Source organism: Eretmochelys imbricata, chromosome 6 (assembly GCF_965152235.1).
Source record: "Eretmochelys imbricata isolate rEreImb1 chromosome 6, rEreImb1.hap1, whole genome shotgun sequence".
NCBI lineage: Eukaryota > Metazoa > Chordata > Testudines > Cheloniidae > Eretmochelys > Eretmochelys imbricata.
In genome coordinates this window covers 23,239,847-23,384,025 of record NC_135577.1, presented here as the reverse complement: position 1 = coordinate 23,384,025, position 144,179 = coordinate 23,239,847, and positions in this window count along the sequence as shown.

The following is a 144,179-nucleotide window of genomic DNA, read 5'->3' as shown; positions in this document are numbered from 1 at the left end:
TATCTTCCTCTGCTAGTTCTTAGTACTATTTACCAAGATTCATTCCTTCTTGCTGCCTTTCTCCCCAGGGCATTCTGCACATCCTTGATGGAGCCCAGGAAATGCACACCTTTCCCCCTCCATTTTAACCCACATCTCCCTATCTTTTAGCAATGCACGCAGCAGTCTTCAGGCTGAGGAGAACTAGCTGTGACTCGCTTCCTAGCAGGGCAGAGGAGTTATTCTTTAATGTTAGGTGTCTCCAGCAGTTAACATAAATAGTTTAGTATCACCACCACAGTCCCAGATGCAGAAAATGAGAGGTCAGGATCAGACGTCACACCCAAGTCTCCCCGACAGCAGTGCAGTGCCTAAGCACCAGGCCAGTGGGCTGGTTTTGGAAGAGTAAATATATGCTACAGGATCTGAGTCATACATTTACTCCTGGTACAAAATTGTTTTCTCAAGGCAGCTATTTATTTCTCATTCACTGGGTTCTCTCTGCATGTTCGACAGCAGCTAAATCTAGCTGATGAGCCACTAATGCCCAAAGATGCATAATACAACATTCCATTACATTCCGGCAAGGAAAGTCTATCAGAAAAGTCATTCAAGAGGCAGGAACCCTTATCATCAAGTGGTCTCTGCTGCCACTGGAATCAATATTCTGAAGCCAGAAAAATGAAACTAGATCAGACTGAATGCAAAACTTTTGGAGAAATTCTTCAAATCAGTACTGAAAAGTTGGTTTTCCATACGGAGCTCCAACAGTGTTGAAAGTCTGCCATCAGTCTGGGTGATTCAAGAGCAATTCTTCATAAAAGACAGCCCCTCTCACTGATTTGAATTATCAAACCCCAGGGAAGCAGAGGCTATAGATAATCTAGTTAAAAGAAGTGAAGGACATAAAAAGAGTGGATAGGATTGTCAGAATCATTCATTTATATAGTGGTAACACCTAGAGGTCCCCTTCAGAGATCAGGGCCAGGTTTTTAGGTGCTGTATTCACAAACATGTATAATAAAAGATGTTGACCCAGGCCCAAAACACATCAAATCTAAATAAAATAATATGCACAATTCATACTAAGTAGCCAATATTTGGGGGCTTGCATGTTGTTTCTATTAGGAGGAGAAACTGATGATGCAGTAAGACATTTCTTTGATGCAATCTTTTTTATTTACAAGGTCCCATTTCCCTGAACATAGCAGGTGCCAGTTTCTTTGCTCAAAGTTCTAAGCCTCTTTCCAGTCAGCATTCTGCCCAAAAGCTCTCCCAACTTTTTCTCAGGATCACCAAACCCAAGTGCTTCCCTAGATTTCTCTTGGGCTTCCTTGTTGTCTTCTCTGTCTACTTCTGTGGTTTTTCTCCTGCTGTTTCCACACATACAGCTCCCTCAAACAATACCCAGGCCCCTCCATTTGCTTTCAGCCCCCAGTCAAACCCCTCTGCTGAACATAGCTCAAATGCCTGACCAGCCTTGGATGTGGCCTGGCTTGGTGCAGTAACTCCAATTTTTTCAGCCACTTTATTCCATAAAGGAATATAATGACTTCATACATTTATCCTGAATGAAGGATGGCTAGTGCCCATCAGCTTCAGTGAGGTTTCACCCAGCCCCGAGCATGACAATACTATACTGGCACATAAAATGTACTGCCTCCCAAGCCCCCTTTGAGTTAGGAAAGAGAAATATCCATGGTCAAGATTTTCTAACATGATTAATGATTTTGGGTGAGAATTACAATGAGGGCAAGTGCTCAGCACTATCTGAAAATCAGGCCCTTTTAAGACACCTCAAGTTGGGCACCCAAAAATTGAGGAACTCAAGATCACTTTTGACAAATTTTGGACCCCTTTTTTACACAATGGAGAAATGGATGCACAGAGAGGTGAAGTGACTTGCCCTAGCTCACACAGGAAGTTTATATTAGAAGCAGGAAGAGAAACTCAATAAACCACACACAGTTATATGCCCTGACCACAAGACAATCCTTCCTCCACCTTCATATTCCTAAGAGATCAAGATCATGTTTAGGCAAAATTAAGGATTAATATGGAAGCTGTTTTTTCCTCAGAGAATTGCATGCAGATGTTTCCTGACTTATCCAAGCAAAACTTGATATGTTGGCAAAAACTGGGTGTGCATAAATCAGATCTGTCAGTTCAGTGCAAGGGCTTCTGTATTCTATCCCTCAGAACAGCATATTATCTCTTGGGTGGGATAAGCGTCTTTATTATGTTTATAATGAAGCTAATCAATTTTTTTATTGTAAAATAACCCCGCTCCGAATCTTAATGAAGCGCACGACATATCCTCCAAGGAACCTATTGTTAAAGATCTCTTTTAACTAGAATTTCAATAATTAATCATGTTTTCCAGTAGTTTTCTTTTTGTGTGGATTATCCTTTGATGATCTAATTTACATTTATGATGATCTATTCCCCAGTGGATTAATCGTTCATCTTATTTTCTCTATTAATCGCACATCAACATTTGCATTAGAGATGACAGCGTTTGCATTATTCTCATAATGCTAATCCTGGCAGCCTGTTGCAAATGATAAATACTTTTCAATTCTAGGGGTGAACTTGCACCTTGTTGCATTTAAATGAAAAGGTTTTTAGGATCTTGCAACTCTTTTTAAGTAAGTTGGTTATTCTTTGGTATTTATCATCATATTGGTCTATTTGAAAGCATTTATAAACATATTCTCCGAAAAGCAGTGTTATATATGTGCAAATATATAGCTCAATTGTAGCCAGGAAGAGATCAGGAATTGTGACTCTGAGTCCCAACCTGGTTCTCTCCTTGCTCCAGGAAGAGGGACATCATAATCTGCTTCAGTCCAATACCTAGCTCAGATGACTTCTCCCAGTGTGCTGGTTTAGCTGTGCTGGCCAATACGCCAGGTGGAGGAGCTTTGGCTAGGTCACTTCCTACTGCTGGCCTGCCCACTCCCCACCCTGCCACTTTGTGGCAGAGGGAGTAGCATCTCCAGAAAGGCTGTTATCCCACTGTGCTGCTACCTATGATACAGTTGGTTGGCACAGGGGAATAAGAAATGGGAACGAAGCCACAATCCCAATCTGGTCCATTGTTGTTATTCCACCAGAAGTTAGTTTTTCTGCCTCAAAATTTTCCCTGATTCTCTAACTCAGTACCATCAACAACAGATCTGGTATCCTCTAAGTAAATGCTTGTTAAACTCTGCCAGCATTCAGTTTTACAACAAAGGGGAACATCTCTCTCTTGCCATTCTGAGATAATAAATATTTATCCCAGTCACTGTGCTGCTATCAGGAAGGGAGCATAAATATATGGGGCATCACAAGCAAACATGGCAGGAGCCAGGCTTTTTACCATGAGAGGAAAAGTCCCCCAAGGATATGTTGGGTAAATTGGAGAGCCCCAACTACAGGCTCTCTTGCTTTTTCTCAATTGCTTTCAATCAGTGCTACAGCTGCTACTTTGAAACTTGTCAAGAAAGACATAGTTCTGGGCCTGTCATCCTAAGAAATCCAATCCGTTTCTTTCACCCTATGAAATTCAATATTTCCTCCACTCAACCCTGATCAGACTGAGAGAGAGAGAGACATCCTTTCTGTGCAATTCCACTTTAAAAACGTTTTCTACCTCATTAGAGAAGAGATTCCATTTTATTGTATTGTACTGTATTCCATGGATCGCTGTCCGTCTCTCCCCCGCCCTCTCATACTTGGATCAATGTGATTGGATCCACAGAGAAGCAGTGTTAAAGATGCCATTGTAGTCTAGTCACAAAAATCCTAAGGTGGATTTATTTCTCTTCCCTCCCCACCTTGTTTCCTCTACATCACTCTCACAGACCTGTAAGGATCACACCCACACACCTCTATCCCCTATGCGCCTCACTGTGACTGCACCATACTGGTGGCTTCCCTGTACCAACCACCTTTCTGCCAGCCAAGAAGAACTGGGTGGAACTCCTTTTAATACCCACTAAGGAGGAAGGCTGGACAAATCGATAGAGGACTGGCCTAGAACTCAGAATATCTGGGTTCAATTCCCAGCTCAATCACAATCTCTCTGTGTGACTTTAGTTAAATCACTTAATTTACCCTGGGCCTTATTTTCCCATTAATTAAAAAAAAAGGTGTGGGGGATGCAGAACAACACCTCAGAGATGTTATAAGGATAAAATCCGCTAAAGACTGAGGCACTCATATCCCAGGGTGATGAGGCGCATACAAATGCCTACATTGAGAGATGACAGGGATGCTGAGTGATATGGATACTCCCCTTCTCGTGGCAGGGGCTGCATATGCTGAATACAATGCTGCCTGGACATGAGACCAGCAGCCCTCAGGAGTTGACAAAAGACTCTTCAGTGAGATGGGTTACAGCAAGTCCCGCCAGCCTGTCCCCAGCTTGCTACACTGGCTGCCCATAGACTATCACATGAAGTTAAGGATTTCAGTCCTTAACAGTCTGGGCCCAAGGTACCTAAAGCTCCTGGGACGAGGACAACTGTCAACAGCTCCACTCCTCCTCTGGCACGATGACACCGTGTATCATAAAGGTAAAGTTAGAAGTGACGAGGAGGCAGAGTTTTCTTGGAGGTTGGCCCAAGGCAGAAGAATGAATTCCCATAGGATCTAAGCTCCACCACAGACCTCATGCACCTTCTAGTGCAAGGCTCACTTCCACACACGAAAGCACAGTGACATTTGGATTCTCATTTACAATAAGGAATATTTGGTTCTCAATGAGTCATTTGTTTAAAAACGTCTCCCTCTGCACGCTAACTATACAGGTGAAGCAACGGTTCTGGTACCACATTAACTTCCTGTCTCCTTTAATATCTGGTCATCCAAAGGAGCATAGGAGGCAGTGCTATTAGGCCACCAAAGATTAATTATTATTTAATTCTATTACAGTAGCATGTAGGCTCTCCAATCAAGGATCAGGGCTCCGTTGTGCCAAGTACTGATTGGCCTGGACTGAAAAAGACAGTCCCCCATGCCCCACCGATCTGCACACCAGACAGGGCATGACGTGTGGATGAAACAGACAAATAGAGTGCAGACAGGTTGGGAGGATGTGGTAACAATAAAGCAAACATTGTATATGTAACCCCCAAGGAGATGACCTAGATTCCTGGGGCTCTGTCTGCTGGCAGCTCAGGGAGAGGCACAATGTCCCTGGTAGGGAGCGGGAGCCAAGGCAAACTCAGAGTCTGCCCTGCAGCCAATAGGGAATGAGATGCCCCTCCCAAAGAACTCAGGAAAGGGGAGAAGCCATTTTTGAGTCAGTCTGGAGCCAGCCAGGGCAAGGGCAGGACTGGCTGTGTGGGGATCTAGTAAGTCCCAGGCCTGCATGCAGGGTTCCCCCTGAGAACTGGCCTCTAGGGACCTGAAAGCAAGATCCCTCAAACTGGGCTTTTCCTTCTCCACTGATGATTCCCAGTTTGTAGACTTTTGATGGGAAACTTCCCCAACCAGACTGAGTTAGCCCCCCAGCTCCCTAGGTGAGACCAGTCACCACATGGTCAGCTCTGCTCTGTCTGCTAGTTCAGGGCTGCTGCCTGTTCTGTGTGTGTCTGGACGCAAGGCTAGGAGGCTACAGTTTGGATTTTAGTACAGTTGTGTAATCTGCACCTTGAGCCCTGCACCCCGTTGTGGTGAGCGTAAATCCTGGGACCGAAGCAGCCTGACTCCTGCCTGAAGGGGATCCCTGCCAGCAGAGATCGGCCCCTCTGCAGTGACTGAAGAGTCCAGAGTCATCTCTGAACCTGAGGATCATTCATGGAGTTTGTGAGTGCACCATCTTTTAGTTAGGGAATTTGTTTTGGGGACCCCCTACTCCCTGAACTGTGTCCTCAAACCAGGGAGTATGGATTTTGGAATTTTATAACCTGCTGCATATTAAACCTGGGGGGGAATTTACCACCTTCTCCCACTTGAGAGTCCTTTGGGCTGTACTGAACCCAGTCAGCCACACTGCTAAACCACTGCAGAGAAGAATTTTGTGGTCATAGGTCATCAAGTGCCCCAACAAAGTACGCATACCAACGGGTCACTAATCTTACATTTGCTATATCAAGTCACGTGACTGCTAACAGATATTAGCAGCGTGGGCACTGGTAAACCTAAAAATAGTGTTTTACCCTGTTATGTTACATTTGTCTCCTGTTTAATATAATTATTGTATTGAATATATTGTATGTATTTGTGTTATTTCTTGGAAGACTCCAACTATCTGGGAGATAAGTAAGTGAGGATTACCTTGTGGTTAGAATTTTCCTCCCAAGCTGCCCTGGTGACCCTGCCAGGAAGGAGCAAGGGCGGGGTGGGGGAGTTGGAGGCACCGCCAAATAAATTCACCGGAAAAAATAAAGAAGATACACCCTGCTCAGTGCATGGCGGGATCCAGAAGAACCCAGACCTGTCCATCAAAACCGGTAAACAGATTAGCATTAAAGAAGGTAACTGGGTGGAGAGGGGGAACTACATATAGAAAAGCAGAAAGTTCAGTTCACCACTTGCCTAATCAAAGTCAGATGAAAGTGATTGGGATTATCTTGCGTGCAACATGGAAATTGTTTCCATGTTGCACACAAAATAATCCTGCACAAAATTAAATTTAGTTTAAAACTGAAATTTAATCCAAAAACCCTACAGAGGCGAGAAGCTTCTATAAAAACTTTTAAATTATTTCAAAAGCAATTTTTGCCCCCATCTAAATCGCACCATGTTAGTCCTTTGTGTCGCCACTCTAATTCTTCACCATGTCTTTCTAGGAGATGTAAGGCAGATGCAAGAGAGAACAGAGCAGGAGGTTGCTGTGATTGAAACACATTGGATCAGGAACACATAGGGAGAGCTAGGAGGTGCATTTTGGCACCAGCACTAATCATCACAGCTACTGCATGTACAGTTACTATTTTGCAGTGCCACCTGGGGAGATGATAGCTACGAAGTTTCTAGATGCAGATCTAATTTACCATTTCTGCTTCTGCAAAAACAGGCACGTTCCTGCCAGACCAACCGCACACACTAATGAATGTAGTGAACTTGTCAGCAGCAAAGTCTGTTGCACTAGTTTAGATGGAATAAATGGGCCCAAAGAGTCAAAGGTATTAATGGGACCCTGTCACTGTCCAACACTGGACCCTGTCTTAAACAATAGGGCTGGGATACAGAGTCCTCAGCCTGTTTAGTACCGTGGCAAACACACCGTTAAAAAAACAACAACCTTTTATTAAAGTTATAGTAAAGAAGGGAAAACAGTTAAGATATTTGAAATGTAAAGTATTAAGTACAGCTTTCATTTTAACAACATCCCTTTCCCTTTAGCTGTAGGCAGTCTCTAGAAGGAAAATTCCCATTGTTTCACAGTCTCTTGGGTGGTATTACAGATGGTAATAACTGTCCTTTTGGTGAAAAGAGCTATCAGTGCTGTTACTGTTAGAGTCCAATCTCATTGTCTTGTTTTGCCTTTTAGGCAAACACACACAAGATGGGAAAGACAAGAAAGCAAAATGCAGCCTCCAATCTCACTGCTGGAAAAACATAGGCACAGCACACAATCTTATCAGCCACTCCGAGACCCTGGCAAACTGGTACCAGCATCCGGCTGTCTAGAACGCTGCTTTTAGCAGCCTTTCTGGTCACAGGCTTATAGCAGTGTTGCAAAAAAGAGTTTCAGTCAGCTAAGCCAGACTCTTATTAGAGAGCTATGAAAGAGAAGAAATAATATAGGGAAAGAAAAGGACCCATGGGAGCGTCAGGCAGACAAAGTCTCGCATCCCAGGTGGTTGTCAGGAGTTAGCTGGAGATGGTGGAGGTGGCAGTATCATCTGGCTCCCTCTCACTGGCCCGGTCTGGTCAGGACCTCTCTCAGGATTAGGACAAAAAGGGTCCGGGAGTCTCAGAAGACATCGGGGGTAGCAGCAATGATGATGAAGCTCACACCTTCCACTTTTCAGTCACCCAGTGTTGCGATAGCCGGTCTCTTTTTTGAAGGACCCCAGGGGGGAGTGATGGGGGGAGCCCATCCCTTAATTATTCTGTCGATGAATTAGGCCTAATTTCCAAGACAACAATTGTGGCTGACTGATTTCCAGTCCCACACATCTCTTGTTTACCAGGCATGATCTTAACACAGTTCTTGAGTTATAACTGGAGGCCTTTTTGTTTGTACTAATTCAGTCAGTCACCCTTTAGCACCTTTTTCCATCAAACACTTATTAATATAGGTTATGGTGTAACTTCATAAACATTCACTCACTTTTCACAGTTGAGTTCACAATTAGGGTAAATTTGTAGGTCCACTTCTCACAAGTCCCAAGGACATGTGGGTCCCAAGTACATACCAAGTACAGCATTCAGGGAAACAGCACTGAGATGCTCTCCAATTAGCAAAGGGACATTGAAGTTCAAGGCCAACTGAAGGGTGGGGTGTCTATTGTACCCCCAGAGCAATTAAGCCAATTTTAGAACAGTCTATCGAATACATGATAATAAATATTAGCGTACATGGGGGAAGAAATAGTCTCCAAATAACTATTTTATTCATTGGGTAATGACAACAACCTGAAGTCTTGCATCTGCTAGTGGATGTTGCATATCAAAATATAAGCCGCTCAGAATGTGACGCTGTTTGAATGCATTAGACACCTCCTCGCTGATTATTAGATTCTGTCATTCCAATTTGGTTTTGGGTTTGTTTGGTTTTTTTACACTGTTAGTTCACGCAACGTATTCCCAGCATCACTAACTATCTGAGCTGTAAACATATTACTCTTCATCACCTGAGCTCTGGAGAAGAATTGTGAAAATGCAGGTCTCAGCCAGGTCAAAGTAACCTGCCCCAGTGAGAAATGAAACCTCAGACTCTTGTGCTGCTCCAGTACTTGTACTGTTGAGCTGCCATGATGACATGCTACATCCCATTAATCTGCAATTACACGCTGACAGCGACTGTCAATCTAATAGAAAATCCATTTGGCAGAACTAAATAGACCATTACTGTCCCTCTCACCATCGCTGTGACTAAAAGTCTGAGAAATGAAGTTAAATGTGGGATTTAATAGGGCTGTGAGCATTCCTAATTTCTTTAAAAGGGGGAAAAGATTAAGGTGTTGATGGCCCTACCACTCTTTGGCTTGAGGCAAAAAAAACTATACAAGATTTGTCCAGAAACTGAAATCTGTTACTTTTGCTCCTTAACACACACACTGCTCACACCCGCTCCACCAATCAAGCCCACCTGTTTTGTGTTCCCTAAGCATGACGACTGTGCAGAAGCTTTCCAGATGATGACCCCCCTCCTCTATGTCCTGCCCTATCAAAAGGCCTCCTTGTCACCAAGTATGTCTGCCAAAAATATCCAATACCCCTTGACTGCTAGGCTCGTTCAGCCCTGCAAACCAAAATTGATGTCAACATTAGCATCCACCTGGAGGGAACGATACAACAGACGATGTTTGCAGTGGGGCACAGGGAAGCAGTGGATAGGACAGTGTACTTGGATGCAAGAGACCTCGGTTCTATTCCCAGCTCAGTCACTGATCTACCATGTGACTTTGGGCCTCTGTTTCCTTTTCTTCTGTCCTGTCTGTCTAGACCCCAGTTCAGGAAACCATGGCTGTCCGGGACATCACTGTCTTGAATAAGCACATACCTAAATCTATTCTTAAGTGCTTTCCAAAATTAGGACTTTATACCGTAAACTCTTCAGGGTGGAGATAGTGTTTGTACAGCACCGTGCTCAATGGGACCTGGAGATGCAGACCCTAATACAAATACCAGTGGGTTGACTTTTCCTTCCTCTCCCAATACAGTTTTACTACATTTAAAAATATTTGAATTTCATGAGGATTTTTCCACCTGTGCAGCTGTTTCTATTTTATTTTTAATAACACCCAACAAAAAAACAAAACACACACAGAATCCAAGTGTCACAGACCTCTTCATAATCAGCGTTACTGTCTGGCAGAGATCCAACCATTTTAAACACTGGTTTTCAAAACAGAATGTTCCATATTTCCTGCTACCTCATAGTCCAGCCTATAAAACGAAGACTCCAAATCCAAGGGGTGAAATAAGACGACATTCTGGTTCCTATGGTAGGATTCCTATCAAACTTTCAATGTGACAGCAATATATATCTTGCTGAGGGCAAAATTAAGCCCAGTAAACACAGTGTTGACTACCACAGTTATCTAACCAATTCATTTGTCTGTCTTCTTACCAGCCTCAAACCTTTGGACATCAATATCCTATTTCTCATTATTTACAGAAAGGCTATTGGTGCCCAGTTTTTCAGGTATGCAGGGCAAGGGCAGTTCCCATGGATTTCAAATGGAGTAGTGGGTGCTCAGCACCTGAATAAATAATCATCAGATTTCACAGGCTTCAGAACCCAGGCACCCCAAAAATGAGTCATCCACATTTATTAGTCTCTTGAAAATGTGAAGCTTAGCCTTGCTGCTCAGGCAGTGCAAAGTAGCCAGATTCAGGCAGTAGCTGGAGAATTCTCCTTGCACGGGGGAATCTCTCTGCTGGTGTAAAGCTGGCAGAGCTGGCTCCTGAGCAAGGCAGTCATCCTACCCTGGCATAGAGGGCTTGTTAGGGGTGGGAGGGAGAGCTGGAAGGGGTAGGCAGGGATCATAGTAGAGTGGAGCCCCTCTATGTCTATCCTTTACTGGCATAGTTCAGAGAGCAGACTCTCAGCTGCTCTAACTTCCACCTGTGCCAGCCAGTGCTCAATCCCCAAACCATAAACTGCTCACTTGTAGCTCCCATCTCCTCTGCACCTAAGCAGAGCTTGGCCATGGTGGAGATTATAGCTGTAAATCCCTCTCATTCCCCATTCCAAATCTTCCACCTGGTAACACACATCAGTTTCCAGCAGCCTCACCATAGCTTAGTCTGCTCCTAATAATACGAGCCCAAGCCATCCACAATGAAAGTTCTTTCCCAAGCATCTTTGGGGCACTCAGACCGGTTAGTTCCAAGTACATGTTATGCCTAACACAGAAGACTTTCGTAAAAAGAAAAAGGAAGGTGCCAAACTAAAGGAACTAACACTTCCTTCGGAATAAGGCTACTCGCTTCAGGTGAAGTTACACTGACTTGTCAGGTAATAGAGAGCGCAAAGGAAACCAGATGACTTTTGTTTGTTTTCCTGAGAAAGGTAATAATTATAAAATGTCAAAGTAGAAAAAAAGGAAGAGAGAAGATTCTACACTGTATTATAAGGTGACAGACTTTACCACCTTCAATAACTAAAGCTGCTCCCAGCACAGAAAATGGGGGATGTGGAGTCAGAGGATTTATTTTCTTTCTTTAGAGTTCCCATCCATGTATCTTTCTTTGAGTTGGAAAGATAAGACCTGGTGTGTTGGCTGCAGAAGAGGTTTTAAAACAACCAGGCCTTTACATGTCAATGGTGCCCAGTGCATTTCCTGCTCAACAGTTTCACAACAACTGTGACTGTCCCGAGCAAGATCAGGGATGTCTGGAGAACGACACCTCACAATGTACAACTATAAAATAAGTGGATAATCAACCACATAATATTGGGTAATGCTCCATGAGGAGGTGACATTAAAAGCCACAAGAAGGGAGCTCAAGGGGTATATCCACTGTACTGAAAGCAAAGGGGGAGATTTTCAAAGGTGTGCTGGAGGATTTAAAGCAGAGGTGGGCAAACCATGGCCGGCGGACCACATCCGGCCCATGGGACCATCCTGCCCGGCCCTTAAGCTCCCGGCTGGGGAGGCTAGGCCCAGCCCCTCCCCTGTTGTCCCCCCTCCCCCGCAGCCTCAGCTTGCCGTGCCGCCAGCTCTCTGGCTCCTGCTGGGCAGCGTGGCTGCGAGAGCCGCTGGCCTGCCCCGGTGCTCTAGACTGTGCGGCAGCGTGGCTGGCTCCAGCTGGGTGGCGTGGCTGCCAGTGCTGGTGCTCTGAGCAGCATGGTAAGGGGCCAGGGAGGTTGGATAAGGAGCAAGGGGTCCCGGGGGGCAGTCAGGGGACAGGGGGTGGTTGGATAGGAGTGGGAGTCCCGGGGAGCCTGTCAGGGGGTGGGGGTGTGGATAGGGTCGGGGTAGTCGGGGGGGTTGGATGGGGTGGAGTTCGGGGGGTGGGGGAAGTGGTTAGGGGCGGGGGGTCCCAGGAAGGAGCGGTCAGGGAACAAGGAGCAAAGGGGGTTGGATGAGTCGGGGGTTCTGAGGGGGGCAGTCAGTGGGTGGGAAATGGGAGGGGGCGGATAGGGGCAGGGACCAGGCTGTTTGGGGAGGCACAGCCTTCCCTATCCGGCCCTTCATACAGTTTCGGAACCCCGATGTGGCCCTCAGGCCAAAAAGTTTGCCAACCCCTGATTTAAAGAGAAGCAGTCCTATTGAAAGTTATTTTGTTGGAGATTTTCAAAATTGCCAAAACGCTATATTATAGCAAATAAGTACGTACATAGCGCAAAGATTTGTGATAAGAGAGGGCTCTTTAAACTAGCAGAGGCAGAACAAGATCCAGTGGCTGGAAGCTGAAGCTAGACAAATTTAGAGTAAAACAAGACACATGTTTTTAACAGAGAGGGTAATTAACCATTGCAACAAATTACCAAGGGATATAGTGGATTTGCACCACTTTAATTCAAGGCTGGATGTCTTTCTAAAAGATACGCTCTAGCTCAACCAGCAGTAACGGGCTTGATGCAGGAATCATTGAGTGAATTTTTCTGGCCTGAATTATACAACAGGTCAGACTTGATGACCCTAGTGGTACCTTCTGGCCTTGAAATCTATCACGTTTGTTTTTATATTATATATTAAGTATACTTCTTTTGATGGGGCAGAACCTCAGCTGGTGTAAACCAGCATAGCACTATTGAAGTCCACAGAGCTATACCAACTTACTCAAACTGGGAAACTGGCCCATAATGGATTTTTATTCTATAATCCAAAGCCAAGGGTACATTACTGCTGATGTGATGTTATACTACATGAATTACTAATGAAGGCACCAATAACATTGAGAGTTAAACTAATTTTTAGAAATTAGCAGGATCTACTAATTGACCGTATGCGTGTAAATCAATAAAATTCAATCAAATCTTCCACAAAAAACGGCTCATTCTTTAGCTGTACATCAGCCTGGGTATCATTAACCTCTCACAGCGCTGTGGGCAGAGATCAAATTCATGACCTTGTTGTCAATCCAGGGACCATGAGATGCAATGACGTACAGCACAACCTTCATCTTTAAGTAGCCTAGGACAGGGGTCCCCAAACTTTTGCATAGTGTGGCCCACATCTCAATAAAGAGGTTTATTGATGGACACATCCCTTCCAAACTGTGATTTGCACAGACCACATCCCATCCCATTCACAATTGCCAGGGCTACCTCCCTTCTCATTTGCTGATCGAAAAACATTCCTATGGCAAGTATAATGATTGATTACCCATGGAAAAGCAATATTGGGAAAATGTTTAATGGATACTGAGCTGTCTCCAATGCAACAGGTATTTTGTCTTGTTTGAAAAAAAACTCTTCTTTTGCTCATAATTTCTAGTTCTCTCAGCTGGAAACGGGGAAGCACCATGTGACCACGTGGCTCCCAACAAGTTTGTGAACTGGTGATTTTAGGAGGAATTCAGAGACTACCATGGCTGAGACACAGTAGGTACGTCTACGCTGCAATAAAAATCCCCACAGCACCGAGCCTCAGAGGTCCAGTCAAATGACTTACGTTCATGGGGCTATGGAGCTAAGAATTGCAGTGTAGATGTTTGAGCTCAGGCTGGAGCCCTAACCCAAACGTCTACACAGCCATTTTACAGCACCCACAGCCTGAGTCCTGCAAGCCGAAGTCAGCTGACCTGGGCCAGCTGCCACCATGCCATGGGTCTCTTATCACAGTGCAGACCTACCCAATGTGGCGTGGACTAGGATTAAGGAGATCTGGGTTCTATCCCTGGCTCAACCACTGAACTGCTGTGTAATTGTGGGAAAATCACTATCCCTCAAAGCCTCCTGCCATCCCTTATCTGACCTGTCTATTTAGACCAAGCTCGTCAGGGCAGGGACTCTCTTACTCTGTGTTTGTCCAGAACCTAGCACAATGGGGCTGTGATCTCGCTGAGGCCTCTAGCTAGGCACTACTCTATTACTACTAATTCGTACATTTGTCCTGAACCCACAGACATATTGTGTGTGAGACACAGAGGGAGGGACTAGTAACTGGTGATTTTCTTTGCCTCATATCGTTCCAATTTACGTGTGTGGAGAAAAGGAAATATGCTGGGTTTTCAAAGTAACCAGGACACATTATGGAACTCTGGCTCCCAACTGCAATGACGTAAATTAAACTACATTCATGCTTTCCTCTTTCTGTAATTTCCTTTGAATTTTCTATGTTTAGGAATAAAAGCTGTTTCAATAAATACAACAACTTGATGTTACTTTTGCTTTCCAGATCAAATACCTTTTTTAAAAGCTTTTTAAACATACCCATAGAGCAGAGGTGGGCAAACTATGGCCTGCAGACCCCCCCTGCAGGGAGCGGGGGGGTTGGATAGAGGGCAGGGGAGATGGGGGTGGTAGGCAGGGGTGTGGATAGGGGGCGGGATGGTCAGAGGGCGGGGAACAGGGGGATTGAATGGGGCAGGGGTCCCGGGGGGGCACTCAGGAAGGGGGGGTTGGGATGGGGCGGTGGGGGGCAGTCAGGGGCAGGGGTTCCAGGGGACAAGGAGAAGAGGTGGTTGGATGAGGCAGGGGTCCTGGGGGGCAAGTCAGGAATGAGAGGGGGGTGGGATGGGGCGGCAGGGGGCAGTCAGGGTTGGGGGGTCAGGGGATAGGGAGTGGTGGATGGGGTAGGAGTTCCGGGGGGCCGTCAGAGCACGGGGGGGTTAGTGGGGCAGGACTCCCGAGGGAACTGTCAGGGGGCGGGGGTGGGGGAAGAGCCTCCCCTAACCGGCCCTCTATACAATTCTGGAAACCCGATGTGGCCCTCAGGCCAAAAAAGTTTGCCCGCCCCTGCCATAGAGGGACTGGCCATGCTGCATTTTCACATCATGCATACAGGCAGTGAAATTACAGGGAAAGCAGTGACTTAGGAACGATAAGCTTCAAAAGGTGCCTCAACTGGGAATGCAACTGAAAGCACTAGGATTTTAATCCAGATAGGCACAATTCAAAATATTTCTCAGAAAAGAGAATGTCTCATCTATTAATACCAGCATCCATAATTCAGCCACCGCTCTACTTGTCTTTCGTGTCTGATTTCTGTGCAGTTTCCCTTTTCCCATTTTTTTCTACAGATTACACTCTCTTTCCTCTACTCTTACTGCTTTGTCAGCACTTCTGTCTACTGCGATATCCCATACTAATTCAATTAAATGCCCACCTTCACTGTATCTTCAAATACACTACAATAAAATCCAAACATGCACTATGTTAAAATCTCCACATAAAGTATACTAAAATCCTCAAATGAAGCATGATAAAAACTTTGCACCACTGCATATGGACATTTACAGTGATCCTGATTAAAGCCTTATATAAAAGCAAATATACATTGCTCACAAGTGGCTCTTATCTTCAAGGTAGGAGCACAATGCATCCCTGACTCTGTTCCCAAAGAGTTGCAGCAATATAGAGGTCCCTTGTCTGGCTATTTAAGATGGTCAGCAAGTCTGCCAGCTTCCTCTTCCCATCCATCTGCAAGGCTCTCTCCCTTACTCTCATAAAAGTTATGCAAAGCACAGCAAACAGCTATCAGAAGAGTCAGATATTTTTCACCTGTATACAGCCTTGAGATCAGACTCCTTCACCTAGCTCTTAATCTTCCAAATCACATTCCAAGGTCTTTCTGTAACTACTCAGGGTAAAGTTATACAGTTCCTTTCTGCTACCCAACTGTCCAGGAAAAGGCCTCATAAGCCAGGGAAGCTGGAGTAAGTTGGGGCTCCCAGAATGACTGGAGGAATGGCAACACCATCAAATTCCATAGAGACCATGGGAGCAAGAATTCCTTTTCTCATTGCAGAAAACAGCCCAAAGTTTCTAAAGATCCTGCTGCCTGGTGTGTGGAAAGCACTACCTATCCTACTCACCAATACACTTTCATTATTTCCCTGTACTCCCCTATTGATCTCTCTGTATCCTTCTGTGGTCTCGTCTTATACTTAGATTGTAAGCTCTTTGGGGCAGGGAGTGTCTTTTTGTTCAGAGTTTGTACAGTGCCAAGCACATGGTCCGTGACTGGGGCTCACTGGCGCTATGATAATACAGATCATAAATCCTGGTGAACCTTCCACTGTGATCAACCAGGCCTTGAAGCACCATGGAGAAATCTCTCTTTCTGCGGATAAATGCCAAAGCCTAGCATGGCAGTCAAAGAGTAGGCACCTGGGCTCCCATCAATGGCCCCAAGACAATTCAGGAACCTTAACAATGCAAACCCATTCATAATCTCCTGTGCATTGCCCATCCTTATGCCTTGGGGGCTGCACCTTCTTGACAGCAGCACACATGTCCATGGCAATGCTTTGATTTAAAAACTTAAACCTGCTCATGGGCAGACACTTGCCTGCATGCCAATATGCCAGGTCAGGAAGAGACCAGAGCCCTGATTCAGCAAAGCATTTCAGCAGGTATTAAGTCCACCGTTATTTATCCCTATATAGAGTAAGGGTGATCTATTGGTTAGGGCACTAGCCCAGGACTGGGGAGCCCTGGGTTAAAGTGTCTTCTGTGCCACAGACTACCTAGGTCAGTGGTTCTCAAACTTTTGTACTGGTGGCCCTTTTCACATAGCAAGCCTCTGAGTGAGACCCCCCCCTAATAAATTAAAGCACTTTTTTATGTATTTAACACCGTTATAAATGCTGGAGGCAAAGCGGGGTTTGGGGTGGAGGCTGACAGCTCGCGACCCCCTATGTAATAACCTCCCGAACCCCAGTTTGAGAACCCCTGACATAGGTGACCTTGGGCAAGTCATTTAGTCTCTCTCTGCCTCAGTTCCCCATCTGTAAAATGGGGATAACCGTTTTGACCTGCTTCAAAATGGTGTTGTGAAGATATATACATTGAAGACAGACACTCGGATACTTTCATCCTAGGGCCCACATAGAGGGTCTAAGAGAGATGGACGCAGCAAAACATTTAATGGGGTGGTTTCACTAGGACTTGTGTTCCTAAAACATTGAGGTGCTTTTTGAGCCAATGCTATTTGTGCTCTTAAATCACTCAGGCACTTCTGAAAATCTCTCCCTGAACATAGAATCATAGAAATGTAGAAATGGAAGGGACCTTGATAGGTCATTGAGTACAGTCCCCTCCACTGAGGCAAGAATAAGTATTATCTAGACCATCCCTGACAGATGTTTGTCTCACATGTTCTTAAAAACCTCCAATGACGGAGATTCCACAACCTCCCTAGGTAATTTGTTCCAGTGCTTTACTACCCTTACAGTTACGAAGTGTTCCCTAATGTCTACCCTAAATCTCTTTTGCTGCAATGTAAACCCATTACTTCTTTTCCTGTCCTCAGTCGATAAGGAGAACGATTTATCACTCTCCTCTTTGTAACAACCTTTTACATAGTTGAAGACTGTTCTGTCCCCCCTCAGTCTTTTTGTCTTCAGACTAAACAAACCCGCTTTTTTTCAGCCTTTCCTCATAGGTCATGTTTTCTAGACCTTCCATCATTTTTGTTGCTCTCCTCTTGACTTTATCCAATTTCTCCACATCTTTCCCGAAGTGCAGTGCCCAGAACTCAACACAAGACTTTTGCTGAGGCCTTATCAGTGCTGACTGGTAGAATGGAAGAATTATTTCTCGTGTCTTGCTTAGAACACTTGGACTTATACATCCCTGAATTATGTTGGCTTTTTTCGCAACAGTATTACACTTTTGACTCATATTTAGCTTGTGATTCACTGTAACCCCCAGAGCCCTTTTTGCAGTACTCTTTACTAGGCAGACATTTCCCATTTTGTATTTGTGAAATTTTTGATTACTCCTTCCTAAGTACAGTACTTAGTATTTGTCCTTATTGAATTTCATCCTATTTATTTCAGACCATTTCTCCAGTTTGTTCAGGTTATTCTGAATTCTCATTCTCTCGTACAAAACACTTTGAATCCCCCTCCCCGCCTCCAAGCTTTGTATCATCCTCAAACTTTACAAGTGTACTCTCTGTGCCGTGTTTTAAGTACCATTGCCTAGTTCCATGAAGAAAGAGTACCAAAAGGCAGCAGCAATGCTCCAGTTCAGCACTGCCTTAAATCTTCAGAACACACTTCTCCCCGCAGCAATGAGTCCACTGAAGCGAATGAGCAGCCACTAGAGTGCAGGAGGGGGACAGAAAGCTGTGCAGGGCAGGGAGGGGCATTTTAAAAATGCCATCTATCCCCATTGCAGTTAGTGTAGTACAGGAAATTAACTACCAAATGTAAAACAACCAACTAGCTACTAATCCAATAAACATGACCAGAGGCAGAGATCTAAACAAGTAAAATAAATAAAAACTATTAAACCATTTGTGTGTAGCAGAGCAAGCCTATAACTCTCTTTGGCATTCAATTTACCAATGGCTTTAAAGAGGCATTACCACTTTAAATAATCTGCGGTACTGCATATATAACAACATTCATTAATTCTCTTATATCCTGTGCAGTACCTGGAGATTTCCCCTACGGGTGCTCCACTTCTGGTGCACTGCACCCCATGTGCTTTTGATTGGAGACTTTGGTAGTAATGCCTATTCAGTCCATGCATGCACCTTACACCTCCTTTTGCCCTGCATCAAGTTTAGACAGTGCTGCGCAAGTGAATCACCCTCAGTTTCTTCTCCACCGCAAAGTGCCATACAGGAAACTCTGAAGTAGAGGGGAAGGCGGGCAGGTAGTGGAGCACCCATAGGGACACACAGCTGAAAGAATTGCAGTTACTACACTTCTCCAAATAGTGTCTTTTTGGGTGCTCTACTTCAAGGGACTACCAAGCATTACCCGCAGCAGGAAGAGGGAGCTTCAGAGTTGAGTCGAATACTGTAGAAAATACTGCAGTCCCAAAAGCAGCATCCAAAGCTGAATCATGGATTACTGCATAATGTTTTGAAATAAGTGTGTATAGAAGTTCAAAAAAGAGATGACCCTGTGGACAGGTGGCTACCCTAGTTCTGGTTGCAAACTGAACCAACGTAAACCGCTGCAGCGATCCTGCACAAAGCCTGAAACAACAGTGCAACCCACTGTTGACTGCATGTCATGTGTCCCCCTCCGTGCCCGATCCACAGTGAATGAGTTTCCTGGCAGCTCTCTGCTACAAAACTTTTTGCTCAAGCTGGGGCAGTTCATGTTTTAGCTCTGGAGGTCCCCGGTTCAATTCTCAATGACAACTAAGATGGCAGTCATCCCTACAGTGTTGACAGATGTGAGCTGTCCCTCTTCCTCTCAGTGATATGTTAATCCTAAAGGCTAGGTTGCTTAAATGTTTATATTGTTAACTGTTTCACTGCTGACCAAAGCACATGAGATGAGTGACAATGATGAGCTAGTTTCACGACATGCAGAACATGCAAGGAGGATCGTATTATGAAGATCTGCACAATATACTGTGAGTGCGCCTCATTTTAGCATCTCAAGGTTGGTGGGGAGGGGCGTGAGATTGAGAGAGTACTCATATTTCTTTCACACCCCTCATTTGACCCTGGGTCCATCCCATCAGACGAACTGCATCAGTCTGTGCTGAATTCTCTGTCTCTAAGGATGGGGCAGGGACACAGGCAGAAGCAAAGACATCTGTAAGCCTCTGCCTCCTACAGAACTAAGAGGCTTACTTGAGAGAAGGGAGCAGGGCACAGGCATTGGCAGAAGGCCTAGCTCTGCACCTCTGAAAATGGAGAGTAGTTCAGGGTCATCCAGCTGCAGGTATATGAATGAGCTTGGGAAGAGAGCCGATCACCTAGGAGACAAACCTCGCAGCCTGGGAAATGAAGGAAGGAAAATCTGAAGGTGTGCAGGGTCAGGGACTGCACAGGTCTGCATTAGCAAGGCTGGGACCTCCTGGAAAGCTCAGCATGCAGCACCAATGGGAGCCATAACAGGGGAGGGGCTGAGGCTCGGGAGAGGCGGCGTAGCTATTATTCCATGTTTAAAATACCCTTCTGCTCTTCTGAAATCCCCAGCAACAATTCAGCTTCTACATACACACCCAGCTCTGAGTGCACTCTCCTGGGACTGGCCACTACTGGGGAGGGGTAAATCCACTTGGGGATCTAGCAGGAGGCAAGAGCTCACTCCCAGAGAAGGGTGTAGGCAGCCAAGCTGAAAACATACACATCCTAAAGATGGGCTAAACCGGGAGTGATTTGCTTCTGACCCATCAGGTTCTCAGGCTAATAACACTCTGGCAGCGTAAAGGCACCTTAAAGTGGGTTGAAACCAACTCCCGAGAATACTCCCAGGGCAGGAGCCCTCCCCTGCAAGTGCAGGCCTAGCATAAGGGCTCTGAATTCCCAGCTCCCAGACCCTGGCAGATGGGGCATGCTGGAGGCTTGTCAGGAGCAGGGTGTGCCCAGAATGCTTTGTACGGTGGCTACTTTCTGCTTCCCAGGGCACAAAGAAGGCCATAGGAAACACAGCATAAGTTAGAACAACATGGAGGCTGCTGTGGGTCCACCTGGAGCCCAAATGCAGCACACAAAGGTGACTTAAAGCCACACGTCTCTCCTCCCTCCTGGTTCCTGCCCCAAAGCCAGCAACTAGATAAAAGTTGGGGGGGTTCAAACAAATGTTTCTCATTTTGTCCCACCTTGAGTGCACATCCCTTTTCTGACCTGTGGGACCTCCACACCACTCCCTGCCAGAGACTTCTTTGCCGGTTCCTTTCCCTTTATCTCCCAAGACAATGGATGAAACCTGTTCAAGCAGCATACTCAGCAGCCCAGGCTGCAGTGCATTCTCTGGGGAGAGCCATCTGAACCCGCATTAGCCTCCCATCCACAAAAGAAACCGTAAACAAACAGTAATGAGTAAAAATAAGACTAGACTTGTCTGTCTCTTCTGAATATACAAGGAATAAAACATTTAGACAGATTTTTCAGGAGGCAGCGTTTCCTGTCCTCATCTCTCCCCCAGCCCTGTTGCCATTATACTTTTGTGTGTCTGTCACAGCATACAAAAGACATACGCGGAACTAATGAAATATCTGGGCTGTGGAGTATGTGGGTGTATAAATGAGCCTGCAGGGCCCCTCAGCACACCAAATAACTCCACAAAACTGATTTCCACGACCTGTCAAGCCTCATTTCTTTTAAAAGGAAAAAAAATAGCAACTTATTTTTCCCCTTCAAAGACAGAAAAGAAAGTATATTAACTAAAAAGTAGGGAGGTTTCTGACAGGCTCCTTTCTTAGACCCCAATGGAGATCAAGACTCCACTTGTGCCACGCATTGCAGAACCAAAGTATGATACTCTCCGTTCTCTGAAGACTTCACAGTCTAAATGGACAAGACAAAGAGGGTGAGGAGAAAAAGCTGCATAGACAAATGAAGGCACTTGCCCAAGTTAACATGGCAGATCAATGTCCTAGCCAGGAATAGAGTTCAGATCTCCTGCCTCCCACTATAGTGCCCTAGCCAATAGACCACACTGCCTCACCAGTGCTTCCCCATCAAGGGCGTGAGCTTCTCTGTGTAGAAATGTACTAGTAAGATCCCCAAGTCTTCTGATAATACTGCAGCCAGAGACTGAACGCTGGCAGCCCCAGCACTGAATGGAAATGTTCCACATGAGTAAAAGATTCAGGTGGGTTATGAGGACTTTGTTTTTCTACCAAATGATTTATAGGCTCAACAAGCTGTGTATGTATGCAATATGCCCTCTGCATTTGGGCTCGTCTTATCCTTTGGCTGTCACGCTATCAGCCACCAAACGTTACCACAGCAGGGGAGAGAAAAAGAGGGAAGTTCATTTATGTGAGATATCTTCACAGTTGCTCCTGATGATATACTGCCAGAGTGACTTTTCCTAATCCCTCTTTAGGGATTACAGGGTCCCTATACCTCCTTTCCTACCCAACTTCTATTTCAGGGGTCACACTTACTAGAACTGTATCTCAAAAAGTGGTGCCATTGTAACCCATGCTAACCACAGTGCAATTCTTTGTCCCCCTCTAGTGGTTGGACCACTTGTCGATGGTTATGACTCAGTTACTACCTTTCAACTAACAGGTCTAGTCTGTTAGCTCAGAAAGGAGAGGCTCATGCCACTTTAAGATTCAGAGGGCCCAGGTTTCATCCCTGCAGACAGCTGAACCAGCGGAATCAGTACAAAGTGGGGATGGGGATTTGAGCTACCATAGGCATCTGAAGCAAAGGATGGGGAATGTATAACTAACACAATGTGACTTGTGTCTCTCTAGTAGCTAAACCACAAAGAGAGGTTTATAAGAGGCAATTTACAGACCTCTAACTAATGCACCTGATCTTTTATACAAATGGTAGAGGCTGAGTCATAACCATAGGGGTAGCCTAAATTCCTCCTTACCTGTAAAGGGTTAAGAACCTGACCAAAGGAACCAATGGGGACAAAAGATACTTTCAAATCTGGCGGGGGGAGGGGGGAAGAGGTTTTGTTTTGGGTTCTTTGTTTTTCTGTGCCATTCGCTCTTGGGACTAAGAGGGACCGGACATCAATCCATGTTCTCCAGATCTTTCTGAACAAGTCTCTCATATTTCAAACTTGTAAGTAATAGCCAGGCAAGGAGTATTAGTTTATCTTTGTTTTCTCAACTTGTGAATTTTCCCTTTGCTAGAGGGAGATTTATCCCTGTTTTGTTGTAACTTTGAAACTAAGGCTAGAGGGGGTTCATCTGTGCTCTTTGAATTTTCTGCTGCTCTGTAAGGTTAACTACCAGCCTAAGTTTACAGAAGTGATTCTTTTACCTTTTTCTCTTTAAATAAAATCCTTCTTTTTAAGAACCTGACTGATTTTTCCATTGTTCCAAGACCCAGGGGTTTGGGTCTTTGATAATTTTGTAACCAATTGGTTAGGATATTATTCTCAAGCCTCCCCAGGAAGGGGGGTATATAGACTTGGGGGAATATTTTGGGGGGAATAGGACTCCAAGTGGTCCTTTCCCTGATTGTTTGTTAAATCACTTGATGGTGGCAGCAATCCCAAGGCAAGAAAGAAATCTGTGCCTTGGGAAAGTTTTAACCTAAGCTGGTAAGAATAAGCTTAGAGGGTCTTTCATGTGGGTCCCCACATCTGTACCCCAGAGTTCAGAGTGTGGAAGGAACCCTGACAGACTATTCAAATCCTAGGCCTACCATGCAGCTCTGCCAAAACATTTCACTGCAGACTTGCAACAATCCACACCCTCATCACAAACACTATTTCAGTCCTAGACTCTCAGACCACTCCATCAATGCATCTCAGTATTGATCTTGTGCTTTCCCTGCTACCATGCCACTGAACTTCAGTCCTGATGATGCAACAAAACTCAACTTGCTCCCCTAAATCCCACTGGGGATATTATCAGCTGTGTGATGGGCTTTGGGAGGTGGATGAATATCCAAACTGGACTGAGTTGCTTGTGACAATCCACATTTGAACCCAACGTGTCCTGAAACCCTAGTGCATTATCTTCACCTAAATTTTTCAGAGCCAGATCATGTGCCCAAAGCTGAACATGACACAAAGCACTTAGCCACCTTCCTGACACTTTCCGCAGAGTCTGGAGTTCCTGAGGGGGTGGAGACTGGTTGAGATGCACATCTATCTATCTATGGTATTTACATGCCCCCTTACTGGGGTATCACCATTGCTAATGCACTTGTCCTCATCATTCCTTTGTAAAGTAGGGCAGTGCTGTTATCCACATCTTACGCATAGAGAATTGAAACACAGAGGGGCTAAGTGACTTGCCCAAGATCACATAAGGAGTCTTTGGTAGGGCAGAGAACTGAATCTGGGACTCCTGCATCCCACATAGCACTGGACCATCCATCCTTCACCAGCCTGAGGCTGTGTTTTCTTTCCTATGGGGTTTCCCATGGGAATCCCTGGTAGCACATTTCTATTAGAGCTGAGGGCAGTATTAGATTAGGAGCAGTACCTAGTGGAAGAAATAACAGCATCCAGCCTCCTCCTAAAAACACACGTGTCATGGTAGCAGTAGACTCAATCGCCGGCCTAAATGGTGATACTTATTGTTAACAACAACTATTTGTATTACAGGAGCTCCTAGCATCCCCACTGAAATCGGGGTCCTATTGTGCTAGGTGCTGTACGCACCCATGCCTGCCCTGAAGAGCTCACAGTCTAAATAGACAAACGAGACAAAAGGGTGGGAGAACAGAAGTATCACCGCCATTTCACAGATGGAGGCAGAGAGAGAAAGAAAGCAACGTGTTCAAGGCCCCACAGGGTATGTCTACGCTGCAGTAAGAGACCCACAGCAGGGTCACTGCTGGCTCAGGTCAGCTGGCTCGGGCTGCAGGGCTAAAAATAGCAGCGTACATGTTCAGGCTAGGGCTGGAGCCCAGGGTCTGAAACCCCACGAGGGGGGAGGGTCTCAGATCCCAAGTTCCAGCCTGAGTATCTACGCTGCTATTTTTAGCCCTGCAGCCCGAACCCTGTGAGCCTAAGTCAGCTACCCGGGCTCTGAGACTGGGTGCTATGGGTTTTTATTCACATTGTAGACATACCCACAGTGTCCAGTAGAGAGCAGGGATTTGACCCTAGATCACCCAAGAACTAGTCCAGTGTCTTAACCACAAGCCCACCCATCCCCTCTTCCAAAATGCTTCCTTAGCAAACCATACTACTCATGTCCATCTGTGCTACACACAGAGCTGGAGTTCAGATGAAAATATCCAAGCATGTGGTGATGGGAAGGGGATACAAATAAAAATAAATACGTACTTGATGTATCACATTAGTACCTAGAGGCCTCAAACATGAGCAGGACCCTGAGTGTTGGTCTCTGAAAAGATGTGGTTGAATTCCTGCTAAAAGCTGCAGGACCAGCTTTTACAGGTAAGGTCTAGAATGATGGGGTAGTTGGCTTTCTCTGTGAACAAAAGGTGGTCTTCAGCTTCCAGCATCAATTAACTGATTGTTATTTACGGCTACCCAGAAAATCCTGAAGAATGCCCTTTCCATTCAGAAATGGATTTCAGAGCACATCCCTGGTGAATATTAGGGTGAAAGGGGAATTTTAAATTTAAATTTCAGTGTAAATTTCAAAGAGGATGGGAGGAAGAAAGGAAAAGCACAGAGCCCAGACAAGTACATTTTGGCTCCAAGAGCAAGGAATATCCATGGGGGAAGGGCTGTCTGATGGAAGGAAAGCTAAATAATATTTACTTATGTGACATTTTTATTATTTGCTAGTGCTCTGCAAACCTAATAAATAATTGGTCAGGCATTTTCATAGCTGCTTTCTTATGACAACCTGTGCCAGAATCTCTGGCTTTTCTCTCGTTCTAGACAGCAGAGGTTGGCAAGCTGAGCATCCCCTCTGATGCAGATAAGGCTTCATTTTTGTGTCAGTTAAGGTCACTTGCATCTGCTCAGTCTTGTATCTTAAGGGCTTCAATTCATCATTGCCAGCACAGTCAGAGACTAGGATCATCCATTTGCAACTGCTGTGAGCCTGGTTCAGAATCTCAATGCAGGAAAACCATTGTCAAGTTCTCCCCTGGTGCACACACAGAAAGAACTGAATAGATATCCGCTCTCAGTCATGATTGTGATCAGTGCACATGTACCTTCAGCAAGGCCAATTTTTTTTTCTTTCAAACCTTTGTTGAAAAGCTAGCTGTTTTCTGCTGTGTATTCATTATACAGTGGGTAACCTGGGTACTGTAAGGCTGATTATACCGATTTACAACAGAAAAATGTGCCATCATGCAACATACCAAGAGTACGTAACCTATTTTGTGTGGCATGATTTGCTGCAACACTATGTCACAGGCTGAAGTGCGCTGTTGTGGGAGGAATGGACTGAGAGGCATTTATTTTCTGTGGTGTGAAGCAGAAAGAAGGGCCAAACTTTTGAAACTCAAGTGCCTAAAATGAGACATCCAAATACACATTTAGGCACCTAATAAGAAGCTTGATTTTGAGAGGTGCTAAGCACCTGTAGCTCCCCATTAGAGTCATGGCAGGCATCTAAGACTGGAAATGTTGGTCATAATATACCTGACTGTATTCAGAGCTCATTTATACCCAAGTAACTCTACCGGTTTAAATAAAAATACTGCACCTTTACCCCAGTGTTACTAAGCAGAGAATCTAGCTCATTGCTTTTGCATATTATCTTGATATGCTGCAGCAAGAGAAAATGTCCCAAAGTTTTTCACCATCCAGTGAAAAGGTATCTACTTAAACATACATACTAGCTGCTTCCATAGACAGACTCCTTTCTGGGAACGACACATCTCTCAGGTCTCTATTTCCAGCCAAAATTACGCAGTCGTGCCTTTTATAGACCACAGTAATTTCCAAAGGTGAATAGGATTCCTCCCATACATTTTATTGGCTATAATAAAAAGAAGCTCAAGTTAGCAGAAGAGGTGAGCAGGGAACTGTTCGGGCTGCGGGGAGCTGGCTGTCATACTGCAAAGAAGATGAAGGAGCTGCCGAAGAATTCCTGAGGATACAGAGAGTGGAGGGACTGCAAGAGGAGGAGGAGGAAGATAAAGGAGAATGTAGCAAAGATAACAACAAGTATGAAGGACACGATGAGGTGAAGTCACAGAAGGTGGCAAATATGGACAAATCAGTCAGAGAAAAAGTAGATAAAATGCAAAGGTGGAGGAAAAATGGCAAAAAGAAAAAAAAGGAGCATCAATAGGGAATTATGGCTTCTGATTGGCTAAGAATTATGCCTATACTATTACTTTTGTACCCTGGCTCCCCCACCTCGCACATTGACACACTTTTGCTTGTCTCATCCAGGGCATGTATTGTCTTTTCAAATATAAGCAGTTTGAGAGAGGGACTTTCATCTTCTATATGTCTGTACAGCACCTAACACACAAGGGCCTCTAGCCACTACCTCCTTGTAAACTATAAATCAAACCAACACGTAGGGAGAACAGCTCAGATTAACCAGTGTAAGAACACAAGAATAATGAGACACTTAATGAAATTGAAAGGAGGCAAATTTAAAATTGATAAAAGGAAACTTCCCCTCACAATGAAAAAATAGTCTGTGGAACTCATTGCCACAAGATATTATTGAGGCAAAGAGCTTAGTAGGATGCAAAACAGTATTGGCTATTTATATGGATAGTGACACTATTCTGAGCTATAGCAGTAAAAAAATTTTAAAACAAGAGTTTGGGCAGGGATAAAAACTCTCCTGCTTTATGGCAGCTGCCAATCTCAAACTCTTAGGGCTTAGGAAGGAACAGTCTCTTGGGGCAGGTTATCCCATAACTGCCAAGCGCAGGACTAAAAGAAACTGACAGGCCGTGCAGGCAGCACAGAATGCAAAGCACTAAATTCTGGTGCCCAGCATGGAGACTACTCAAAGGAGGCCCTCTTTCCCTGATACACTTTGAGAAGGTGGTAGAGATTGTTAGAGGGCTTTCCCTTCACTCTCTCCCCTGGATTTTGTCACACAAGCAGAGAGCAGAAGACCAGGAGTCCTAAGTGCAGACAACGCAATGTTTATTGGGGTCAGTTTCCAGCAAATGTGTCCCATAACTCTGATGCTGCAGAGCCTTGTTTCCCAGTGTTCCGACTCCCCCCTCCTCAGCAGGCATAATTATGCCTGAAATACATGCCCACAGTCCCACCTCTTACAACTTATGATCATGTTCTGTTCTGGGGGGTCGTGGGTCTGGGGTCTTCATTCCCACCCCTTTTGTACCCCAGGGGAGGGGTAAGGAGTGAGGTTGTGCTCCAGTCATGGGCAGGAGTTTCTCTGGTCTTTTAGTGTTTTACCTCCCCCCCACAAATCCTCCCTTGTCCCTTCCAACTGGTTGCTTGACCTTGCCTTAAGATAAGAAATTGAGCCAGTCTTTAAGTGTGCGCTCATATATTTAAAATTTTTATTAAAGCTAATGTTAAAAAATTATATAGTACACAGGCTGAGAAAAGAGTGTCTATACATCTGGGTATAGGGCTTAGATTATCCACAAATACAAAGTTTGTTTTTAAAGTCATAAGATACATATAATGCATAATCAGCAATAACCCAAGTTTAGGTGAATAATTGTAAGAATACAATTTAGATATTAGCATCCAAGAATTCAGGTACATCACTCATGAAAAGTGATAGAGAGTTGACTGTGGAAAGCAAACATAGCAATGAGTGAAGAATGTCCCTCAGTCATTGAGAATTTAGGATAGGTTATCCATTTAGAAAGTACAATCCATGAGGAAAGTATTTCAGTATCTCACTTTCCCACTGCGCTTCTCATCGGCTTTCCAGCTCATCCCTCCTGGTATTGCCGATGTCCGGTGATGTGTTCTATGTAGATGTCCCTTGACCACCTGATGGCATCTGACACCATTACATTCCCACCATGCCCAGTAACACTTCAGCTGCTCTTATCTGTTCCCATTATACTAACAAACCCATCTGGCTTAGGCAAAAGCAACATTTACAGTGTCCATCTATGTCCTTAGTAAGAATCCCTTTGTTCACACATATTAGTAAAAATGTACAAATATCAAAAATCAAACAGGCAAGCAGAACTCAAAATACTATCTCAGGCAAAACTACAGGCCTGGATCCTACATTGTTAGGAGTATTTGTGTCAGAGATGAGAGTTGCTCTCAGGTTTATTCAACCCACTCCTCACCCGTGCTAACAGAGGAGCATACAAATTGCCACACTGCATCAGACCAGTGCTCCTGTCTAATCCAACAGTGGGCAACACTTAGGGGCTACACAGGAAGGGGCAAAGAAGCCTGCACTTTGCAGTTATGTGACAACCTGCTCCCAGGGAAAGTTCCCCTTGTTACCCAAAATACCAAAGGTTGAATTAAGCTGTAGGGCATGAAGGTTTATATCCCTTCTAGTACTCTTGCGGTTGTCATAGTATTTACTGCTACAACTCTGGATGTCCTTGTTATCTACATACGTGTCTGATTCCTTTTTGAATCCTCCAAAGCATTTGGCCTCCATGATATCTTGTGGCAATGAGCTTCACAGACTAATGGTAGTTTTCTGAAAATAACGGAGTTCCTTTTATCATCTTCAAATTGGCCACATCTCAATTTAGTGCCTGTTCCCTCCTTGTGTTATAAGCTAAGGTGAACCAAAGTTCCCAGTCTCCCTTCTCCATGCCACTCATTATTTTCTTTCTTTTTGTCTTGTCCCCTCATATAGATCTCCACACAGTGCACTCTAGAAAATTTCCAGAGCTACCATGGAAGGATTCCTTTTCAAGTTTGTTTTCCTAGCACAGGATAGAGCTTTGCAGTCAATGAAAAACAACTTTTGTGGCTAGATAAACAGCAACCCCTCAAGAAGAACAGGAGAGTGTGGAAATTAGTCATTGAACTCCGAGCCAAAGCCCTAACATATTCTTGAGGAGCTGTGTATTTAAAAACTGTCCTTCCATTACTTGGGCTGTTAAGTACTTGTGCCCTTTGAGAGTCTAGACAATCACAAATAATGCTGCCCAGGAGGAAATCTGGGGAACCGTAATCATTTGTTTTTCTACCAGACTGAATGGTATCACCACACCATTTTCACCCAAAGGCACAAGTGGCAACACTGGTTCCAAGAGGAGGATTAGCAAATGCCACAGCAACGAGCATTCAGTCATCATTGCCACGGTTTAGAGAAGACAAAGCTGCACTGACAGGAAGGGGAGACAGTAGTTCAGAAGAAAAATACTAAGGTAGAGAGGCAAGTGCCTAATGAAGCCCTTTACATGAGCACATCACTCCCTTAGGAAAATGTCACCTCAAAATGATATATCTGCACTGTCTTTGCGAAAGCCAAAGGGAGGGAACCTATTTGAGGAATCCCTCATATTAAGTGGCTACAGGGCAGTGCCTTAAACAAGCGCCTGGTGGGTGAGACACTAGATGAGAAGTCACGAGATCTGGGTTCTATTCCCAGCTGTGCCAAAATCTTGCAGTAGGACCTTGGGGAAATCATGTAACCTCTCTTTTGACAATCTTGGCCTATGTATATACCCTGCTGTACCACTGTGTAACAGAATCTGCTGGTAGCCTCGTGGCCACAATTTCATTTTCAACAAGAACAGCCTTGGGAGGGCGAGGGAGTCATGAAAAATAGAGCTGTTGACAGCAGGCTCCGATTTTTCACTTTCTTGTCATCCCGAGAGTCAGTTACATCTTTATGAGCTGCAAAATCAGTATGGTAGCATTTTATACCCACTTAGCACACACAGATGACCACACAAGGCGAAAGGCAATGGATAATCAGTAAGGCTGCGAGTTTGTCATGGAGGTCATGGATTCCGTGACTTTCAGTGACTTCTGCAGCGGCCAGTGTGTCTGGCTGAGGGACAGCTCAGGCAGTCCCTGCACCAGGCACACCGGCCGCTGCTGGGGCAGTCTCAGGCCACCGCGCCCCCTACCCTGCTCCCAGCAGCAGCAGAGTTTGGGTGTGGGAGGCGGTTGGTGGCACAGGACAGGGTGAGGCAGGCTCTGGGCGGCATTTGCATGGTGGGGCTCCTCGGAGGCGGCAACAACGCCCTCACTCAGCTGCAAGGCAGAGACATGACCAGGCAGCTCTGCGTGCTGCCTCCACAGCTCCCATTGGCCAAGAACCACAGTCCCTGATTGCAATGCTCTTACTTGCATTACACAGTACCTTACACCAGGAATAGTCCCATTGGAGTCAACCGGGCCAATTGAGGAACGAGGTAGGACACAGTGTGAGTAAGGGTATTGGCCCAGGGTTAGCAGTGAAAACAGATCAATCCTTAACTGCCCTTGTCCCCACCCCTTAGAGATTCTGGTTAATTCTTCAAACTATGACAACAGCAGGGATGAGCAACATAAAGGACAGATGAGAGCGGAATGGAAGATATATAAGAGACGATTAAAGGAGATGAGGAACGTAGACTTTAAAATCTATTGAAATACATAAAGGCCTCATTGGTGACAAGTCAGGAAAAAGGATGACAGACCATTCCAAAAGGCCCATTTGTCTAGCATTATCTTTGCCTAGGGTTTTATGGTGGATTTTTGCCTTGAGCGGGACCATCAAGCTGTGAATATTTGAATAAGGAACATTTAAATTAAGAGACAAAAAGAAATGAGATTGTAAATGTCTCATTAAATCACTTTGTAAGCTCCATGGCAAAAGGGAAGGTACTTTACAAGCTGCCATCAGATTAAGATACAGAGAAAGAAGCTGGGCAGGTCTACTCAAGGTTTTAAAAACTTTGCTATAGCAGGCAGGACGGAAGCAGGAGGTACCATGTACTGTACACATGGATTATAGCTCAATCTTACCAGCACTTAAGCATTTGCATTGCTTTATTCTGGGGAGCAGTCCAGTATACTTCTATAGGTCTACTCAAGTGAGCTAAGTGACACATGCTTACGTAGCTACAGGAATAGGCCTCAGTTTATAGGCCCAAATTTTCAAAAGCGATGATTGATTTTTGAGTGCCTAACTTGAGATGCCTTAAAAGGATTTTCAGAAATTGCTGAGCACCTGCCCTTTGAAAATCAGGCCCTCAAGCTGGTCATTCAAACATACTAGTCACTTGAAAATTCTAGCTAAGGGTCCATTTTCCCCTCCCTGCAATTTGTCAGATACTTTGCATGTAATAAATGCTCTTAGGGGTTGTTCCCTAATTACCAATTACCACAAGAACCATCAAGGCAATGGAAATAGGTAACCAGGAAGTAAATGCTGTAAGAAGAGAATACACTCTTAGCCTGGGTGTGGCTGGAGAAAGTAGACATGCCCTCATTATTATTTTTTGTATGTGGCATGTGGTACAAACCACCAGGCTTAAAAACCATTAGAATTCAGTGAGCAAACAACATACACGCTCTCCTCCTTAAACCAGGAACCCAACGATGCAATGGAAACTGCCTGTGCAACAAGCGCTTTTTACCCCAGCGGGAAAGGAAGTAGAGTTCTCTCTCTCAGCTCAGAAGTCAGAAGGGTAAGCGGTGCACAGTGATGGAGGCCAACCACACAGAAGAGCAAAAGAAGAAACACATGGAGAGGAAAAAAGAGCCGAGTACACAATTCTCTTATGCACATTAAAGAGAACCATGTGGTGTACCAGTAGAAGGTCTATAAGTACTTGAAGGCTGACTCACAACTGAAAGAAACCATCCCCATGACCTGATTTGTTCTCCAAGTATCAATCCCTCCCTTTTGTTTGCTAATGAATAGTTATATTTCCCCCGTTACATGTTCTGAGTGAGAGACAGGGCTGAGTATTATATCAAGCCTGCCACTGAACCATATCAGCAGAGTATTAGCATTTGGAGCATTCCACCGTCTCTACATACGTTATGCTGCTTAATTTCTCAGCTGAAGGCACTCCAATAATGGGCAGCTCTCTGAAAGAGCTGCTGGAAAAGCTAAGAGGGGATTGTCTGTGTTCGTTGCCTGAAAACGAAAATCAAAGGTTGTCCAGAGATGGGTGTGAGGTGCCGGCCTTTAGCCATCCCACCCACTTTAACCAAAACAGCCTCCCCTTTAAAGAAATGGGAGGTCTTGTTTAAAAAAAAAAAAAAAATTAGGGACCAGATTATCAGCTGGTGTAAATCAACATCACTACATTGACTTCAGTGGCGCTATGCTGATTTACATCTGCTGAGCGTCTGGGCCCAAGATTTCATTCAAAACCTAATGCTTCCCTGTAAAATGGCACCTGGCGTCCGACTTTTCTTCAGCCACCTCCTTATGCAGCTTTGGGCTTCCTTGCCCTTCTTTTCCCTCTCAGACAGAATGGATATGAAGGCAGAAGAGTGGAGAGAAATGCTATAGCCTCTTATATATTGGGAAAGTCACTCTAAATAGGGTTGGCAAACCTATTCTAGGTATTTTTATCGGCCATCAGTAGTTAAACCAAAGGCATGAGAAAGGTAAGGATGCGAAAGATATTCTCCAGTGATGCTGAATCCACTGATTGTCCCACAAAACAGGAAAAGGATGAGGAAAGAATATCCTTCCAAAATGCTGGTCACAGAGGAAGACTACAGTATCTTCTTCTCAGGGTATTATATCACACATATCCCTGCATTCACAATCAGACAGCACTGCAATAAGGCAACACGGTCAACATACTGTTGGCTTTGCATGAACAGTCTCCTAGTAAGGAGTCATACACAAGGAACTTTGCTGTGCAACAGTTCATTTTGCTTCACACAACAAAACTGACAGAAGAGCAAGGAATGGATAAGATAAGCTATTTCACAGTGCATATCTCTCTGCTGTTCTGTCAAGAGGAACACACCATATCACTACATGCCACAGATACTACAGACTACAAACCACACCCCAAAACCTTCCCCGCGCACCAGCTGGATGCCAGCCTTCCAGCATCCCATTTAGCCAACTACTCTCTCTGAACTCTCCCGTCCTACGTGTAAGCGTTGGTGGGCTGGTGCATATCACATGTGTATATTATAGTTCCTGGGGCAAAATTAGTCTTCTGATAGTAAATGGCAAAAAGTCTGTTTTTGTTTGTCTTATGGCCTCTCATTGATCCTTTGATCAATCACTTCTTCCAACTTTCAAAACAGCATTTTTTCTCTCTCTCTCATTCCCCCCCCCCCCCGCCACACACACACACACGTTTTGTATTTTTAAAATCCTGCCCATTTTACAAGAGCTTCTTCCAGGGAAAGACTTGTTGACTGGGTAGATAGGAAGAAATTGAATGGTCATCGCTCACTGCCAAAATCCCCTATAAATAATGTCACACTTTATTTTTTTATATTTATTAAAGTAAATAAATATATAAATCACAGCTCCCATTCTGTTCTCTGGAGGGGACCATAAATTTCAGTGTGTCTGGTTGATTTATTTGTCTTTGGCAACCTTGCTCTGACTTACATTCTCTCTGTGAGGTCCCAGCAGTAATAAATCTAGTGGTACTGTAGGGAATTCACTTGTTTCAATGCAATGCAACCTTCCACCATCACCACTCCACCATTTCATGCATAAAATTCTTGAAAGAATTTAGCGAACAAAGAGAACGAGCATTGGTTAGAGCCAGGCACTCAGCAAGGAAATGAAAAGCAAAATTCTCCCACACTTCCACAGAGGCAACTGGTCATTAGACACAACTGAGGACTTTCTCTATAGGACAGACTATTGTGCAGCAAGCCAGGGTGAGAATCTGTAGCGCACCAACACTGTACTGTAATACATTGCATGGACATTGCTATAGAACCAAAAAAGTCCCAGCGTGTGGCATGACAGTATCATATGCCAAGCCACACTCCAGGACTCCCGTGTAGACACTTGTGAACACGCAGTGAGTTACTGCATGGTAAGCTAGCCCTCTGTAGCTGTAGCTCACGAAAGCTTATGCTCAAATAAATTTGTTAGTCGCTAAGGTGCCACAAGTCCTCCTTTTCTTTTGTGAATACAGACTAACACAGCTGCTACTCTGAACTCTGTAGATTCATACACTGACTTGCCGGATAGTAACTTGTTATGTAGACTGGCCCTAAGAGCCACCGCAAACCTCTCAACCTTCCACTGCAAGGGCAAGATGTACCATGTGTCACTTTTGCCTTTCTTAATATAAACACGCATCTTCATATACACATAACATGTTCATTTAAAAAAAGAAAAAAAAATCCCTTCACAAATTCCCACTGGGAAAAAGAAAAGAACCACAGGGAGAAATAGCAAAGGAATCACAGAAGAATAAATGCCATTTTCTTCCACCATGGGAGGACTAATTTATAAGGGAATACATGATCCTATGCTTGTTTTTTACAATCTTGATGATGTGCCACCCTTATTAAGAGTGTATTATAAAAACCACCAGTGAAACTATTCATGCTGATATTGACCAACTTTGTGCTGAGACATTAACATACTAATTAGAACATTTTCTGCTTAGTGGTCCCCTACTCCTTTCATTTTCCTTTTAGTGTCTCGGTGCAAATATGAATGGACCAATAATGATGAGCCAGGAATGGCACCTAACTGTAGAATCATTAATGTTGGTCCACTGAATGATGCTCTTTGAGACAAATAATCACTGCTATTTCCTTCCCTCCCACTACCATCTCCTCCCATCTCTTTATTCTCCCCATCCCACTCTTTCCCCTGGGAGCTGTAATGGACAGCTGTTTCTGATCCAGCATGGCTCTATTTTGAATGGATGGATGTGCTTTTTCTGTACCTCTGTGACAGAATGTACCCTATGGTTTCCACACCCTATGGTAATAACCTTTGTACAAAGTATGCCTTGTGGGGTATCATTTGAAAACTCATAATTTGCTGGTCATTATTGTCCTGGTAAAATGTGTGGAGCAACACTGTATGTGAAGCTATATGATTCCACTGTATGGTGTTATTAACACATCCAAACTGAGGCTAGCAAACAGGTTCGTTTTGAAGGAATGTGTGCTCGCTTAATTTGTATTTAAGCAGTAAACAGAGTCCTGAAGTAGGAAGGGAAACAAAGGAAGTTCAAACAGGTGAGGAAAAAGCAGCAGGGAACATCCTTCCACATACACCCTGTGTCTCCTGAATCTCAGCTGGAAATGTTTTTCAAGAGGAGTATGCACACTATAAAAAGGAGGGACAAACAGCCCAAGGCACCACCCCATGCCATACCACCTTCCTGCCCCTCAAATTCACTGCACCTGAAACGACAAAGGAAGCATTCATTGGATTCTGGGAGAAGGGCCCTGACTGAAGAAATTTGGTCAGTAAGACTGCTGAAAGCATGTGGTGAGAAAATAAACTATGTTAAATTCAAAGCAAAGTTAGGCATCAGTTGCATTTTATCTTTATTTTTCTTGTAACCATTTATGACCTTTATGCCTCATTACTTGTACTCACTTAAAATCTCACTTTGTAGTAAATAAAAGTGTTTTATCTAATCCAGTGTGTTTAAATTGAAGGGTCTGAGAAACTCCATTTAGGGTGGCAAATTGTGTGCATATTATTTCTATTAAAGAAATAATGGACTTTATAAATAAACTTATATTGTCCAGGAGATGGTGGGCAGTGTAGGACATACATTTCTGGGCGGGAAATTTAAGACGGAGTGTGTTGGGGTCACCCTGCACTATAAACGAGGCTGGTAAGAGCCAAGGTGTGGCTGGCTAGCTGCAGCATGCATACAGACATAGCTGGCAGTGACTTGCATGCTGGAGGCTCTGTGTGAGTAATTCAGGCTGGAGGCTACAGCAGCAAAGCATTCTAAAGGGCACCCCAGACTACAGTGTAGGGGTGATACAGCTAGTCATTAGTCTGAATTGTGCTCTCATATGTCGCAATCTCATATTCTGCTTTTGTGTTTATTTAATATCTTATGTTCAAGAAAAACCCAGTTGATGTTCCCACTTTTAATAAGTCACAACACATAAGGATGAAAAGCCTGAATTTTCAAAAGTGCTAGTGATGAGTATCCACCTTGAGACACCTGAAGAGGACCTGATTTTCAAAGGGTAGATGCTCTATGGTGTCATACTTGGGCCCTCAAAAACTTGGACACCCAAAATTGCTAGTCAGTAGGTGAGAAAATAATATGCCCCATGGACTATTCATTTATTCTGGTCAGCAACAATAAGATCTTGTTCTTTCCTTATAGATCACGACCCTTGTGCTAAAATGCTTATGGATGTTCACCTAGGATATGGGTCACTTATGGACAATTATAGTATTGTTATGTTTTACTTCAGTGCCTTGAAATGAATAGAAATGGTGCCCTGAAGAAGCTTCTCTTTCATCACATTTCATCCAGTCACATTCAACTGAAGACCTTGAGACTCAATTGGAACAGTTCATGACATCTCACCCCTAAATACAGTGATCATTCAAGGGTAAAATATCCATATTACAATTGCCCTTCGTTCAGTTTGTCCCTATAATTCCTGAGGTAAGAGGCCAAGTTGGTGATTTTTCCTCAAAGTCACCTGTTTCACATGGCTGCAGCATGCTCTAATCATTTAGCCAGAGAGTTCCAAAATTCACAGGATGACTTACAGAGCATAAATGCCTAAAAGTGAACTGTTGTGACAACTGGGCCTACAAATTTACCCGAATTGTGACCGAGCCTGTAAAAAGCATGTACAAGTTTATAAGATTTTACAATAACCCTTGACAACAAATATTGATGGGAAAAGATACAAAAGTGAGACAGAATAACCAAATTAGTCTAAACAAAAAGGCCAACTTAATATGATTCAAGGACTGTGCTGCAATTATGCTTGTTTAAAACAGGAGATGTTGAGCCAGAAGTTAATGAGCCAAAATTGGTAGATATTAGGCCTAATCAGTAGACAAAATAATAAGGGGTGGGCTATTCCACTCATCGCTCCCTTTTTAGGTCCTTAAAAGAATAGACTGGGGAAGTGGGGGGAGGAAGGAGGGGGAGGGGAAGAGTATGAAAGAACAAAAAGAAAAGACAGAAAGTAAGAACAGAGAAAGGCTATTGGTGTTAGCTTCACCATCACTGCTGCCACTCTCACTGTTTCCTGCGACTCCGGGCCTTCATCATACTGATCCTGAGAGGTGTCCTGACCAAGAGGGGCCAGAGAGAGAGACCAACCCGGATGACATCACCACCCCTACTGGCTCCAGCAGAATCCCAAACACCATGTTATTACCATCTTTGATACCATCTAAGAGACAAACAATTGGGGGAGCAACGGGGAGTTCCTACTAAAACTTGTCTACAGCTAAGGGGAAAAGGAACAAGGGATGTTATTAAAATCAAAGTCTTATTTAGTACTTTACATTTCAAATGCTTTAACTGTGTTTCCTTCTTTTCTGTACCTTTAATAAAAGATTACAAAGATTTTTAATGATGTGTTTGCCCTGGTGCTAAGCAGGCTGAGGTCTCTGTATACCAAGCCCCAGACCTTGTTTACCATTGTTAACTATTCTATTTAAGTTAATACGATAGAACCATCCCATTTGATAGCTGTTACATTGGCTATTCATCCACACTTGCCCAGAGCTCTTGAACTAACAGGGTATGCAGTGGAAGGGGATTTGCATGTCACTAATATGAAGGCAGTCTAGTCCAGTGGTTGGAGTAAGGGACTGAGAATCAGGAGAAGCTGACTGTTCCCAACTCTGTTACTGACTCACTGCGTGACCCTGGGCAGTTACAACCTCCTGTTGTGCTTCAGTTTTCCACGTATAAAGTGGGAGTAATCATACCTAACCACCTCTGTAAAGTGCTTTTAGATCCTCAGACAACAGGCACTACGCAAGTCCAAAGTATTATTTTATTATTATTATTAACATGTGGCACCGTTCATATAAGTTTTTCAAACCACCACCACAAAAAAAAAACAAACAAAAAAACCCCCTAACCTGGAGGATTTATCTGTCACCACTGCGGGGTTTCTAAAGTTTATTTTGGTTAATTTCAAGTGAAAGCACATTATTTCCTTTCTACCTTAATGTAGTCCTGTGCTCTAAGTGCCACCTCAATGAGGTGATGTATTTGAGAGCATTCAGCAGGGAGCAAGTGTTTTCCTATTGTACGGACAGCACAGCATATATAAAAAACTTACATGCTCCAAGTGACAAGACTGGAAAGCACAATTCAAGTCATAACACAGGCCCCTATCCATTCAGAGCTCTCTGCAAACCACTGTTTCAGAGCCGCATGAAATAAGCTTGCGTTTTATGGAGCACTGTAAAATTCAGCTCACGATACAAATCTCAAGAACCCAAGTCCCCAAACTCATAATTTTCTCCCAACGATCAATCGGCTGCAGCCAGGTCCAGCCGAGACTGGTTAGATCGAGAAATTTCAGAAACAGAAGTAATGGAGGTCTGTGCAAATTATAAAGTGGCAAGGCACCAGGGCCTAATGGGCTCCCCGTAGAGCTCTCCAAAACATTACTCCAAAAGCCACCTGACTCAAAGTGTTTTTTAAACACCTTCCTTCTCTCTCTCTCTTTCCCCGTTCTCTTTCTTTTAATGCAACCTATTCACAGGGTAGATGCACAGAGCTCAGCACCAGGACTTCCTACTACAAAAATCAACCAATAATTGAGTTTGGGGAAAAGAAGTGGATTCTCACCCTCACCTCCCCATTTCTTTATCGCCATATATAGTCAATATACAGGTAGCAGCTACTGTGCTACAGAAGTTATGGATGGATTACACCTATTATATTATCCTGTCCAGCTCCCTCCCACTGTACAGACACAGTACAGCCCACGCTTTCAAAAGTGACTAGTGATTTGAGTGCCCAACATGAAACTCTTAAGGAGGCTTGATTTTCAGAGTGAAGGTGCTCAACGCTTTCTGAAAAATCAGGTCCCTTTAAGGTAGCGGTTCTCTAACTTTTTATGTTGGTGACCCTTTCACAAGGCAAGCCTCTGAGTGTGATCCTTGCCCCCTGCCAGGCATGGCTCTGTCGCCTGGGGGATGACAGCTCGTGACCCCCACATAACCACCCCATGACCCCCGAGGGGTCCTGACTCCCAGTGTGAGAACCCTTGAAGGTGTGTCAAATCGAGCACCCAAAAACTGAAGCAGTCAAGATCACTACTCATTTTTGAAAATTTAGGCCACGCACACACACATAAAAGATGGACGTCACAGAAGATACATCAACTTATTTTAGCAAAAGAGAGCTAGGAACAGGCGTAAGTCGATGATTTATTTAATTAAAACATCTCTTCCCTGCCCACCCTGTCTTCTTAGAACAAGTCTTCAGCCCTCTTCTTACACTGCCCTGGCCCAAATGACCTACCCACAGCTTCCAGGGGTGCCACTTCATGCCCAAGGGGTTATGAGGAGCAGCTGGGAGTGCAAACCTTACGAGTGGGAGGAGAAGATGCCATATGGCTAGAAAACCAGGCAGAAATCGGATGCCAGCCAAGAAAATAAATTGACTTCTGCCAATAGGTTCTTTTATTAAACATAAAAACACAAAAAAGCAGATTGTCTGGCTGAAAAATGAACAGGTGTGGACTCTACTTAAAACCTATTTTGAAGCATGGCCTTGGTTCAAGAGCAAACACAGATGAACGCTGAACCATAAAAAACACAACATCATCGTCAATTATACGAATCATAATTACTTCTAGTCGTGAGCTCTGGCTTTCAGTTCCAGCTAGACACAGGGATAGACAAAAGTATGCTGCAGTGATGCATATAAAGTGCACCATATACACTGATAGGCTGCATGTAGATGCTAAATTTCAAGGATCCCAAGAATCTTAATTTACATGTCAACAAAGACAAAGGTGCGAGTCTAAGACCTCCATATTATTTCTCCTTTAAAAGGGGGAATATTTGCTTTTGTGTTGGCGGAGTGGGTGATTTTCAAGTGTGGGGCCCTTATGAGGGTATCCATGCATCGTATCTATGCTTAGATTAGCACCATGACCGTTTACACGCCAGAGTGCTGATCTAAATGTCCACAGGCAAATGTTGAGCGTCCTATTAAGATGACCACGTTTAAAAACTGGCAGATAAATGGCAGTGGGAGAGGGATCTTTTCATCCTTAATCTGCGCTGATGTGAAATTAAAATCCTAGTAAAGCGAGGGCTGTGCAGTGAAGACCAGCAGGTACTGAATCTGTTCAGCCACTAAGGGTCACTGTTGATTCACTTAGCTGAAAAGCTGTCTGTGGGAGAAGGGTTTCTGATTAAAACAAAAAGTATTTTTCAGTATAGAACTGGCTGCTGGTCTCTAACACAGGTCTCCCCAGCCATGGCAGGCATGTATGTGAAATACAGCTGGCCCCAGAAAGCAGGCACTAAGCAGGCTGTCTGCAGTCATATGGAGGCTGAATGGAGATTAAAACCTTTTCCCAGTTCTTGCACTCCCACCCCAAAACTAAGTCTCAGCTGGTGCCAATCAGTCCCAGCAGTAAATCAGCAGGCCACCAGCTGAGGATCTGATCTCCCATCCCCATGTCCTGAACTGGCCATTAGCAACCCGAGTCTGGGCTCACAAAACACACTTCTGACTTTGCCTCTCTCAGAAGACCGCAGAGGGGGCTGCAGCAGTGGCATGGGATTCTCATCCTTCTGGCCATCTGATCAGGAAAGCACCCTAATTCACTCTTGAGAGCGGCCTGTTTGCTGCTTTCAGACTATTTTCTTCATATAGCTCTCAAAACTCCCACTGCCGGGCTATTGTTGACTGGCCTAATAACTCAGTCAAGCCCTCTGTTGTTTATTGCTTCAAAAAGAACTACACCCATGTGTAGCGGGGTGGACATCTGCTCAGGCCCAGAGTGGTTTAAGATAGCCTCAAACAGACCCAGCGGGCCTTATAAAAGCCAGAAGCTCAGAAAGTCTCTCTCTGCCTAGAGAGAGAGAGAAGGGCCTGGCTGCAGGGGCTTAACCAAGGACCTAGTTTGGAGCAGGGCTGGGAAAAGGCCAAAGGAGCCTGGGAGCTCCGGCCTAGGAAAGCCCCAGCCTGCGGGCCTGGTAAGGTCTATTAGGTACGGGCAGTGATGAGCTGCCAAAATCTTAACTCGTTCCCTCCTCACCCCACGAGGGGGTCGTTGCCCACCCCTGCCCCCCCAGGACTCCTACCCCATCCAATCCCCCGCATTCCTTGATGCCCTCCCCAGGACCCCTGCCCCATCCACCCCCCTCCCCTGTCCCCTGACTGCCCCCCAGAACCGGGCAGGAGGGTCTCGTGGGCCACCGTAGTAGATGCCCACCCCACCCCTAAGAGCCAGAGGGACCTGCTAGGGGGCCAGGTGGGGAGTCCCAGTGGTGCTTACCTGGGGCAGCTCCCAGGAAGCATCCGGCAGGTCCCTCTGGCTCCTAGGGGTGGGGGAGCGTAGCTGGGGGGTAGCAGGGGGAACGGCCGCTCCCGCACTGATCACATCAAAAGTGGTGCCTTAGGCGCCAACTCCGTGGGTGCTCCAGGGCTGGAGCACCCACAAGGAAAATTTGGTGGGTGCAGAGCACCCACTGGCAGCTCCCCACCCCACGCCCTGCCCCAGCTCACCTCTGCTCTGCCTCCACCCCTGAATGCACCGTCCCGTCTGCTTCTCTGCCCCCCCTCCCCTGGGCTTCCCGCGAATCAGCTGTTCCCCTGCGCCCCTCGCCCCCACCCCTCCCCGGTTACCTGCTGCGGCGTGGGTGGCCCTCCTCGCCCCAGCTCACCTCCGCCTCCCTGGGCCTGAGTGCAAAGCTGCGGCCTACTTCTCAGCCCGCCCCGGCTTCCTGCGCGAACAGCTGATTCGCGGGAAGCCGGGGGGGGAGGAAGGGGGGGCAGAGAAGCAGAGCAGGGCGGTGCATTCAGGGGAGGAGGCAGAGGCGAGCTGGGGCCGGTGGGTGCTCTGCACCCACCAAATTTTCCCTTTGGGTGCTCCAGGGCTGGAGCACCCATGGAGTCAGCGCCTAAGGCGCCACTTTGGGCCGGTTAAATTTAGAAGCCCTTTTAGAACCAGTTGTCCCTCACGGAACAACCGGTTCTAAAAGGGCTTCTAAATTTAACTGGTTCTAGCAAACCAGTGCGAACCGGCTCCAGCTCACCACTGGGTACGGGGTTTCATGGGCAGCCATGGGTAGGCAGAGGCAGCAGGTCCAAACCCAGCCTTGCCTGTGATGAGCGGCTCATACTGCAGTCTGCCCCAGGGCGCGGGGGCTAGCTGGTGACTGGCAGGAGCCTACAACTGAGGCGAGGTAGGGATAGTGGGTGGGGGGGTTCCCCTGGGAAGGGGAGACCCAGAACTGTGGGGTACTGAGAGGGGCACTGAGGTCCTGGGAGGGACACGGGAGCCAGCAGCAAGGCGAGACACCGGCCTGAAGAGGGCGCTCCGGAGGCTGGAACACTAATTCCCTAAGACGACCACCAGGAGGTGCCACCAGTGAGTCTGCGCCCGGTTACACCATGTCATCACCTTATATAACTTAAGGGGAAAAAAGAAACTTTGTGTCCTTATGCAAAAATCACTCTATGTCTCTGTGCCAGAGGCTATGTCTACACTACAGACCTTACAGCAGCAGAGCTGAACCGCTGCAGCTGCATCACTGTAAGGTCTCCTGTGCAACCGCTCTCCTGCCAGCATCATTAAACCACCCCCAACGAGCAGCAGTAGCGTCTCCCACGGACATAGCACTGTCCACACAGGCGCTTTTGTAGATGAAACTTACGTCCGTCAGGGGTGTGGGTTTTTTTCACACCCTTCACCAAGAAAAGTTTTGCCAATGAAAGTGCTAGTGTAGACAAAGCCTCAGTTTCCCAACCTGTAAAGAGGAGTGGCAACGATAACTGGTGTTTATAGGTTTAGTGCTAATAACTAAGTTAGTGATGTCAGAGCACTGTGTCACATCTTATGGACAGTTGTGAATTTAGGTTTATAACTGGAAGTGGAAGCTGGAAATGGATCAGAAATATGCAGTGAGGGAAGAGGATAAAGAGCCCAGAGCAGAGAAATACAATGAGTTGCAGAATGGTGAGGGGTGGAAGAAGAGATACAGACTGGGGAAGAGGATTAGTTTTTAATCATTCTATCTAGATTCTTCTGTGGACTCCATCTCCATAACAGCTGAATGCCTCCCTAAACTCCGCTGAGGTATGATCACTGTTTTACATAAAGGGAACAGAGGCACAGAAATCATGGACTTGCCAGAGCCACCCAGGGCATTTGTGGGATAGCCAGGAATTGAACTTAAGTTTCCTGAGTCATAATCCAATGCCTTAATTACAAGACTAGCTGTCTCTCTATTACATTTGGCACTAGTAGCAGGTCCGCCCTGACCACTGTATGAGACAGGGGTCCTGTGGAAAAAAATACTATGGGTATGTCTACACTACGAAATTAGGTCAATTTTATAGAAGTCTATTTTTAGAAATCGATTTTATACAGTCAACTGTGTATTTCCCCACTAAGTGCATTAAGTCGGCAGAGTGCATCCTCACTACCGTGGCTAGCATTGACCCACGGAGCAGTGCACTGTGGGTAGCTATCCCAAAGTTTCCGCAGTCTCCACTGCCCATTGGAATTCTGGATTATGCTCCCAGTGCCTGATGGGGCAAAAACATTGTCGCGGGTGGTTTTGGGTACATGTCGTCAGTCTCCCCTCCCTCCCTCAGTGAAAGCAATGGCAGACAACCATTTTGCGCTTTTTTTCCCGAGTTACCCGTGCAGACGCCATAACACAGCAAGCATGGAGCCCGCTCAGCTCACCACTGCTGTTGCAAGCCTTGTAAACACCTCGCACATTATACTGCAGTATGTGCAGAACCTGGCTAAGAGTCGGCAGCACGAGGATAACTCTGAGGAGGACATGGACACAGACGTTCCTGAAAGCACGGGATGTGGCAATTGGGACATCATGGCGGCAGTGGGGCTGGTTGATACAGTGGACGCTGATTAGGGGCCCGTGAAACAAGCACAGACTGGTGGGACCGCACAGTCTTGCGGGTATGGGATGATTCCCAGTGGCTGTGAAACTTTTGCATGCGTAAGGCCACTTTCCTGGAACTCTGAGTTGCTTTCCCCCGCCCTGAAGTGCAGGAATACCAAGATGAGAGCTGCCCTGACAGTTGAGAAGCGAGTGCCAAGAGCCCTGTGAAAGCTTGCAATGCCTGACTGCTACCGGTCAGTCGGGAATCAATTGGGAGTGGGCAAATCTATTGTGGGGACTGCTGTGATCCAAGTAGCCAATGCAATCACTGACATTGTGCTATCAAGGGTAGTGACTCTGTGAAACGTACAGGTCACAGTGGATGGTTTTGCTGCAATGGGTTTCCCTAACTGTGGTGGGACAATAGATGGAACGCATATCCCTACCTTGGCACCGGACCACCTTGCCAACCAGTACATAAACCGCAAGGGGTACTTCTCAATGGTGCTGCAAGCACTGGTGGATCACAAGGGACGTTTCACCGACATCAACGTGGGATGGCCGGGAAAGGTGCATGACGCTCAAATCTTTAGGAACTCCGGGCTGTTTGAGCAGCTGCAAGAAGGGACTTACTTCCCAGACCAGAAAATTACTGTTGGGGATGTTGAAATGCCCACAGTTATCCTTGAGGACACAGCCTACTCCTTGGTCCTATGGCTCATGAAGCCATACACAGGCAGCCTGGACACTAGTAAGGAGCAGTTCAACTGCAGGCTGAGCAAGTGCAGAATGGTGGTAGAATGTGCCTTTGGACATTTAAAAGCTCACTGGCGCTGTTTGCTGACTAGGTTAGACCTCAGCGCAACCAATACTCCCATTCTTATTACTGCTCCATAATATCTGTGAGAGTAAGGGGGAGACGTTTATGGCGGGGTGGGAGGTTGAGGCAAATTGCCTGGCGTCCGATTTTGAACAGGCAGATACCAGGGCAATTAAAAGAACAAAGGTAGGCGCGCTGCACAGCAGAGAGGCTTTGAAAACCAGTTTAATGACTGGCCAGGCTACGGTGTGACAGTTGGGTGTGTTTCTCCTTGATGCAAACCCGCCCCTTTGTTGATTTTAATTCCCTGTAAGCCAACCACCCTCCCCCCTTCGATCACAACTGGCAAAGGAAATAAAGTCACTTTTCTTTATTAATTAAAAATAAAAAGGGGGGGAGATAACCGATAAGGAAGTCTGGGTGGGGTGGGGTAGGGTAGGGTGGGGTAGGGGAGGAGGGAAGGACAAGGACACATTGCTTTTTTTAGCCACACTACAAATCAAACTGTTTGAACGACAGCCTTCTGTTGCTTGGGCCATCCTCTGGAGTGGAGTGGCTGAGTTCCTGGAGCCTCGTCCCCCGTATTCTTGGGCGTCTGGGTGAGGAGGATATGAAACTTGGGGAGGAGGGCAGGCAGTTGTACAGTGGATGCAGCGACGGTCTGTGCTCTTGTTGGCTTTCCTGGAGCTCCACCAGATGCCTGAGCATGTCCGTTTGCTCCCCCATTAGCCTCAGCATTGCATCCTGCCTTTTCTCATCACACTCACTTAATGTTTTCCTGGATTCTGCCACTGAATGCCTCCATGCATTCAGCTGTGCCTTATCAGTGTGGGAGAACTGCATGAACTTGGAAAACATGTCATCGTGAGTGCATTTTTTTTCGCCTTCTAATTTGCGATAACCTCAGGGACGGAGATGATAGGGGGAGCATAGAAACATTTGCACCTGCAGGGGGATAAAAAGGGAGAGTTAAATTTAAGAAGATACATTTCTGAGAAGAAAAGGGAGACTCTTTCACAGTGAATCAAGCAATTCACAGCAGATAGCACATGTGCTTTAGGTACAAGGTCGCATTTTGCCTTTTATATGGAGCGCCTGCCAGCATGGTGACACATAACACATGGCTGGGCAACAGAATTCGGTTTCCAGATAGCCATGGTAAGCCAAAGGGTACATGGGGTTGGCTTATAACAAACACTTTCATAACATGTGGGAATGTTTTCAAACTGCAGTGTCCTCCTTTCTCATAGCAAGCAATGCCTGTTGGGTTTGTCATTTAAAAGGAGGGGCTGTGGTTTTTGGATTGGATGTGCAGCACACACCTCCTCCCGCCTCATGGCTATGGGATGATCCCTTTTAGCCAAGCACAAACAGCCCAGCATGGACGGGGTCCTTTTACTGTTCCCTTACAAAAATTCCCCTATTTCAACCAGGTGACCATGAATGATATCACTCTCCTGAGGCTAACATAGAAAGATAAAGACCGAATGTTGCTTGAATGCGACCAAAACCCAGAACCATTTGCTGCCATGCTTTGTGCTACAATCATTCCAGACTACTTGCTACTGGCTTGGCGTGGTAAAGCGTCCTACTGTGGAGGACGAAATAAGGCAGCCCTCCCTAGAATTCAGAGTACCTCCAGGAGAGCTTCATGGAGATGTCCCTGGAGGATTCCCTCTCCATCCCCAGACACCTTAACAGACTTTTCCAGTAGCTGTACTGGCTGCAAATGCATCCCAATCTTCAGGGCAAATCAAACATTAAACACAATTGCTATTAAACCCTGTACTGTAGTTACAAACGTGCACTCACCAGAGGTGCCTTCTCTGCCTTCAGGGTCGGGGATCCTGCCTTGGGAGGGTATTGGCTCCAGGGTGATGAAAAGGTCCTGGCTGCTGGGGAGAACAGATTCACTGCTTGCCTGCTGCACATTCTCCTCTTCCTCTTCCTCATCCACAAAAGCCTCCTCCGTGTTGCATGAGTCTCCCCCCTTGCAGGTGTCCACGGACGGTGGTGGGGTAGTGGTAGGGTTCCCCGCAGAATGGCATGCAGCTGATCATAGAAGCGGCATGTATGGGGCTCTGACCCAGAGCAACCATTTGCCTCCTTTGTCTTTTGGTAGGCTTGCCTGAGCTCCTTGACTTTCATGCGGCTCTGCTGTGTATCCCTGTTGTAGCCTCTGTCCACCATGCCCTGTGCGATTTTGGCATATATATTAGCATTTCTTCTTTTTGATTGGAGTTCTGCCTGCACAGATTCTTCTCCCCATACAGCAATCAGATCCAGTGTTTCCAGTTCGCTCCATGCTGGAGCTCGTTTGTGATTCTCGGGGAACTGCATGGTCACCTGTGTTGCTGAGCTCTCCATGCTGACCAAATAGGAAATGAAATTCAAAAGTTCCCGGGGCTTTTCCTGTGTACCTGACTAGTGCATTGGAGTTCAAAGTGCTGTCCAGAGCGGTCACATTGGAGCACTCTGGGATAGCTCCTGGAGGCCAATAACGTCGGTTTGTGTCCGCACTACCCCAAATTCGACCCAGCAAGGTCAATTTTAGCACTACTCCCCTTGCTGGGGAGGAGTACAGAAGTTGATTTTAAGAGCCCTTTAGGTCCACGGAATGGGGTTGCTTGTGTAGTCACATTCATTATAAAATGGACCTAACGCGGCTAAATTTGACCTAACCCTGTAGTGTAGACCAGGGCTATGGGATCATGTAATTAAAGCCCATAGCAGAATTCAAGCGGGCCAAATTAAGGTTGCACAGACAACCTTAATCTGGCTTTTTCTAACTCCTCAGTGCTTGACCTTGCAACCTTACTAATGTTCTTTTAATATATGCAAGGGGTTCTCCACTTTTGCCATAGTAGGATCCTCTTTTACAAACCAGGTAAATATGGGAAGAGCAGAGCAGTCATGATCCCCCGAGACCTGTTCATGAACCCTAGGTTAAGAACCTATTTTGCAATTAACCAGTCAGCGTGTACATGCACAATTACCCTCTACCAGAGAGAATCAGAACTGTTCAACAGCCAGGGCCGGCTCTACCTTTTTTTGCCGCCCCAAGCAGCGAAGGAAAATGTCACCAAAGAGGGAAGTGGAGGAGCTGCCGCCAGCGTGCCACCTAACTGGAAACAGAAGGAGGAGCTGCCGAAAGCCGCCGCAGTGCCGCTCTTTCCCGTTTGCCGCCCCAGGCACCTGCTTGCTAGGCTGGTGCCTAGAGCCAGCCCCGTCAACAGTATGTCAAAGGCCCAGTAGAATACACACAGATTCTGTGTGACCGAAAGCATTAGGGACCTACGCAAGAGCCCTATGCATGCTGCTACCATGAAGATTCAAAAGGTCATAGTATCCACCATAGCGACAACCTTGAAGTCCTGTAGGATCATGGGTGTGTTACATTAAAAGTTCCAAAGGTAAATACTGCCTCTATAATAACAGAAACAGCAGACAGTCGAAAGAATGAGAAGTACTCGTGGCACCTTAGAGCCTAACAAATTTATTTGAGCATAAGCTTTTGTTGTCTAAAGCCCACTTCATCAGATTCATGTAGTGGAAAATACAATAGGAAGATAGATATATACAGAGAACATGAAACAATGGGGGTTGCCATACCAGCTCTAACGAGACCAATCGATTAAGGTGGGCTATTATCAGTCAGTGCATGTCCACCATATCACCTAGGAAACAGAGGTATATACACACACATCCTACATCAGTTTGGATGGTCTTCAACTTTGATGCTGTGCCTTGAATTTATAGTGCAGCCTCTGCATTTGCTCTCTCACTTTCCCTGAAGGCTTCAGCAGATTGTATGTGGCATTTATAACAGAATTCTACTTAGAATCAATATTAAGATGGTGGAAGGAAAGAGACTCATAATAGGGACCAGAATGCTGTCACCATTCACTGATTACTTGCTTTAGCTCAGACATGAGAAGCAATTCTAATTTTACAGTCATGAGTGCAACTTCCATGAGCTTCATCACAATGAATTGTGCACACTCGTATGAGGCCAGAAATTGGCCTAAAGCCCACATACAGACTATCTGTGCCAGCCACTCAGAACAATGGATGCCTCACTGATAAAAGTTATATTAAAAACAAAACCCAACAGAAACTGGCTAGTTTCCATACATCTAGGAACCCTGTACTGTCACGATCAGCTAGTCAGTAATTAACTGAATGCCACCCGCCATAAATTTGTTCTCAAAATGTGTCAGAACATAGCATCAATGAAAACACAGTGGGCAACATCTTTTATTTTGCACCAACATTCATCAGATGAAGTGAAAAAACGTACACAAGTCATTTCATAGAGCAGAAATAAAATCACCTTATCAGAATACTGTCACAGGATCAATGTCTCTTGCTTTAAAAATAAACATCAAGGCTTTGCAGTGTTTTTTATCTAGCAGCGGAGACATTCTCTAACAGTATTCAATTTCACTGACATGATCTCAAACATATTTTGGATTTCACAACACCTCTATACTAAAGACACACATCCATGCCTCCTGCATGGATCATGCCAAAATTCCCCATTTTAAGAGTAAAAAGTCTTAAAGGCAAAATTGGCTTTAAACATGAATACCAGAGAGCTGGCCTAGCAGTGTAGCGGCAGCACAATGTGCTCCAATATAAGAGACTTAGGGTTAAGCCTTTGGCCCCCAATTTTCCAAGCCAACAGTTTGCAGAACTATTTCATGGCATTTTTCTTAACATGGGAGAAAGAGAGAGGGGGAAAAAACCAATGGTTCTGCCTCCATAATGACATATGAAGAGATCTTAATATTTAACAATCAAAAGACTGATACACTGTATCATTTCTAACGTTTAGAAAAACACTCTTCAGTCCCATTCATGCTTATCGGTCTCTGTTTATTTTTAAATAAAAGGAATTTAGTGTTGGTTAAAGGCACTGGCTCGCCAACTCAGAAGACTGAAGTCTTCTGTTTATATACAGGGAAAAGAGTGCAAGTGGCAACAAGTACAAACTTCCTTTCATCTTCCCCCTCCAACGTGTCATTGAGAAACCTACTCTCAGGTGAGAGGATAATTCGGTTTCCATGGTCCATTCAGAAGTGTCAGGTGTAAGGGATGCTGCTAGAGTTTGTGGAGATTATCCTATGCCACGTGACAGTGGTATAAACTTTTGTAATCCTGCCCCACAGCATGTGACCGCGCCAAGAAATAAGGTGCAGTCTCTTACCTGCACTCCTGTGTGTGACACACGTTTGTTACACCAAGTAGCGTCTGTAGTTGTGGATTCTGTGATGGGGACACATGTTCACTAGGAACTGAAATGAGACCACCAACTTAATTCACACAGGCCAAGAGTCATTAGATGGTAACAGCTTTCAGTCACTACCAACCTGAGATGCTCATTCGAGGTGAACGAGCCCAGAATCAATGACATCACAATCACGATTCATTATTTCCCCAGCAGAGTGCGAGGCAATATTTTATACAGACGTAGGTAATAGGGGTTTCTAAGTTGACAGGTTACGTGCCAAAAAACTGTATCGCAGGGTACCTCCTGAACAGTTTGGGTTCAGGCTAGGGAACAGTGAAGCAAAACCAAGTAGTTCTATCCCAGAGAAGCTGTGAATGACAGAGTCTATTACAAATTTAGAGGGACCCTCAGTGACCCTTGTAAACGTAATACTAGGCATTGAGATTTACATTAGTATTTGCAGCTGACAAGGTCTCTCTTCTTATTTAATCACCCACTCATAAGCAAGTTAAGTGAGTCCATAGGGGCTGTAAGGCAAAGATGAGTGGTTCTGTCTAGCCTCAACATCGAATGCAACAGCATGCTAATATGAAGAGCGAATCTCTGGAGCACATATCACTATATTATCAAGTGCTCACTGACAGTTAAAATAATTCAATTTAAAGGGAGGAAAAGCACTTTGCAGTTCACAAAAAGCCAGATCTCAGCACACAAATCTGGCAAAGATCAGACTATCCACTTTGTACATCTTGATTACTGCAACCTCCTCCTCTCTCCCCTTGACACGTGCCATCTTGTCACACTTACATCTATTCCAAATGCTGCAGCAAATATCATTACCTAGATTTTTCCTTCCACCACATTATCCTCTTCGCATTCCTCTACGGCCTTCCACTTCCCCACAGCATAAAACACAAGTTATTCACCTTCGTTTTAAGGCCCTTGATGGTTTAGTCCCACCCTATCGATCCTCATGTCTATGTTATCAAGATAATAAACCCCAACATTACTCTAACAACAATACCAGCCCCGATTACTCAACATTTTCCTCCTTCACATTTTCTCCCATGCCGCTCTGTGTAAAATTCCCAAGACCACTTCATTATCCTCACTCAAATCTCTCCTTAAAACTCTCTGCTGCTGAGATACCTACAAAAAAAAAAATTTGACAGTGCCTGGAGAGCTGTTGTGCTGGGATCCCTGCTAACCACACTGACTGTAACCATCTCACTGTTACCTTGTACTCCCCAGAGCTGGTTGCTGAATCCACCTGTTGTCTCTCATCTTACACTTGGACTGTAAATCCTTCAGGGAATAGACAGTCTTCTTGCTATGCATTTGCATGCCATCTAGTACTACAGGCCTGAGGCCTTTAAGCATTATTGCAATACAAATAGTAAATAACAATAATAATAAAAAAGAGACTACAGGCATAAGTTTAAAGGCCAAGTTGAGGTCCCTTAGAAAATGTGGCCTAAGCACGTGGCCTAGTGGCTAGTGATAAATGTAGGTGCTTATATGACCTCCATCCTCATACTGTTTGAGCTACTAATGAATTTATCCCCCATTACACCCATGTGAGGTAAGAAAGATTAAGCACCATTTTACATAGGGAGAATTGAGGGCTACTGAGATTAAACAACTTGCCCAAGACCATAAGGGAAGACTGGCAAAAGACAGGAACTGAATCCAGGCCTTAACTACAAAACCATCCTTCCTCCCTATGGCAACTGTGGCTTGAATTCTGATCCCAGTCTTTTCATTGCCTGACAACATGCTCAGCTCCCTCCTGCCATTTGAAGAGCAGCATGAACAGGCTATCTCTAAGGAACTTCTCCCTCCTGCTTATGTCTGCGACCGTAAGATCAAAAGGGAGGTTTAGGTGAGGAGGAAGAAGGAGAAATATGTGAATGGGTTTGGGATATACTTTGCAATCCAGTAGCAAAACAAACAACTGGGAAACGATACATAAACTGTATTACAGGGGTGTCTGAACAAGCCCTCCCCGAGGGCAGGAGGTAAAGAAGGTACTGTCAAATAAAGTTTGGATCTGAAACCATTTTTTCCATTCTCTAAGCCATATTACCTCCAACCCCTCTACTCCCAACAAAAGTGGCAGTGGAACGATCCTTCATTGCCGCTATAGACAGTGACATCACTAAACAGAAGGGTCATTGAATGCCCAGCACATTAAGCAATGTGACTGACTGAATACACTTTGACGTTTTATAACATGAAAGAACAATGTCATGACAACATCTTTATTTCCACAAAATTATGAATGTTCCTCTTCATCTCCCTAGAGCAGGGATTCTCAAACTTCATTGCACCACAACCCCCTTCTGACAACAAAAATTACTACACTACCCCAGGAGGGGGAGACAGAAGACTGAGCCCACCTGAGCCCCAGCACCCCAGGAGCGGAGGCCAAAGTCCAACCCCCATCGTCCCAGGTGGGGGGCACCAAAGCCAAATCCCAAGGGCTTCAGCTGCAGGCAGGGGGCCTGTAACCTGAGCCCCATCACCCAGGGCTGAACCTCTCTGGATTTGTCTTTGGCCCTGGGTGGTGGGGCTCCAGCTCCAGCAAGTCTAAGCCAGCCCCGGCAACCCCATTAAAATGGGGGCCCAACCCATGGTTTGAGAACCACTGCCCTAAAGGAAGGATGGTCTTATGGTTGAGGCATTGGACTAGGAACCTTGAGATCCAAGTTTAATTCTCTACCCTGCCACAGACCCCATGTGTGACTTTGGGCAAATTACTTAAGCTCTGTGCCTTGGTTCCTCATTTGTAAAATGAAGAGATTGTAATACTTCTTTTCAGTCTTGTCTATGTGGATTGCTAAGGGTTACGGGGTCTCTTACGTTATGTCTCTATAGAGCCTAGCCAAATGGGCCCTTCTCAGTTGAGCTGTTCAAGTGAAAAATAGTAACTGTAAAGTTATGATAGAACAGTTGCTAATAGTTACAATGGAATGAGATTCCCCCCACCCGTGCCCTCACATGCTGAATTATGCCTGTAGGAGTGTTTGGATAGTCCAGGAATCTGATCGTCTGAACAACTTACAGTTACTTACAGTTCCAGTACGAGACCCTCACCACCACCCCCAGTAATGCACTGGGCGTTATTCAATGGCAGTGCTATAAAACTCTGAGGTACTTCTCAAGAGGAAAAAAAAAGTGACACTTAATGAGAGTAGGTATAGAAAATATGTAAGATAATTAAAGCCAACCCTCTTGTAACTGTTTCTATTTAAGTGTGTCTACAGTAAGAAGCATCAGCAAGTATAGCAACTTCATTTAGCTCACTGAATGCAATTTAGCAACTTCACATGCCTCTAATAGAACCTTTCTAAACAAGTTTCAAAGAACACAAACAATGCAATTTACTATAGGTGGGTCCTTCACAGCTCCAGAGTTAGAAATTAGTAATTATGAGGATTTATATAAAATGTTACAGTCTACATGAACATACAAGTAACAGATGCCCAATAAGTATGTATTTATGACATCACAAAACACTGTCAATCACATACCACATTTATATGAATAAGAAAAGCAGCTGCAGTTATGCTAGCTAGGATAAACATGGTAATGGTTATGATTCCTCTTTCAGGGCATAAGCTTTTTACCATCTGCAGCCAGAAAGGTGTACTCTCCATGAGATGCTGTGATACAAGGGTGCATTAATGGGCTTTTACACCTACATTCCTCTGAAGCATCTGGCATGCATCACTGTCAGAGCCTGGATCCCTGAGGAGAGGGACCATTGGTCAGATCCAGCAGAACTTACATTTTCCTTTGGCAAATCTGATCTCCATGCAAAAAGTTTCTTCCCTATTTCCCCGTGAGGTTTTTTCAGCCTGTCACAGGGTACACTCACTGATAGGGTGCCTCCTTGTTGCTGCACCTGGGTATTCGCTCCAGTCCAATGTCCCATTCCCTGCCCCATGGTCTCTCTCTCTCTGGTACCTGGGGTACTCCTCCTTTGTCACTTAGCCCTCCGGCCAGGTCACTGTACAGTTCTCCCCTTCCATTGGCTGACTATCCCAGGCCATCTTTGGCTCCACTGTCCAGTCTATGCCACTTTCCCAGGGGCTGGTAGGGGAACGTGGGTCGACTCTTTACTCCCGGTTACAGTCCAAGGACCATATGTCCAGCAACTATGGTCTGCTTGTACCCAGACCTTGTTGATGTTTCCCTAGACTCCTTCCTACTTCTCTGCTCTTATGTGCGGCCCTACCCCCTGAATTTTTCAGCTCCAACTCCCTTCTCCCAGAAAATGACTGCAGACTACCTTCCCTGCAGTACCTGTCTGATGCTAACTTCCTGGCTTTATGCCAGCTTTGTCTGCTTCTTCTCAGCTGCTCTCCATCATCCATCAGCCTTTCAATCCCTGGCCCTGCCCCAGGTGCAGGCTGTCAGGTTAATTAGCTTAATTTAACCTGCTCTACCTTGTGTGTGGCCAACACCCCATCACACAGCCCTGCACAGATTAGAGCAGAGAGCTCACCTTCTCATTGTGTTTACTTTCACAAGTAAGCAGAAGTCAGCATGCTAGGGGAATCGGAATGTTGTCTTTATAAAAATGATCTGCTTCACCACTGTCATATGTTGCATAATTCAAGGACCAGCTTTGATCACTCATATGCTCAGACACAAGTCACTCTTCCCTATGAATACCTCCTCCTCACCCTAGCACTCAGCCAGCTTATCTCCTTTCCAAAATCCAAATCGAGTCGAGTGTTCAAGCATGCTTTTTTAAACTTAAATGCAACATTGTTTGGCCCATGTCACTACCAGGTACACCTGCCAACAGGTTCTAAACTACTTGTACTTACTACTTAAATACAGCTCTTAAACAAGTTTGAAAGCCTCAGGCAGACAGGGTCTTAGCAAACGAGAGAACAGTTGAAAATGATTTTTTTTAATGTGAATTTAGTACAGGTGAAAGGTGCCAGATTGCTAATTCCTGAAGACTGATGTCTGCTGTACATGGAACAGGTACTGCACAGGCAGTGCAAGTGCAAGTTGTACTCCTGGGGGAATTCTGCGCCACTACGCATGTGCAGAATTCATGTACTCCACAGATTTCTTTGCTTGCTTACAGAAAAATGACTTTCTGACTGGGAGGCAATGGGAAGCTGCAAGAGCAGTCATGTGCCACTCCCTAGCAGCACAGGTACATCATTTTTGCACATCATTCCTGCACCCAGCTTGTCCCACACACAATCCTCTCACTCCACACCTGGATCCCCCCACACTGAGCCCGTCCACACTTGGGTCCTGCCTGGCTGAGTCTGCCTGCCCCACACCTGGTGTGCCTGGCACAGAGATGCAGGGCCCCACGGTGTTTCTGGGGCAGGCCCAGACTTTGTGTTAGGTCAGGGTTGGGTGCAGCCTCACCACTGAGTCAGTGTCCCAGGGGTAGGGGAGCTGCAGGGTGATCTCCCACCTTTCTGCAGCCAGTGGTCTCTACTCCCTACGGCCATGCTGGAGCCTCTGCATTTAATTATTGACAAATAAAACTTGCAGAATTTTTAAAATATTGTGTGCAGAATTTTTAATATTTTGGCGCAGAATTTTTAATTTTTGGCGCAGGAGTAAAGTTGTCACTACAGTGGCCCGACCAACAAGCTCTTCTCTCTAATGTGAAACTCCAGAGGCAAGAGCATAGTTCAGAATCCATAGCCCAGTCCCCCTTGGGGCCTCTCTTCTGAGACAGCCAACAAGGGGCCAGTTAATGCTAAACATTGTGCTGGATTTCCAAAGTCCAGCGAGAAGGCACTCTGGTTTAATAGTGTCCCCTGCGCAAGAGGATCTCAATGAGAGCTGTAAGCAAGTATGAAGTGAGTCATGAATTTAGTACAGGTGACCAGAAACCCAATCAACTGCAAGTAGCTCTAAAAGAATTTTATTATATAGCTACGGTAGCTATTAAAATTCTTAGCTCCTCGGGGCAGGGACTTTGTCTGAAAAGCACCAACATGCTTTTGGTGCTAGAGAAATAATATCCACAGCTTCTAAATATTTAAAAGAGGTGGTCCAGTGAGAGTGCAAAGTGTTGCCTTGTAAGAGATTTATTTTTAAGACACTGTCCTGTGGGTAGTGCTTGTGCAGCTGACGGCTGGGGCCGTTCTCATGCAAAAGAATCCTCTTTCATTCAGAGAAACAGACTGATTTCCAAAGGGAAAACTGCATCCATCAGCATAGTGGAGGTGGATGAGATACATGTTTGGGGGTAACTATTATTTCAGTCAGTTCCTGAGTCACATATGTTGTGCCCAGAAACTCCACTGACAGATGTCATACAAGAAAAGGAAAAAAGGAATGTAAGAGATGCATGAAGTTCATGCTTAAAACAAAGACCACAACTAAACAAAACAATGAGGAGTCCTTGTGGCACCTTAGAGACTAACAAATTTATTTGGGCATAAGCTTTCGTGAGCTAAAACCCACTTCATCAGATGCATGGAGTGGAAAATACAGTAGGCATGCATCTGATGAAGTGGGTTTTAGCCCACAAAAGCTTATGCCCAAATAAATTTGTTAGTCGCTAAAGTGCCACAAGGACACCTCGTTGTTTTTGTTGATACAGACTAACACAGATACCACTCTGAAACTAAACAAAACAGCGTCTAATTATTTTGTGGGGCTACACACAGAACTCTGATTAAGAAGAGATCAAGAAATATGATTAAGTTAATTACTTTCTGGTGAATTCCTGTCTCCACAGAAATCAACAGGAATTCAGTCATTGATTTAAATGGGGCTGGGACTTCACCCTCTATGTTTTGATATTCGAAACTGCGGGATAGCTATCTTGTCTTGTTAGATAAGTTCTTTGGGTCAAGGCCTGTTTTAGCACAATGGGACTCTAATCTCAGTTGGAGTTCTAGACATTACCATAATACAAATAAATAAATAGCAGCTAGCACTGGTTGGAGAAAAATTGACTGAACCACATTCCATTGGCAGATACAGTTCCGCTGATATAAAACATTCGCCATCATTTTGTGTTGGGAAAAAGGTTCTGACTACATTAAAACCTCCTGTTTTGACATTTTCAGAAAGAATTATTTCATATTTGTGTCTTGAAATGACTGTTTCCATTTTAAAACATTTGAAGTTATAAAATACATTTGTAAAAATTCAAAATCTAAATGCAACATTTCAATTCCATCAAAACAAAACATTTTGATCACAGAAGATTGAAAAATTTTTGGGTTTCATTCCAACTTGGCATGAAACCAACTTTCAAAATCCTTTATGAAACACATTTTCTGCCCTCTGCAGAATAGTCCTTTGCATCAGATAAAGGGAAGACAAATGACAGAGAGGTAAAGTAACACCAGTTTTCAAAGAGTCACTGAGGAGGCATTTAAGAAATCCACCATCACAGGGTGACTTTCCCTAATGATACCACTGGACTCAACGACATTGCATACCAAAGAGGTATGTCTAGACTCAAAAGACTCCAAGAGCCTATGAACAGTTTCCCAGACTATGAAAGCTCAGCAGGGGAATGTGATATTTAACACACACACACACACACACACACATACATACACAAAAGACTGGCAACTGTCAAATGAGAACACTTCACATAGAAGAAGGAAGGCTTAAAAAAGAATACCCAGCAAATTAATCTGGTGGATTTAAAGTTCAAATACCTTTTCCAGTGTCCTGTGGCAGTCAGTCCATCTCAAAGATCAATCTTAGTACCAGATCTTGAGTAACTATGGTTGTAGCTAATAGTGCACATTTTAATAACAGCCACACTGCATGGACATGCATCGTTCAAACACATATAGGGACACCAGAAAATGCAGCACCTAAGTTCTCCCACTGAGAGCCAGAATCCAACTAAAGAGATGGGGAGTGATGGCAGGAGGTAGTGCAGGTTATCACAGGATATCACATCACACCACATAGTAAGTCCATCAAGTAATGTGTGGTTAGGGGTATTAGCTTGGAACTTGGGAACTGCCAGAGACTTCCTGTGTCACCTTGGGGAAGTCACAATCTCTCTGTGCCCAGCTGCAAGATGGGAACAACAGAACTTCTTTACCTCCCAGGGATGCTGGGACTAAAACACATTAAAGATTGTGACGTGCTCATATATTGCGGTAATGGGGGACCTATCTGTATCTCAGATACACAGTAGGGAAAGATGCTGTGTGATGTCAGGATATTTCACACGGTACTTTGAAAATTAACTCCTGTCATCGCTTTGATTAGAGTCCGAAACCTTGTGCTGTTCAAAGTCATTAATACAACTTTTCCAGCAATGCTTTTTTCTTCTAACCCTTCTCATTAGGAATTATTGACTTTTCCATGCCCCAAACCCATAGATACAGAAAAATACAATTTTTGTCAAAATATTAATTAATCCCTTCTCGACATCCCCTATACCTGAAACATCTGGCAGATCTCTCTCTTAATCAACACAATCCCCAAAGGCTCAGTGTTTTAAACACAGTTACTTTAAATAACTCCAGTCATCAACACTAAATCATTTTTTGTGCTTTTGGATGGCTGAAAAGATAATTACTAGAGACAATCAATCAATTGCTAATTCCTGAGGGTGCCTGCTGAGATGTCTCACGTTTGCCATGGGCTTGATGAGAAAACACATTCCTTGGCTAGACTCTTTTGCAAATGTATGTTATTTTACAAGACAAGAAAAATTAAAGAGTGCAGGAAGGATGGTTCAGGAGATCAGTCATGACAGACACAGTCATTCACCTCACATCACTGAATTTTCTACCAAATACAAAGAGTTGTTCCATCCCGATTCCTGTTGGGTGGCCCATGTAAAATGATCTCCTAATGGATGAGCTTCCCACATCATAGGAAACCCCATTACAATTCAGAATTTCACCCTAGAGATGATCCCTCTAAAGCAGGACTGAGGTATGCTGGAAGGATACTGTGGGAATCTGGTACTGCCACTGTTCATACTTTACCTGCTTTGGGATTAAACAGAAGACAACAGTCCTCAGACCTGTTAATCCATCATTTTCATGAAAATTATCTTTTCACGAAGGGAGGGTGTTAAGAAGCATTTGTGGAGTGGTGTCCCACCCCAGGACCGCAACAGCATGGAGCGCTGAAGTTCAGAATTGGAGCTGGATTGTTAGAGCTACATGGGGACCTCAGACTCGGGATGCATTGGCAGAGCCATATGGATTAGTGAGCAGCCGGAAAGCAGAGGTGTTAAAAGAAATGCACTGGGAGACTTGTAGGGAGGGGAGCCAGTTCTGCAATAGCAGGTGATGTTCCAGAGCAGAATGGAAATCTTCTGCCAGAAGTGTGGGGTGGGGACTTGCACAGAATGTTGACCCTGATTCTGCAGGTGACTCTGGGGGGAGACCCCTATGTAGGAGCAGGATTTTATATTTGTACTATAAGAATTAATGTATGTCTTGATTTCATTTTACCAGCCACCCTTTTTGAATAGCAGAAAGGAATGACCCTCTGAGACATTGGTAGGAATGCATCTGAGAGACTGCCAGTGTCTGTACTGATGTTAAGACAGAGACGGACCAAAACAATCCTTATGACTGATTATGGTCACCCTTTTGTTTTAGGATAAGTTATAACGTCTACTATGGTTTCCCATATGCATTACAAATTGGGCCTTCTCTGTATTGTGTCTATGTTAAGTAGATTAGAGGAACATTGAAGGCCTGGGTCTCAATGTAAATTTTCTTGGTTATTGATTGTAAAACTTAGCAAGGTTTAATTTGCAATGCCTTTTTGCTCGATATAAAATACTACTGTTTGTATTCTCAAAGGTCTCTGTAAAAAGACTGTTTGTGTGAATGAGGAATATATGCATCAGGAAAAGATAAGGTGTGAAGGCCATTGTTATAGCCAGATGCTCAAGGAAGAAGGAGTGAAGAGACTTAAGGACACCAGAAAATCATCAACACGCATCCAGAATGAAGAAAGGGCAGATTGAGGACCCTGAGGGGAAGGCTGGCACCCCTAAAGACAATTGATTAAATCGAAACCAGAACAGGATGACCCTCTCAGAGGTGTTTTGGAATATTAACACCAATGAAGGAGGAACCAGTCAGAAACTGACACAGCAAAATCTATAGACTTCAACAGAGAAAAAAGACTATAAGAAAAGAAGATTTTGGGTTTGTCTTGTCACACTTCAGAAGCATCGGATCGCAACCGACAGAGCCCTGATCCCCTCTGCGACCAATCTGGCTGGCCACTAGATTGATCCAGATGCTGGACTGGTAACTATAAACATCAACTGGCAGGACTCTCTCTCTCTCTCTCTGTGTGTGTGTGTGTGTGTGTGCGTGTGTGTGTGTGAGAGAGAGAGAGAGACTGAAAAGCATATGCTAACTGTTGTATTCTCAATAAACGTGGCATGCTGCCTTCTTCCCTATAAAGATCCCGTGTGCTTTGTATAGCATAACACCTGCACCCGCATAGAACCACACTGATTACAAAGGGGCTCTGGGTAGGGGGTCTAACCCCTAGACACACGCAGGGGGGAGTGGTTGTCTGCACTAGCCCCAGATACGAAGTGTCATTAGTCCCTCGCTGTCATGAGCAACACATTATCCCACATTTTGAAAAAATAGTGTCAGATCATCCTAAAATGCAGTCAGCACCAAATTCAGAGGAGGGCCACGGTCTTAATGTTTTAGGTCTACAGAAAACATAACTGAGTCCCATCATGCACAACGAAATAAATGGTTTCAGCGTAGCAGCCGTGTTAGTCTGTATCCACAAAAAGAAAAGGAGGACTTGTGGCACCTTAGAGACTAACAAATTTACTTGAGCATAAACTTTCGTGAGCTACAGCTCACTTCATCGGATGCTGAAGTGAGCTGTAGCTCACGAAAGCTTATGCTCAAGTAAATTTGTTAGTCTCTAAGGTGCCACAAGTCCTCCTTTTCTTTTAACGAAATAAATGTTTCCTGACACGGATACCGAAATCGACATTACTTCTGAAATATTTGTCCTGCACCATTTGTCACTTCAAGAGAGGAAACAGCTCTCAATAAATAGAAAGGATGTTGACCCGTGGTTAAGAAAAATGTTCCTAAGGTGCATAGCCCTGATTGCAGCGGTCAAAAATTTACTGGCAATTACTACATCTGACGGATCATGGCCACACATTTCCTGATTTCCAGACTGAATTCTTTAGGGGCCCCAAATCTCCTAAAATTCAACTACCTGGGAATATTACAGAAAGATACAAAAAATAATAAAAATTTATAATACAGGTATTAGCACTGGTATTCTAGCCAAATTAGAACATAAGAATGGCCATATTGGGTCAGACCAACGGTCCATCTAGCACAGTATCCTATCTTCCTACAGTGGACAGTGTCAACTGCTCCAGAGGGAATGAATAGAACAGGGCAATTATCAAGAGATCCATCCCATTGTCCAGTCTCAGCTTCCGGCAGTCAGAGGCTTAGGGAGGAGTTGCGTCCCTGACCATCTTGGCTAATAGCCATTGATAGACCTATCCTGCAGGAACTTACCTGATTTTTTGAACCCAGTTATATTGTCAGCCTTCACAACCTCACATGGCAATGAGTTCTACAAGTTAGCTGCACATTGTGTGAAGAAATACTTCCTTATCTTTGTTTTAAGCCTGCTGCCTATTAACTTCATTGGGAGACCTCTGTTTCTTATATTATGTGAAGGGGTAAATTGCACTATTCTCCACATCACTCACAATTTTGTAGATCTCTATCATATCCCCCACGCCCAGTCATCTCTTTTCTAAACTGAACAGTCCCAGTATATTTAATCTCTCCTCATGCAGAAGCTGTTGCATCCCCCTCATCATTTCTGTTGCCCTTCTCTGTACTTTTTCCAATTCTAATATATCTTTTTGAGATGGGGTGGGTGAACAGAACTACATGCAGTATTCAAGGTGTGGGCATACCATGGATTTATATAGTGGCATTATGATATTCTCTGTCTTATTATCTATCCCTTTCCTAATGGTTCCAAACATAGTTAGCTTTTTTGACTGCCGCTGCACACTGAGCGGTGATTTCAGAGAACTAGCCGCGATGACTCCAAGATCTCTTCCTTGAGTGGTAACAGCTAATTCAGACCCCATCATTTCATATGTATAGTTGGGATTATGTTTTCCAACATGCATTACTTTGCTCTTATCAAAAAATGTTGAATCTTCTAATGTAAGCCTCTTCAAATTCTTTTTTCACCTGCCTAATTATACGTCTATACTGCACTTGCCAGAGTTTATGCCCTTTTCTCTTTTCCTCAGTAGGATTTGACTTCCAATTTTTAAAGGATGCCTTTTTCCCTCTCTCTCTTTTACTCTGTTGTTTAGCCATAGTGCATATTTTTTGGTCCTCTTTCTTTTCAATTTAAGATACACGTTTAGTTTGAGCCTTTATTATAGTGTGTTTATATAGTTTACATGCAGCTTGCAGGCATTTCACTCGTGACTGTTCCTTTTAATTTCTGTTTAACTAGCATCCTTATTTTTGTGTAGTCTGGCCCTGGTTCACCTAGCCTCTCAAAATATTCCATACCAATGACCAGTTCCTCACACATTTTGACAGCAGTTCTGTGCTACACAACACAATCCCCTTCAAGTCCCTTTCTCTGGCGCCATCCCTAGGCTTTGATGCTTGTTCTATAGTATGCAGCGGCACTTGGAACAACTCTGTAGAGGTTTGTATGAAATACTGTTAAACTTTTACGAAGGTGTGTGCCTGCTGGCTCCTAGTCATTCTTTATGATGTGTTACAAATACTGTATCCTTTTCTGCCAACTTTTGGTCCAATTACAGATTATTACCTATTTGATAGCTTATAAGCATCTTCCTGCTGCAATAAACTAATTAACTTAGTGTTCCAGCAGGGTTTAAGTGTTTCTTAAGCAAGGATTTACCCTCTTTCCAAAAAGACTTTTACCTTATAGCTTTGATTCAGAAACAAACATCCTTCTCCCTTCAGAAGTCTAACTGCACCAGTTCTGCTTTCCCGCTCTGCAAAAATACTGTGTCAGGAACAAGTGAATTTAAATCCCAGCAGTTTCTCTCTTCTCATGGCAGGAGAGCGCTGTTCAACTTTTTGTGCTTGCTGCAAACATTCTCTTCAAAAGGCACACTTACCAATTCTGCCCTCCCACGAGAAAGAGCCAACAAGATTGCAGTGGCCCTCCACTTAGGCAAACCGATTCACAAAAGGCCAGGTTCTGCTCGCCTTACTCACAATGAGTAATGCTTTACAAGTAGATCGACTGAAGCAAATAGGGCTGTCCTTGGAGTAAAGTGCTACTGTATTGGAGAAGGGTCTCTGCATCTGAGCTGAAGTGTTGATCTATTAGAACTATAGAACTCTATTTTTGACTCTAATTCATACTATGTGACCTTGAGTCAAGGTCATTAGACCTCTCTGCATCTGCAAATTAGCAGATACTGCCACTTACCTACCACACACAGGGTATTAGGAGGTTTAAGGTTTGTGAAGTGCTTTGGGATCCTTGGATGAAAGACACTATAAGTCCTAAGTATTTTCAACAGTATTTTACAATATCAAGATTTTAATTACGGTAGTTCTTCATTTGCTGCATTCCCTGATTAATTCATTGGTGGTCTCTAGTTTATTCATAATGAATACCCAGAATATCAGCTAGGACAAGTCAGCACTATTTACAACTCCAATCTTAGGATATTTTGCACCAGCTTCCAGTATCAATTCACTTAGACTTTAAAATGGTTTTAGTTTTTACTTCTAAAAAACTTTGTGATCTGGGGCACCAAGGTATATTGTAATGAATCATATTGTGTTCTCTCCTTCATGCTCACTATACTCCCTTGAGCTAGGACTATTATTTGGACCTTTATGTAATTTAAAGCATTACTGATAAAATTTTCAAAAACATATCAGTGACTTAAGCTCTTCTTAAATCAATGGGACTTGGGCCCCTAAGCACTTAAGTCACTTTTGAAAATATAACAGGCTCCTAAGTCACTTAGGGGCTTTTGAAAACGTTAGCTTGCGTCACTATTTGTGTGCCTCATTAGCAAAATCTTCTACTCTTGAATCTTCCCAGTCTGGAAATTCTCTCCATTTTTAAGACTCATTTAAGTAGCTCTCTTTCAACCTTGCTCTCAGCTGAAGTTTCCTGATTTGCTTATTTTACTGTAAAGTGCTGTGACCCACACCCTTAATTAATATTAATTATTACTTGTATTACAATAACACAGGAAGGCCTCAGCTGAGATCAGGGCCCCATTATGCTGGGCACTGTGTACACACACACACACACATCCCTAGTGAGAGACAGTCCCTGCCCTGGAGAGCTTACAATCTAAATAGAAAAGATGAAGCGCGGGACAAAAGAATTAGCATCCCCATTTACAGAGGGGGAACTGAGTCACAGCAGGATTAAGGGCCTTGCCTGAGACCACACATGAAGTCTGTGGCAGGGACGAAAACTTAACCCACACCTCTTGAGTTCCAGTCCAGTGTCTTAACTATAAGAACAGCCTTCCTCACATCTGTATGTCTACACAATCTAAATGCATCGTGCAGTATACAGTACTGGTCCTTGGCCTCAAGCCTTATGACACCATGAGAGTCATCATGATTTAAGCTCTTAGAAAGTACCACTGGCTCGTACGTCTTTATGGCTTAATTATAAAATGACTTGGTGAAGGAAGCCATTCAGTTGGTTAATACAGATTCTGAGCTGTGTAAGCATGAAATATTAAAAGAGCCATTTTAAGAGCACAATAATATCCTCCAGGTTGTTCTGCTCCAGCATCATGTATTCATTTCCTAGGTGGTGGAAACACTTGGCTTTCCATCTTCCGCCTCATAGCTCCCTCAAGGCTTGCATATATGAGGGCAGGGCAGGGCAGCAATCCTTGTCCTGTACCATTTACTTACGTAAAGAAAATGCTCTTTGTCCAAATAGCTGCTACCTAGAGCTTCCTAATGCACAGACACTGCATGTGAAAGTTTATTAAAATCCTTCCTGAAAGATGTTTTTTATATAGCATATTAAGATTTAATTACATGCAGAGTCTTTAAAAGCCAATTAAAGGCAATATCGTTTTTTCTGTTGCCCGCCCCATTTTGTTTTTTACATAACATACCTTTTTGTAGGATATTACATTTCCCGCCCCTCCCTTTTAAGGGGCTGTTGGTTTTTTTGTTTGTTTGTTTATGAGATTTTGTGGAAGCACCAACAAAACACTGGACAAGCAGTAAGCGATATGTGGTAAAGACTCACTGTAGAGCGTGGATAACAGAATGACATGACAGATACATGAGTGAAGAGGCATACATTTTTAATGCAAAGCAATCCATAAAAACAGCAAAGTAAAATACACATCTCACTTGATCTGAGATCAGTACAAATGAATCCTGCTAAGTACTGGGATTTGAGTACATATGCCCTTCCCGCTGGTGTGAACTTAATGGGCCTTCTGTTCCTATTTTCCTCTGGTCCCCATCTTGAAGGCTTGCTCTAGCTGTACTTCTAGGGCTGACTGGAATAAGTCAATAGACTTTGTAGGGACCGAGCAGGGAAGTAAAGTGCAACCTTTCCCTAATGTTGTTGTAGTAGGACACTCACATCGCTGGGAGCACGGCTGTAGTGTAGCCTTGTGTATGTTTAGTGCTGGGTTGGGTGGGCTGGAGCGTAGTATCTGATTTAGGGGCAAGTTGTGCGTACATGACGTGGTTACAGCACACATCTTAGTTGTCCTCTGCACACCAGCCTTTCCCCTTCCCCCAGGGGAGAAAGTGGCTGGGGGAAACACAGTGTGAACAGAGCAGAAAACGCCCTGCTGGACCCCCAGGGAAAAGCAGAAGGGGACAGGAACCTCCCATTACTTCCTCCCTCTAAGGGAAGGAGGGCCTAGAGCTGCCTGGACCGAAGGCGGAGGCCTGCGGTCATCGTTAGATGGGTGAGTAGGGTACCATCTCCCTGTACCTCTCTCGTGGGGCGAAGCGGGATGGAAGGAAGCAATGGTTGGCTCAGCAATGGCGTAACAGGCTGGCTGCGGTGCCCGACCAATGGCTAGGGGGGAATGGATCAGCGCAGCTTAGCTTAAAAAGCAGGTGACTAACAAGACTTGTGCTTGTGCCTTTTTGTTTCTCTCACTTTCTGGTCTCTGTAGACTAAAACTGTCCAAGCAGGGAGCTTCTCTGACTGTAGGTCTCTACAGCACCTAGCACAAAGGGGCAGGGCTCCTACCTAGGGCTTCTGGGCATTAATCCAATACAAATAAAAATCCATTAGGCTACCTTTTAGGTTGTGTGTGTGTGGTGGTGGTGGTGGGGGGGGGGTTATTTACATTTTTGTCAGACACCTGGAGGCTTCGGGCAAAGCTGATCTGTAAGAAACATTTACTTGTATAGCAAATAAATACATGCGTGCCCAACTGAAAGAAATAAGAGACAGAAAACAGTGCTAGGAACAAGCTTCCCACCTCCTCCCAGTGGCCCTGTCCTGATCACGCCCTCCCTCCCTTCCCTGATCTTTCCTTTGAGCTCATCCCCTCCCAACAAAACCTCACCCAAAAATTAAAAAAACAAACAAAAAATCATGGCACCAACATGACATTTGAAAACCATCACTCTGCTTGCCTGCCCAGCCCCTTCCTCCTTCCCTTTGTCTGTCTTGTCTATTTAGATTAATCTCTTTGAGGCATGAACAGTCTCTTACTTTGTGTTTGTATAAGCACCTACCACAATTCTGTTTGGTTCCTAGGCACGACTAACGAACATAATAAATTTTAATATCCAACCACGCAGGAACTCAAAGACCAGAGCATGCAGAGGCTGCCACATCTTGGACTGAAGGCTGTTGTAGCTCCTATTCCCCTCCTCTAGAAAGAGTTGATAGCAACATTTGTAAATGACATTTGTTATCCTGGGTCTGAATATACTGCAGAAGCTAAAAAGGGCTTTAGTCTTTTTTAAACAAAGTCAGCTTTAAAATGGGGATTGAGTGACAACTAGTGGGAGATTCTTATTACTGCATCTCCATGGATTTCCCCTCACAACACCATTTGTATCAAAATGTTAATTCAAATCAATAAAATATACACCATATAATTCTATAGAGGGATTGGGAGAAGAAAGCCAGACAAACATCATATATACCTATTAATATTCTACTGAGCTGTTTATTACCTTACTGGTAATAGCACCCAGGTAGCCCAGATACATAAACTTACATAAAATAAGCAACCAAAAACAAAATGTAAGGCAAGCCTGTTCTCTCATTGTGTGTTTCTACAGTGCCTAGCACAATGAGGCTCAGCTCACGGTTGTGGCATGGAGATGCTATCTTAGTAATAATGATCTAATAGTGATGAGTATCAAATGATTCAGGGGAAAGTGCAAGAAACTGAAATGGCGATTATGGAGTAACTGGCCCATAGGGAAAGTTTCTGGGGTTTTGGACTGTGCTGTACTCCCATTTCCTGAGCACTAGATCGCGCCCCATTTTAAGATCAGAATCTACTGGGATTAGTCTACAGAGGGCTCAAATCCTTATGTAACACAACTTCTGGATTTGTTAAGCTTTCCCCATAGGAGGAGGAGTAGAAAAAGTGTCCCCCAAGCATATAATGGCTCCAAGAAACTGAAGCGATAGGTATCTGTCGCTATTCACAGGGAGATGTTGCTTTAAGGAGTTTCAAATTAGAATGGAAGAAAAGGGTACTCAGGCATTTACGGAAGGTCGGCCAGCTCGCACTGTTTTAACAGGAATCTTCTGATATGCTGTTTTCTTGGAGTCATGTGAATACAAGAGAATCTCAGCTTTCTTTTAAGACAAAAACACAATTAAGTTCCTCCCCCTCCTTGTTGTAGAGAAAAGTTTGGAAATGACTGGAAAGGTTCAAAAACCAGAAGGCAAAAAGAATCCAAAATATATTTTTAAGTTTCATTACTTTAATAAAAGAAAACCTCATGATCTGAGGGCCCTGACTTGTGATTTTTGATTGTGTCACAGGTAGGCAACACTCTTACAATTATACTAGGAAACTTTCGATTACTTTATTCAATACCTGTAGTTTCCATTTTCAATGCAGGCAAAGCAATATTAAATACTGACCAAAAAAGGTGTTAATCTCCATCCAGGATATTTAATATTTTTAAACCATCTCTCCAGATAGGGGGCATCAGCCTAAATCCTGCCTGCTATTAATGGGGCCCACATAGCGTATTCAGATTCAGAAGAAGCTAAGCTTCCCTTTGAAAAAGTTTTCATAGCCCTCACGGTTGCATAGGAAGCCATCCAAATGTGACCCTGTCATAAATATAAAGGGAAGGGTAACAACCTTCCTGTATACAGTACTAGAAAATCCATCCTGGCCAGAGGCACAATACCTTTTACCTGTAAAGGGTTAAGGAGCTCAGGTAACCTGGCTGACATCTGACCAAAAGGACCAATAAGGGGACAAGATACTTTCAAATCAAGAGGGGGTGTCAGGGCTTGGGGGGATATTTTGGGGGAATAGGAACTCCAAGTGGTCCTTTCCCTGATTCTTTGTTAAGTCACTTGATGGTGGCAGCATACCCTCCAAGGGCAAAGAGTTTGTGCCTTGGAGAAGTTTTACCCTAAGCTGGTAGAAATAAGCTTAGGGGGTCTTTCATGCAGGTCCCCACATCTGTACCATAGAGTTCAGAGTGGGAAGGGAACCCTGACAGACCCCAAGCACAGAATGATGCAGTACTGTCTGCCACAGTCTGCAAACAGAGAGCCTAGAGCAATGGCTCTGAGAGGGGTGAACACCGCCCCCCCCCTTCACTCATATCATTGGGGTGTTTACTCCCAAGCCCAGGCGCCACTTTAAGTGTCAACATTAACTATTTCACTGCTGACCAACTTAACAGATGGAATGGGGAAAGGCAGAGACTGAAGTTCACAGGAGTACTTGGGTGTTGCTAAAGAGGGGGAGGAAGAAAAGGAGAGAGAGAGAGAGAGAGAAGAAAAAGATAGGGCTCAAAAAACAGGCATCCTAACCGTGAGCACTGAGTGATGATTAATGTAAAAATAAACATTTTCGTTCCTACCTAAAGGCCATATTGACATGCAGTTTACCCTTGAGACTGACCTCAGTGGGAGCTCCAATCTGGGTGGAGAACAGTACACAGTCCTACATTTATACCCTGGTTCACTAAAAATGGAATTCACCCCCCTGCATCTACAGTATATTTTACTCTCTCCAGCTCACCCATTAATAGCTCTAAAGCACAGCTAGACCTACAGTATTTATTCGAGCATCATGTCTCTAAAAACAGAAAGCAAGTAGTTAAATAGTAACCCAGATTGAAAAGTAGGTTTGTAAACAAGTTTTGATTTATTGATCAGGTTTAAGTGAGAGGCTACTCTACCATCCCTCTCACTGCTGAAGCACCAACTATTTTCATGAGGGTGTTTCCCCTGGAAGGGAAACGTTGGTGGGAGTTTAAACTGTACATTTGGCATGCACACACATATACATATAAAATGTTTTCCACCACCACCCCCAAGAAACCTCTCTAACCTCCTACAGTGAAACTGGTAGAGTGTAGGATCACTGGGAACGTTAAACTGGTAGGGCCTGATTCAAAGCCTATTGAATGGGAAGACTCGCATTGAATTTACAGACTTTGAGAAAGGCCATTAGTCTATGTGTGGCTAGCACACCTGGATTCACTGCTAGGCAGTAGCAGAAAGTCAATTCCGGGGCAATGAAAAGGCTGCAGTCAGCCAAAGGAAAACAAACAGTGTAAAGCCCAAAACAAGAGACCTACAGTTTAGACCCTGTCACGAGCATCCCACAGGGCATTACATACTGGACTCGCGAAAGAAAGATTAAAAAAATAGAGCCAGTGTGAAGCCAGCACTTAGAAACACATGGACCAATATTACAGTGTGTTTATACAATATCTCCAGCTTTGCAAGCTTTATAAAATACATAAACAACTGAGCCACACAAAAGCAAGAGGAGACAAAATAAGTCCACAAAATTATCAGCCAGGGAGAAAATACAAATTCACTTTTAAGGAGGCTTTGTTTGATAGACACACTGAAAATGCATTGAGCTGTATTTTCTTTTGCTGATGAAGAAAGGTCCTCCATGAGATATGTGCTTTAGCTTTTAAATGTAATTTTACATTTTATATAATACAGCAATGATAAATTAACTGTGTTTATTTGGGGGTAATACAACAGAAGTCATGAGCTGGCATAGAGTGGCCAATGGAGAAAGTCTGTAGTCTTTATCTATGATTTGTTCTGCAGTAGCGCCTAAGGCTCCAGCCCCATTGTGCTAAGCGCTCTACTTACAAATAGCAAAAAGCTAGCTCTAAGTGTAGACATGGTCTCAGCATAGGACCACTGGATGCACAAAACGGATGCGGGGAACACAACGTAACAGAGAGACAATCATGATTGGTGTGGCTAGCAGCAGTCACAGCACACTTGCTGCTCAACCACAGCTGAAATTTTCCGTAGGTACCACCACAGAGGATAGCTTTAAGGGGGGGATCTGAAGGATGACAACAGAGTGGCTTTGGGGATTTTCTACAGAAGTGTCTCCCATGCTCACGTGACATTGTGGGAGAAAAAGCAAAGGAGCTTGTTGGAAAATTTGACAAGTGAGCAATCAAGACTAGCACCATCAGCAGAGCAGAGATGGGGATGACATCTGAATAGGATCAAGTATCGGGGGTAGCCTTGTTAGTCTGTAGCCACAAAAACAACAAGGAGTCCGGTGGCACGTTAAAGACTAACAGATTTATTTGAGCATAAGCTTTGTTTTTACCCACGAAAGCTTATGCTCAAATAAAACTGTTAGTCTTGCAGGTGACACCGGACTCCTTGTTATATCTCAGTAGGATGTAAGACAGGATTGGAAGGTTTCAGAGAGAATAAGCTGTGAAAGGCTTTAAAAGTGAAGACAAGTCCTTTGTGTTTTATGTGGTGGACAAAGGGGATCCAGTGGAGGGGAGACGGTGATGTGTTCAAAGCAACAAGCCAGAAACAAGTCTAAATTAGCTGTTACCACCCAAGAAAAAGATCTTAGAATCATTGTGAACAGCTCTCTGAAAACATCCACTTAACGCGCAGTGGCAGTCAGAAAAGTTAACAGAATGTGAGGAACCGTTAGGAAAGGGATAGATAAGACAGAAAATATAACGCCACTATATAAATCCATGGTATGCCCACACCTTGAATACTGCGTGCAGTTCTGGTCACCCCACCTCAAAAAAGATATATTAGAATTGGGAAAAGTACAGAGAAATGCAACAAAAATGATGAGGGGGATGGAACAGCTTCCATATGAGGAGATGCTAAAAAAACTGGGACTTTTCATCTTGGAAAAGAGACGATTAAGGGGCAATATGATAGAAGTCTATAAAATCATGACTGGTGTGGAGAAAGTGAAGAGGAAGTGTTATTTACCCCTTCACATAACACAAGAACTAGGGGTCACCCAATGAAATTAATAGGCAGCAGGTTTAAAACAAACAAAAGGAAGTATTTCTTCACACTACGCACAATCAATCTGTGGAACTCGTTGCCAGGGGACGTTGTGAAGGCCAAAAGTATAAGTGGATTCAATAAAGAATTAGATAAGTTCCTGGAGGACAGGTCCATCAATGACTATTAGCCAAGATGGCCAGCGATGCAGCCTTAAGTTCTGGGTGTCCTCGAACTGCCAGAAGCTGGGAGCAGACACAGGGGATGGCTCACTCAATGACTGCCTGTTCTGTTCATTCCTCTGAAGCACTTGGCATTGGCCACGTTGGAAGACAGGATACTTGGCTAGTTGGACCATTGGTCTGACCAAATATGGCTGTCCTTATGTTCTTATTTTCATATTTTGGACATGGTAAAGATAATTTGTGCGGGAAACAGAGCTTCCTCAGGGCCTGTTCGAGAACTGCCTCTTGCTGCACAACTCTGCTGAGGTACCTGAGCCCTTTTTTAAAAATTGCTTTTCGAGCCCCCAAGGTCACAAAGAAGAACGTCAAAACTTTAAGGCATCCCGATTCTCTGCCCCAGCCTCATAGTACTGAGCTGCACCCAAACTGTTCTCCTCTAATTTGCACCAGCTGACTACAGCCCTCAAGGATCATCTCTGGCCACTCCTCCTCCCTGCTCCTGGTCTGCTCCCGTGACAGAGGCTGGAAGAAGGGAGGCACATAGGAGCTGGCTACCCTGGCTCTACCTGCTGGGCTCTCCCCCATGCCACAGGAATACCCAGCAGGGAATTTGGCTTAGGTGGCACAAAGACAGCAAAAAAGGGCAAAGGATCTGCCCCAACAACTGCGAGAGGTGTGAATGGTCCTATCTCAACAGCTGTTAACCCACAAACCAGAAGAGCAGAATTTAAATGGCAACACTCTTAACACTGCTGATGATTTTAGCAGAGACAGCCAGCTAACATGCTAATCCCACCATCCAAACTGCCTCCCCAGGTGCAAAAAGTGCCAGGGTCCCCTACCCAGCCTCCAAAATTTTCCACACTACAGCTGTCAGTACACAGATTTGCTGGCAGTCGACAACTGAAAATAGTTGGAACAGTAGGTAAAGTAAAGGGAATTGAATATCAGCAGAAATAACACACCAGGCTACTGTATTGCACTGCCTGTTTCATATTTAACTCCATAAAAACCTCCATTTTTTAATTTCCCCTGCGGCTCCAGCAGAACTTCCTGTCTGCCATAGTAATCAGGAGTCTTATAGCAGAATATAGGCTCATATAGCCACTGACTATGCTAAGGCGCAGTCTTACAGGATATATCTACACCGCAGCAGGGAGGTGTAATTCACAGCTCAAGTAGACACACATGCGCTACCTCTGATCAAGCAAATGCACTGAAAATAGCATGGCTGCAGCGGCATACCCACCTCTAGGAACACCCATGGGGGAGTGGGGGGGGACACATCTCAAAGAACTACAGTTACTGCATGAAGTGAGTAACCTCTCCTTCTTTAAGTAGTGTCCCTATGCAGTGATGAGCAAAAGCTGAAGAACCAGTTCCTTTAGTTGCTCCGGGTCTTCAGTGGCACTTCGGCGGCAGGTCCTTCAGTCGCTCCGGGTCTTCGGCAGCACTGAAGGACCCGGTGCCAAAGTGCTGCCAAAGACCCGAAGCGCCGCCGGGTGAGTAAAAATTAAAAAGGCATTCTCAGGGGAGCCTCCCCAGCCGAGAGCTCAGGTTGGCCAGACAGGACGGTCCCGTGGGCTGGAGTTTGCCCACCCCTTTAACAACCGGTTCTAAACCGGCTTCAAAATTTAACAACCAGTTCACGCGAACCACTGCGAACTGGCTCCAGCTCACCACTGTCCCTGTGGATGCTCCACTTCAGGTGACTTCCTAGCAGTACCCCCAGCTGGGGGAAGGGAGAGCAGGAGTTTGGAGCCAAATCCAAGACTGAAGACAACACAGCACTTCCAACAGCAGCATCTGAGACTGGACCACTGCACAGTACTTGGAAAAGGCATATATGGAAGACCAAGTGGCAGCCCTACTAATGTCCAGAATAGGAACATTCTTGAGTAATGCCACAGAAGTAGACAGTGATCTTGTGGAATGGGCCAACATCCTAGGGGGAGGCCGTATACAATCAGAAATCTACCTTGGAGAGTCACTAATAGTCATGAACTGTCTGGGTGACTTGTTAAAATTACTTAGTTCTTTCCAAATAAAAAGGTTAATGCTGTCCTAACGTCCGAAGTGTGGTAAACAGCCTCCTCTCTGGACCAGTGAGGCTTGGGGGAAAAAACTGGAAGGTGGATAACCTGGTTGATGTTAAATTCAGATGACACCTACGGTAAAAATTTTGGGTGTGAACTTAATGAAACCCACCACACATACATCATTAAGCAAAAAGGCACAACCCAATATTTGTTTTCATTTCAGGTCACCTTTAAGATTATAATCCATCCTGACATGGGGACAGTAGTTCACTTTCTAGTTTAAGGTAATTCATCACTTAGTTAGAGTCTGAAGTGCGTAGAGAATATATCCTTTGGAAATATTTATTTGCACATCTTTGCATAATCATTTCAAACGTCTGATACTGGGAAGAATTTCAATTTTTCATCCTTTTCCGGGAATTGTCGTACACTACAGAAAATGACAGACTGTTCAAATTATTCACTTGACCACATGTTATTTTGAGTTACAATCTCTCCAAACAGACAGAACTTTTTAACACTTATTTGTACAGAGAACTTGGGCACTGGTGACAGAATACATCATTTTAACCTCAACTCCAACACCACTATATTGTTATAGTTATTTATTATTTGTTTTATGGTAGGGCTCAGCTGAGACCAGGGCCCCATTGTGTTGCAGGGGTCGGCAACCTGTCAGAAGTGGTGTGCCGCATCTTCATTTATTCACTCTAATTTAAGGCTTCGTGTGCCAGTAATACATTTTAATGTTTTTAGAAGGTCTCTTTCTATAAGTCTTTAATATATAACTAAACTATTGTTGTATGTAAAGTAAATAAAGGTTTTAAAATGTTTAAGAAGCTTCATTTAAAGTTAAATTAAAATGCAGAGCCTGCCCAGACTGGTGGCCAGGACCCGGGCAGTGTGAGTGCCACTGAAAATCACCTCGCGTGCTGTCTTTGGCATGCGTGCCATAGGTTGCCTACCCCTGTGTTAGATGCTGTACATACACATAGTGAGAAAAGGCCCTCCCCAAAGAACTTGCATTCCAAATAGGCAAGACAGACAAAGGGTGGGAAAAATGAAGCTTTCTTATCCCCATTTTACAAATGGGGGACAGAGACTGAGTGACTTGCCCAAGGTCACACAGGGAGTCAGTGGCAGAGGCAGTAATAAAATCCAGGTCTCTTGAGTACTAGACCACTGTTTTAAACACAAGACCATCCCTCCTCTTAAAGCTTTCACCAAATTATGACTGTTTGGCAGTGAAGATCTTTGTCTCAAGCTGTTCCTAGTGAATACGTTTTCACATCACTAAAACTATTGGGACACTTTTAGGGCAGTCGGAGGAAAGAGTCCAAGATTTTAACGGACGATGGAGACTGAACTACCTTCTTCCTTCATCTCAAGGCAAGAGACACTGTCAGAGCAGTGTGAAGAAACTTGCCAATCAGCATTGCCAACTCTCACTTTTATTGCAACTCTCATGGTATTTAATGTTTTACCTCAAGCTCCAGCTCCTGAAGATAAATCTGTTACAGAAGAATCTTCTTTAAAGTAAGTTTCTAGCCTCATGGTTGTGGAGAAAAACACATCCTAAAAGCTCAAAAACCAGCAGGCAAACAAGAATCGCAAATTATTATTTGTAAAATATATCATGATTTGGGGGTGGGGGGCAGGGGCGACTCATGATTTTTTAATGTTTGGGGTTGGCAACTCAATATGCAGTGAAATGTCATACACATAAAACCAAAAAGCTATAAGGGAGAAAAGGGTTGCTTCAAAAGCCACGAGAGAAACACATACGCTTCCATAGCCAGCTCGTGAACCAGAATATTCCAGCCAGAACCTTACCCACAATTTTCATTACCACCATTGTTTTATGTCATCATAAAAGATCACATCAAAACAAATAATGTAATTAAAAAGGCAATCACAATGTTATTGCAACATTCAAATGGCACATTTAAAGACACACAACAAGGCCAGGGAATGAAAGTTCTCGCAGTGCTATCAACACATCCCCGTGGTGCATACGGTCTATTAGAAACACTGTAATACATTTAATAGCTAAAGCTTGCCAGGCTTTTACTTGAAATTCAGATCATCCTTTTTCTTATTAACGCCTTTAAAAGTCCCTTGCTTGCTCAGTCTCCAGGTTTAATTCTTGGGATTTCCCTTCCCTTCCAAGAAAGAGAACATTTTCAGCCTAAATAACCTGATGGTGTCCTTTTCAATAATACATATTTTAATGTTAATGTAGTGCCAGTGAAAGGTGCCATCTTGACCACTCTGGAGTCTGAACTCCTCTGTTTGTCCCCATGCTCCCTGCACAATGCCATCCGCTGTATCCTGAACTGATCTGGAAGAGTAGATGGGTTCAGTCCCCCAGAACCATTAATTCCTTGGCCTCTTTGCTGAACCGGTCAGTGAGGGTGTCCAATGGTTTGGTCAGTTATCATGTGGCACCTGACAACCAGATTGAGACCATAGACACCATGAGAACTTTTATAAGTACCTTTATGGAGTCAGGGGCAAGGCAGGATTCCACATCAATGACTCATTCACAAGGGAAGGCACTGCCTTTTAGGAGCAAAAGATGGGATTTGACAGTCAGCTACTTTGTGAAACTGCCCCTCTCCTGTCACTAGAAAAAACATTGACATGGTTTCAACCCACATTTAACTTCGCCAGGAATGGCTGGAGTCCAGCTTTCCTTCTCTAGTTCAGCAGGGTTGGGGTTTGTGAGAACTTTAACACCACTGCCTGACTGATGGATTTACAGCCCTGGAAGCTGAGGTCCTCTGTATTCACTGAACACACAAGCGGCTGGGAAAGCATCCCCATGCCTCCTCACCAATGTACCCAATGTAGTGCTGTGAAGGGGGTCTCTGATAGGTAGAGGAATATTTCAGTCTCCATACCAATTCAGTTCCTGGCTGATCCAAGAATGCCAACGAGTGATGCTTCCCACTAGGAAATGGATTGAGACCAAACTCATTTCGCACCCAAACACAGATGGCAGAAACTAAAATGCCAGCAACGTGGTCTGGATTTTGACCAGCATCCTAAGGGGTTAAAAGCAGTGGGGCAAGATCCTCAGCTGATCTAATTCAGCATAGCTCCATGGAAGTCAGTGGAGCTACACTGATTAATGCCAGCTGAGGATCTGGCCCCAAGTCTTCATTATCTATCACCAAAACTATTCAGCGGAGCTCTCACCCCCCACAGTTCAGTGCTTTTCATTTTCCAGCTTAAGGGAAATGATTCTGTATTTGCTCTTTGCAGAAATTACTGAGCCTCAGGAGAGGGAATGAATATTCTTTTTTTTCTTTTTTTTTTTTTGGGGGGGGGGGGTTCCCTGTCAGATTTTTACGAGGTTTAGATGGTTGATCCAGGTCAGAGGGGATGAGATACGTTCTTAGAGGCTGGTCCCCTGGCGGGAAGCACAGACTGAATGTTACCAAGATGGTACATGCCAGTCATTTGGATGCTAATTGACACCAGCAGGCCTCTGGTGACTGACGCAAACATCCTAGCTATCACCACCTGGAGGCACTGCTGCAGGGAATAGCCCTGAGGAGCCCACAGGAAAGAAGTAGGTGTAAGGAAGAGGAGCAGCAAGGAGTCTTACATTTATCTAGAGCTGTCTATGTCACATATTTAAACCGGAGGAAAAATACTTCTGCCTTCCTGCACCACGCTGCTAAAAGTTCTACTTTAAAAAAAATCACTGTGGGTAATTTACATTTAAATGGAATTTGCTCATAAAGCAGATTCTTTTGCTGGTCATGTTTAGATTTATTCTCCCTCCCGCTTCTCAGGACATGGTGACATGTTGCTGCCAGTCTCCTCTTCCATTTCCTTTTCCCCCACCCTATATAATTAAAACCTCTTCCAAAATTAACTTTTCCAGGTCCCCATCTCCTTGGATCACTGCACTGCTCTGTCTCAGAGGATCGATATGCCTGACAGCGTGCGAGGTTGCCTGAATCCTGATCAGTTGCAGAGAACCTTGTTTAAGCCTCTTGGGGTGAATGAAATGTGAGCCAATCACAACCCGAGTACTAGGATGCTGCTCTTCCTGGTGAGAAATGCAGATTAGAATTGTCATTTTCTCTCCACCACTGAACTCAATGTCTTATTCTGAGATTTTGAGACAGATCCTCCGTTGTCAAAATCAGAAGAGCAACAGATTTATATTACCTTTATTTTTAAGCATCTTGTCTTCATAGGCCCAGTATACTGAACTGGCCACTAGCTTTCTGAAAACTTGGTAAAAATTCTGACTTGAGTCACAAGTTTGATGACTTCATCATAGTATTCTAGACCTAGAGCACCTGCCCCTCCAGCATCCCCAAGCCTCGTGTGCCTCTTATTTAAGAGCAAGTTCAATCTGATTAGGGTGCAAATAAGTAAAATCATCCCAAAAGTTCAACAACTAAAATTCAGCACCTCCTTTTGCATAGCCTCAGAGCCAGGAAGCAAGTGGTGTTGAAAGTGGCTCAAACTGAGGTGCACTGACAGAGATTCAAAAAGTTTAGGGAACAAATCCTTCCCCATTCCCTAACTCCCACAGGAAAGGCGCTCCAACCTGGATGTTACTGCCACTACTCTCCTCCCCACAAAATCCCCTCGTAGGCCCTTATTGAATCCCCCTAACTTTCTGGATCTAATTGTGAAATGCAGTCATCCTGGCAGCCTCTCAACTGGGCCCTGGTTCCCACTTAATTAAAAATCTCATTGGCTCTGGAGCACACACCACCAGCAAGCAAGGAAGTTTCATGCGCGCCAGGTCAGCTGCCTTCTCCCACTCCTGTCTTGAAAACAAACAGGAGACAGCATGAAGGCAGAGAGCTGTTTCAGGGAAGAGGATGTTTCACTAGGGCAGGCTGAACATTTTCCAACAAAACTGCACTCCCATAGAAAAGAAGGTTTTTGACACAAATGTTTTCAAAAAAGGGCTGCTTTTTGCGCGTGCGCGCGCACACACACACACACACACACACACACACACACACACACACATCAATTTTGTTGTAAAACCGAACATCCAAAACCCAACATATTTCAATTTAGAAATGCCACCATAGCGCCCCCGGAGAGTTGTAGTGCAGATTCCTCATGCCCCCAGTTCTCTACAGCTGGGTTTCCCAACTGGATTACATCTTCTATGACCCATAATGCACCGTGTTTGCTGCTCTTAACGTAGCAACAGAGTGAAGACCTGATTCTCTGCTTTTGAAAGAAGAGAAGTAATAGATCTGCTCTTGCTGCTTATACTCTGCCCAGTGAAATTAGCAAAAACAAAACAAAACAACCACCCCCACTCATCAGTTTCCCTGCTGCTTCCAAAAGCGACAAGCAGCAGTAAGGAAAATGAAAATATCCAAATAAATTTATCTCTGATGATTGAGAAATCCACAAGCAGCAGAAATATGGTCATTCTAGACCTGTGTTTGCTGGAGGAGAAGGCCCAAAACATAAGTCTGAGACAGAAGAGAGTGGAAATCACTATGCATGTTACTGGCAGGGTTCAAGCATGCTTTTCCAGACAAGGAGAACAGGATATTTTTCTGATAATTACACTAATCTAGCCACTTACATTGTCGCCCACTACTATAGTATCTGAGCACTTCACAATCTTCAGTGCATTTATCCTCACAACACTCCTAGGAAGTAGGGAAGTATTATTATGCCATTTTACACACAGGGAACAGAGGCACAGCGTGACTAAATCACTTGCCCACAGTCACCCAGCAGGCCAGTGGCAGAGAAGGGAACGGAACCCCCCCATCTCTCAGTCCCCTACCCACTAGACTATCCCTCCTCCTAATAACCAAACCATATTTCTATGGAGTCTAAAGTATGATTCATAGATTATAAAGCCAGAAGAGATCATTCTGATCATCTAGTCTGACCTCTTGTATAACACAGGCTTTCGGACTTTCCTGAATTAATTTCGGTTTGAACTAGAGCATATCTCTGAGAAAAACATCCAACATTTACAAATTGCCAGCGATGGAGAATTGATCACATCTTTCATAAGTCATTCCAATGGTTAACTGCTCTCACCATTAAAAATGTGCACGTTATTTCCTATCTGAATTTGCCTAGCTTCAGTTTCCAACTATTGTCTCTAGACTGAAGAGCCCATTATCAAAGTTTTGTTCCCCATGGAGGTACTCAAAATGATCTTCAAGGAAAAAAAAAATCCCTGCCCATGCAGATGAGGTGGCCATACTTGAAATGTCCAAACATGTTGGTAACTAGCATGGTTCTGCTCCCAGTGTGGGCGAGTCCTTTGTCAGGCTCCTCCCACTTATGCTCCATTGTGCCTCTTTTTCCAGTTTTTTTTTGTTTGTTTTTTTTTTAAAAACAGGATCGGTCACAGAGACCCCCTTGGGACTGTCACCTGATGTGCTGAAATTACCTCTGAGCCTGTTTTCCCTGCCAGCTTGGGACTTCCAGAACCATGCCTGGTTGAGCCAGAAACACTAGCCTCCTGCAACACAGACCCAGGGTCTGGTCCATGCCCCCAGAGCTGCAGACTTAACTGAAACTGCTCAGCAGGTTACCTATCTCCAGCATCCAGAAACCCAGTTCCCAATGGGATCCAAATCCCAAATAAATCAGTATTACTCTGCATAAAGCTTATACAGGGTAGACTCAAATTGTCCACCCTCTATAACACTGATAGAGAGATATGCACAGCTGTTTGCTCCCCCGGGGTTTATTAACAAACAAAAGTGATTTTATTAAATATAAAAAGTAGGGTTTAAGTGGTTTCAAGTAATAACAGACAGAACAAAGTAAGTCATCAAGCAAAATAAAGCAAAAACACGCAAGTCTACGCGTAATACATTAAGAAATTGATTACAGGTAATATCTCACCCTCAGATATGTTCCAATAAGCTTCTTTCACAGACTGAACTTCTTCCTAGTCTGGGCCCAATCCATTCCCCTGGTATAGTCCTTGTTAGCTCCAGTAGACATCTCAGGTGGTAAGCAGGGGTTTTATCATCACTGGACACCTTTGTCCTGCTCCAACCCCTTTTATAGCTTTGGCACAAGGCAGGAATCTTTTGTCTCTCTGGGTCCCCACCCCTCCTACTAAATGAAAAGTACCAGATTTAATATGGATTTCACCATCAGGTGACATGGACACATGTCACTGTAAGACCCCTAGTCTCCATTCCCCATGGGTTGGCCCACATGTACACAAGAAGGCTTGCACATAAATAAACCATTTACAACCAATTCTCCTAGTCAATGGGAGCCATCAAGATTCTAAACCACCATTAATAGTCCACACTTTGCATAATTACAATAGGACCTCAGAGGTATAGGTCATATTTCTAGCTTCAGATACAAGAAGGATACATGCATACAAATAAGAGGAATACATTCAGTAGCTTATAACCTTTGTTATGATACCTTACAAGAGACCTTTTGCATAAAGCATATTTGTTGCATCATATCACACTCATAAGCATATTTCCATAAAATATATGGAGGCCATACATGTCACAACCAGGTTTGGTCCTGCCTGCATGAATGAAACAAAAATAATAATATAACTATGTTAAGCAAACCGGACTCCAGCACCGGTACTTTAATATGGTTATAACACATTCAAGTACATAAACAACAGTAGTCACACCTTAAGGTCCTGATCAGGACCCACTGCATTATTTTACCACATTGTACAAAAAAGAACTAGATAAGTTAATGGAGGATAGGGTCCATCAATGACTATTACCCAAGATGGTGAGGGATGAAACCCCATGCTCTGAGTATCCCTAAACCTCTGACCGCCAGAAGCTGGGCCTGGACAACAGGGGATGGATCACTTATTAATATCCCTGTTCTGTTAATTCCCACTAAAGTACCTGGCATTGACCACTGTAGGAAGATGGGATTACTGGGCTAGATAGACCACTGGTCTGACCCGGCATGGCCATTCCTATGTTCTAATGTATGTTCTGTACATACACATCGTGAAAGTTTCTGCCTCAAAGAGCTTACAGTCCAAATACAAGAGAGATGGGCAGGGAAACAGGCACAGAGGCAGAATGACTTGCTAAAGTTTATACACCAAGCTAATGACAGAACCAGGAACAGAATCCAGGCCTCCCAAATCCCAGCCCGTTGCCCTATCCGCTGAACCACACTGCCTCTAGCATGCTTTAGTTCCATTCAAGCAAACCTGAATAGATGAATCTGTGTTCAAACTTGGTCATCCCCAGATCACAGGAAGCATAAGGCACAAACACAGTACATTGTATTTTGTAGAGAAGGCCTAAAATAAACCAGAACGAACTGAGAATCACTTCCTTTGGGCCCTCTGGGTTGACCTTCCCTTTCCTATTTGTGTGTGTTTTGTCACTCAGCAAAATATATATATAAGTTATGGATACAAAGCATAAAATGCAAAACTAGCCAAAATTTCAGGGTGGGGGGGTGGGGGGTGGTAAAAGAATACTGAACAAGTACCAACATCATTTCAATAAAAAAAGAATGAGAAATATTACCTAGCGAGTTCCAAGAAGGTTAGTATTACAAAAGGAACAAAATATTGGCTTGACACAGGGAAAAGATCCTCCTGAATACAAATTTGTTCCATGCAGAAAAATAAAAGGAGCTACCCTTGCTACAAAAGAAATTAAGTAACATACGGTAAAATCGGGAGGGGGAGGGGGAACCACACAAATGGAAAAAAAAACAAGGGCTCTGAAATCTCTGTTGTTTCATATAATTCTCCCCCTTGCAAAGCAGACGATTTATACTTTTTCCTTGGAAATGTAGTTCTTGTGAAATTGGACCTGAGTGTGTGGACTCCATTAGAATACCTCTTCTTCTGTCCCCAGAGAACTATAATACTGATTTATTGGACAGAGAAATGTGCCTTGCACTTCCATACAAGACATTCTTCGGATTTCTGAAGTTAATCTAGGACTCAGTTGGATAAGTGATAGGCTGACACTGGTAGAAAGATACAGCAAAAAAAAAAAAAAGAAAAATGTTTGTGTAGATAACAGAAGGTTTTTGAAGGCCAACGTTGTTGTTTTGGTGGAGAAATTTCCACTCCCCAAACACAGAATGGGAGAATAAGCAGGAAAAAATTAAGGGAGGAAAACTCAATTCATGGAGGTAGAAGAATACCCAGAGACTAATCTGAACCAGTAACTTATAATTAGCTGTGATTAATAAACAGTTCTAGAAGAGCACCTAGTCTCTAGTGATATTAGCATGGAGTTTGGAGCTCAAAAGGCAGAACCAGGTCTTGAAAAATTCACTCGCCTATTCATCCAGCATGAATGAAAGCTTTCACTTGCGAGGGTGGAGTCTAAATGTATACGTCCAGTTAAATTAAGAGTTAGCCTTTACAGCCATAAAGAAAATCTTCCAAATAGGGGCCAAATACAGACAGATGCCGGGCTGTCTTTCTGAGTCTGCAGATTGGCAGCTTCAGTGCTTCTGCTGCTGGTCATAGCTTTGAAAAACTGCAGCGAAGTGATAGGAACAAGATTCTCATCAATTTTGCTGCTCCAAAAATCAGAGCTTGTCAATTCACGTGAGCAGAGCCACCTCCTGGCTCCCAGTGCATGGACAGAACTACTAGGACACACCCTCACTCAAGGAGGAAGAAAAAGGACATACATTTAAAAAAAAAAAAAAAAAGCACAAAATAAATCTGAATGATATACACCTTGATGGGCCAGATCCTCGGCTGAAGTACGCATGTGCAACTGTTTGCAATGATAACTGTACCTATTTATGCCAGCAGTGAATCTGGCCTGATTAGACTGTAAGCTCTTTGGGGCAGGGACTCTCTTTTTGTTCTGTATTGGTATGGCCCCTAGCACAAAGGGGCCCTGATCCATGACATGGGCCCCCAAGCGTTGCCAAACTATAAATAATAATGGCGTACAATCAGGGCACCTCTGAATAAAAGGACATTTGTTGGCCGCCCACACAGGTTCAATATGGTGTAATTAGTGCTACCCTTTGAACCTCTTAGGAACTGGCCATCAGCCATTCTTTCACCCCACAATGGAAGTCACTTAAGAGCAGGGTTTGAAAGGTAGTTCCTTAATGCTCTGAGACCACCCTCACAGGACCCTAGGAGCACCAATACATAGTAAGATTGGAAAGCAGTTTCTACTGTAGAAAACCTGTTTCAAACATTCGCCGTTTCAGCCATGACTTTCCATGCTTAGTGTCTGGCTCAAAATAAACGATGGGAGAGGGCAACAGAAACTCCCAACTTTCCTCATCGTAAAAAAATAAAAATCAATACGTGTAAAATAAATAAAAATACTTTAAAAAAAATAAATCTAGTCACGCTTCTCTGAGGGGCTACAGCAAAGTTTGAAAGGGGTCAGTGCAACAAAAGCAACAGGAATGTCAGCTTGGCTACACTACACACGAGGCGTTTCATACAGCCGACAAACTAGACATTTAAAGTAGATGTTCATTCTTCAGCCCCCCATGACATTTGATAATGAGTGAGGTGAAGGGAACTGTAATTACAGAGGTGGAGAATTATTCAAGATCAGGCAGGTTTGTGGTAGGTTAGTTTCACTGCTGTAGTTAGGACATATTTTAAATGATACCCCGGGTGCATAGAGCATATGAATGGATGCCATTTTTATTAAAGCTAAATAAATAAGATTAAATGTAAAGATCTGTGCCTTTGTTAAAATAGCTCTGATAAAAATCACATATGGGATGTGCAACACAGCAGATCTGGCTCTGATGAATCTTCCTCAGTCAAACTGTAATGGAGAGGGCTTTTTTTAAATTAATCTGCATGAAATTATGAGCATGGAAGTTAAAATCCTGTAAGAGCAATTTGGCAAAAGCATTTAGCCCTGGATTAGAGCTCTAATAGAGGGAGAAGAAAAGAGCAATTTGTTTTCTAGCTACGTGTTTTGAGCTGAAATCTTGAAGCAGCTCATCTACATTGTTTTTCAACAGTTAAGGTTCATTACACTGAGAATTTTAAAAAATGTCTCTCACTGTTGATCTATTATTTGTATTGTGGCCCCGCCTAGCAGCCCCAGTCATAGACCGGGATCCCATTGTGCTAGGCTCTGTATAAACACAGGACAACAAGACAGTCCTTGCCTCAAAGAGCTTCCAATCTAAGGTTAAGACAAGAGACAACAGATGGATACAATAGGCAGGGGGAGCACAAGGAAACAATCAGACGACTGATTGGACAGGCAGCCATCTAGCACTAGTGCTGGTTGACAGGCCGTGTTTTGCTTTTGTTTGTATTTGTCAGCAGCCAATCAGTACTAGCATTCGTTGTGTTATTTATCTTACAACTGTGCCTAGAGCAGGGGTTCTCGGGACTCATTTTTTGGTGGCCTCAGAGTACAGCCACCAACTCGTGCTGGTGGCCGCTCTCACACTTTTCCTTAAAATACTTAATTAGCTTTAGGAAAAAAATAAATATGCACATATACACTTCCAAATCATTGTAATTTTTATTTAGGACTAGCTAATAAGCCTGCTGTGAAAAGTGATCTTAACAGACATGCAAGTACTGTATCACTTTTCACAGACGACTTACTCAGCCCCAGCAAGCCTGGGGACAAATTAAGCTCTGGATGGGAAGGGAGGAGGGCCAAGGGAGGCAGCAGGGGGCTGCAGCCTGAAGCCCCATGTCCGGAGCCCAAAGCTACAGAGCTGGGAGCTCGGGGCTGGAGCCCTAAGCCCCGCGGCCAGGGCCTGCCCCCCTTCAACCTCAGGGCTGAAGTCCAAACCACTCCTGGGAAGGTGGGGAACTCACCGGCTGCCTCTTTCTCCAGCCTTGTGTCCAAAGTGTCTCGGGAGGGATGTGGGACAGAAGAAGGAGAACCCCTGCTGGCAACCCCAGCAACCAACACCATGAGCACTAGGGAGGGGAAGGGGCCGCTACTTTGCTCTCCTCCCCCGCATAACAGTCCAGGAGGCTGTGGCCACAAGAAAAGTCCCTGGTGGCTGCATGTGGCCACAGTGGCCGCATTTGAGAAACGCAGGCCTAGAGGTTCCAACCAGTCCCAGGACCCCATTGTGCTAGGCCCTGTACATACACATAGTAAGGGGACAGTCTCTGAGATCTGATCATCTAAATAGACAGGAAGGGAGGCATTACTATCCACACTTTACAGACAGGCACAGAGAGATTAAATGACATGCTCAGGGTCACACAGGAAGCCTTTGACAAAGCTAGGAACTGAACCCAGATCTCTGGCATCCCAGGCCACAGCCCAAATCACAAGTGCCTCTCTTCATTCCCTAGCACTGGCGAACCTGCACTGGTACTAGACCAACAGTGGGAGAATTCCTTAAAACCTTCATTATGCACAAGGGCTTAGGGAATGTGGACGACAGACAGACCGACATCACTAGCATGAAGTCAAGCATATCATCCAAGGGGTTTTCCCAATAATGAGGAAACCTTCAAAGAATCCAGAGACCCAGTGGAGGCTAGAAGCTTATAAGCAGTTTCACTTTTTCACACAAACCAGAGGAACTCTGTGAGAGGAGGTCATTAATTATGTATCTTTGTAATCTTTGTATAATTACTGTTGGTACAGTGTGTCAGCTTCTTCTCTGGGTGGAGGGCAAGATTTTCAATCGGGACTATTAATATTGAACAGCCAGCTTAATACACCATAAAGGGGCCTGATTTTTCAGAGGGCAGAACTTTGTGAAAACCAGGCCCCTTTGAGGTGTCTCAAGCCGGGCCCCTAAAATCAGTAGTCACATTCAAAAATCATGGCTACAGGTATAGTAGTTGTTTTATGTGCTCTACTAACTCAAAAGGAGTACTAAATGGGGAGAAGACTGCTAGGTTAAAAAGCTTTCTGCTATCAGAAAACAAGAGCATAACATGATCCAATGGCTCAAAGCGAAGATAGATAAATTCAAACAAGAAACAAAAGGCACACATTTTTAACCGCAAGGGGTAATCCACCATTGGAACAACTTACCTGGTGTTGAAGCAGATTCTCCATCACTTGGAATCTTTAAAGCAAGACAGGATGTCTGTCTAAATAATGCGCTCCAGCTCAGCCAGAAATAGTGGGCTTGACTCAGGAATAGCTGGATGAAGTTCTGTGGCCCGTGTTGTACAGGAGGTCTGACTAAGTGGTACCACCTGGCATTAAAATCTAGGAACTTGTTAGGTGACAAGAGAACAGAAAGAATGCTTGTGACTGCAGGGATGTAACATATTTATTAAGTTTGCTTAGAGATGAGATTTGCAGGGGGTGTTGCTCTAAGAAGCGACACACAGCATTTCAAAGAATGCAGCAGTACTGTCAGAGGCTCCAATGAAACAATAAAAATCTACCAAATCCATTTATCAAAGCTTCTGCAGTTCCCATTTCCAAGCAGGAGAAATTTTAATAGGTATCGAGCAAAGAATCGATCTGGAGCAAGTGGCAAGATTTTGGAAACCAAAATGTCAGGAGAATTTTGCACAGGCCCATCAGCACTGGGTGTTTAATTCTGAATTAATTCTAAAGGGTTCATTCTCCCTTCTACGAGGCTTATCCAAAGCCCATTGGAATCAATGGGAGTCTCTCCATTGACTTCAGAGGGCTTTAGATTAAGCCCAATATGTACAGGCCATTTCTAGTAATGGTGACTAAAGCTGTGTGCACACACTGAGCGGGAAGGCTGTGGGAGCCCTTCTTGTTCTCTCTGGGTCAGAGGGCAATTTCTTCACACGCTTGTTCTATGAAAACCTAAAGCACATTTTAAAAGGTAGGAAATGTGGCCTGGCAGATAGTGCACCGTGCTGGGACTCAAAATAATCAGGGTCCATTCCCCACTCTGCCACTATCCTGATGTGCGACCTGGGGCAAGTCCCCTGACCTCTCTGTGCCTCAATTTCCCCTCCCACACTTTGTCTGTTTAGGACAGGGACTGTCCCTTACTAGGTGTGGGTAGAGTGCTTACCACAATGGGGACCTCAGCTATGACCTCTGATCATTATTACACTACAAATAATAACCATCTTTCCTGCATCAGTCCTTTAACCTCCTGCATCCTACAACATGATGTGCCCTCAGCAGGGCATGGTTAGCTCTCGCATCACACAAAGACAGAGCAAACACTCACTGGGGTACACCAGGACATTCACAGAAAGAATTGAACAGGTGCTAATGGAGACAGGAAGCAAAACCAAGCAAGGAGGGAATTCAGCCCCTGCTCTGATCTCAGAAGCAAGCAGAGATTTACTCTCACCATTTTAGCACCTCGGAAAACCTCTCTGCACTCAAAGCTTCCCCTCTTTGGAAAGCCGATGAGGACACACAAGTTCTGCTGCACATGGGACTGTTGTCTAAGATTTATGTGCTAATAATCTCCAAACTGGTTTACTGAACCCATTTCTATTCCGCCCTTCCTGCCTCACAGTCCCACTCACCTCCCAGAAGGGAAGTGTGTTTGGGTTAATAAAAAGCTAAGAATAATCCAGATTTTTGCCTCCAACAAGTCAAAGCTTTGAATAAACCGTTTGAAAGAGTAATGTGATTAATCTGACCACTGAATTGCTACAGTGCTTCCCTGTTCAGTTTTTAAAAACATTTCAGAAACATTAAATAGGAAGAAAGATTCCCTGTGGGCAGGTTATTCTCTAACCTCAGGGTTTCTTGCACCTTCCTGCTCTGAAGCAGCTAATGGCTACTGTCAAAGACAAGACAGTGGACTGGATGGACCATGAGTCTGATCCAATCTGCCAGTTCCTACATTCCTATCCTATTCATATATTCCTATGAACCTTTCAGTCATTCCCCTTATTATGTTCCCCAAACCAACACCAAAGCTGCTAAGACTAACATGCAAAGGGGAACACATCGCCCTTTGTGGTTCATTCCCTCTGCCTCCACTTCATTTGTGGAACAGAAACCATGTTCTCTCCTGGAATACCCCCAAAATGCACACATCTCACCCACAGCACAGACGCAAGTCACAGTTCTCCCTTGACAACAACAGCGGCTGATACCGAGGAAGGGGTGATCAGTCATACAGGTCTCCCCGGGCTGGGATCCAAAGTGAGATTTTTTTTTTTTCTTTGCAATGTGGAGCCAAATACATTTCTTCAATTGGCCTGGTCCCCTGCATGATGCAGCTGACCTGTTCACTTGCCAAATCCTGGGGAATATACTTGAAATCTGAACCTTAAAGTCAAATTCTAATTTACTCCGCTTCCGTCCTGCTCACCCAACTGCAGCAAAGAGTTGAGGAATGGCAGACGAGTTGCTTATACTATTCTATCCAGTATAGAATCAAATTAATTACATTTGCCTTTCCCTCCATTTGTTTGCTCGCACAACATTTCCAGTAACTTCTTGGAATGTACTGGGGACAACTTCTTGTTTCAGAAACTGGAGGAAGTAACCCGGGTGAGGAGGAGGGAGCCATTTTAGACTTGCTTCTGACCAACAGGGAGGAATTGGTTGCAAGTCTGAAGGGGAAGGCAATTTGGACCATGAAATGATATATTTCATGATTCTAAGGAAAGGAAGGGGTGAGACCAGCAGAATAAGGACAACGGACTTCAAAAAAAGCAGACTTTAACAAATTCAGAACAGGTAGGTAAGCTCCCATGGGGGAAAAAATCTAAGGGAAAAAGGAGTCAGTGAGTGCTGGCAGGTTTTTCAAGGTGACAATATTAAAAGCTCAACTGCAAACTATCCCAACGCAACAAAAAGATAGGAAGAATAGTAAGAGACCAGTATGGCTCCGTTGGGATCTCTTTAATTACCTGAAAATCAAAAAGGAATCATACAAAAAGTGGAAACATGGACAGATTGATAAGGAGGAGTACAAAAGAGCAGCACAAGAATATAGGGATAAAATCAGAAAGACTAAAGAACAAACTGAGTTGCGCCTACCCAGGGACTTAAAAGGCCAAATAAGAGAAGGTTCATTAAATACATTTGGAGCAAGAGAAAGACAAAGGAAAGTGTAGGTCCTCTATTTAGTGGGCATGGAGAGTGCTGTTCTGCTGTGCTAAAGTTCCCACTCCAGTGCTATACATCACTTCAGTGGCTGTTGGAGCGATTGAGCAATCAGGAAGGAAAGAGAAAATGCATCACTTTTCTCAGGGCTGAGAGAGAATTTTATATCTGTCGCCCTGGCACAACTCTACTCACCCACCCACCTGGGGCAAGTGATTGTTTTGAAGAAGGTTATTTGGCAGTGAAGTAACTGGACACTGAATAGATTTTAGTGGTCTCAGTAAGTTAGTGAATTTTCTTGACAAAAGAGATCCATGCCGAAAGCCAACACAAAATATGCACACCTACTGCACTACATAAGCACAACGGCACAAAACAAAGAAACCAAGAAAATCACACATCACTGTCCATTCCTAGGCACTGGCCAAGTAATACAAATCTAGGGTATCAAAGTTTTCTCATTGCCCCAGAACTGGGCAGGCACCCTCACTGAGGCCAGCCTGAGGCATGCTCATATGAAGTCTTCTTCTAATTATGATCCAAAAGCAGCTTTGGAAGCCAGCACTGAAGCACAGCAATTGTACAGAAACAGATGCTTGTGAAGAAATGCACTCAATCTACCTATGGTATTTAGATGGCACCCATCATCATAGCATTTAGGTGCCTTAAAATCTTTAACACACACCCGTGAGCGTAATGAGGTGTTATTATCCCATTTTACAAATGGAGTACTCTCTCTTACACGCGTATGGCATCTGTACAGCAATGCTATATCAATGTAGCTGCAGGTCCATACACCATTTCAAGGCCTCCTCTATGACACTGGAGATCATCCAATCATCTTTGACTCCATATGTGATAAATGGGAGGGAAGGGGGGAGCTCCCTTATATGGACACCCAGCCAACCAGTTAGTTTTAAAAACCCCTGTTAGAACCGGGTCTCTACTTGCTTTACCTATAAAGCGTTAACAAGCCCACAGTAAAAGGAAAGGGAGTGGGCACCTGACCAAAAAAGAGCCAATGGGAAGGCTAGAACTTTTTAAAATGGGGAAAAAACTTCCCCTTTCTCTCTGTTGTTGTTTCTCTGGGAAAGAGGGGAACAGGGAGCAGTTACGCTATGAGAAGCTTTAAGCCAGGTATGATCATAAATCATCAGATCCCAGAACTACTTATTTGGAACTCCCAAATGTGTAAGTAGATCAGGAATGTTTAGAAAGACGCAATTAGGTGTATTTCTGTTTATTTCTTATGGCTAGTGGACTCCTCTGTGCTAACCCCAGATGCTTTTGTTTGCTTGTAACCTTTAAGATGAACCTGCAAGAAAGCTATTTGGGGTGCTTAATTTTTGGAATTTCTCTTTTAAAACCTAGCAAAAACCTACATTTCTTTTTTTGTTTGTTTGTTTTTTAATAAAAGGTACCTTTTTTTTTAAAGAAGAGGATTGGATTTTTGGTGTCCTAAGAGGTTTGTGCATATATTAATTAGCTGGTGGCAACAGCTAATTGCCTTTGTTTTCTTTCTCAGCTCTTCCCCGAGGTGGGGAGGGGTTAAAGGGCTTGAGGGCACCCCACACGAAGGAATCCCCTTGTAATTTCATAGAATATCAGGGTTGGAAGGGACCTCAGGAGGTCATCTAGTCCAACCCCCTGCTCAAAGCAGGACCAATCCCCAATTTTTGCCCCAAATGGCCCCCTCAAGGATTGAACTCACAACCCTGGGTTTAGTGCACCTTCCTGGGTTCCAAAAGGGGTTTTCCATTTGGGTAGTGGCAACATTTACCAAGCCAAGGTCAGAGAAAAAGCTGTAACCTTGGGAGTTTAATACAAGCCCGGAGTGGCAAGTATTAATTTTTTTAATCCTTGCAGGCCTCCGCACTCTAAGTGCCAAAGTGGGGAATCAGCCTTGACACCCTATTTGGGGCACTGTGTTATGTGTTCAATGGTTTGGATGTTCTCACCTCAGTCGCACAAAGGGGAATCTTTGATTTTCCACTTGTGCATCAAGTAGATGTATCTTCCATGGTTTGTTTGGATACAGTTCAACACGATCCAAAGTCTGCATGGCAGGTTGAAACCAGGAGGGTGGCTTGTTGGGTGTATAATAATATGCTTGTTTGGAGAAGTAGATGAGGTCTGGACACTTTGCCATTCCCTGGCCAGATACAGAGACATGAGTTGGTCACGTGTGGTCCAGAGTGGTTTCTGCGATTCCAGGTGTTGCTGGGGTATGTTATCCATAATCTGCCAGATGGAAAGTTCTGGGTAGTCTTCACAACGTTTAAGTTCTGTGTTGTGGCTATATGCCGGCGGATATATGGAGGTTCAATGTTTGCTAATGCAGAAAGCCATGGCAGAGGTGATACTTTTAACGTATGGGGTACTGAGGCACTGTAAGGCTATGTGACTTTATCAAGGTCACATAGGAAGTATGTGGACAGAGCAGGGAATTGAAAATGGGTCTTCTGAGTGCTAGGCTAGGACTCTAACCACTGGATGCATGCAGTCCAGTTTGTACTTGTGTGGAGCATTTAGAAGACTTTCTACCAGAACTGCAGAGTAGAGGAGGTCAACCATGGAAGAATGACCAGTGCACTACATTAGGGGTAAGACCAAATGAAGTGGGGCAGCTGAGACAGCAATGCCTGCTGTCTACTTTAGCACTGCACAAGTGCAGATTGATGCTCTAGTGAGCCTTGCTCAGAACAAGTGCAATCCCAATGAAGCTGTGAATGCCTGTGCATGAAAGTGATCTATTGTGGGTACTGGGGCAGTCAGGCTTGGGCCCGCTGAGAACTAAAGGCCCCACACCTTCAACCAAGAAGGAGGGACCATTAAACGAAGACCACAAAAGAATTTGTGGGGCAATAAATGAGAAAAACAGAAATGGAATGAGCTCATAGGTTAAGAATTAGGGAACCTGAAGGGGACAGAGCAGAGAATTCCCCCCCACCACAGCACCCACTGCTCTCAAAGTCATCTAAGGAGTATGTGAAAACTGCCCAGAAGAACTCTCCCCAGGTGAATGGTGGGGAATGAGTTTGGGTGGTGTGTTACAGAGCTGCTAGGGGGGTGCAAAGGTGAAATGCTGTAATGTAGACAAGGCTTCGATGTTCGCCTCCCACAAAGCCACACTTTGTCCCAAGTTAGTTTTGATGGAGATGCCTTTGGTGACACAGCAGGGTCTCCCAAGCCTGCAACAATCCTGGTGCATCTAAGGGCCAAAGGGGGAAGGGATTCTGAAAACAGTCTCAGAAGACAGATTTAAGATCAAAGATGAATGTGGGGGATTGATGTTGCAATCAACATGAGAAATCATACAGGTCAACGTCAAAAGAACAGCCGTGGGATTTTAGTTTGCTGGGAGTGAAAACCATGGGCTGGTTTACAGTGCTAATCCCTGACCTTTCAGGCTATTTGCAAACAAAAACACTCAGAATCTAATCTGAATCCTCTTTAAAATAGTGCTGGGCAGCTAAATGTTATGGGCCAGATCCTCAGATTGTGTAAACTGTTGTTAACAGAAGAGCGGCCCTACTGGGTCAGACCAATGGTCCATCCAGCCCAGTATCCTGTCGACCGACAGTGGCCAGTGCTAGTTGCCCCAGAGGGAGTGAACTTAACAGGTAATGATCTAGTGATCTCTCTCCTGCCACCCATCTCCACCCTCTGACAAACAGAGGCTAGGGACACCATTCCTTACCATCCTGGCTAATAGCCATTAATAGCCTAACCTCCACAGAATTTTCCAGTTCTCTTTTAAACCCTGTTTTCGTCCTAGCCTTCACAGCCTCCTCAGGCAAGGAGTTCCACAGGTTGACTGTGTGCTGAATGAAGAAGAACTTCCTTTTATTTGTTTTAAACCTACTACCCATTAATTTCATTTGGTGACCCCTAGTTCTTAAATTATGGGAACAAGTAAATAACTTTTTCTTATTCACTTTCTCCACACCACTCATGATTTTATATACCTCTATCATATCCCCCCTTAGTCTCCTCTTTTCCAAGCTGAAAAGTCCTAGCCTCTTTCATCTCTCCTCATATGGGGCCTGTTCCAAACCCCTAATCATTTTAGTTGCCCTTTCTGAACCTTTTCTAATGCCAATATATCTTTTTTGAGATGCGGGGACCACATCTGTACGCAGTATTCAAGATGTGGGCATACCATGGATTTATATGAGGGCAATAAGATATTCTCCGTCTTATTCTCTATCCCTTTTTTAATGATTCCTAACATCCCGTTTGCTTTTTTGACTGCCGCTGCACACTGCGTGGAAGTCTTCAGAGAACTATCCATGATGACTCCAAGATCTTTCTCCTGATTAGTTGTAGCTAAATTAGCCCCCATCATATTGTATGTATAGTTGGGGTTATTTTTTCCAATGTGCATTACTTTACATTTATCCACATTAAACTTAATTTGCCATTTTGTTGCCCAACCACTTAGTTTTGTGAGATCTTTTTGAAGTTCTTCACAGTCTGCTTTGGTCTTAACTATCTTGAGCAGTTTAGTATCATCTGCAAACTTTGCCACGTCACTGTTTATCCCTTTCTCCAGATCATTTTTATGAATAAGTTGAATAGAATTGGTGTTGCTCCACTGAAGCCTCTGGAGTGACACTGATTAAAATCAGCTGAGGAACTGGCCACATAAAAAGTCAGGAAGCCTCTGTCCCAGGTGATGTGGTCTATCAGTTAACAGAGGATCCTTCTCGCTCATACCGTTGGCCTCTCCTCCTGGGGCGCACCTGGCCTAAGCTCATAATCTACACTGAAGTCTGCTTATAAAGTGAATTCTCTATAGACAAAGGCTACAATCTGTGAGATTAATGGGGAGAAACAAAAGGAAACATCCATGACAAGATTCTGTTGTCTCCTGAAAAGGCAGAATGAACTCTCGGATTCTGTACATAGCAGAGGATCTCTGAAGAGTGTTTTATCAGTCACATAGACTAAGCCTCCTTTTTAACTTCCTGTGAATAAAATAATTACTTATGTTCAGTACAAAATCAAAGGAAATGTAAGTGCCCAGCTAGCTGGCTCCAAGCACTGCACACTGTACAGACCCCTACATTCCACCATTCCTATTTTTCAAGTGATCTCTACATTCCAGCTCGCAAAAGAAAAGGAACCAGCAGTATCCAAAGAGCTCAGAAATCCCAGTTAAGCTGATTGGGAAGAACAGCACTGATACAACATGCAGCCATAGCCTTGATCAGTATTCCTAATACTTCAAATATACGGCTTAGCTGTGTGTGGCATTTGGAACTAGCCTTCAAGCTGAGTAGCTGTGTTTTCTTTGACTTTGAGCCGTTGTTTTAATTATTTTTAATTAAAGTAATCACTTTTGCTCAATGCTGCCTTTGTGACAGGTACAGCACCATCATCTGCCATGCAATCTGCAAGCTCACTCGTTTGCAAGGGCTATCTTCTGCTATTTCCCAAATCAGATATTTATGTATTCACAATACCAACAACGGCTAGGAAGACATACTGCGTCCGTGCTCATATGTCAAATCCTTTCAACTGAAGTTTCTTGGCTTTTTAACAGTGCTACTTGTTCATTTTCCCATTCTCGTCTGTTGTATTATATATACATAAGGGAAGCTCAACAGCAGTCTGAACACAGATTGTTCCCTTCTCTTGCCCCTGACCCAACAAGGACAATCCAGGCTCGGCACCCAAATCTCACTGAAATTCAATGGGATTTGAGCATTTGAAAATTCCATCCCAAGTCGGTGGGGTTCTCAGGTTCTCCTTAAAACAAATGCTTATACACAAGACTCATTCCAGGGCTCCACCTCCACCACCACCACTCTCCCCATATGTGCCCAACATATAGAGACACACCATAGATGCATTGAGCTCTCCAGATTGGAATGACATGCAGGCATCTCATTTCATGGATAAGAGGAGCACTGTTGCAAATACTTATTACACCCTACTTTAAAACGGTATTCAAACTCCACGATCAGGTGAACATGTTCTGCTGAATTACTGATGAGGGAAAGCAGAAGATTCGCAGCAAAGTCATGAAAAGATTGTACTGAGATTGGAAGGGGAAAATGTTTTCTTCATAGTATTTTTAGCTCGGATTTTCAAAAGGGCCTAATGGAGTGAATTAGGCACCCAACCTGCATTGAAGCACCTAGCACCCTTAGACGCCTTTGACTATCCCAGGCATCAATTTCAAAAGCATTAATAGAACCACTAGAGAGGCAAAAGGCCTATCAAAGCATCTAATTTGCCCACATGCTAGGGCTGGTCTGTTACCCTATACTATATTCTTGAGTGCTTGGTCCAGTCCACTTTCAAAGCATCTAACGGAATCATCTCTCACTACAGGGCTCTGATCCCAGCTCTCCCCACCAATGTTTTCTTCTCCTTCATGATTCAAATGAAATGCATCTCGATGCAAAGGATAAATGGCACGACTCAAGGTGAAAGATATACCTGATGCTGGATTTTGCTAGCAAGAGAAGGATCAAATACGCACACATTGAATTGGCCTCAATTTAAAGTGTGGATATAGTCAGAAGACAATGCTGCTTGAACATTCCACGCATCATGCTGAGCTTCCAGTGCTTACATTCAGGAAAAAACAAATATAGCCCCTGGGTTTGAGACTGGCAAACTGAACAATTTCTCATGTAGAAAATCAAATTGATGGAGCATAAATGTGGAATAACCAAGAGGTGGTTTTCACAAAGACGCTTTCTGCGTCACACTGCCTCACCCAAAAGGATTCCAAGTGCAGAAACTTACCGGGGCTGGTAGTTTTGCTGATGCCACACACGATGGACAACGATGAAACCTTGATCTCCCACAGCAATAATGGCCTTTCAGTGCTGCCACTGTAAAACAAACAAACATACATACATACATATCAGTAAACTAAACAGATGATGACTCAGGAGACACTTCACCAATGCAGGAAGTGCAAGAGAGGTGATTTCTTTTCAATCCAGTCACTTTTAAAACCCTAACACCAGTGCGTAACCTGTAATGAAAGACGTGCTGGGGTTCAAACAGTTTCTTTACTTTCATGACTGATGCCGCAAGCCCTGAGGTGTTGGGGCAATGTACTGCCAAACCTAGTGGTGCCAGGGCTGAGCCCTGGCACAAATTAAACAATGCCTAACACCTTACCCCATAGCTCCCAACCCCTCATCTTTGCTCCTATCCACATATTTAAAACCTCAGTAAAAGCTTGGTACCAAAATAAATTACTGAAAGCAAAATTCATACTATAAAAATCACCCTAGAGTGACCAGATGGAGGGGAGGACCTCGCTGGTTGATTTCCCACTCATTATCAGACAAGGGAAGACCTTCTTGTCTAAGCAAATTTGTATATAAAATAAGAAAACTGCTGTGGAAATGTGATGGTGGTAGGAGTGGGGGAGCGGCAGCAACTCCAGCCATATCTCAGACCCCAGAATTACAGAAGTAGTAACTGAGGTTTGCCATCCTTCCAAGATACAAGCTGCTATTGGTCCCAGTGAATGATACACAGGAAAACCAGCAAGAGGAACCCAAGTGTGCAAATATGCCCCCTGTAGAGGATGATCATGGCCAGAAACAGTAACAATTTGAAGTTTTTCTAAGACCAGTTATCTGAGTTGCTCAAAGGATTTTATAAACCTCAATGGATTAAGCGTGTGAAGTGGGGAAAAGGTTCTACTGTGATCAGTTCATCCCTTAGCAAAATACAGACATCCTCTGTATGGAACATGACAGCTACTGTACAGCAACTCTGCACCACAGTTTAAAGAAGGACATCTCTATCCTGGCAAAAATCACATACATAACTCACCAACAATGCAGTTCTGCCTATGGTAGCAACAATGGAAGCTGTAGTGTAGACAGGACTCACAAACAGTACCCAAGCTCTGCTTCCTACACTACAGCTTCCATCATTGCTACCACAGGTGGTCAATACTTTGTTGCCAGCACAGATGTGGCCCTAGCAAAGAAGAAGTGTGCTATATCCATATGGCAATGCAAAGGGTTTTTAGTTAAGCACAATCCAATCATCCTAGCAGTACTTTGGCCAGATCATCAGAGTTAACATGACAACTCCTAGGAAAGCTCTACAGCATCTTCACTCACCACCAGCGGTCACAACCTTGGTTTAACATCACATTTGAAAGATGGTTGGTTTGCATGACGGTTCAGGGTAACTGCACCTTTATTTCCCCTCAGGGATCAGCCAGGGCACCTACACTCACGGTTCCAGATCCCAGCTGTCGTTGCTCTTTGATGGAGACCTGCTTCCTCCCTCCCTCCTTTTGACTGCAGTATTTCCAAGCTGCACAGTTCCTTGACTACGCTGTGTTCTCCCCAACAGAGACAGGCTGCCCAAACAGAACCTGCTTGTTTTGTCCTTAGGGATGGCTAACAGCTGTAACTGCTACAGTTATAACCGTACCACAGTACTTCCTATGCAGGCCTACTTTATTCTTAGGGTAAAAAGCATTACAGAGTAAACATTTAAAAACAATAAAAGAACATACCCGCATGCTAATAAGATTAGCAGTGTTAACCCCCAATGTTAATATGGATTCCATCAGGAACAGTCCTTCAAACCCCACCCAAGGGGGTTACCAGTTCATCATAGTTTCAGCTGAGAAGAAGAACCCAGACCTTCCAACCCTACCCAGTTGTCCTGTCCATTTTCTGGACCAGGAAAAAGGCTCTGAGACAATTTAAAACCAGACTATTTATCCAAAAACCCTTTCTTTGTCCAATGGTTCCCGGAGACTCCAGTTTGAAGTAATATATGCAGACCTCTCCAGGGGGATGGCTTCAAAAGATTGATAACAGAGGAAGTACATAAGTGTCCCCCTTCCCTAGCAGAAAAAGTACACACAATGCTACAACAACACACACACAATTGTGTTTTAATACGATGTATCCAAAAGGTATTAACCTTAACTTGATACGGTTTAACTGAATTCAGCGAACTTTACCTTAATTCCATAAGGTTTGTTCAAGACATGGGTAGTCTGTCACCACCACTCAGATTGGTTTACCATACTTTAACTCACATTTATAGCTAGTGGCTCCAGGTGCTGAATGCCAATAATTTCCAGATGGGCCCCAAATCCAGCAAAAAAGGAAATCAGGCAAAACAAAAGAGATCCTTGCTATGTGAAGGAATGTTTCTGTCTGACATTTCACTGGCACATAAAGCTACCTGGCCCAGAGGAGAATCAGTAATACTTTCCATAGAGGTTGCTTTATTTTTAAACTGAGAATTAATGAAGTTGACACCAAGTGTTTCTTGAGAAGATATAGCTGTCTGATGGTTTTTAGAAGTCTTTAAAAGAAAAAAAAACCCTACAATGACAAATACAAGGAGCAGCAGCACCTTTTAAGGCAGAAGGAAGCTGAAAACCAAGCCCTAGTTTTTAGGCATGCCTGAGTCATAACAGAGAGCCCTTCACTAAAAACAAATTCACTGGCTGGGAAAGAATGAGTTAGGCGCCTGTGTGATAAGGACGAGAAAGGATCCCTCTTTTCTCAACATTTTAGATAGCTGGAGTAAGTCAGCTGATGTGGGTTTTGTCCCTTTGGATTAACATGGATATGACTGGATATGCGGCTTCAAGGCTCAGCACTGAAGTCTGTAGCTCTGATTTTTCGGGAGTGCGGGGACAGGGAGTGGAGGTGTTTGACTGGGAGAGTAAGAGAGAGGAGCAGTCAGTGAAACAAGTGGGGCTAAATAATGGCTTCAGAGAGCTGTCTATTCTTCCTCTTGACCAGAAACACGTTGGAAACACATTTCCCAAGGCAAGGGCAGTGTCACAGGAATCATGGATGAAGGGATTTCTGATTTCCTCTCCCTTGCTTTTATTTATTTATTAAAAAAACAAACAGACGATACAGGACTGCCATCATCTGCCCCCATGCCCTGAATGGTGGCAAACCTATGACCGATCTCTCAGGGAATCAGCTCTCACACACATTGGGCCTAAATCTCCCATCATACAGGTGTAACACCACTGAAGTTCATATAGTAAACTTCTCAGGAAACCTGAGGTTTTTTCCTGGCTATGGAAATAATCTGCTGTGAGATCTTGGATAAGACCCTTCCCCTCCCTATGCCTCTGATTCCCCTCCCACCCTTTGTCTGTCTACCCTCTTAAGACTGTAAGCTCTTTGGAGCAGGGACTGTCTCTTATCATGTGTTTGTACAGTTGGCTAACATAATAGGGACTCTATGTGCTATTTTAATGCTTCTACTAATAGTAATAAGAACAAACTACACAATGCCTCAGATTAATACTATAGGGTTTCTCTCATAACTCATTAATACCATATATCTTACTTTACAGACCAGAGGTGTGTTTTATTTTATTATTTTCCAGTGATTCTGGTCTGTTTTCAATGTTTCCTGTTCTTCCTCTGGCGTGCCCTGCAGATACAATCGCACTCAAGTGCACTCCAGTTGCTCTAACGGAAAATCTCTGACAATTTCTAACTCTTTAGCAGATTTCCTCTGGCTCACTTCACAGTTATTTAGCCTATTCACTGACATGATCTGGAGTGGAGGAATTGCATCCTGGAGTGAGATAGCAAATTGAGCACCGGCACCTTAATTCAAAATGGCAGATTACAGACATGTCACTGACAGACCAGTTCTCTAGAACCAGGACACCTTGAACTAAAAAGACAGGTAGCAGGAATCCCTTTTTCCCCCCCTTCTTCCAAAATCTTGGTTGTCAGAACCTGCATTTTATTTCTCCATGACTGGGGTAAGGAATCTGGTTTCCACCTGCAACATAGCTTACATTTCCCAGCATCGTTTGTTGCTGCTTGCTGGAATGTTTAAAAGCTGGGGATTACGAAAACAGAGGCACAGAATCATAGAAATATAGGACTGGAAGAGACTGTGAGAAGTCAGAGTCCTGTCCCCTGCGCTGTAGCAGACCCACACTTACACCATCCCTGACAGGTGTTTGTCCAGCCTGTTCTTAAACACCTCAATGACGGGGATTTCATAACCTCCCTTGGAAGCCTATTCCAGAGCTCAACAACCTTATAGTTAGAAAGCTTTTCCTAACATCTAACCTCTCAATCTCCCCTGCTGCAGATTCAGCTGACTACTTCTGGTCTTATCTTCAGTGTGTATGGAAAAAAACTGATAACCATCTTCTCTGTTAAACCATTTAACATATGTGAAGACTTAGCAGTTCCCCACTCAGTCCTCTTTCCTCAAGACTAAACAGACCCAGGTTTTTTCAATCTTTCCTCATAGGTCACTTTTTCTAAATCTTATCATTTTTGTTGCTCTCCTCTGGACTCACTCCGATTTGTCCACATCTTTTCTAAGATGTGGCGCCCAGAATTGGACACAGTACTCCAGTGCCAAGTAGAGCAAGACAATTACCCCTCATGTCTTACATATGACACTTCTCTTAATAAACCCCAGCATGATATTAGCCTTTTTTTTTTGCAGCTGTGTCACACTGATGACTCACATTCAGTGTGTGATACACTATAATCCTCAGATCCTTTCCAGTACTACCACCTAGCCAATTATTCCCCATTTAATAGCTGTGCATTTGACTTTTCCTTCCTGAGTGAAGTACTTTGCACTGGTCCGCATTGAATAATGTGCGCTGCTGTTGTGCTAGATTTCCACAAACACAACTCTGGCAATGCATCCTAATCTTGACCAGAAAATAACCCCAGCCACCCTGCGATTACAGTTCTGGGCCTCTCAGGAAAATATGCAGTAAGTTGCACTGAACTGTGTGGAGACTTTCTGATGCAGAAATACATTCCTGAGTGGGATGAGATCACCTAATACATTTAGCTGTGTGACCCTGGCAGGAAGAGAAAGGCTGGAGTGCTAACCTACTGCTTCACTGAGCATCTCTTGGCAGAAGCCATCGTAAAGCAATGTTCCTTCCCAGGATCTGACATACACTCATGGTTTGACATTTACCAGACTTCTATTAGCCAGAAGACAAGGTCTACTAGCAGAGGCCATTTTAAAAGGCCCCACTCCTCCCATGAAAGCTGGTGAGTGGCATTAAGTCCTATCTGTGAGCATGCACACAGAGTGATGGTCTTGGAAGGTAGGCAGGTGGCTACCTCTCACCCCCAGATCAGACACAACTGCCTTAACTAGTTGCAAGTGACGTGGTTCAGTTTGCCTCCCACTTTCCCGCCATCACAGTCATGTTTGTAATCTGCACCTGACATACTGCCTGAACAGGTCTTTATTAGCACATCTGGACAAATCCGGTCATCTCACCCCTTGGGCCTCCATAGGGGATTCAGTATCCAGAGATACACAAAAAGAGGCACGTGGGAAAGTCCAGTCTGGGACATCCTGCTGAACGTGGAGCTCAGAGGAAAATAAAAGCAGATTTGTGAGCAGGATTTTTTTTTAAAGGGAAATAATAAAAAAAATTCACTGTAGTTTGTTGGTAAAGGGACATTTTACTTGTTGCCCGTATATTTTTTCAAGTGAGAATTCAATTGGTTCCAGACTGCTTATTTCAAATTATTTTCCTTCAATTCACGTAGAATGCTACAAAATATTACCTTGCCCTAATAGAAGGTTAAGACATGCAATGCTTCACTGTCTGACAAACCTGTCCCATCAACACGTGCTATAGAATTGGCATCATAACAGACAAGCTATCTCCCATTGACATCTGCTTCAGCACTTGAAGTATCCTCTTGGGTTCTCCCATCTTCAGCACTGATGCTCCCTCATCTTTCACCTCTTCCAACACTTCCTGAACTCTCTGCCTTTCACATCCCATCCTCACCTGTGGAAACGGTCGAATTCCATCAACATCTGCCTCAACAGTATCCCCAGAGGACACCGGACTGTTCTTGAACTTCAAACTTCATGACTAAGAACCCCAGAATCATCTGCTATATACATGGGTACCGCTGTTAGTAACTGGAGTAGTGGGTTTGAGCTTTCATGGAGCTAGTGCAAGAGCAGCTGAAAGCTCAGTTATTAATTTGCGCTGAGTAACCAGCTGCACTGTACATCCATTCTTCAACTAACAGTGGGAAAAGTGGGGCCCAGTCCAATGACCCTTGAAGTCAATTGAAGGACTTCCATGGATTTCAGTGAGTGGTGGATCAAGCCCTTGGGTGAACAGCAGATCTAGTAAGGCTCCAACCGTTCATAACTACATCCCCAATAACATGGCAAACACTGGCTCACTTAGCTATTAGCTCACTGGGACGCTATATTCTTGTTCAAAATCCACAAAACTACAAATGAAAGTGACTATGGTTACTGAACAACGTTCTTCACCTAGTCTTGCTTCACCACACTACAGTGACAGAACCATCTGAATGGACTAGTGCTGCTGTTTATTCAAAAGCAGTTGACCCAGAACAGAGAGTGATAGACTTGGCAAATTATGAGATATCTAATCTGTTCTATATAGGTTTTATATCACCCTTACCACCGTAGTATCAGAGTGCCTTCCAGCAGTCCACTAAGCAACATGACTAACATTTATCATGTGTTGTTTGTTCTCCCATCATTTCCTCAGAGGGAGAAGTGTGTACAATGGAGTGTCTTGTTTTAGTAAGGTATGTTTTTTGAAAATATACACACCGCTCTGTGTTTATGTTAAAAAAGGCAGGTCAAAGCAAAGCACCTTGCACTTGAAGTGGGCGGTGGTGAGGTTTGTGATAGCCCTGAGTTTCTGGGGGTGTTCATTCCAGTGTCTTGGACCAGCCCCAGAGAAAGCTCTGTCTCCCACACAAAAGAGTTTTACATTTATTGCAGAAGGCTCCAGTGCACCAGAGAAGCATGAGATATTGACCACAATCTTCAGCCTGGAGCTTTTGTCAATCTTTTAGAGACCCAGGCCTTGGTATGCCTTAAAGATAAGGACTGAGACTTTGAACTTAATTTGAAATTCTACAGGAAGCCAGTGTAAAGGAGAGGTTTGATGAGCTTGCAGTAGCCTGTGTTTTGTGAGGAGATGCACTGCAGAGTTCAGTACTAGTAGGAGTTTTCTAAGAGCTGAAGGCTTCATACCCAAGTATAGTGCAATGCTGTAGTCCAGCCAAGAGATGACGAAGGCATGATTAACCAAGGCCATGTCGTCATCCGCCAGGATGGGATGGAGTCTCCTAGTGACCAGGAGATGATGGAACACATTACTCAGGGATGCTGCTTTGTGAAAGCTTAGCATCCACAAGGAATTCAAGAGTACCACTAAACTATGGACAAAACTGAATTGTGGGTGTGTACCTTCAACCAAAGGAGACTGCACCATGGCGGCAAATTCTTCAAAACACTTTCCTCTACTCACCAATATCACCTTCATCTTGTTCAGGTTCAGCTTCAGCCAGCTGCTGTTTATCCATCAGCCTATCTTGTTCAAGCACAGGGCCATCTTGGTGGTAGCGGTATGGTCATATGTGGACAAGGATAAGTAGAGCTCTGTCATCTGCATATTGATGGCACTTTGAGTCCATGTTGTCTGACAAGTTCATCTCATGGCTACATGTAGATATTGCAAACGACTGGAGAAATAATTGATCGTCAGGGGAATCCACAAGTTAGTAGTCTAGTGGTTAAGCAGTTTCCCACTACTATTCATTGGAAGAGTTCCCTCCAGGAAGAATTCAAACCATTTTAGCACAGTACCATGGACCCCTGCCACTTCACTCAAGTGAGATAGCAGTACCTCATGGTCAACAGTCTTAAATGTCTGCACAGACAGTCTATACTCTATCCATTGACAGGAGAAGATCATCCATCAGTGCCACCAAAGCGGCTTCAGTTCCATGTACTAAGCTGAATCTAGATTGTGCCAGTTCTACAATATTAACTTCAATTAGATGAGCACGTAATTGGCCTTTGGCTAGCTTGCTTCTCTCTGAATTTGCTCAGGAACGGGAGGCTTGACACAGGGTGGTAGTTGGCTAGTTCTGATGTACCCGGAATAGTTTTCTTCAGTGTGAAGGAGGAAGTGAAGATTCCTTCTCTGAATGACGCATTGACTGTTTCAGTCAGGAGTGGCACCAGTTGTCCAGGACTCTCTTTCAAAAGCCAGGAAGGGCCTAGGTCAGATTTGCAAGCCTTGCATGAAGACTCCTTTTGGGTGTTCAGAACTCCTTGATGAGTGAACTTACAGAACTCTGTGAATGCAGGTGGGCTGTTAGTTGATGGGTGGGTGGGTAGGTATAGGCAGAGCAGATCTAGGTCATTTGAGAAAGCCTCCCGAACATGTGTGATTTTCTCAGCAAATTGAGACAACAGTTCTTTGCAGTGGTTGGTGCTCGGTTCTAAAGCAGACTGTAGGCACTTGGAGTTGAAAGTATTTTAATCACTCTGGATAGCTCCTTGGGATAGAATATGGCAATTTCAATGAAGGCTGATAGGAAGGTTCTCTTGGCCTGCAATACAGCCTCAGCATAGGCTTTGAGGCATTTGTTATGTTTCATCCTGTCTGTATGAGCCTTTGTTTTTCACCATGGGTGCTCGAGTTTCCACCCCCTTCTCCTCATCCAGAGAAGAATGTCAGAAAACCATGGAGAACAGTGTGGGCAAAGGGAGGAAGGATCCATTTGGGGGCCAGGGATTGTTAAGTGACCTTAACAATCACGGCAAGCTGCTCTAGATCATTTTTAGAAGTGTCTAAACATTTTTAGCTATTTCTCTCTCCTCCTGCCCTGTACAGTTAGATTCATAGCATTAAGCGAGCCTGGCCTTACTGGGTGAGGAATATGAAACACACCACCAATACAAATGGTCTGTCTCGAACACATGGCATAAACAAAACTTTACAGTGTGATGTGGGATAATGGTTATGTTGGCATTTGTTTGAGATGATGACCAGCACAACTCACTCATAACTTTCACACTCATGATTCATACGGCCATTCCAAAGTCAGGTCAATACGTGGAAATAAGTCACAGATTTTAACAATGAAGGTAATTAACCACTGACAGATTACCAGTGAATGAGGTAGGAAAGTATTATTATCCCTATATTACTAATGGGGAACTGAGGCAGAGAGAGACTGATTTGTCCAAGGTCACACAGGAAGTCTGGGGACAGAGCAGGGGACTGATCCCAGGTCTCCCAAATCTCAGGCTAGCTTTCTAACCACCGACCATTCTAATTCTCAGCTAGTTCAACCACAAATGGCTGGGCTCAGTGCAGGAACTGCTGTGTGATATTCTATGGCAGCAAATCAGAGTAGATAATCAGAGTGGCCTTTTCTGGCCTTAAAAAAAAATCATCGTATTTATGTTTACTTTTCTGGTTTGCCAGAAGCTTTCCCAAGTTTTCCAGACTTTCTATGTTAATCTAGGCTGATTTTTTAGGTAGAAATCAGGAGAAACTGAAAATGTAACTCAGGCCTCCTATACCCAACTGAATGACAGCTGGAAAGTTCTGCACATCACACACGGGGTACACATGGGTGTCCCAGGAATCGTTCATCACCCCAAGGAAAATAAATTTACACTTGCAAGCCGAGAACTGTCTCCCACTTGTGTCTTTAATTGACATTTCCCTGTCTATGCCTTGCGAGCATTGGGGCTCATGAAACAAGGAGATTGACAGCTAGAGCCTACAAGAGAAGTGTGTAGGCAGCTGCTCTCTCATTCCATTACAATAAAGTACCAGGCTCTTATTAGATACCAGAGAGCAGCCAGCTCTGCTGCACAACATTACCCCAGACAGAAGTAGGTTAGGTGCAATCCACACGCAGCCAGGAACATGTACAATTTGGGGCGCTGATGGAGGGAAAGAGGGAAAGCAGCCCACCTTCACCACAGTGACTTCCAGTCCCACAATCACAGCCACCTTGTATCCTTGTGTCATTCAACATGCTAACTAGGCAATCACACACAGCACTTAGGCAGCTGGTTAATGACTTTGGGCTTGTCTACACCGGCAAGTTTCTGCGCAGTAAAGCAGCTTTTTGCGCCCATTTCTGCCAAGCCACTCTGTGCACAGAAACTCCTCCATTGCAGCACTGCAAAAAAAAACCACCTCGGCAAGAGCCGTAAGGCTATTTGCGCACAGGCTCCAGCACTCTATTGCCAGTGTAGACACTTGATTGCTTTCTGCGCTGTAATTGGCCTCTGGCGCTGTCCCATAATGCCCCAAGTGGCCGCTCTGCTCATTGTTTTCAACTCATGCACCCTGGAGACATGCGCCCCTCCCCTTTCAAAGCACCGTTTCTGACAGCAGTTTGGTGCTGTGCTGATCTGCTCCGGGACACAAAGCAAACCATTAATGTGGAACGCTCCTGCTGTTGAACACAGAGGCAAGTGTGAGTGAGTGAGCTGTGCAGAGCGCCCAGGGCGGGAGGTGGGGGCTGATGTCGGGGTTTCCCCCTCCGCCTGGCTCAGGACTGGTTGCTTCCTGCCGCTGTCTGAACTTACAAGACAGCATGCTGACACACTGTCCCCCAAAACACACTGTCTCTCTCCCTACCTCATACACACACACACACACACACACACACACACACGCTCTTCTCCTCTCCCCCCTCCCCACTCCTCCCACTTCAGTTGAAAAGCAGCCAGCAATGTAGTAGGATGCCCATGGAACAATGGGATTGGGAAACCAGCATCATGTGACGCTGTGTCTGCCCCATGACGCATTGCAAACCCTTCCCAAAGCACCCTGCGGCCAGTTGCACAGTGGGATAGCTACCGCAATGCACTGCTGTCTTTGCTGTTGCAAGAGCTGCTAATGTGGATGTGCTCCAGCAAAACAAGGAGCAGAGTGTGGACATGCAACAGCGGTTTAATTCCAGCATTTTAATAAAAGTGGTGTAACTTGTGGTGCAGAAACTTGCCAGGGTAGAAATATACTAAGTATTTAACTTCCCAGTATTAGGACAGGCCATATTTTTACCCTTATAGACCCCTTTTCACCTTACACTGAGACTAGAATATAAGAATGGCCATATTGGGTCAGACCAAAGGTCCATCCAGGCCAGTATCCTGTCTTCCGACAGTGACCAATGCCAGGTGCCCCAGAGGGAGTGAACTTAACAGGTAATGATCAAGTGATCTCTCTCCTGCCATTCATCTCCACCCTCTGAAAAACAGAGGCTAGGGACACCATTCCTTACCCATCCTGGCTAATAGCCATTAATGGACTTAACCTTCATGAATTTATCCAGTTTGCTTTTAAACCCTGTTATAGTCCTAGCCTTCACAACCTCCTCAGGCAAGGAGTTCCACAGGTTGACTGTGTGCTGAGTGAAGAAGAACTTCCTTTTATTTGTTTTAAACCTGCTGCCCATTAATTTCATTTGGTGGCCCCTAGTTCTTAAATTATGGGAACAAGTAAATAACTTTTCCTTATTCACTTTCTCCACACCACTCATGATTTGATACACCTCTATCATATCCCCCCTTAGTCTCCTCTTAGTCTCCTCTTTTCCAAGCTGAAAAGTCCTAGCCTCTTTCATCTCTCCTCATATGGGACCCATTCCAAACCCCTAATCATTTTAGTTGCCCTTTCTGAACCTTTTCTCAAAAAAGATATATTGGCATTAGATGAGGGGACCACATCTGTACACAGTATTCAAGATGTGAGCATGCCATGGATTTATATGAGGGCAACAAGATATTCTCCGTCTTATTCTCTATCCCTTTTTTAATGATTCCTAACATCCCGTTTGCTTTTTTGACTGCCGCTGCACACTGCGTGGAAGTCTTCAGAGACCTATCCATGATGACTCCAAGATCTTTCTCCTGATTAGCTGTAGCTAAATTAGCCCCCATCATATTGTATGTATAGTTGGGGTTATTTTTTCCAATGTGCATTACTTTACATTTATCCACATTAAACTTAATTTGCCATTTTGTTGCCCAACCACTTAGTTTTGTGAGATCTTTTTGTAGTTCTTCACAGTCTGCTTTGGTCTTAACTATCCTGAGCAGTTTAGTATCATCTGCAAACTTTGCCACGTCACTGTTTACCCCTTTCTTCAGATCATTTTTATGAATAAGTTGAACAGGACTGGTCCTAGGACTGACCCTTGGGGAACACCACTAGTTACCCCTCTCCATTCTGAAAATTTACCATTTATGCCTACCCTTTGTTCCCTGTCTTTTAACCAGTTCTCAATCCATGAAAGGATCTTCCCCCTTATCCCATAAAAACTTAATTTACGTAAGAGCCTTTGGTGAGGGACCTTGTCAAAGGCTTTCTGGAAATCGAAGTACACTATGTCCACTGGATCCCCCTTGTCAACGTTTGTTGACCCCCTCAAAGAGCTCTAATAGATTAGTAAGACATGATCTTCCTTTACAGAAACCATGTTGACTACCGCCCTTAGTGGCTACCACCCTTAGGGCATCCACACCAGCAAAAGCCAGATGCAACAGTGGTGAACTGCACTGCAACATTTTTGCCAGAGCACACACCCCTCAAGAGGTGGCAAGGATATAATCATTCTATCCCTGCCCCTTCCTGTAATCAGGCCAGCGCTGAGGCAGCACCTCCCAATTTAAAGCAGCTTTGGGAGTCCTGCTTCTCACCAAAACCAGCCAGCGGAAGCAGCCACAGTAACAGCAAAAAGGAGGTCCTTTCACTCCAGAACTGAGACACTTCCATGATGCTCCCCTGCTCAGAGAGTAAATGGGCCTGAACATGGACCCCTGCATGACAGCACAATGAGCTATCACACACCAGCACAGCAGACATCTATTTGTAATAACACGGAGCCTTATGAAATTATCTTTCCTGACCAGAATCACCATAAGATGCTGCAGTTCTGGCAAGCATTGTAAGATGAATAGTGCGACTGACATGGAGCTGCTATGTCATAATCTAAGAATACTGCTATGTAATAATGGCATAAATACCGTAATGTAATTACTGAACATACTGCTGTGAAACAATGGTACGGATTCTGCATGCAACCTGGTCAGTGAGGTAAAGTTATTGTATAACTAAAGTGGGCATTAGAATTTCCTGGATGAGTGTCTTGATCTCACTTAACAGGAACCCCTTGGAAGAACAAGCAGGAGAGCAACACAAGCTCCCCTAGATAAGCAACCTCCAGCACACATTTGAAGAACAATGGGGAAAGAGCTATTAGTTCCCAAGATCTTTTATCCTGTCTCCAAGGAAGACACAAACCTTGTTTTGCCAGGCAACAGTTAAACCCCTCTTAGGACAAGTAGAGGAAGGAGAGTTGATTGCCAGGCGCTGTCTAGGGGACAGACTGACACCAAGAGGGACTACACAAGGAGTCTGAAGGGAATGGCAAGCCTTATGGAGGTGCAGGCATGCATATAGGCTGTTTCATTGCTTTAAAGTCAGTTTTCTCCTACATGCTTTTGTTCCAAACAAATAAGACTTTGCTATTTGATTGCTACTTAACACTGTCATTGCTCCCAAAGAAAACAGACTTGCAGGTAATTACAGGTAATAACCTGTTGAGGTAATTACAGTTGATATACAGGGAGAACTGCAAGCCAGGGTACAGTCTGAGTAGGAGAATCATGCGTTTCATCCCAAGACAGCGCAAAGCCCAAGAACTGAAGGGGGGGTGCACTCAGAGACCCGGAGGGGTCAGCGGTGCAGTTAACCTGGTAACCGTAGCAACGGTACAATGTAAAAAACTTACCTATGAGACCTGCACTGGGGCTATAACATGGAACTACTTATGAATAAGAATTAGGGACAGATTATCAGAAGTGCTGAACACCCACAACTCCCACTAAAATCAATGATAGATGGGGCGGGCACTCAGCACCTCTAAAAACCAAGCTCTAAAGGTCTCCTACAGCAGTCGGACTTGGTTCTTTTTTCCTAGAGCCAGTGAAATTTTGACAGACAGGATAACGATGATACTTTTCCTCAGGGCCTGACCCAAAGTCCACTGAAGTCAATCAGCATCTTCCCATTGACTTAAATGAGCATCAGGTCAGGCCTTAAGGGTCAAAAAGTAGATTCCTGCCTGAGCGGATACATTTTCATGGTGCTTTTGCAGCTTTTTTTCTTCATTTTTTTTTTTTTTTAAACACACACAGACTACTGAGGCTCTCACTAAACAATCTGATTTATTCACAAGCGCCCACGGTAGCCCTGTGGGAAACTAATAATCACCTCCCTGTTACCTCTTCCCTGGGCAAAAGCAGTATTCCCACCGTTACCTCTGCGCTGCCTTCAGAGCTGAGCGGCCGGAGAGCAGCAGCTGTTGATTGGGTGCCCAGTGCTGAAGGCAGCGCCCTGCCAGCAACAGCACAGAAGTGAGGGTGGCAACACCGTGCCATGCCACCCTTGCTGCTGCCTTCAGAGCTGGGCAGCCGGAGAGCGGCGGCTGCGGCCTGAGGGCCCAGCGCCGCAGGCAGTAACTCAGAAGTATGGGTGGCAATACCGTAGCATGCCACCCTCAGAGCCGCTGCCAGCAGCAGCGCAGAAGTGCCTTCAGAGCTGGGCTCCAAGCCAGCAGCCACCACTCTCCAGCTGACCAGCTCTGACGGCAGAAGTGCTGAAAGCAGCAGTCAGAAGTAAAGGTGGCAGTACTGCAACCCCCACCCCCCCCAATAACCTTGCGACCCCCCCACAACTCCTTTTTCGGTCAGGACCCACACAACTACAACACCCAGATTTAAAGAGCTGAAATCATGAAATTTACCATTTTTTAAAATCCTATGACCGTGAAATTGACCAAAATGGACCCTGAATTTGGTAGGGCCCTAGCTATGGCAAAAAGGATCCCTTCTGGGGGGTCATAACTGAAAGAAGGCGATGACAATAGTACTTGTCACTGATGATGACAGAGTCACATACCAAGGTAGAGCGGCTGCTCTCTCAAAACAATCTAAATTAAATAAAAAGTGTTTCATTTCCCTGTTTGCCTTTCATCTGGGGGTAGGGGGAGAGTCGAGGAAGATGTGGGGTGGGGGGTTGATCAGAGCCCTTTAGAATCACACAGATGCTGACTAAGGGTATGTCTACACTACGGAATTAGGTCAAATTTATAGATGTCGGTTTTTTAGAAATCGGTTTTATATATTCGAGTTGTATGTGTCCCGACAGAAAATGCTCTAAGTGCATTAACTCGGCGGAGTGCTTCCACAGTACCGAGGCAAGCATCAACTTCCGGAGCATTGCACTGTGGGTGGCTATCCCACAGTTCCCGCAGTCTCCGCTGCCCATTGGAATTCTGGGTTGAGATCCCAATGCTTGATGGGGCTAAAACATTGTCACGGGTGGTTCTGGGTACATATCATCAGGCCCCCGTTCCTTCTCTCCCTCTGTGAAAGCAAGGGCAGACAATCGTTTCACGCCTTTTTTCCTGAGTTAGCTGTGCAGACGCCATACCACAGCAAGCATGGAGCCCGCTCAGGTAACGTCACCCTATGTCTCCTGGGTGCTGGCAGACGCGGTACTGCATTGCTACACAGTAGCAGCAACCCCTTGCCTTGTGGCAGCAGACGGTGCAATATGACTGGTAGCCGTCATCATCATGTCCGAGGTGCTCCTGGTCATGTCGGCCGGGAGCGCCTGGACAGACATGGGCACAGGGACTAAATTTGGAGTGACTTGACCAGGTCATTCTCTTTAGTCCTACAGTCAGTCCTATTGAACCGTCTTATGGTGAGCAGGCAGGCGATACAGATTGCTAGCAGTTGTACTGTACCATCTTCTGCCGGGCAGGCAAGAGATGAAGATGGTTAGCAGTCATATTGTACCATCTTCTGCCGGGCAGGCAAGAGATGAGGATGGCTAGCAGTCGTATTGCATCATCTTCTGCCGAGCAGCAATGAGATGTGGATGGCATGCAGTCCTTCTGCACCGTCTGCTGCCAGCCAAAGATGTAAAAGATAGATGGAGTGGATCAAAACAAGAAATAGACCAGATTTGTTTTGTACTCATTTGCTTCCCCCCCTCCCCTGTCCAGGGGACTCATTCCTCTAGGTCACACTGTAGTCACTCACAGGGAAGGTGCAGCGAGGTAAATCTAGCCATGTATCAATCAGAGGCCAGACTAACCTCCTTGTTCCAATAAGAACAATAACTTAGGTGCACCATTTCTTATTGGAACCCTCCGTGAAGTCCTGCCTGAAATACTCCTTGATGTAAAGCCATCCCCTTTCTTGATTTTAGCTCCCAGAAGCCAACCCTGTAAGCCGTGTCCTCAGTAGCCCCTCCCTGCGTCAGAGCAACGGCAAACAATCGTGCATCTGAGTTGAGAGTGCTGTCCAGAGCAGTCACAATGGAGCACTCTGATGGGGCTAAAACATTGTCGCGGGTGGTTCTGGGTACATATCGTCAGGCCCCCGTTCCCTCCCTCCCTCCGTGAAAGCAAGGGCAGACAATCGTTTCCCGCCTTTTTTCCTGAGTTACCTGTGCAGACGCCATACCACGGCAAGCATGGAGCCCGCTCAGGTAACTGTCACCCTATGTCTCCTGGGTGCTGGCACACGTGGTACTGCATTGCTACACAGCAGCATCAACCCCTTACCTTGTGGCAGCAGACGGTACAGTACGACTGGTAGCCATCATCGTCATGTCCGAGGTGCTCCTGGCCACATCGGCCAGGAGCGCCTGGGCAGACATGGGCGCAGGGACTAAATTTGGAGTGACTTGACCAGGTCATTCTCTTTAGTCCTGCAGTCAGTCCTATTGAACTGTCTTATGGTGAGCAGGCAGGCGATACAGATTGCTAGCAGTCCTATTGCATCTTCTTCTGCCGGGCAGCAATGAGATGTGGATGGCGTGCAGTCCTTCTGCACCGTCTGCTGCCAGCCAAAGATGTAAAAGATAGATGGAGTGGATCAAAACAAGAAATAGACCAGATTTGTTTTGTACTCATTTGCTTCCCCCCCCCCCCCCCCGCCCCATCTAGGGGACTCATTCCTCTAGGTCACACTGCAGTCACTCACAGAGAAGGTGCAGCGAGGTAAATCTAGCCATGTATCAATCAGAGGCCAGACTAACCTCCTTGTTCCAATAAGAACAATAACTTAGGTGCACCATTTCTTATTGGAACCCTCCGTGAAGTACTGCCTGAAATACTCCTTGATGTAAAGCCACCCCCTTTGTTGATTTTAGCTCCCTGAAGCCAACCCTGTAAGCCGTGTCGTCAGTCGCCCCTCCCTCCGTCAGAGCAACGGCAGACAATCGTTCCGCGCCTTTTTTCTGTGCGGACGCCATACCAAGGCAAGTATGGAGGCCGCTCAGCTCACTTTGGCAATTAGGAGCACATTAAACACCACGCGCATTATCCAGCAGTATATGCAGCACCAGAACCTGGCAGAGCGATACCGGGCGAGGAGGCGACGTCAGCGCGGTCACGTGAGTGATCAGGACATGGACACAGATTTCTCTGAAAGATGGGCCCTGCCAATGCATGCATCATGGTGCTAATGGGGCAGGTTCATGCTGTGGAACGCCGATTCTGGGCTCGGGAAACAAGCACAGACTGGTGGAACCGCATAGTGTTGCGGGTCTGGGACGATTCCCAGTGGCTGCGAAACTTTCGCATGCGTAAGGGCACTTTCATGGAACTTTGTGACTTACTTTCCCCTGCCCTGAAGCACATGAATACCAAGATGAGAGCAGCCCTCACAGTTGAGAAGCGAGTGGCAATAGCCCTGTGGAAGCTTGCAACGCCAGACAGCTACCATTCAGTTGGGAATCAATTTGGAGTGGGCAAATCTACTGTGGGGGCTGCTGTGATGCAAGTAGCCCACGCAATCAAAGATCTGCTGATATCAAGGGTAGTGACCCTGGGAAATGTGCAGGTCATAGTGGATAGCTTTGCTGCAGTGGGATTCCCTAACTGTGGTGGGGCCATAGACGGAACCCATATCCCTATCTTGGCACCAGAGCACCAAGCCGGCGAGTACATAAACCGCAAGGGGTACTTTTCAATAGTGCTGCAAGCTCTGGTGGATCACAAGGGACATTTCACCAGGATCAACGTGGGATGGTCGGGAAAGGTACATGACGCTCGCATCTTCAGGAACTCTGGTCTGTTTCAAAAGCTGCAGGAAGAGACTTTATTCCCAGACCAGAAAATAACTGTTGGGGACGTTGAAATGCCTATATGTATCCTTGGGGACCCTGCCTACCCCTTAATGCCATGGCTCATGAAGCCGTACATAGGCAGCCTGGACAGTAGTCAGGAACTGTTCAACTACAGGCTGAGCAAGTGCTGAATGGTGGTAGAATGTGCATTTGGACGTTTAAAGGTGCGCTGGCACAGTTTACTGACTCGGTTAGACCTCAGCGAAACCAATATTCCCACTGTTATTACTGCTTGCTGTGTGCTCCACAATATCTGTGAGAGTAAGGGGGAGACGTTTATGGCAGGGTGGGAGGTTGAGGCAAATCGCCTGGCTGCTGGTTACACGCAGCCAGACACCAGGGCAGTTAGAAGAGCACAGGAGGGCGCGGCACGCATCAGAGAAGCTTTGAAAACCAGTTTCATGACTGGACAGGCTATGGTGTGAAAGTTCTGTTTGTTTCTCCTTGATGGAAACCCCCCGCCCCTTGGTTCACTCTACTTCCCTGTAAGCTAACCACCCTCCCCTCCTCCCTTCGATCCTTGCTTGCAGAGGCAATAAAGTCATTGTTGCTTCACATTCATGCATTCTTTATTCATTCATCACACAAATAGGGGGAGGACTACCAAGGTAGCCCAGGAGGGGTGGTGGAGGAGGGAAGGAAAATGCCACACAGCACTTTAAAAGTTTACAACTTTAAAATTTATTGAATGCCAGCCTTCTTTTTTTTGGGCAATCCTCTGTGGTGGAGTGGCTGGTTGGCCGGTGGCCCCCCCACCGTGTTCTTGGGCGTCTGGGTGTGGAGGCTATGGAACTTGGGGAGGAGGGCGGTTGGTTACACAGGGGCTGTAGTGGCAGTCTATGCTCCAGCTGCCTTTGCTGCAGCTCAACCATACACTGGAGCATACTGGTTTGGTCCTCCAGCAGCCTCAGCATTGAATCCTGCCTCCTCTCATCACGCTGCTGCCACATTTGAGCTTCAGCCCTGTCTTCAGCCCGCCACTTACTCTCTTCAGCCCGCCACTTACTCTCTTCAGCCCGCCACCTCTCCTCCCGGTCATTTTGTGCTTTCCTGCACTCTGACATTATTTGCCTCCACGCATTCGTCTGTGCTCTGTCAGTGTGGGAGGACAGCATGAGCTCAGAGAACATGTCAACACGAGTGCGTTTTTTTTTCTTTCTAATCTTCATCAGCCTCTGGGAAGGAGAAGATCCTGTGATCCTTGAAACACATGCAGCTGGTGGAGAAAAAAAAAGGGACAGCGGTATTTAAAAAGACACATTTTATAAAACAGTGGCTACACTCTTTCAGGGTAAACCTTGCTGTTAACATTACATACATAGAACATGTGCTTTCATTACAAGGTCGCATTTTGCCTCCCCCCACCGCGTGGCTACCCCCTCAACCCTCCCCCCTCCCCGTGGCTAACAGCGGGGAACATTTCTGTTCAGCCACAGGCAAACAGCCCAGCAGGAACGGGCTCCTCTGAACGTTCCCTTAAGAAAAGCACCCTATTTCAACCAGGTGACCATGAATGATATCTCACTCTCCTGAGGATAACACAGAGAGATAAAGAACGGATGTTGTTTGAACGCCAGCAAACATACACTGCAATGCTTTGTTGTACAATGATTCCCAAGTATGTGTTACTGGCCTGGAGTGGTAAAGTGTCCTACCATGAAGGACGCAATAAGGCTGCCCTCCCCAGAAACCTTTTGCAAAGGCTTTGGGAGTACATCCAGGAGAGCCGCGAATGCCAGGGCAAAGTAATCCTTTCACATGCTTGCTTTTAAATCATGTATAGTATTTTAAAAGGTACACTCACCAGAGGTCCCTTCTCCACCTGCCGGGTCCAGGAGGCAGCCTTGGGTGGGTTCGGGGGGCTCCAGGTCCAGGGTGAGAAACAGTTCCTGGCTGTCAGGAAAAGCAGTTTCTCCGCTTGCTTGCTGTGAGCTATCTACAACCTCACCATCATAATCATCATCTTCATCCCCAAAACCTGCTTCCGTGTTGCCTCCATCTCTGTTGAAGGAGTCAAACAACACGGCTGGGGTAGTGGTGGCTGAACCCCCTAAAATGGCATGCAGCTCATCATAGAAGCGGCATGTTTGGGTCTCTGACCCGGAGCGGCCATTCGCCTCTCTGGTTTTCTGGTAGGCTTGCCTCAGCTCCTTAAGTTTCACGCAGCACTGGTTCGGGTCTCTGTTATGGCCTCTGTCCTTCATGCCCTGGGAGATTTTGACAAAGGTTTTGGCATTTCGAAAACTGGAACGGAGTTCTGATAGCACGGATTCCTCTCCCCATACAGCGATCAGATCCCGTACCTCCCGTTCAGTCCATGCTGGAGCTCTTTTGCGATTCTGGGACTCCATCATGATCACCTCTGCTGATGAGCTCTGCATGGTCACCTGCAGCTTGCCACGCTGGCCAAACAGGAAATGAGATTCAAAAGTTCGCAGTTCTTTTCCTGTCTACCTGGCCAGTGCATCTGAGTTGAGAGTGCTGTCCAGAGCGGTCACAATGGAGCACTCTGGGATAGCTCCCGGAGGCCAATACTGTCGAATTGTGTCCACAGTACCCCAAATTCGACCCGGCAAGGCCGATTTAAGCGCTAATCCACTTGTCAGGGTGGAGTAAGGAAATCGATTTTAAGAGCCCTTTAAGTTGAAATAAAGGGCTTTATCGTGTGGACGGGTGCAGGTTTACATCGATTTAACACTGCTAAATTCAACCTAAAGTCCTAGTGTAGACCAGGGCTAAGGAAACGAGGCACTGCCAGTGGAGGTTAAACGGGAAGGATAAGGGTCACTCACAGGTCTGCTGGTATTGTAATAGTTCCATGTTTCTTGCTAACTCCTGGACACTGGTGTGGTTCCAATAACACAGCTATCCCACCCCAGCCACTTTCCTTTCCCTCTCTATTTTATGTTCAGTCTGCCTCACTCTCTATTCCAAAACAGCTCCCCAGTTTGAGCCTTCTTGATAACTAACTTTGTACAGCTAGCGTCGTGCTGTCCTGCAAACACTTCCCAGGCAGCTTGGTTTAATGCCAGCTTTCGAAAACCTGCACACGCAGCTCAAATGAAAATAAAATGCCTTTGTGCTTTACAGGGATGGGGGGAGCTGCTAAAATGACTGTATAAGCATGTAAAAGCGAAAAAGAGTCCTGTGGCACCTTATAAACTAACAGACGTATTGGAGCATAAGCTTTCGTGAGAGAACACCCACTTCGTCGGATGCATGTCATTTATAAGCATGAACTCAGATCACCCAGCATACCTCAGTTTCTGCTGCATAGGAGACAAGAGAAAAAGCGTGGGAATCAGTACAGTGATCAAGTACTCGATTCAAGAACACACACCTGCTCGAGACAGCACTTAAGTACCTGCATAAATATTGTCCTGAGTTAGCGCCTTCATGCATAACAAGAATAGAGCATTTTTATGATTATAAAAGAGCAGTGAAAGGAACATGCTTCTGTATCCCATAGTGCTGAATTGTGGTATCAACACAACTTCTCCTTTGAGTTTACCTAGAATCCAAGTATTGTAGCTGCTGTGTGAAAATATCTATCTATACAGTGCCATAAGTCCACATAGCACTGTGCTGTGGCTGATCTGCGGCTAAACTCTTAACAGGGCTCTGCCACAAAGAGTTTACACTCTAAAAAGTGTTAAGCCAGCAATGCGTTTAAACATATGCTTAAAACTTTTAAGCATCTGAGAAGTGATGTTGGACTACCAATATGCTTAAAAGTTAAGCATGTGCTTAAGTGCTTTGCTGGATCTCGGCTTTAAGGCATAAGCAAATTGAAAACAATAGGATATGACAGAACAGAATAGAGTATGAATGCTATAACTGGACTCTTCACGTGTGGCGGATTGTACAGATCAAGACTCACAGTTGGTAGGAAGCAGGAGCAGAATATCTACCACAGGAAGTCAGACAAACACTGGGATCTGGCTGAAGGAAATTAGTCCCTCAGGAGAGGCTGTAAAGAGTGAAGTACTAAGAGTCACTCTCTCAGGTTGAGCAGAGCAGGAAACCAGACTTACGAAACCACCTTCTGACCTCTAAATTATGGGTTGTTTCTCGTGCATCTGACCTGTCACACCGGGAGATTCCCAACAGTGTTATTCAGAGGTTAATTCATCTCACTAGTCTGCAGTGAGTGTTAGTGGCTGAGACTTAGAAGTCCATATCCACTCAACTCAGTTCCTGCCTAACAGCTCATCATTGGTCCATGTGGCTCTTCCTGCACCTTATTTCTTTAATAGAAGAAAGGTGACCTCCAGCAACTGTCACCTGTCCCCACCCAGACTCATTTCACATAATTAAATGGTTAAGATGCTGTGGGTGCCCAAAATTACATCAAAGTTCCTGATACAGCACTGGGTTCTCCCTCAACAGGGCACGCTTGTCAGCAAGACCAACACTGCATATGGCCAAGCAGGCAGGTAACATGCTCACCTTTCCTCCTGTCAAGCCACGAAGTTTCCTTAGCATGCTGCTGACCAGCATCTCATTCAGTGACCACTGCCTGCACAAGCAACACATCGTGTTCCTCTCACACACGCCCTTTGGGGAACAAACTATGCCTCTTGGGACTCAAGCCACCATTATTTCTTATGGGTATTACCATAACACCTACGAACACTAGTCATGGATCAGGACCGCACAGTGCTAGGCGCTGTACAAACACAAAACAAACAGATGAGCCCTGCCCCAAAGATCTTACAATCCAAGTGCAAGATAAGAGACACTCTCACTAGGGAAAGTGAGAATCACCCTGTGGATTCAGCTGCATAACTCCAACCTGGTGCTACAATTAACAGGAACCTCAGTTTCTCCACTGTCCTAAAATCTTGTCAATCAGATTCTCAGCTGGCGTGAAATGGGTGTAACTTCATTCACCTTCAAGGGGCTGGGCTGATTTTCTACATAAGCGGATTGTATGGCCAACACATCCACCTTGTTCTCCAGTGAAAGACGGGGCTGTAGCCAAAGCAGTAAAACATTCTTCCATTATTCCAGACATTTTATTACAGTAAAACCGCTTCAAATCATACGCTTTGAAAATGTCTCTCCCCTGTGCTTTAGTAGCCTGCAAACACCATGCTCTTCACAAAGCAAAGAAGGTTTATAGATCACTGCACTGTACTCAAAGTTGTATTCTCAAGCAGTCCCCAAATGCCCATAATGATGTTCTTTCCCAGCTTTTAAGAAGCTGACATGCTTGCGCTGAGAGGGCTTTGCTAATACAGATTATTAGATTAGATTTGCTGCATGAAATCTAAGCAAACCCATCAATACTTCCTATCTTCCCCAACATATCCCTAGTTCCCATGGAACTAAAGAGTCACCTAACAATAATCCTTCCTCACTTACACCCCCCTAATGCCAGCATCTCCCCTCCCCCAGCTTGCTTTCTCCCTCCTTTGCAACACCACGTGCCCTATCACACTCATCCCTCCCTCCATGGCCAAAGCCAGGCACCCTCACTCATCCCCTCACTGTCCGATTCCCCCTTCCGCCCTTTTGATGCTGCCTTTAACTCTCGGCCTTTTCACAAGGGACAAGAATAAGGAGGCAGACAAAGCAACAGAGGGATGAATGTATGGAGATGTTAAAGGTTACAGGAACATTCAGCATCATCAAGGTGCCTCAAAAGCCAAATATTCGGGGCAACTTCTCCCTTCCTCATCATGTCACAGCAATGAAAGCATCACTTGGGCCCACTGACACAGGCACCGTTAAGACAAACAGAAATAGACTGACCCTACCCTGAACAGCTTACAGCCAAACAGATAAGAGAAAGGGTGGGAGAAAGAAAGGATAATTAACTCCATTTTACAGATGGGGAATTATCACTCAAGAGAACGCAGAGACTTGTAGAAGGCCACATAGGGGGTCTGTGACAGACACAGAAATTGAAGCCAGATCAGAAATTGAAGCCTCAGTCCCAGTCCACTCCTTTAACCACAAGACCATCCTTCCTTTCAAGAATTAGTGCTCTAATACACAGGAGGCCTGGAATCAGTTCCATGTTCCAGTCATTCCTTACCTGGGATTTTAGATTTGCAAATCTAAAACAGTTAAAAGGAGTCATGAAAAATTCTCATTGCAGGTAAAGCCACCCTCAACCTACTCCACCTTTCCCTTTCCCCTCCCCAGCAAAGAATCATGGACTTGGGGAAAAGTGGTGCTTCCCCCGACCCCCAACCAAATTCTCTCCTAAGACTTATCCAAAAGCTCAGGAAAACACCACTCTTCCCATCACTGTCAAACATATACAGCTCTTTTTGCAATCAATCAAATAGAATTCACGCATTTGTGCCAGAGATGGACTTGTAGTAATGCGCCTTTGGGGGATAAATTATTATGAAAACCTCCCTCCTCTTAAAAAAATATGTATTAATAGAGCCCCAGATCTTGCAGTTGAATCTGCTGCTCGGCACTATGAATTAATGGTTTAGCATCGCTTGTTAATGTACTTCACGCTAGGCACATTTGCCAACCTCAGTACAAAACATACAAGAAAAGGAATGGGGAGGTTGGCAGGAGGACTAGTGCCTGACAGCCAATCCCCTCCAGAAAACGGTTTCAATTGTATCTTTGCAAAATATAATAATCTCATGGTCAACAAGCTCAGGAAAAAGAAGGTGGGGATAATAAAGCAAAGCAAACACCCAACAGGTCATGGATTTATCCACTGGCAGAAACTACCTGCAGGCAGCTTAAGGGAGATAACATCTCGGATGGAGGATGCAGCCAGGCTGGTAAGCAAAAGACAAATGAAGGGTAAAAGCAAACAAAAAATAACCCCCAGCATCTCCACTTTATTATAATGCTTATAGGGACATGGAAATTGCTTTATTGGACTAGAGCAATGGTTCATCTAGCCCTGCATAGTCTCTCTGACTGTGGCCAATGCCAGATGCTTAAGACAAACGGCATAGTAACAGGGCGGCATGCCGCAGGGCCTGAAGAGCCTGAGGCTAAACCAACCCTGCTTACAGAATGAGCCCCACCTAAGAGGAATCAGGTGATTCCAGTAGAAAAGGAGCAGGAAGTGGCAGAGAAGGGGGAAAGCCCAGAAGAAGGTCTCCAGCAGGACCTTGAGTCAGCAGGGGGAAAGCTCCAGCTGAGAAAGCTTGAGAAGGGCAAACTCCAGGCAGAAGGTGCTGGGAAGCAGAAAGACAGTCCCTCAGAGAAGAGCGGCTGTGCCCAACTGCAACTGGGATGAAGGCTGTGGGAGTCTGTGTTTTATTCAAAAGACATTATCTTGGGCTACCAGAAGAGAGAGACTGAACTAGGGTTGGGACCTAGAGGGCCAGTATGTACCTGAGGACTCAATACATTGGACTCCCAGGAGAGCATGTTTGAACTACCTTTGAACTGAGCAAGTTCTCAAGGGGCCCTGAGGAGAGGGAAACGGAGGCAGGTTGCCTGTAGCATAACCCTGCTTAGGCCATGAGGGGTGCACGAGAGGAGACCAACCCCACTACAGGCATGAAGTCCTTGCAGTGACGCTCGCTATCTGCGCAAGATTACATATTGTGGGAGGGGAAGGAAAACTAACTAAAGCTGTGGTCCCTCACTGCTGTGCCTGCACCGAACCCCAGTGATTTAAATGGGGGCACTGCATGGGCACAGCAGTCTACTTCAATAGGCAGGCCCTGTTCCTGGAAGTAGTGGGCCCTCCACTCTTCACCTACCCAGACGTTGCACTGTACTCATCACCTTGGTGCTCAAGGGCTACTCTCTCAGCACCTGTATAAAAATGACAGAGATGCCAAAGAAACTTGTTAAGAGGAGAATGCAGGAATTTTAGGTAGTGTGTGTGTGTGGGGGGGGTGTTTGTTTTTAAGCAAAATACCTAGTTGGGGGACTGACATTCCTCCCCCGGTCTCCAATCTAGGTCACTCCTGTCTATTTAAAAAGCAGTGTGGGGGCAGAGAATGAATAATGTTAACAACAAATCACTGCCTCTCTCCCACCCTTTATTTATAACATATGAACTGTATTTAGCTTGGTCAGTGGCACCTGGCAGGGCATTAACACAAAAGGGAGCAGCTCTCAGCCAGATTTACTGAAGAACAAGAATATTTGCAGACAGAACATTTTCGTAGCCAGGTTAGTTACAGAAATTAACTACATGTAGGAGGTGCTTGGAAGATGGTATAAAACCTCCTCACAACTAGAAATTAGGAGGATAAAAGCACAGGGTTCAAATGGGAAAACTTCCCCTTCATTGCCAGCCCTTCTAGCCACATATTCAAATATTTAAATAAAGCTCTAACCTCAGTTAAGAAACCAGCAAGGCCAGGCCTACACTGGTATAACTACGTCATTTAGGGGGGTGATTTTTTTACCTTAGTATTTATACCAGTACAATTGTAGTGTGGATGCAATTATACCAGCAGACCTTATTCTCCTTCCCCTACAGAATAAATTATATGGGTATGAGTATCTTTACACCCAGTATAACTGCATCCACAGTGGGAAGCGAACCACTTTAACTATACCGGTTTAAGTAGAGCCATACAGCTTTTTTATATAGACCCAAATAAGGCTCAGCCGCACCCATTCCATGAAGGATAAAGAGATCCTTAGATCAAAAATGTAATCATCAGCACTGCACTGTGGGGTATTAACCCTTAGAAACTTGCCAGACATATGAAGGCTGAGCATGCGTATGAACAGCTATTCTCCCAAAAGGGGGGGGGGGAGAAGAAGAGAGAATGTGTTTGTGTTCTTTATCTTCATTTCCTTACTTTAAAGAGCACATCCTTACAGTGGAGCTGTGGTTGTCAGAGTATGCCCTGCAAGGCAGAAAGTTTAAGTCCATTTCAGATTAATCTCTCCCTTCTGTTAACACTTCATGTGTAACATTGATAAGTAAGTCCCAGTAAAGTCAAAATTGGCTTTTTCCCTCTGGAGACCTAAATGGCCTTTTCAGGAAGTATAATAGCCTTCATCTCGTGAAACCATTTTAGTAGTGTAGGTGGATTTTCTCATTTCCATTTTATTACTATACATCTGTTGGCCATCCAGAGAGCAACACACACTTTATAGCCTGGTCACCAAATTACACCTGTTTGCTGAATATATGTAGGTGCAGAAATGAGGCTTAAGGGAAACACCTGTGAGATTTACTCCCCTAATGTCTAGCCAAACACGGGATTATTTTGGCCTCGCCTATATCGTATGGTGAGAAGGTACCTGTATAGATCTTACATATATGACTTGTTAACTTGGAAAGAGGCAAGATTTTGAAGGGTCAGAGAGATCCCTGGAAGAGTGCTATTGTAAGCTCTTTGGGGAAAGGAGAATCTCTTTGTTCTGTGCTTGGACAGCGTGCAGCACAATGAAATGGGGTCCCAGTCCATGGCTGGGGCTCCTAGGCACTGCCACAATAGAAACAATAATAATAAAGTTTAGTTTATGCAAGGAGTGATGTACCACTGGGAGCCCAGCTTTTAATAGCACAAACAATTCTTAGTCAACATCCCCAAGTTATTTTCTGATCTGGGAAGTAAATCCCTTCCTGCAGCCATTTAAACAGACCAGAGTTCCTGAAGATGTGAGCATCATGAACCTTTCCTGGCCATCCCACGTTGATGCTGGTGAAACGCCCCTTGTGATCCACCAGTGCTTGCAGCACCACTGAAAAGTACCCCTTGCGATTTATGTACTGGCTGCCCTGGTGGTCCGGTCCCAAGACAGGGATATGCGTTCTGTCTATAGCCCCCCACCACAGTTTAGGAATCCCATTGCAGCAAAGCCATCTACTATGACCTGCACACTTCCCAGAGTCACTACCTTTGATAGCAGCAGGAAGTTGGGGCTATGACACTGGACCAAAGAACGTGCTGATGATTGAAGCCAGCACCTTTTTTCACAACACTTTGATGCAGTGTTCCACATCTGGTGAGCCTGATCATTTCCAGATCCCATTTGGTGGTGGAGACCTCAGTGCAATTAAAAACAAAACAAAAACCAACACTGTGCTGCTTGCAAGCTGGTATGACAGGATGGACCTGCTCTCTCCATTACCGAGAGCCTCCTCTCCATCACCTTGCACTGAAAGCTTCACTAAACCAAATCCTCACATTCAGTCACTCAAATTATTCCTTCCCTCCATGCACTTGCGTAACTCCCATTAACTGGAGGCAAGTTACACAAGGGCATGAAGGACAAGCCTTTAACTGAGATTTCTCCATTCCATACTGCAGCCAGGTCTCCAGCTGTTCCATGCTATGGGGAGCTCAGGATTACATGATCATCACAAAACAAACGGTTTAAGGGAAACTGAACTTCTGCCTCCCGGGAGCTAAGCACTAGCTGAAATAACTCAGGGAGCAGATGCTTTACTATGGCATGTGCCTGTTAAATGAAAAACCATGTGGCAGAGACAACATACCGTAACTCCTCACTTAAAGTCGTCCCGGTTAACGTTGTTTCGTTGCTGATCAATTAGGGAACATGCTCGTTTAAAGTTGCGCAATGCTCCCTTATAACGTCGTTTGGCAGCCGCCTGTTTTGTCCACTGCTTGCAGAAACAGCAGCCCGTTGGAGCGCTAGTGGTGGGGGCTTGGAACCAGGGTGGACTGGCAGCCCCCCTGTCAGCTCCCTGCTCCCCTAAGTTCCCTGTGCAGCAGCTGCCCAGCAGGCTACCAATTGCCGGCAGCTCAGCTGTCCCCCCCCGCACTGCCATGTGCTGCTCCTGCCCTCTGCCTTGGAGCTGCTCTCCAGAGCCTCCTGCTTGCTGTGCAGGGGGGGCTAATGTCAGGGTGTCCTCCTCCCCGCTGCTCTTGCACCCCATTTACCCCTTCTCCATATAGAGCAGGATGGGGACAAAGACAGAGAGCTTGGGGCAACAGCTGCTGTCTCAACTTCCTGATCAACTTAAAAAGACAATGTACTTAAGAGTGGCGTCAGCGTACTTAAAGGGGCAATGTGCATCTCTCTCTCTCTCCCCCCCACACACAGGGTGTATGTCTCTGTCTGCTATGCTGTCTCCCCTATCTCCATTCGTGCCCCCTGGTAGAGTGTGAGGCTACATTAACAGCAATGCATTAACCCTTGAGGGCTCAGCCAAAAGCTAGTTCATCATTCAGCAGTAAGGCATCCCCTGGGAAATATCCCACCCTCTGACTCCACCACCTCAACCAAGCTTCACAATCATCATCACTGTGTACACTATTAAATTGTTTGTTTAAAACGTATACTGTGTATATATATATATATTAGTTTTTTGTCTGGTGAAAAAAATTTCCCTGGAACCTAACCACCCCCGCCCCCCGCCATTTACATTAATTCTTACGGGGAAATTGGATTTGCTTAACATTGTTTCGCTTAAAGTCGCATTTTTCAGGAACATAACTACAACGTTAAGCGAGAAGTTACTGTATTCCTTTAACAGGCGCCCCATTAAATAAGAAGCACAATCTACTTGTTTTAATAGAAAGTTTTTTCCATGCTACTTCCTACCAGTGCAGTTGTTCATGACATGCTCTCAGATGCTTGCAGGAAAAATTCCTTCCCTACTGAGAGGGTCATTTACCATTGAGGCACACACTGGGTTTTTGGTTTTACCTATGCTCCGAAATGGATACAGTACTCCTCCTGAATTTGTTTGCATGCAGGGCCTTTCAAATTCCAGGTACCTCAAAGCTTTTAACAAAGCAAGCAGTTGAATGCTGTCATCTCACTTTACTACTTTCCTTGATTGCAGAAAGTCATCAGCAATCTGTGTTTCATTATTTATTAGTTAACTTGTTCTCCCCCTACTGGCTCTGCAGCATAGAGCACAAAAAATTGGGTGGGTCCTACATAAATAGTGGCTATTGCTGTACTGGATTCCCCTTATTAATTTTTGGGTTGCAGAGTTGGATATTTTTATTTAAAGAATGATAATCTGATGGGGATCTTCATCCAGATTCACAGCTATAAACCTGGCACTACACATCTTGCTGGAGCGCAGCAGAGTGAGGGGTATATGATGCTCCTTCAGCACTTCTATATAGACACTAGCATCTTGGAAGAAGTCAAGGCTCTACAACAAGGTGAACAAAAGTCAATGTATTTTTTTAAAAATAGATGTTTTTATTTAATCCAATTTTTTTAAATTGAAATTAAATACATTTTCTTTTTAAAAATCAGCCATATTAAAATAAAATATGAAATTATGACGAACCATGGTATGTCTAACTATAATCTATTAAAATAATTTTTTTAAATTACAAAAATTCTGCTGCATCAATGAGCCCACAAATGTTAACGAGTTAAGGGGGGGGGGAATTAACTTTTTCGGTCAACTCAAGCTCTATAAATACATCACAATGTCATATACTTCATTAAGTATGTATCTATATGATTTTCCATTTTTACAATTTGCAGTACTTTAGTTGATAAATCAGCTAGACACTGACAAAGTAAGGAAGCTTGTTTTCCTCTTCCAACCTGAAATAAAAGCAAGGTGGGAGAGGCTAAGATCTACAAATTCTAAAAACATGAAGGACAGGAGCCGGATTTTTAAAAGTAGTTAGGTGTCTACAGATGCAGATAGGTGTCCAGTGGGAAAGTGCCATGAGGAACATAGTTCTGACCCTAAATTAATACCTAAGTCCCTCTGAAACACTTCACTTTGGCCCTTAGGGAGAATGCTGTGACCCTTCTTGCAAATTTGAAAGAAAAAAAAGCTTTTGTAATAAAAAACAAACAAAACAAAAAATACATGATTAAAAGGCAAATTTAAAATCAATTTAAATTCTCACTAAAACTACTATAACTTTTACACTAATTAAGAATTAAACAGCACAATTATCAAAACAAGATTACAACTGCAATTGAGATAATAAATCAATGAGTTGACAACACTATGGAATAAAATCAACAAGAGACCAAATCATCGGATGAACACAAGCAAGACTTAAATACATGTGTGATGGGTTGGATCATAGAAACCCCCCTGGGACTGCCAACTGATGTGCCAAGACTACTTCTGCCCTTGCTTTCCCTGCCAGCTTGGGACTCCAGCACCCTGTCTTGCTGAGCCAGACGCACCAGTCTGCTCCAGCACAGACCCAGGGTCTGAACCACGTGCCCCAAAGCTGCAGACTTAACTGAAAGCAACTTAAGAAGTGTGCCTGTCTTTAACATGCGGATGCCCAACTCCTAATTGGGTCCAAACCCCAAATAAATCCGTTTTACCCTGTATAAAGCTTATACAGGGTAAACTCATAAATTGTTCGTCCTCTATAACACTGATAGAGAGATATGCACAGCTGTTTGCCCCCCCCCGGTACTAATACACACTCTGGGTTAATTAATAAATAAAAAGTGATTTTATTAAATACAGAAAGTAGGATTTAAGTGGTTCCAAGTAGTAACAGACAGAACAAAGTGAATTACCAAGCAAAATAAAATAAAATATGCAAGTCTAAGTCTAGTACAGTAATAAAACTGAATACAGATAAAATCTCATCCTCAGAGATGTTTCAATAAAAGTTTCTTTCACAGACTGGACGCCTTCCTAGTCTGGGCACAATTCTTTCCCCTGGTACAGCCCTTGTTCCAGCTCAGGTGGTAGCTAGGGAATTTCTCATGATGGTCTCCCTCCTTTGTTCTGTTCCACCCACTTATATATCTTTTGCATAAGGCGGGAATCCTTTGTCCCTCTGGGTTCCCACCCCTCTTCTCAATGGAAAAGCACCAGGTTCAAGACAGATTCCAGTTCAGGTGACATGATCACATGTCCCTGTAAGACTTCATTACCCACTTGCCAGAACACACGTATACAGGAAGACTTACTAGTAAACAGAGCCATCTACAGGTAATTGTCCTGGTTAATGGGAGCCATTAAGATTCCAAACCACCATTAATGGCCCACATTTTGCAGAACTACAGCAGGACCTCAGAGTTATATTTCATATTTTTAGTTTCAGATACAAGAGTGATACATTTATACGAATAGGATGACCACGCTCAGTAGATTATAAGCTTTGTAATGATACCTTACAAGAGACCATTTGCATGAAGCATATTCCAGTTACATTATATTCTCACTCATTAGCATATTTTTATAAAATCGTATGGAGTTCAATGTCACAACATGATCAATTCTTATACATACTAGCCCTGGAAACCTAAGAAAGCATAGTCTACTTCTCAGCCCTATGAAGCAGTACTTACCCGCCTTCCTGGTTGACATTTACTAGGCCATTTCTACAACTGACTCTTTCACCGAGTAAATTCTCTCTGCTACTGTAACAAGTGATCAACAACCTCTAACATCCCTTATTAGAGGAGAGTGGTTTCTTTAAACAGTTTTACAACCCAAGGTAACACGTGATGATTTAAAATAGGATTTACTTAGAATTTGGATATTCATGTGCTATTTCTTTCACACACACACACACACCTTAAGCGTTGGGGGGAATACAGTGGATGCCCTCATAGGAAGGTTCCAAAAAGTGAACAGGTGAAAAGGTTACTTAGAGAAGAGACTGGCTGTTTAACTTGATCTTCAAAACATCAGTGTCAGGACTAACAACGAGGAGTCCTTGTGGCATCTTAGAGACTAACAAATTTATTTGGGCATAAACTTTCGTGGACTAAAACCAACTTCATCAGATGCATGGAATGGAAAATACAGTAGGAAGATGTATATACAGAGTACATTAAAAGAAGGGGTTGCCTTACCAATTCTAACGAGACAATTCAATTAAAGTGGGTTATTATCAGCAGAAGGAAAAATAACTTTTGTAGTAGTAATCAGGGTGGCCCATTTCAAAACAGTTGACAAGAAGGTGTGAGTAACATATTGACCAAATGTCCTGATTTTATAGGGACAGTCCCAATTTTGGGGTCTTTTTCTTTTATAAGCTCCTATTACCCCCCACCACCATCCCGATTTTTCACACTTGCTGTCTGGTCACCCTAGAGTAACAGTAGGGGGGGAATTAGCTTGGGGAAATAGGTTTTAATTTGTGTAACGACCCATCCACTCCCAGTCTTTATTCAGGCCTAATTTGATGGTGTCCAGTTTGCAAATTAATTCCAGTTCTGCAGTTTCTCGTTGGAGTCTGTTTAAGTTTTTTTGTTGAAGAATTGCCACTTTTAAGCCAGGGAGGTTGAAGTGTTCTCCAACTAGTTTTTGAATGTTATAATTCTTGATGTCTCATTTGAGTCCATTTATTCTTTTGCGTAGAGACTGTAAGAAGGGGTAAGTGGGGTGCAGGAGCAGGGGGGAGGGGGATACCCTGACATTAGCCCCTCCTCCCCCCGCACAGCAAGAGACTGTCCGGTTTGGCCAATGTACATGGCAGAAGGGCATTGTTGGCACATGATGACATATATCACATTGGTAGATGTGCAGGTGAATGAGCCCCTGATGGTGTGGCTGATGTGATTAGGTCCTATGATGGTGTCCCTTGAATAGATATGTGGGCAGAATTGGCAATGGGGTTTGTTGCAAGGATAGGTTCCTGGGTTAGTGGTTTTTTTTGTGTGGTGTGTAGTTGCTGGTGAGTATTTGCTTCAGGTTGGGGGGCTGTCTGTAAGCGAGGACTGGCCTGTCTCCCAAGGTCTGTGAGAGTGAGGGATCGTCCTTCAGGGTAGGTTGTAGATCCTTGATGTGCTGGAGAAGTTTTAGTTGGGGGCTCAGGTTTTAGTGTCAAGACTGCTGTTCAGGAAACCAGATGATGTCATCTCTGCTGGGTACTGTAGGCTGGCCAGTGAGTTTCCTCTGGACATTTGGCTGGTCAGTCTGGCATAGCCAATGGAATTTTTGTCTCCTCCTTCCTGAGGGAGGGAGGGGTATCGTCCCTTCTTGGCATTGTGGTGGCCAGGGAGGATTGCACCTTCTTTTGCGTTTATCTGGATCTTCAAGTTTATGATTTTGATTTGCTTCACCCCCTAGCACCTCCCCAGAGATGATCTGAGCAAATCAGAGGATCACAGGTCTAGTATCCAATAACATGGTCCACTCCAGGTTGAAGGTGGGCAAACTTGACCTTTGGTCAGTCTGGTAAGTCCCATCTCTTACTGGTAGTTCTGTAACAATACGTGTCAGCAGACCACAAACACAGATGTGCTTTGAAAATATGGGATTCAGAGGAGAAGACTCCCTGGATGAGGTTCTGGGGTACTTACAGAGTACAAATGATCCAAGTTCCTGTAGGTCCCTACATGCTCCAGACACGATGGATGACCCAATTATTATTTGTTACTTCACACATACTTCCACTCATCCATACTTCACTCTCTCAGCACTTCTTTAAATATTCTCGGCTTTTTACTGGTAAAGAATCAAAGAACTAACCATTCATAGTCTGACCAGGTGAAGGGGAAGAGGGATGAGGACAAGCAGAGTGTGTCCACCAGAGAAGAGAAGGAGGAGGAATTGCACACAGCTAGAAGTTTCAAATAGGAATCACAGAATATCAGAGTTGGAAGGGACCTCAGGAGGTCATCTAGTCCAACCCCCGGCTCAAAGCAAGACCAATCCCCAATTTTTGCCCCAGATCCCTAAATGGCCCCCTCAAGGATCGAACTCACAACCCTAGGTTTATCAGGCCAATGCTCAAACCACTTCCCTCCCCAATACCAGATACTCAAAATGGAAACTATGGAAGATACCGCTCAAGATCCAGCAGGTCCAAAGGGACAGAGATGTGCAAGGCCACACATGTGGATGGCAGCGTGGTGCAACCTGCAAAACCCAGCTTGCCTGCAAAGAGTTATCCAACCATCCAAGGAAGATGGCTGGTCCTTGTCAGAGATTCAATAGTCAGAAGACTCGAAAGAACGTTCTGCAAGGGACAGGCAGACAACAGGATGGTGTGTTGCCTTCCTGGAGCCAAGACATGAGATTTCACTCTAAGGCTGGATAGGCTTCTGAAGTCAACTGGCAAGGATCCATTGGCGATGGTTCATATGAGCCCTAACAACACTGTGTCAAGGATATCTCACAGATAGAAGATGACTTAAGGGACCTCGAAAGCATGCTGAAGAAGATGACTGTCCACGCGATTTGGCAAAGGAATTTCCTCTCCTGTGGGTGAAAGAAGGCAGAAGAGTCTAGAAGTGAACTGCTGGCTAGATAAGTGGTGTTGGGTTTGGGTTTTGTGTAACATTGGACCACCTTGTGTAACATTGGACCACCTTCTATGACTGGGGTGGGCAAACTTTTTGGCCCAAGGGCCACATGAGGGTTGTGAAATGGTATGGAGGGCTGGGTAGGGAAGGCTGTGCCTCTGCAAACAGCCTGGCCCCTGCCCCCTATCCGCCCCCTCCCACTTCCCGCCTCCTGACTGCCCCCCTCAGAACTGCTGATCCATCTAACCCCCCCTGCTCCTTGTCCCCTGATCACCCCCTCCTGGGAACCCTGCCCCTAACCGTCCCCCCAGGACCTCACCCCCTATCCAACCTCCCCCTGCTCCCTGTCCTCTGACTGCTCCAACCCCTATCCACACCCCTGCCCCCTGACAGGCCCCCCGGGACCCCCAACCCATCCACTCTCCGAACTCCTTGTCCCCTGACCACCACCCCCAGGACCCCACCCCCTATCCAACCCCCCCCTGCTCCCTGTGTCCCCCCTCCCGGGACCCTCCAACCCCCCACCCCCTATCCAACCCCCACTGCTCCCTGTCTCCTGACTGCCTCCCGGGACCTCCTGCCCCTTATCCAACTCCCCCTCACCCCCGCCCCCTTACCAGGTCGCTCAGAGCGGCAGGATAGGCTTATTGGAAAGCCTGGGAGGTGGGCGGGAGCAAGCTGCACTACCCGCATGGTGGCATACCTGCAGGGGACAGGGGACAGCGGGGGAGGGGATGGGGACTAGCCTCCCCGGCTGGGAGCTCCGGACAGTCCCGTGGCCCGAATGTGGCCCACGGGCCATAGCTTGCCCACCTCTGTTCTATGAGAAGAAGAAGAGGCTGTATAGTTTGGATGGTCTCCACCTCAGTAGGAGGAGGACCAATCTCCTTGGGACAGTGCTGTCTAGAGTAATCAGGAGAACATTAAACTAATATCAAAGAGGGAGAGCAATATGAGGAAAGATATGAGAACTCAGCACAAAATTGAGATGTTCAGAACAAAATTAGCCACGGAATCAAAGGACAAGAGGAAAAGAAATTCCTGAATTGCCTGTGCACCAATGCTAGGACTCTGGGTAGAAAACAAAAGGGATGAGAATTGCTCATTTATGAGCATAAATTCAGTCTAGTTAGTTTTTCTGAAACTTGGTGAGAAAATTCACACTATTGGAATGTTAAAATCAATGGATAAACCCTATTTAGGAAGGATAGAGTGGGCAAAAAGGGAAGGGGAGTGGCACTCTATGTCAAAAATAGCATTACCTTTTTCCGAGTCACTGATAACTTGAAAGAAAATAATTTTGAATGCTTATGGATCAATGTGTGGCAGAAGCCCCAAGCCCATGGGTGGATTTGGGAGGATACTGGGGGGCTGTACCCCCCAAACTGCAGTGCCAGGGCAGGGCAATCCTGGGGGCAGCTCCACCCCACCCCTTCCCTCCCCACCCTAAGGCCCCGCCCCTTGGCCAGGTCAGAGGCAGGAAGCCAGAGCCAGGCACTCCAGGGCGGCTGCTTTTGTTGGTGCCATGGAGCAGGTAGCAGCGTTCCTCTCCATGCACCCTTAGCTACCCCTGCCCCGCCTGCACCCTGAGCTATACCCCTCACTGCCCACAGCCCCTAGCTACCATCCTGCCTGCACCCTGAGCAGTTTTTAAACTTTGTGAGCTGAGCCCCCGCTTTGATTTATAATTTTTATTTGTATCCCCCCCTCCCACCAAACCAGACAGGCTGGGTGCCTGCTGAGGTGAGTCAGGAGATGGATGTGGTGCTCCCTCCCTGGGTCCCACCCCCCAAAATAGAAGTCAAACTATTCTTATGCCCAAGCCCCCCAGCTCCCTGCAAGGCTAAAGTCCAAAGCCTCCCCCACGCAATGGCTGAAGCCCAGAGGCAACCCCCCTTCGCCATTCCACTGGGCCTTAGAGTTTTTATAGCATGTTGAGGGGAGCTCAGAAAGAAAAAGATTGAGAACCCCTGGCTTAGATAACAAGTGATCATGACTTGATCACATATGTTATGCGCAAGCAGACCGGTAATTGATACATATTTGGTGCTTTAATAGGGCCCATTTGACAAAGCTGAAAACAATTACAAGTTAAATCAGCTGGGAGGAAGAATTTAATCAGAAAAACATGAATGATAATTGGGAATCTTTTAAGAACACCTTACTAGATGCCCAAAAAGCCACAATTGAGAAAGGAGGCCATACTAGTTTAAAAAAACAACCTGCTTTAGAAGGGAAGGGAAAATTATATATAACTAATAGAAGAAAGGGGATGTTAATAGTAATGAATATAAATCAGAAGTTAGGAATTGTAGAAAACTGATAAGAGAAGGAAAGGGACAGAATGAGAAATTTATGGCCAGCAGAGTTAAGGACAATAAGTAGTATTTTTAAAAATATATTTGGGACAAAAAGAGTCCAGACAATGGTATTATTCCACTACGACATGGAAATGGCAGAATTATCAATAATAATGCAGGAAAGGCCAGAGTGTTTAATAAAATATTTCTGTTCCATTTCTAGGGAAAAAACAGATTATATAGTCTCATCATAGGGTGATAACACTCTTTCTGTTCCACAGGTATCCCAGATGAAGTTAAACAACAGCTACTAAAGTTAGACAGTTTTAAATCAGAAGTCCAGATAACTTGCTTCCAAGAATTTTAAAAGACCTGTCTGAGGATCTTGCTGGACCATTAATATTGATTTTCATTAAGTCTTGGAGCACTGGAGAAATTCTACAAGGCTGGAAGACAGATGAGTAAAGGGGATGACCCAGTAATTATAGGCCTGTCAGCCTGACATTTATCCCTGGCAAGGTAACAGAGCGGCTGATATGGGACTCAATTAATAAAGAATTAAAGGAAGGTTATGTAATTAAAACAAATCAACATGGGTTTATGGAAAATAGATCCCGTCAAACTAACTTGATATCTTTGATAAGATTGCAAGTTTGCTTGATGAAGGCAATAGTGCTGATGTAATATACTTTGACTTGATACCACACAACATTTTTATTAAAAAACGAGAACAATATAAAATTAACATTGTGCAGATTAGAAACTAGCTAACTGATAGATCTCAAAATGTAATTATAAATGGTGAATCATCGTCTATCACATGTATTTCCAGTGGGGTCCCTATGCCATTGAACGTTTTGATCAATGACCGGGAAGAAAACATCATCAGAAATCATCACTGATAAAATATGAGGATGACACAAAAACTTTGGGATTGGTAAATAATGAGGAGGGCACGTCACTAATTCAGAGTGATCTGGATTGCTTGGCAACCTAGGCGCAAAATAACAATACGTATTTTAATACGGCTAATTATAAATGTATACATCTGGGAACAAAGACTGTAAGCCACACTAATGTAATGGGGGACTTTATCCCAGGAAGCAGTGACACTGAAAAAGATTTGAGGATCCTGATGGATAATCAGCTGAACATGAGCTCTCAATGTGACTCTGTGGCCAAAAGAGCTAATGTGATCCTGGGATTTATAAACAGGGGAATCTCGAGTAGGAGTAGAGAGGTTATTTTACCTCTGTATTTGGCATTCGTGCAACTGCTGATGGAATACTGTGTCCAGTTCTGGTGCCCACAATTCAAGGACGTTGATCAATAGGAGAAGGTTCAAAGAAGAGCCACAAGAATGATTAAAGGATTAGTAAATATGCTTTACAATGATAAACTAAATAGATTGAACTTTTTGAATCTAACAAAGAAAAGGTTAAATCTACAAGTATCTACACAGGGAACAAGCAGTTAATAATGGTCTCTTCAGTCTAGTAGAGAAAGGTATAACACAATCCAAAGGCTGGAAGTTGAAGATGGACACATTCAGACTGGAAATAAGGCATAAATTTATAACTGCGAGAGTAAATAATCATTGGAACGATTTATCAAGGGTTGTGGTGGATTCTTCATCACTGACAATTTTTAAAATCAAGATTGGATTTTTTTTTTTCTAAAAAAGACATGCTTTAGGAATTATTGTGGGGAAGTTTACGGCCTATGTTATATGGGAGGTCAGAACAGAGGATCAGAATGGTCTATTCTGGACTTGGAAAGGGTCATCTCTAAGCAAAACAGCTGTCAAATTCTGTTAAAATTATTTAAGCTAAAGAAATAGTAAGAGTTTGCAGAACAAGAAAATTGAACTTTATAGACTAGGCCTTGCTGAAATAGGCCCATTTCCCTCATAGTGCCTATCTGTATATTTAGATACCTAAATAAGTTTAAAAATCCGGCCCATAGTGACCAGAAACATTCAGTTAACAGCTGTTTAATAAATCAGTTAATTTTTAATGTGTTTTGATAGGGGAAAAAAGTAAATTTATGTATTCTACCATTTAAGGTAGTTTCGTTTAATTAATAAACATTATTTTTAAAACACTGTTTTTGTGCTTTTTAATTGAATTCCCATTTTCATCCAAACACAGTTCATCACAGATCACGAGGAAAAAAGTTATCACTCAGTAAATAAGAAATTAATCATTCACCAAATGAAAAATAAATGTATGTTAATTATATAATTGCTTAAATAAGTCAGTGTGTGTAGATATGGTGTATCCGCCTGGTTAACAAAAAAAGTAACAAATTTACTATAAAGGCTATATATAACTGAAAATTGGTGTGTTTGAATGGTTATACCAACCAATGAGAATGAACCCCTCTTTAGGAATACAACTAAAGTACAAAAGCAAAACAAGATTAAAGTAGATGATTTAAATCAAAGTTTCCTGCCTACTGATTTAAATCATAATTAGAGTCAGATTTAAATCAATCCCCCCTGCTCCACATTGCAGGCATCAGCCTTTTACTGCAGGGAAGGAAGAACGACGCTCCTTTAAGACTCAGTCATTGCTACTTTTTAAAATCAGGCATTCATCTCCTGTAACAAGGTACAGACAACCTCCACTTCCCCAGGGGTTAAATGCACACTGCCTCCAGTATTCTGCAATATTCCCAGCAGTGACATTAAGAGTGGAAACAAGAATCAACCCTAAGCGTCCCAAATTACAGTGTGCTGCACTGTTCTCTCAAGTCACTGGGACTGATGTTTGCAATTGCAAAGAAGGAAAAGCTGGCCGATTCCCACTCAGCAAAGAGGTCAGCTTTGGCAACCGCTGATATTGTGATAAGTTTCATCACCGCAGGCCCATGAAAGAGTCATGACTGTAGTTGACCAATGAAGAAATATTAAATAAGTACCACATGCTTCCCAATTGCTTTAAGACACAATGCAGCATAAAGAACAACAACAGGACAACTGTGCAGCTGCCTGAATGGATCATGATTTAGGTATTTGGTTTGCAATTGTATCTCACAACAAAGCAATAAAACCACACACAGCAGAAGGCAAGAGAATAAAGAGATGCAAAATGACAGTACCGAAACAGGATGTAGGATCACCACAAATCTGGTGAGAGGTGGAGGACACAGCCGCAACTTAAGGTACAGGGGCTTTTCTCCATATAAGCTCTGATTGAGTTACTCCCAGGGCTCTGATCTGATAATACTGCCTTATGGTACATCCAGGACTCCCCAGGTCACTTAAAGGATACAATCAACCTCCATATATATCTTTCCCTGCCTCTCAGACGCTCATACCCACAGCCCTCACACCACTATCTTACATTTATTACCTTCCCCTTCCCATCAGATTTACACCCTCTGCCTCCATAATAGCTACATGTAATTCTTGCCATGCTGAGGAACTGCCACATGTCCTAATAAGTATAAGACAGTTTATTGATTTAGTTAACAATAAGACATATGTAGTTAGGAGGTAGTAAGGCCAGATGATGCAATGGCATAGTCCAAAACCCTTTTATAGCAGGAGTTAGGGGTTCAAATCCCACCTTCTGCAACACACACACAAAAATGAGTTTGATAGCTTCCTCCTACTCCCAATTTAGGGCCTCATTCTGCGCCGGGGGTAGTCTGCTCCTGAAGGGTAGTGGGGCCTCTTGGTCAGTCTGCCCAGTCATGTGGCATTGCTCTTTCAGAGTCTGAAAGGTTTTATATACAGACCTGGGAGATACTGAGGAGAGAGGTAGTGGTCTCAGTAGAAAAATGTGTTCGGGCGGGAGGGGGAGAATCCTGTTACTGTTTTTTTTTAAAGGCAAAGGGCCAGGTGCACTGCAGAAAGGATGGGGCAGGGCCCCTCCCTCACATAACTGGGGATGAGCTCGGAGAAGGGGACCAGCATAAATACTGCCTCTTCCCTCAAAGCAAGGCAGACACCAGAAGACATCAGCAGGGCAAGGCTAGCCTGCTGAGCAGCCTGATTAAGGAAAAGGGGTCAGCCAAAGGAGGCTAATCCATTATTCAGCTCCAGAGAGGAGAGCTGAGGGGTCGTGCGTAAGAAGGAAGCGAAGAACTAATTAATACAGTCCATTTCCAAGAAGGAGAGCTGGGACTCCTGCTTAAGGAAGGACTGAAAAGGAATAAACCGGAAAAGGCACTGGGGAGGGTTCCAGAAACAAAGGCTGTTTCCACACATAGGGAAGAAGGAAGGAACCAGAGAAGACAAATGTCCTAGGTATATCTGAGTAAGGTCCTTCTTATGCTTATGGCTGTCATTAATAAATGAGACCTTTGGGAAAAAAGAGTGAGGGCTTTAGATTAAAAAAAAAATAGATCTGGCTAGACTTTTTTATAACCCAGGTGATGGAAAGTAAAGCTTACCTATGGCACCATGCCTGAACAAAAGAGGGCACACCTGGGTGACCTCCATGTCATCACAGACCAAAGCCACTGAAGTCAATGGAAAGATTCCATTCCAATGAGCTTTGGCTCAGGCCCTTTAACTTCACTGAAATCTGGCACAAGTAACATTCTTTTTGCTCAAGGAGGCCAAGTGCTGAAAGAACAAAGGATCATGTGAATCAGAATTGGCGTGTAGTATTGGCAAAACTGAGGGAGACACTTATGGTATTGTCTGCTCAGAAAGAGAAAGAAGCCTTTTTTGAAAATAAAAATTCAAGCATCACTGAATTCAGTCCCCATGAAAAGGCTCCTCCTCCTTTAATTATCTAGTGTATGTTCTGGACAAGGAATGCATTACTTTTTACTATTAGCAGACTCAGTTTAATTTCATTCCTACAAGAAAGGCTTGTAAGATATGATGGAGAAAATGTCAGGAACACTATAACTAATGGTACAAATTTCAATGGCAATTATTTCCTAGCAATCATTTTATCATTTGCAGGGTTTCGCAGCATAGGTCAAACAGCTGTTTCTTCTTATACCCCTCAAGCCATATGAAGTGCAAAAAGAAAGGGGAAAAAAAAAAAAACATGCCTAGGAAAACAAAGTAACATCATTGCTGGTTCTCGAAACAAAAGTGAATTGGTGGATTATCTTTCTAAAGTAGATTTATCTACACAACCTCTGTTTGACATCTTAGTCCTTAACTCCATTTAAAATTTAAAAAAATCACTTCATACAGTTAGTTATTTTACACACACACACACACACACACACACACAATACCTTTGTTAAAATTCCCTCAACAGTCTTAGTGGGGTGACATTATACCCATTCATTTACTGGAGGAGAAAGAAAATCATTTGGTATTCAGTAATGAGGAAGGCAGCTCAGCTGTGGGGCTGCTTTGGAGACAAGATGTGGCTTCCTAATGCAACAGACAAGTTCCCAGTGATCAAACCAACTTCCAATATATATATTGTTTACCCTGTGGTTTTCCTTCTATGTTTACTACCATACTCTACGGCTCTGATACAAAGCCCTTTGAAGTCAGTGGGCTTTGAATCAGGTCCTAAAAAGAGCAGTCCCAACCATACATAAAATATTCTGAATCTGCACCTTTTTTGTAGGGGAGGAAATTACTTACTTCTACTACTTGAAACTATTCACAGTGCTTTACCTGCATCCTGCTCATTGCTATTTTCCCAGCAACCAGATAGATTCTACCTCCCCATCCTAAAAGAACAGTGACACGTTATACCCCATATTCTTCACAGAAATATGGTTATGATACAAATATGGCATAACTAAGATATACTTTATGCAAGATGGCTCATGTAAGATATCACTGGAAAGGTTATTATTTACTAAATTAGATTATCCAATTTGCATGCATGTATCATTTCTGTATCTAAAGTTAGGAATATTGACTATGTAACAATTACAACTGTGTGTGCAGTGGGGTGGAGGGAAATGCCCTCCAGATAGTAGGCAATCCTCCTGAATGACCCATTTAAGAAGGGCAATAGAACTCTGAAGATACAAATCTCCCACCTTCCTGGGATGCTGTATTGACACTACAAGGTAAGGTGATAATGTCACCTGATGGAAAATATCCCCTTGGACACTGCTGGTGTCCCCCCTTTGCCACTGTAGGGAGATGGGGATCAAACAAAGGATTCCCACCTTAGGTAAATCCTTTTTAAGGGCTGAGGAGGAGGTTGATCTGGACTCTCCTCCACTGCCTACCCAAGAAGAAAGACTGCTGAAAGTTCCTGAGGGGAAAGGCAGGGGTGAGTCCAGATTGAGAGAGGGGTCCAGTCCATAAGAAGAGATAACTGGAACTCTAAGCTACAGAAACTCTGCATCCTGCCTAATTCAATATTTAGGGTGAGAAATTACATTTTGTAACCTGTTTCGTTAGTGAATCAAGCTTAGTTTGTGTGTTTTGTTTCATATGCTTAGTAATCTGCTTTGTTCAGTTTGCTATCCCTTATAATCCGTTAAAATCTGTCTTTTATAGTTAATAAACTTATTTCTTGTTTATAACATAACCCAGTTTGTGCAATCCATATCTGGGGTGGGGGGGGCAAGAAGCTGTGCATATCTCTCTTCACATTGAGGGAGAGGGTGAATTTTTATGGAGTTTGTGCTGTATAGATTTTTCTATACAGCGCAAGACAATATACCTTTGGGTCTGCACTCCAAGGGAGGTGGGCACCTAAGTGCTGGGGCACATCCCTTAAGAGGAGTCTTCCCAGAGCTGATCTCAGTGTTGGTGTCTTTTTGCAGCTGGGTGTGGCCCTGACTCTGCGTGCACTAGAGGAGGCTTAAGAGCCTGGCTTAGCAAAACAGGGTAAAGGGGGCCCAGGCTGGCGGAACAGGAGGGCTCAGTGGTATCCCAGTACATCAACTGGCACCTTAAAGGGGAGCAACCCATCACAAATGGTTCTGTGCAAATCATATGCGACTGAAAGAGTTTGATTTCGAGACTAAATTAGTGCACAACTTTCATACTGGCACTGCAATCAGTATTCTCCAATGGAAGTTATTTACAGCTATTGGGGATGCAGACAGCAAAAAAGATGTCTCTCTGGAAATATCAGATTTATTTACAGTAGCATTTCCACTAACCACCTGACCCACAAGTGGCTGAAGAAAAGCCACAAGTGGGTAAAAATGATGAGTCCAAAACCAGCACAAGTAAATCTAAATATGTGAAATTGTTTGGATAGTTGGGATTTTCTGCACATGGAATAACAACAAATAGCCTCTTGGGAAGAGGGAAATTACAAAGACAACATGCCATGTCATAGGTGATGTCTGAGAACATCATATTACTATGTTAGAAAGGGCCTAATTTAAAAATAAATAAAAAGATGCCTATTTGCATGCATACAATTAACATGTAAATCCCAAAATTGCAGTAGGCATGCATGCAATGATAAGTGCAGATTACAGCAGAGACCTCAGGCCTTACTTTATGAAAATCAGACCCTGAATGTCATACAATAAGCTCTAAGGGTCAGATTATCAAGGGCATTTAGGCACCTGAAGATACAGATAAGCACCCACTAGGCACCTATTAGCATCTGAAATCTGGCTCTAAATCAGGGGTGGGCAAACTTTTTGGCCTGAGGGCCACATCTGGGAATAGAAATTGTATGGTGAGCAATGAATGCTCCCAAACTTGGGGTTGGGGTGCAGGCTCCAGAGTGGGACCAGAAATGAGGAGTTCAGGGTGCGGGAGGGGGCTCCAGGCTGAGGGGACACATGGGGGGGTGAGGGCTTTGGGGTGAGGCTGGGGATGAGAAGTTTGGGGTGCAGGAGGGTGCTCTGGGCTGAGATCTAGGGGTTTGGAGGGCAGGAGGGGAATCAGGGTTGGGGCAGGGGGGTTGTGGTGTGGGGAGAGGCTCAGGGGTGCAGGCTTCCGGGCAGTGCTTACCTCAAGCAGCTCCTGGAAGCAGCAGCATGTCCCTTCTCCTGCTCCTACACGGAGGTGCGGCCAGGTGGCTCTACATGCTGCCCCATCCGCAGGCACCGCCCCTGCAGCTCCCATTGACCGCAGTTCCCAGCCAATGGGAGCTGCGGGAGTGGCGCTTGGGATGGGGGCAGCATGCAGAGCGGAGCTGCCCCTATGCATCGGAGCCAAAGGGGAGCGACCCCCGACCCTGTTCCCCAGCTGGAGTGCCAGAGGGGGGCTATGCTGCTGCTTCCGGGAGCCACGAGGAGCAGCCCCCAACCTTTCTCCCTGGCTGGAGCGGGGCAAGCCCCAGGCCCAGCTCCCCAGTGGGAGCTCAAGGGTCTGATTATAATGGCCGGCGGACGGATCTGGCCCGTAGTTTGCCCACCCCTGCCCTAAATGCATACTGAGAGCCAAATTTAAGCTGTGGCCCGTAACAGGCGTGATGGACAGTCATGCAGCTTTTGCAGTGTATTAACCTGCACCCACATTCTAAATGAGGAAAGCCCCATGGGCTGCTCTCTTCTGTTGTAGGAGCAGCAGTGATCTGTATGCTATGTACAACCTGTATGCTCAAAAGGTCTGTTACACTTCCTCCCCCTCACCAACCCTTTTGTCTTCTCTCCCCCTTCGAATACCTGTGAAGTGCTTCCCTGCCTCCCCCTCCCCCAACCCCTCCCCCTAGGGATGCTTGTGGGATGAATGAGCTGGTTGAGCAGCTGGAAGATCAGAAGAGCTCCCAGGGAGACAAGATGTCTGGCATTCTGATTAGGCAGCGATCACACACCCAATGCATGGACACTGGCCGAGGTGGAGTGTGAGCAACCAGACGCGGCCAAGTCATCTCTAGTCGCAGGCCATGAGGAGCAGGTTCTTAAAAAGGGAAGGGGCCATGTGCTCAGGAGTGCACTCACAAGACTGTACCTCCCGTGAAGGCCCTTCGCCAGGACCGCCCGGCCAGTGGTTCACCGCGTTGCATTCCATCGTGCCTCGGGAAGACTTACCTTCATCACACCATCCATCGCTGTACTGTGAGACACTTACCTTGAAGGATCCTGACATCTCCAGTACCATGCCTGTCCTGGGAGCATCAGTATGTGAATGTGAGTGTAACAACACCTCACCTTCTTTTGAGCTTAGCTATCAGTATAATAAACATGCTGCTTTCTGCCAAACTCTGCTTAGTCCTCCTTAAACTTACTAGCTGTCCCAATTTCGGGTAACATCTTCTTACAGTTGTGACAGGGTCAGACCAGATGGCTATAGGAGAGTAATAGAAGGCAGATATATTAGCCCCGGGGTAAGTAGGTCCCTTTTCCCTGGGTAAGGTAACAGGGAAGGTTCCAGAACAATCAGGAACCTTCTGGAAACACTTAAGACAGGCTGATTAGAACACCTGCAGCCAATCAAGAAGTTGCTAGAATCAATTAAGGCAGGCTAATCAGGGCACCTGGGTTTTAAAAAGGAGCTCACTTCAGATTGTGGTGTGCATGTGAGGAGCTGGGAGCAAGAGGTACTAGGAGCTGAGAGTGAGAACACAGACTGTTGGAGGACTGAGGTGCACAAGCATTATCAGACACCAGGAGGAAGGTCCTATGGTGAGGATAAAGAAGGTGTTGGGAGGAGGCCATGGGGAAGTAGCCCAGGGAGTTGTAGCTGTCACACAGCTGTTCCAGGAGGCACTCTAGACAGCTGCATTCCACAGGGCCCTGGGCTGGAACCCGGAGTAGAGGGCGGGCCCTGGTTTCCCCCAAATCCTCCCAACTCCTGGTCAGAC